The 144,179-nt window shown below is 35.0% G+C and overlaps 1 protein-coding gene across 2 annotated transcripts; it reads left to right on the top strand.

Annotated features, from left to right (window-relative positions):
• Nucleotides 1-11,798: 11,798 nt before the first annotated feature.
• Nucleotides 11,799-94,778, top strand: LOC149571126 (ABC1 family protein). Of its 2 annotated transcripts, none has more exons than XM_089812686.1 (19): nucleotides 11,799-12,134; nucleotides 32,755-32,900; nucleotides 33,007-33,234; nucleotides 33,481-33,567; nucleotides 34,261-34,350; nucleotides 34,437-34,563; nucleotides 38,280-38,377; nucleotides 38,494-38,662; nucleotides 39,033-39,154; nucleotides 52,338-52,466; nucleotides 52,636-52,731; nucleotides 52,857-52,914; nucleotides 53,260-53,335; nucleotides 53,501-53,633; nucleotides 65,399-65,556; nucleotides 66,478-66,550; nucleotides 66,634-66,828; nucleotides 93,201-93,294; nucleotides 93,409-94,778. In XM_089812686.1, exons 2-19 carry the CDS (start codon nucleotides 32,826-32,828, stop codon nucleotides 94,242-94,244), a joined length of 2,844 nt encoding a protein of 947 aa, XP_089668812.1. In that variant the 5' UTR covers nucleotides 11,799-12,134; nucleotides 32,755-32,825; the 3' UTR covers nucleotides 94,245-94,778. The 2 variants fall into 2 exon arrangements, with proteins under 2 accessions (XP_089668812.1, XP_089668813.1); XM_089812687.1 differs by lacking the exon at nucleotides 11,799-12,134 and adding an exon at nucleotides 28,817-29,082.
• Nucleotides 94,779-144,179: the final 49,401 nt, after the last annotated feature.

The raw sequence follows: 144,179 nt of genomic DNA on the forward strand, positions 1-144,179 counted from the left end.
TAAGGTTCCTACTGAAACTTTGACCATGGAGGAGATTTCTGAAAAGAAGAATCATAATATAATGATGATTGACATTGCATCTACTCTTAAATATAATGAATTTGATGAAGTCAAAAGGTGTGCTACTACTCATGAGATGTGGACCAAGCTAAAAGATATCTATGGAGGTGATGATAATGTGAGAAGAGCCAAGGTAGATTTCTTAAGAGGTTAGTTTGATTAGATGAAGATGAGGAAAGATGAAAACATTGCAAAATATGTTGAGAGAATCAAAGCTAGTGTAAGTGCAATTAAAGCCTCTGGAGGGAAAATTGATGATGTGACAGTTGTAAATAAGGTATTTAGGATCACTCTTCCTATCTATGCAATTAGAGTGTCATCTATTCAAGAGATGAAATGTGATCCCAATAATAAGATAAATTTGGATGTTCTAGTGGGAAGGTTGAAGTCATTTGAGCTAGATAACTATGATAATTATGTTCCTAGTTCTAGCCATCTTGAGTCTGCATTTGAAGCTAAGTTGTCACTCAAGAAGAAAGCTAAAAATTCTAAAGGAAAACAATCTGAAAGTGAAGAAGAAGACAGTTCTAACAGTGATCTTGAAATCATTGAAGCCCTACTTACAAGAAGATATCCCAAAGGCAAAGGAAAGTACAAAGGTAAAATTCCTCTAATCTATTTTTCTTGTGAAGAAGTTGGTCACATTGTTGCAAGGTGTCCAAATAGAGAAGACAAAGAAGAAAATAAAAACAACATGTATAAAGGAAAGAAGGATTTTAAAAACTACAAGGACTACAAGGATAAAGGTAAGAAACCTTGTTTCATGGCTAAAGATTCTTATAGTAGTGATGATGATGAAATGGTTTATATTATCGTAAAAGATGAATCAAATAATGAAGATGATAAGATGACAATTATTTCTCATGTTAGCAAAAATGATATATGTATTATTGATAGTGGTTGTTCTCATCATATGACTGGTGATAGATAAAGTTTGAACATATGGAACACTATGATGGTGGGAGTGTAAACCTGACCTGACATGGGCATCTGCAAGAATTATCAAATTGGTAAGATGGGCAAGACAAGTTTCAAGAGCAAGAACTATCATTTTGAAGAAGTCTTGGAGTTGGTTCATACAGACCTTTGTGGACCTATTGGCATAGAGACCTACAATGGAGATAAATATTTCATTTTATTTGTTGATGATTATTCTAGGATGATGACAATAATGTATCTAAAAGATAAGTTTGAAGCTTTTCAAAAATTCAAGTGGTATATGGCTAGAGTTGAGAAAGAAACATGAAAGACACTAAAGTGTGTAAGGTCAGATAGAGAAGGAAAATTCATTTCCAATGAATTCAATGAATTCTACATTGAGAAAGGAATCAAAAGACAAGTATCATCCCTTGGTACACCTCAAAAAAATAGTATATCAAAAAGAAAGAACATATGAATCATAAATTGTGCAAGAACCCTGATGAGAGAAAAGAATGTTGCAATTAAATATTGGAAGGAAGAAATCAGTACAACAATTCATACCTTGAATAGAGTGCAACTGAAGAAAGATTCAAATCAAACTCCTTATGAACTATGGTATGGCTATAAACCTAATGCTTAAGTTACTTCAAAGTATTTGGTAGCAAATGTTATATCTTGGAAGAGACTAGGAAAGGTAATTTTGATGTCAAAAGTGATGAAAGCATATTCCTAGTATACTCCAACACAAGTAAAGCATACAAATGTCTAAATCTAACTACTCATAAGATTATAGAAAGTACACATGTGAAGATTGATGAATTTGCATAAAAGATTGAAGAAGAAAGCAAGAAAGAACCTGAAGACTACAAAAAAATTATTTACTTTGAACCTCATACATTTCCCAATCCAATTAGAATTCAATAGACTTCACCTCTCAATCCCCAAAATATTTAGAAGCACCTGAGTTGCAGCCAATGCAACCCAAGCCATAGTTTGAAGGACTTGAGTCAGAGTTAGAAGCTATTGAGTTGCAACAAATGCAACCCGAGTTTGTAGGTACTAACACTTTCTTGCAAGATCACAACTCTTATACTTTTCTATATCCTTTTCCTTTAAATTTTTTTCTTTACTTTAGCTTGTATATTCACGTAGAGTCATATCTAGCTAAAAGAAAGGACTAAATATACCTCCATAAATTGGAAGTGCTTCAATATATGACCATTTAGCACCTATTCAATATAATTTAATGATAATATTTCATTTTAAGTCTCTCACCTATCCTCCTCCTAAATGGGATCTAGGTAGGACCTAATAAGTCCTTAATTTTCCCCTCCTACAAAGCAAAACTTGAGGCAGGATATATTCATCTAGGTCCTCCCCTTTCCTTTCCCTACAATCAACGTAATGCCTTTTCACATCAAAATGAGTTTTCCTCATAATTTGGACCCAATTTCTAGATTTTGGGACTTGTTTTGGAGTCCCAAGATAGTCCCAAGGGCTTCTGCACATGAATACTAGAGGTGCAGTCCACCCCTAATTTGGTCCCATTTTGGGTCTCAATAGTTGGAAACTTCTCAAGGTTTTTTCTAAGTTAGGTTGTTGAGCCCAATAGACCAATGAAAGGAAATCAATCTAAATCATATATAAACACCCTCAATTGCTTCATTTGGCATTAAACAAGGATAGATCATGTGCATGTGGACTATCAAGCAAAAAAGAATACTTACAATCAAGAAAATGTTTTCATGTGGACAAGCCATTGAAAACTTCCCAATTTGTCTTAGCACATTTGCAAGGTGGAAGCAAGGAAGCTTAGAAAAATTCTTTGAAGCAAAAGAGTTTTTCATCTTCATCTTCACATTTGTTTCAAGCATTCAAGATTCAATCATGGAATAGTGAATATGGATCACAAGTATGACCTAGAGTACTTCATCCTTAGAGCTTGCATTCTTTCTATTTTATCCTCAAATCTATGCATTAGTATTCCATCCACATTCACACACAATACTTCATGCTAGGATTTTGGATATGAGGATTTGGATCCTTGCATTTGCACATTCCAAGCTCATACATGAGAATCACACACATTACATTTCAAATTGACTATGTGTGGAGGTGGAAACCACCAATACAAAGGGTTGACTAAGGTAAACCCCTACATAGACACCCAACATCCTCCAATTTAGATATCAGTGGATCTAGAAAAGGAAAAAAAATTGTGGATCAAAGCACCCCTTTCATTATTTAGCATAACTGTGAAGTCAAAATTAGTGTCAGAGACCTTTTATCAAGAGTGCACTACACCCTTGATGCACCATTTTGCCCCTAATGCACCCTGACATATTACCAAAAGATTTCTAGGTTTTGTCTATCAATCAGTTTTAGACCCATATCTGCTCTATCCACTTCGAATAGTACCACAACACTTGGGAATTAAGGATCAAAATATCAAAGATAAATGCCTTCCTTTCCTTCTTTTTCAATTCATAATTTTTATTTAAGAATTTTGTATATTGTTTAGATCTAAAAGTAACTAGTTTTAACCTTAGGGGAAAGTATCATTCTTTTCCTTCCTTCACAATCATTATATCTTAGCTTGAGTTGACACTCTTTTATCCCTTGGATTGCATTAACCTTCTAAGGTTTAGCACCTTTGAGGGTTGGCTCAAAAGAATCTCCTTCCTTGGACTTCATCCTTTTGAGGTGTGTAGTTGTGTGATGAACTTAGAGTTACTCTCCTTGATTCACATTTCCCCTCACATAAAAGTATTAGTCATTGCATAAATTTGATACCAGGGGCTAGTTAACCTAACAAAGCACTGCACCAGTTGAAACCTATATGAAATGAAGAATCAAATAGACAAGTTCAAGAATTGTTATAGAAAGGCTTGATCAAAGAATATTTAATTCCTTGTATAGTACCAAATATGTTTAAGAAGAATGGAGAATGACACATGTGTGCTAATTCTAGAGCTATAAATATGATTTTAGTGAAGTACCCATTTCCTTTACCAAGAATAGATGATATCATGGACTATTTGAGTGGAGCAAGATGTCTTACCAAGATTGATTTTAAGAGTGGCTATCATGAAATCAGAATTGGGGAAGATGATGAATGAAATATTTCCTCCAAAACAAATGAAGGTTTGTATGAGTCATTAGTTATGTATTTTGGTTTGACCAATGCACCTAGTTCTTTTATAAGGTTGATGAATGAAGTTTTGAAGAATTTTTTTGGTAAGTTTGTGATTGTCTATTTGAATGATATTTTAATATTCAATAAGAGAAACAAGATCATTTTTTACATATTAGGAATTTTTGCAAATATTGAAAGAGAGAAAGTTATTGATTGACCTTTAAAAGTGTTCCTTCATGAAACAAAAGATAGTGTATTTTGGTTTTACAATCTTAGTTGATGGTTTGAAGATGGATCTTGAGAAAGTTAAGGAAACTTTTGAGTGGCCTACACTTGAGAGTGTTGGAAAAGTTAGATCTTTCCATGGATTGGTAATTTCTTACTAGAACTTCATCAAGAATTTGTTTTAGTTTGTAATTCTATGAATGAAACAATGAGAGGTGATAAGAAGTATTCCAAGTGGACACTTGAGCTGAAAAAAGTTTTTGAGACACAAAAATAAAAGGTGGCTAAGTTACCTATATTGGAACTAATTTCACTGAGGTATTTTGAGGAGGATACAACTAATGGAACTAATGATTTTGTATGGGATGATGAGGTTATGATTCATTTGAAGAAGAAAATATTCCATGTTGGAACTTATATCAAGATGAAGACAAAGAAGTTTGGACCTTGTCGGAAAGTGGGGAAGTTTGACAATGGTAATTCTTTTGAAGTTAAGTTACTTGATGACATGGATATTTAACCACTACTCTATTTTTAATTTGTATGAGTACCATGAGCCTAATGATGTTCCATTGGCGAAGCAAGATTATCCTAAGAATAAGCTAGAGGATATTGAGAGGATTTTGGACAACATAATTAGAAAGAGTACTAGAGGAAAGAATTATTTGGAAATTTTAGTTCATAGAAGAATAGACCAGTTAAAGATAGTTCTTGGATTTCTTAGTCTGAGTTATATGATTTTGGTTTCACTCAGGTTTGTAGGAATTCTGATGTGGACATCACTTTTCTAATAAACATGGGTGTCTGATGTAAGAGCATCTTGGGTTCTTGGTAATCTTGCATCGTTATATTTATGTTTTGTTCTTTCTATTCCTATTTTATAGTATGATGTTTGTGTGTGTGATTCTTCAATCATGCATTTCAACGTGTGTGACATCTTAAAGAGGACCCATCTTGAATTATTGTCCCATGATCATGCATATTATGGATTTGTATTCATTAATTTCTAGTTCATTTATCCTTGGGTAGTGTGTTATTCATTAACACCTTGAGTGATGGGTTGAATTTTATTGTACTATTCCTTATTCTTGTGTGTGATGTTTTTTGGTTCTTTGTGAATCATGTATGAACCAATATTTTGGATTGCATATCCCTATGTTCTTATTTTCTTGATCATTAATCTTATTTTTGGGGTTTGTCCTATTTGTGTAACACGTTTCCTAATTTTTGGAAAGTGTGATTCTTATGAGTCAAGTTGCATGTCATGATGTATATATATGTAATATTCATGATGTATTTGACATATGGAACATGATAGGAATATCTAGAGATTAAGATCATGGGCATATTGTGATCATGCATTGGATCAAGCCTGCAATTGAAAGTTGTAATAGGGTGGATGTATTGCCCAAAATATTTGCAGGCATATTTCCATTGGATCTACATATAATCAATTCAATATATTTTTTCCATCTTTCATTTTTGTTGTTGCTTCCCCATGTTTAATCTTGCTGCTTGGTTGGAAATCTCTATTGGGGATTTCTCCATCCTAGATTGCATCATTCCTAAAAGTTACCTAACCAAGTATTTGAGTGGGAAAACTTTCAAGATTATAAAACCTTTAAATATGGGGCACCATGTGTGGATGGTTTAGTAGAGAAGTGTTAAAAAATATGTCTTGGATGGTTGTACACAACACTTTATATTCAATGTTGAACTTGATGGGATGGTGTTATGACAAGGTTACCTCAAGGAGAGGTAAAATAGGTAGCTCTTGATAGCCCTCCAAAGAAAGGAAAATACTGAGCTATAATCATGATACGATCAAGATGTTTAAGTATCTTTTCAGTACCAACTTGAAAATTACTCCATGTATGCCAAATATCTTGAGAAAAATGGTGATTGGTATTAGTGTTTAAAAGATCCAATCTATTGTACATTAAAACCATGCTTCTTTGTCTCTCTCTCCAACTATCCAACAAAAAGGAAATAACCCTTATTTATTTGAGGTTGCCTTAACCACATTAAAATTGCCACATAATATCCAAGTTGTGAGTAGGTGGTAATGAATTGGGAATCCACTGCCAAAGAAACAATCTCTCCACAACATCACTGGGACCATAAACACTCATGATCCTAAAGATATGATTGTCAAGTGGGACGAGGAACCACTCAAATTGTTGGGTGAGTTGTAACTCATAGAACAAAATAGAGGATTGATAATGTGGGAAAATGAGGTTGAAAACACCTCCTTGACCAAGATTGTGTTATGAAGCAAACATTAGGCTAGTTGGCAAAATGACAAAATATGCAACAAGTATAGAAACATCAATTTTGATCTCCTAAAGATAAATAAATTCTATACCAAGATATTTATAGCATGAAATACTTCTTACTGAGGTCAATGACACCTCATACATTCTATGGCATGGAATTCATGATTCAAATTCTTGCATATTGTCCTCGTCTTAATAGAGGAAAAGCTATTCTACAAAAAATTAATGTCAATTGGAAGCCAAGGTATGCAACCACTAGAACCATATATATCTTTCAAAGCCTCATCACCATCCATCACACACCCATAAGGATTACAAGAGTGATGCAAAATAATCAACATAGTTCACAAAATGGAGGTAGGCTAAGGGGTGAATGCTTAAGCTAAGAGAGAACTATCAATATTTATTGTTTCCTTTTTCCTAAGACACAAGGTATAAAACAAGTTGCAACTATAGAGTAAGAAAACTCAGTTTATTCTATGAACTAGATACAGAGCTCTCCTCTTTGTGAATAACTAAAGTCCAACCATCCTTAATTTTGGGGGGCCTCACAAAAATGTAAGGGAATATAATCCTTGGAAGGAGTTGACCCTCAAAGAAACCCAAGGGCAATCCTTGATATTGTAGCATAAAGATTGACATAATTGGTAATTAATATTAGGTAATTTCAAATAGAAAAAGCTTTAAGAGTAGTACATGCCTCCTATTTAAATATCAATAGTCTTCTTAAGGTCTCAAGAATAATGCACTTCTCTAAAATCCCTCTTTGAAGATGTGTTAGAAATATGCAATGCTTAGAGGGGGGTGAATTAGTATTGCAACACTTTCATACCAACTGTATATTTTAACACTTAACCATATGCATCCATAAATTTTTAGATAACTCAGAGGGTGGGGGGTGAGGTGAATAATTTATGTCCATTTAACATACACCCCTTCAAACAATTTAGTATCAATAAAATGTTATGGACTTCAACATAAATCACCTAGTGTAAACATTAATCAACTTTGTCAAACACTTTCATCCAAACCATTAACTCATTGTTCCTTGCATTACTGAGTATCAGTAAACTTACTTAGTTATTACCTAGTTGTAGAAAATTGTAAAATAAGTTGCAATACAAATATCATTTACACAATTAACACCAATATTTTAATGCGGAAACCCTATGAAGGGAAAAACCACTTGGGATTGACAACCTAAAATTTTCACTCTTCTAAAGTAAGCTCTGCTAAGAGCCAACTTTGTTAAAGGTTACTTACATAGTGTTAATATGAACTTGTTAGAGGATTTCACCAAAAGATCATATAGACCTTATCACTCCCTATTCCTGACTAAAAAGAGTGGCCTAATTTAAAGGACTTAAAAACACCACTAATCGATGTTACCATATAGGACTTCACAGACTTGTTAGGTCCACTCGGTACTTTCGAGATTTTTTTTTTTCTATAACGGTTAAATAGTAACAATATAAAATGATTTGTTAAGAGTAGTAACTACCCTTTCTTGTTCAGATCCCCGTTCTTTCGCTTTCTTTGTCTGATATCTCTCTTGGATCTTCTTTCACTATGTACTATAACTTGGTTGATTAACTCATTCTCTTTCTTCTTTTACTACTCGATTCACCTAGCTCAACTATCTTCTTTCACCTTCTTCAACTTCACATCCACAATAACTTTATCACTTCAACAATATGTTCAGCTTTTAAATCAACAACCAACAACCAACAACATTAGGAAACAACCTAAAACTGTCTTGTTACCCTCCTAAATAGTTTTCTCAATGCTTCCAGATCCTTCCATCTTTTGCCTCTTAATCACCGTTCTTGATCTTAGGTTCATAGAAAATTTCCCGATTAAAAAATTTCATACAATGAATCTAGACACTCAGAAAATATAACTTGTACAAAGATTTGTGCACACCCTTATCTGTCCTCAATCTTCATCATTAGATCCTTTTTGTTTCTCAGTTGTAGATCTCACAATAAACTTTGACTTGTGTGTTAGACCTTCTCGAACATTCCAAATTTCCATCAAAAGTTGGCCTTAAATTCCAATTCTTCAAACTTGTGCATCTAATTGTCACTTAATAAACGTAACATTTACTCGAGCAACAAGACACTCGGTTAATACTGACTCACTCGAGCAACATTGGGTTTCTCTTTTTTTTCCCAATCATTCGGGCATTGCATACACTTGATGAATACAATCTTCCTTCATTAACCTTGTCACTCAATTAAGCTTGTGTTCTTCAATACTTTGTAACAATACATGCTTGAAAAACAATCAAATCAATAATGCATTATCACTGTCCAACTCATTCAAGTACCCATTGAATACCTTACATATCACTTTTGTCTTCATCATACTTACTTCACATCCTCTTCATCAATCTAATGATATGGTACTCTACTAAGTTAGCATAATGTCTAGCAAACTGAGACTTTGACATCAATGGCAATATAACAATTGATGACTCTTTTACATACATTCATAGCACTATCAACTAACAATCTCCCACTATCAATTACATTGTTAGTTGGGGCTAACACAAATAACAATACTGAAAAGTAAAGCACATAATAAAGAGGAACTCATGACACCATGATTTATTCCCAAGGAGACCCTGGCCAAGGGAAAACACCCATAGGGATGGTACCCACAACTATGACTAATCTAAAAGTTCTCTGCTAGGAGTTTTGATCCTATTGGAAGTCTTTATATACATCAAGAGCATTAGTCCTTGTAGGAGCTCACTACTCTATAATGACTTACAATCAATACAATGAGAAATATATACAATACCAAAATTGATGATACTGATATCTCAATATCTTATTAGTCTTTTGAGTATTTGGCACATGTTTCTAACCATTCATCAAAACTTGCATCTAATTACCAATACAACATCATAATATCATTCATAAAGCTCACATATCATAAGCATACCATTGCCATACTTCACATGTGAAAATTGATTCCCTTATATACCTGTCCAATTGTTTTATCTGATCAACCTTAAAACTGTTATGATGAAACATGTGATACATTATCCAAAAACTAAAACTTGCTAATTGAGGGTCATCATCTGGCATGTTGTCCCTACATTGCCAAGTAGTTCAATTGACAAGGCAATTTAATTCCTTAAGTCAAAATGCTTGATCTCTATCACTTTCACTATATTTTGCAATATAAACCTATCTTCATATTAAACATGTGCCAACTAACATCATAACATAGGCAAGCATACTTGCATCATATTCAAACATTATTCTAACCATATCCAAAATTATGGCCAATAATACTTATTCTGCTAAGATCGCTAATACAAACAATGTAACCATGATAATAGATGACTTAGTGTGATTCAAAATGTTGATGGTAAAAATCTTAACACAATCGAATCCAAAATCAAATTGATGTAAAAACAATCTAACTAATGACTATCTTCTTGTGATATACTTATTCATTTTTCTTGATTAACCAAAACCAAAATTGATCATCAATCCAAGCAACCTTACCAGATGATTATGTTGGCATCAATGACAACATTCATGCCCCTAATTTTGGTCACTTGCCAGCATAATCTTCATATTAAACATGTGTCATCTAACATCTTAACATAGGTAAGCATACTTGCATCATATTCAAACATTATTCTAACCATATCCAACATTGTGGTCAATAATACTTATTCTGCTAAGATCACTGATAAAAACAATCTAACCATGATGATAGACGTCTTAGTGTGATTCAAAACATTGATAGTAAAAATCTTAACACAATCGAATCCAAAAACAAATCAATGAAAAAACAATCTAACTGATGACTATCTTCTTGTGATATACTTAGTCATTTTTCTTTATTAATCAACGCCAAAATTGATCATCAATCCAAACGACCTTACCAAATGATTATGTTGGCATCAATGACAACATTCATGCCCTTAATTTTGGTCACTTTGCCAATAGGATGAGCACGAAAGAACCACTTTTGTTCCATGGAGAAAACCTTGCCAATAGTTTGAACGAAAGGCCAGCATAACAAAGGAAGGCCATGAAATTCGATCATAGCTAAGAATTTGAGCTTTCTGGAAGCAAGGAAGACATAACAAACCATGGCCCATGTCGTTAAATATCCTGACTATGAGTGGAATTGACAAGGTGAAACTCTTGATGCGATCAAGTTAGGGGCCTACGCTTTCACAACCGAATCACATACCAAAGTAATTTTTTCAAGCTATTGACATTCATTACCAAAGTTGTACAAGCAAAACATCAACACGGGTTCGAAAAAAAAAAAAATATTTCACAGAATTCTTTGAAGGACAAATCTTGAGAATCATTTGATAGAGGTGCCATGGTTGCTAATTGCTAAAGCTCCAAGACCACCTCTAAAAATCTTCTCAAATAATTATAATATAATAAGAGAAAACCGGAAAAACACGCACAATTCATTAACAAGCTAAACGCTAACAAAGTGCCCATGCACCTTCCGACACATCTCATTGATCTTAAAATCCTCTATCATTAATGCTAAAGATTTTTGTCACTATTTATTTGTTTCAGTTATCATTTGCAATTTTTTTAATAATAAAAAGATCTCACCATCTTCGTTTTTCTCAATGGTAGTTATGCTGTAATTCTAGTTGGGATGATGTGTACACTTTCCAAATCGTTTTTTCAAAAGAAATTGGTAGGAGGATAACCTTATTTTTTGATATTGCATACAAAAATTATTTAATTGATCCCATGAAAAAGATTGCCTACGTGTCAAACTAACGTTCCCTTAATCAAATATCTAGAAGTCTATAATAATACGAAAGTCTCTATCATTTTACCCAAAACGAAAGCGGCAGCGGTTGACGGTGAAAAACGCGTGGCCGAAAGCAATTCCGCCAACCATCAATTAACCGACTTGCATTCCAAGCATATATTCCCAGCCACAATTGCAAATATCTTTTTACGTTAATTGACGTACATCACACGAACCAGTCAAATCCAACGGTCAAAGCACACTGCCCACTTAACGCAGTCCATCATTCAGAGCGATAGCTGAACTCAATTTTGTCGCGATCTCGACAGAAACAGTATCCCCCCTTTTCTCCGTCTTTTAACAGTCAAAAAGTCATCAACGGACACCCTTCCTATATTCTCTACATTGCCGTGGAATCGAAGATTATGCATTCTCTAAAATTGCTCTGCGGATTTTTGCTGCTAATCGGAGGGATCTTTTAGCAAGCTTTTGACTAAGAAGATTTGAAATTTTGCAGGCATTAGCATTTTTTATACCTTCGGGAAAATCGTAGAAAAGGTTTTGGCTAAAGTAGTTCGAATTGGGTGGATATCTACAGGTTTGCATCGTTCTGTTGAGTTTTTGGAAGGTTGTGACGAGAAGAGTCAAAATTGTGCGGCATTCCATTCATTTTGAGATTTTCAGATTGCGGAATTTCTAGATTTTTTCGGGCGAAGAGGAGTGTAGATTTCTTGCAGCTTACTGCGTCTCCCGTAAATTAGGTACCAATCGGCATGCCTCATGAAGAATTTGAATCATAACATTTTTCTCTAGAAATTTCAATTATGTTATATAAAGTGAAAGTGCAGAGAAATTGTTGTAGGAAATTAAAAAAATTTCTGTCCTTGGGTTTGGGGTTCATAGCTGATGAAATCGTTGGAAATTTTGTTGAATTTAGATCTTTGAAGACTGTAATTTATAAAGCTAAAGGTACAGTAAATTTTTTTCATATAGTTCTATTTTCTTTGTGGGGCGGAGTTTTTCAGATGATGAGATCAAAGCGTTATTTTGTAAAAACTTGATCAGAAGTGTTGCATTTTGAGACTGTAATTTGAAAATTTAGATTGACTAAGTCAAAAGGATACGCAGATGAGGTAACCAGGGACCAAACAATATCAATTCAGCTACTAAGGAAGGATATATTTAGAGAGGATCTTAAAGAGAACCTAAGTTTTTCTTTTTTTCCAGACCCGGGATTCATTTGCAGGGAATTAAACAATATAACAGATTTAGGATTGCAAGGGAATATTTAACTTATCCATGCCGGCAAGCGAGATCCCCATTTTGCCCCTGTTACCGTAACTTCAAATTCAATCCGAGTACCCAGTTTGATGTTTGTATATTGCTTTTTTATAGTTTTTGATATTTCTGCTAAAGCTGCGTTCCCGCTGGTTTAATTACTTCTTCTAGAGTATCTATTCACAGAATGAGTAACACTTTGTCATCTGTAAATCCACAGGCATCTTGCTTGACACGAAATTCTACCCCATATCCAATTTGCTACATAACAACAAAAGATACCCTTCTTCCCTGATTACATTTCGTTATGCTGCCCCGACAAAAGCTACTATATCAAATTTAGTAATTACAGAAGGCATTTTGCCTGGCCCTAGTAAGCAGCCCCAAGGAATCGAACCTCAAATATAATGCACAGTGAAAATCTTTAAACTTGCATTCAATAGCTTTTACTGTTGAGTGAATCTGCCTGGTCCCTTTGGGAGGCATTGATTTTTTTGGTTAAAAAATGGCGGAGGAGGTTAATTAATAAGATATCATGGAAAATGTACAGGATAAGAGTATCAGCCTAGCAACCTTATAATGAATTGCAGTAATATAAATATGAAATTTCAGGGAAGTCAACAAACTTGAGCCGGCATTATTTGTCATTTGACTCTTATCAACACATGCTGAAATATAAACATCAAGACTGCAATCAGCAGGCAGTTTAAACTTGCTGTCTAGAATATAATTCCTGCTTTCAAAACTATCAAAGAAGATTATCATTTACAAATCATTTGTAATAGAGGATAGAACCTCTCTCAATATTGAACTGCACCACAAGCAATAACTTGAAAATGTTCGTAATAAAATCACCATCATACTGCATGCTAATTTACTATAAGCTTCTTCCCCACTTTGACCACTAACCACAGACCCTCATCACGAACCTTGTCCATTGTAAAATCATTTCTAACCAAGTGCAGGTGGATGTTGTTAAGAATTTCACGACATAAGGATCTCAGTTGGAGATATCTTAGACAAAGTTATTTCTCTTTTCCACCGTAGTGTCACATTCCAAGCTGAAGTCAAAACAGCTGGTTGCAGGCTTACGAGGTTGGAAATCCTGAATAGGCACTATCTCATTACCTTAAGTTTCAGAAGGCAAGGGCCTTATTTGTTCTGGGTTTAAACTTAAAGACAGCTTCTTTAAGCTAGTTTGCTGCTTTCTGAAAAGTTTAAAAAATTAATTGTCTTGAGAGACCATATAGTATGACTATCATGCATAAGGGAAACGCAGGAAGAGCCAAGTGAGACAATTTGAGGTTGAGAATAGCAGAATTATGTGTGACTTGTAAATTCAGAGAACACTCCAACAGCCAGTTTGAGTTGCTTTCGGATAGAATTATTATATTCCCGAGCCAATTTGCTCATAGAGACCCTGTAATCCAGGTTAGATTGATGGCAATAGCATCATTACATCTGCGTTATATTCCATGGGGGATCACTAATGGACATAGGAATGATGCAGTTTTCAAAGCAACAGGGCTTTTCGAGTCTTTAATAAAACCAGGAGTGTTCACATATTTGAGGACCTTACTACCGGTAACAGCAGGAGAGGAGCAATGGGTTGCTACACACTCTTGAAATGGGTCATTAGTAGTAAGTCTGGTTTAGCAGCAAAGGATTTAGCTATTCTTTGCAGAGATTACAAGGGATTTGCCTGTTATAGAAGTAAAAAATTGGAGGCCAGGAAACATTTTCACTTGTCACAGAAAGTTTTAAATTTTGTTGTCAAGTCTGAAAACTAAGTGGGGGCAAAATTAAAGGAAAGGGAGGTGAAAGATCATTATGAAACAGAACATTGTCAAGAAGAAAACAAGAACTTTCACCCTTAATTGTTTTCCTTCCCCTGATCAACAGGAAACTGCGATTGTCCTTGTCAGTGACATATGCCAACAACACCAAATAACTTATTTCAGATAGTTCCCATATCATGAAAACCTTTGACATAGAGCAGCGAGGATAGATGAGATACGAGGGAAATCTTATTGAAATACAGTTCTTTCCATTGTGGATGAATTTCCTAGATTTGCTCATCAGAGAAGGGTGGGTGTGTCGTATGCATGAAACTGGAAAGAAAATTGAAGGAATAGTAGTGGAACATAAATCATAAGAACCAACACCAAACAAGGCCAAACAAGAAATAACTAAAGATCCTTAGAAAAAACGTATAGAAAGATATCCTCTAAATCATTATCATAATTAGCTACTTTTTTCAATAATTAACAGAAAGCTTATCTCCAAGTTTGGGATCGGAAGATCCTCCACTTTGCAAGCCCATTCTTGACCTGCCTGGAGGCAGGCAACTTTCATAACTAAGAACTTGGTTGCCACGTTAGCTTCATGAGAGGTATGGTGGATGGAATGCTTTTGGGCCTTCTCCAAGAAGTAGATAAATATTAGCAAATGCTTGGCTGACTTCTAGTTTCATATTCTTGCTATTAAAGAGGGAAGACACTAGTACTTGAGAGTCTACTTCAATGGTAATCTTTGAAACATTACGGAATATGCATAAAACTAAGCCACAAAAAATACCTTGATTGATTGCCACATTAATAGTAGCCTTACCTAGACCCTAATATAAAACAAAAATAAGATTGCCATTTGCATCTATCTGGAGATAAACTTCTAGTCCATGCAGCACCTAGGTTTCAACTAAAAGCCTTGGCAATGTTGATCTTGACAAGAAAGCATCATGCAAGCATTGCATAATCTTCTTCACATTGTTTTTAGCAATACCTTTATTTGAAAGTAAATGGGATATTGGTTGTACTCTTGCATTGAGTCACTTTTTGAGAGAAAAATATAGGTAAACTTATGTAGGATTAAACTGATTAAGTTATATAGCAGAAACAATGCCAATAGTATGGTAAATGCACTAGAATGAAATTATGACACTCACAACGTACAAAGTGATTTTACACTAGGTAACCCTTTTGGGGGGAAATCACGCAAAAACAAAAAACACTTAATTGACTTAACCCTTCACAATACAATAAAATATTTTCTCTTCTTATCCCTATTCTATGTGTGTGTTTATAGGCATATCAATATAAAATATATTTTAGTAGTATTCCTATACAATGGGTAGAACATTATGGGCCAAAAAACCACAAATAAGAAAAAATGTCCTTGAAGGCTTCCCACTCTCAAACCCCTTTTTCAAGGGCCACTATCTCCCACACCTTCAAGCCAAGGGGATGCCTCAATTCCCTAGTTGTGGTGAGGTGTGAAATCTATAAGGGGTGTAAAATAGAGAAATTCTACAACATATATTATACATATTTCCCACTTATTGAATAATTTGCTTTGGGGGCTATGGTATACTAAATAAACTATTAAGGGTAGTTATGCCCATTGACTTTCTCTAGCAAGAAGACTTACTTAGTACTAATAAACTTTTTCAACAAGTCAACAAGATTATCCAAATTATCAATCAAGTCTCCAACAACATCTTGTTGTTTTCAACCACATCTCTAACAAAAGATATTACAACATCAATATGGTTCATTTGAGCATGATAAGTATTGACCTTTACCAAATAAATTGTACTTTGATTCATGTGAAATTTCTTTACATTTTTGTAAGTAACCACCATTTAAAAAGTCTTGATAACCATACAACTTCCATGGTTGCACAAGTAAATGCCATGTACTTAGCATTCGTATGTGAGAGTACAACAATTCCTTGTCTCTTGCTCTTTTTAGTTGACTGTTCGATTAGTTTTTTTAAACATGACTACTTAAATCTTTGTCAATCAACATCTATTTCCCAAATATCATCAACACCTTGTACATTGATTACTTTGTTTGGCATAGGCCTTCCATGGTAGCAAATTTTATACTTTGAAGTGCCACACAAATACTTGAAGATCCTCTTCATAACAATCCAAAGTTCCTTCTTTGGGATTGCCATATATTTTCTCAAGACTACCATTGCATTGGGAAGTCTTGCTATCATATATAACATGACAAAGATTAGATTTCTAAATACATTTGCCTAAGGATTATGAGACATTTCCTCAATACCCTTGTGCCTTGAGATTCTAGCCTATATACAAATTCAAACCTAAGTTGTTGATTTTGGTACGGGTTCAATGTTTGAGTCCGTATGTATATGATCCCAAGTTTGGTATTGTTGCATTAGGTTGTATAATATACAGATGTTCTTTAAAATACCCATGGTTTGCAAAACATATTTTGAAAATTTAAAAGAGTGCATTGTCTCAAGCATCATTGATGCTTTAATTTTTTAAATCAATATAAAATTACAATAGATTATCTTCACATTGCTTTTATCAAGAACATTCATGTAATGACTTGCTTGTTTGAACCCCAAGAAAGCTAATGCCACTCCCACTAGCTACATCTTTAATAGGAGTCTCCTTGTCTTCGAAATAGGTTGTGGCATACTAAGAGGTTACATGCCAATTCCTCATCACTCTTTCATTGTACTCATCTTTCTTTTATGACAAGAAACACAACATAGAATGGACACATACCAACTCCTTCACCTTTTATGACAGAAATGTAATTTTTTGTGGAACAACTCCTCTGCCTTCAAGGAGACCCAATAGATTGCACTTAACTTAGTGCATAAAAGGTCTATGTATTTCAAGTATGCAAAGTCGAAGAAAATGCAACCCATTGAGACTTGAGACAAATATAAAATGCAAAGCAAAGTTTGCAAATTTAAAATATAGCTACCAAAGAAAAGTAAGAAAGCTAATAAATGTAAATTTAGATGCTGATAACACTTTTAACTACAAGAGTTAAGAAGTAAACACAACCTTGGCTATTGAGATACCACAATGTACATGCATCTTTGTACTTGTCTCAAAGAATGCTAAGGCAATGATTCCTTAAGGTCATAAAACTATCGAAATCGACCATGACTATGCTCTTTACATTTGAATGTAGTAGGAATCTAGTGAATAGTACCTTATACCCACCACTAACTTCAACATCTCTATATGGTGGTACACTATTGGGAAAAAAGTTCTTGTGTTGTAATATTTGGTGACAAAGAAAATGCTAGGAGATGCAAGGGCATTCATCTTGCTCTTACAATTAGTGATCAATCTTTGCACCCCCTTTTTTTTTTGCCATTCTCATTAGTTACTTCTACAAGCTTCATTATAGGACTTCATTTTTCCCATAATGAAGTTCTTATGTCATATATATGACTGAAACATGTTGAATTTATATGAACAAACCTAATCACACTCATGATGGGCTCAATTAAACTCAAAAAAAATCTATATGGGCCTACCAATCATTATTGAGGACTAATGGTTTGACCTTTTGGACTCTCTTTGAAATTGACCACCTTCATACACTCCAAAAGTTGATAATGACTACGGTGATAAATGCCCCTTGCTCTCTCACAAGTCATCTCAAGAAAAATTTGTGTGAGGTGAGTCAATTTTGAGCAACAAAATACGGTATAAAACTTCACAAACAAATTTAAATGGTGGACAAAATAATAATAAAATTATAAGAAAACTAAACTTTAAACAAAAAATATATATTTAAACTTTATAAACTACCTTTAACAAATATAACTTGGAGCATTTGAAGATGGCTTGATTTATGCTCATTTGCATCAAACATTTGAATGTTCACAATTTTGGTGTAGATTTCTTTGATTTGATTGATATATGTGTCAATCTTTTGCATCATCCCGTTGAGTGAATGGATGACACACAATGTTCAACCATATGCTTGTATCTTCTCTTCACCAATAAACCTTATGCCCTGTGATATCTAACATCATTTGGTTATGAATTCAATAATATTTTGGGCTTTTATCATCTTACTTATGTCTTTGAGGATATTGGCTTTCACCTACTCATCACAATCAATTGATTTCAAATCCTTTGCCTCTTTAGGGAACACTATTTCACATTAATTAAGTGCTTGCTTTTGTAACATTTCTATCCTGAAGGAATGAACACTTAACTTTTAGTACATGAATCTCTAATTAATTATCGTGGCATCTCTACAAAGCCTTTTTCCTTGGCCACTAAGGTGGTGCAAACCTTTTCATTTCGAGGACTTGTATATCTTGTGAGTATTTGACTAGTTAGGAATTGGTATTTGCTAGAAATATGGTGATCTCACTAGGTTGAAAGGAAGCGTACTTGCATAGTGCTCATATGTAATGTCTCTTGCCAAATTACTAAATGCCCCTTCTAATGGGCCTCTTTATGGAAAGCAAAAGGCCTATTCTATTTTAAGGAAGACACACCATGATAAAAGGATGTGTGAAAGCCACTATTGGGGAGGTGGAAGATTCCATTGTAGGTGGCTTGCATGATCCTTTTTGCTGAAGGAGGAGATTACAATTTTTCCTTTCTTGGTTGCACTACCTATTTTTTCCTTGCTCTTTGATATAATTTAGATTTTGCTCCTTTGGCAAACCATGCTTTTTAGCACTGTACAACATTGGATGACCATTACACACAAATGAGATTTGATTTGATCGTACAAGCTCTTACACGTCATGCCACTTATTTGTACACATAAGAAACTTAGTTTCATGCATCTTTTAGTTGAAATTTTGTCAGTTAATTCACAAATTATTTTGTGATCTATGCCATTCTTGTCCTCCAAATTGTTTGCACGATATTCTTGTCTTTGAGACTTTTCAACTTGTATTTTTGCAAGATGAAGATGATGACCAATAATGAATAAATAATGAATTTGATAAACATAGTGGAGTTGTACAAGAATAATGTCAAGGTAGATTTGATATCTTTCTATTTTATAAGAAAATGCAACTATGAAGTGAAAATTAGAGTGAAAATTCAAGGCAAGGTGACACTTTTGAGAGGAAAAGCCTTCTAATTATTTATGCACCTAACCAAAAGATTGGCAAAATACTAAGTGTTGCATGCTCAGACTTAAGGAATAAATACAAGTTTCAAGTGAGGTGCACCTTATGTGTGATAGGATTTGGATAAGACCATGCCCGAGACATATGGAAGGTGCCATGGTCTTTGGCCATATCCACTAAGCACAGAGGACTCCAATTGGGGTACTTTTAATTGCTAGAAACCATAAAATATTTTGCCAAACACTAGTGAAAGATGACATAGGCATTATGAATCAATGTCTAGCACAGAAGAGAAGAGAAGCTAGGTCAAGAATGCCTCCTTTTAGAGTCATAATGGTAGCAAAAACCCCTACTATATATCCTCAAATTGGCAAATAGAGAAACATTGCTGAAATATTTAAGGAGGATAAATGATAAAAGGGCGACACATTTTTTTGTAACACCAACCAAGAGAAACTCTACCCATCATGGAAGTTCTTAAACAACCTAAATAAGACACATATTTGACATGACAATACCCTTTTGAAACTATGGCCCAAACATAAAAATATGTTAACTCAATGATTTGTGACAGATCTAAAGGAGAAGAAGTAAAGTTTGCACATATATGATGAGTATCTTAGATACTAGTAAATCTTGCCAAGGATATAAAGAAGCAACAATCACCCAAGTGAGGTGAACCAAGACAAAGTGGGGTAGTTTCTCAAGTTTGATGCACATTCTTAATGGTTCATCTATTCACTTTGTTCACCACAATTTTAAAGCAAAAGAGGAGTTTTAGAGCCAAACATTGCTTGTATATAGGCAAGCCTCCATTCCTCCAAAATCACAAATAAGAATACTTATGTTGATCGTAATGGATGATTTTCAAGATTGTTGACATTGATTAAGGGTTATTGAAATAATGAACTTCTTTTCCCCCAATGTTCATCATATTATGCTTTTCTCACATTCACTTTCTTTCACTTTCAAGCGCTTTTCCATCTTTGATAGATTATTTTCAAACTTTAATTTGCCAACATTGAAAATTCAATCATATTGCTTCCAAGGATTAATGTTTCAAATTCATAAGGATGTGCATATCATGACATCTGGAGTTTCAATGAATTCCTTGAGTAATATGTAAAGATTTGAAAAATAGGTTGACCATAAATGAATTTATCATGTTAAAGATTCTTGCTTTCAGTCATCAAGTTAGTATTTGTGACATGCTTATTATGTGGGGTTTTAGTGATTTTTAGACGCACTAGAAAGTTCATCATATTTTAGATGTTCCAAAAGTTTTAGCAATTACATGGTGGTTATGTGCAGTAGTCATCATCATTAGTAGTAGCTACTGTTGGGCAATAGATTTATGCCCTTTTTAGACAATTATGTTTAATTATTTATTTTAGAATTAGGTTATTTTTTTCTTCCCTCTTTTCTAATAGATAGGGATATGATTGTTTAGATCAATACTTTTTGTGATATTTAATTAGAGTTTTAAATCATTAAAAATTGTAAAAACTACCCTTGGATTTAAGCCCCCTTTGGGCAATTTTATTTAATTGATTGTTTTAGAATTAGGTTAGAATTATGGTACTTAGTTTCTAGAATAGATTGTGTAAAGATTTTTGCCATCAATGTTTGAAATCATGCTACATGATCCATCATCAGGATGTGAGAGCAAGAGATGTAAAAATTAGATTGTGTAAAGATTTTTGCCATCAACGTTTCGAATTACACTATGTGATCCATCATCAGGATGCGAGAGCAACATCTCTTGCTCTCGCATCCTGATGATGGATCACGTAGTGTAATTCAAAATGTTGATGGCAAAAATCTTTACACAATCTAATCCAGAAACTAAGTACCATAACTATCATGGATTGTGGAAATATGATTGCATTAATAGGTTATAAATGTTTTTTCCCTTTTTTTAAATAGATAGGGATATGATTGATTAAATCAATATTTTTTGAGATATTTAATTAATATTTGTATATCTCTCAAAACTACCCTTGAGAGCGAACAAGTCCTTTGTGTACAAAATACATAATTTGTTAATCATAATTAAAGTCAAATTGATGCTATACAAATTGTCCTTCTAAAGTAGAAATGATGCCTTTCACAACTATATGGAAGTTTAGGGCTTCCTCTCCCATCACCTACAAAAGCCCTCTTTATAGCCTCTAAAAAGAATTACATTAAGGAAATAACTTTCTCTAATCTAGTTTATGTATTTGTCGCCAATTGTCCTACCTAAAAGATGTCTAATGATGTATTCCAATCACAATAACCTCCACAAGGCAAAAAAAAGACTTACTTTCACTAATAATAAATGTTTACAAGGATAAAAAAAATTTATATTTCTAAGCACAATTGTACTTAGAAATATGAGATGGAGGTTCCTTATCCCATATTGTACTTAGAAGTAGCAATAATATTGTAATTCTAGGAAAATGAAGTAAAAAAGCTTCCCAACTTGTACCTTAGTCAAACCCCTTGATTAACTCAATGATTTGTAAAAAGTTTGTGGACACACCAAGCACAATGCAAGTGCCCAAATATATCCCTAAACAACAAAAATTAATGCATTGGTTTCTATGCTAATAATATGTTGTTGATGTAATGGATGGGTGAATCTAAATGACCTTAAGACTTGTCCCTTTATATGAAACACTAACGTTCAACGTCTAAATATTCCATACTTTAGTTGGATTTAGGTTAGCTAGTGCCCATACTCAATTTTGATTTTAGAAATTATGGGTTCAGGCTGCACTTATAGCTCCAAAAAAACAAGCTTAGGTTTACCCCTATGTGGTGCAGGAGCACCAAGGACATCAATTAGGTCCTAGTTTTTGGTTGTGGCTTGTACTAGCCTTAGCTATGTTAGGGGTGTTTGAAAAGGCCTTAGAAGGTCTTTGTGTGATTGTGTTTAGGAGGACTAGGTTAGTCTTAGACTAGTCTAGTTGTTTTAGTTGTTTAAGTCAAGTTTTGGTTGTTAGGACTGGAGCCTAGACTTGGGAATTTGGGCAAAAAGTCACAAAATAAAGGGAAAAGATTGTAGTCAAGCCTAAAATAGATTTCATCATGCTATTACATCATTTGATGAAGTTTAGAGGTGACTTGAGCAAGTTAGGAGGCAAAATGTAAAAATTGCTATAATGTTGTCATGACAACATTTGCAATTTGCAAAGTTACATGACCATGAAGACAAAAGTATGTCTCCGTGAAGACAAAAGTATGTTCGTAAGGCACGAGTGGGTTCTTAACCACCTGCAACTAACATGTAAGGCTATTTAAGCCCTAAGAAGCCAATTTTCCAAGGGTTGGAGTTTTGGAGCAAGAATTGAAGCACTTATTTTGCAAACTGTGTATTGTAGTTACTGTGACAGTTAGATCTTTTTGCTTGATAAGATTCTTTAATGTATTGAATCCACCAACTTTGAGTGAGATTTGTGTAGTTAGATGAGTTAACTCACATTTGGCATTGTTTTGAAGTTCTTTTTAGTTCATTAGTATAGTTTTGTAAATTGTTTTTGCAAATAAGGTAGTCATTGGTTTTGTAATGATCCCATCTTTTGGCCTTCACATTCTCCAAAGTCTAAGTGGAGGATAAGAAGAAATTAAATTAATTTCTTATAAAGTCATTCAATTAAAAATTAAAAGGCGACTTTGTATTTAATTAATTTAATTATTAATTACAAGGGAGTAGCTTCTAGGGTATGTATTAATTATTGGAAGCACGAAAGTCTTTTGTGATTTAATTAATTATTGCTAGGGAGGAATTTCTAGGGTATGCATTAATTATTGGAAGGAGAAGCTTCTAGCTCTTGCAATTAATTAATGTTTTAGTTCCTTCCAGAAGGATGAAGAAAAGGATAAATAGGGCTGAAAGTTTCATTGCTGATGAGATCGAATGATTATGACTTGCATTTGATAAGAGCTTGGATGTGTGAATCGCACTCCCTTCTTTTGGCAATAGAGGACATTCATTCTCTGTTGTAACATTCTAGACGTCATTCCCTTAGGGTTTGGCCTTTGGAATACATCTCTTTGTAATTGATTGCAAAATTCTCAACATTAATATAAATTCAGCCTTGGTTTAGCTTTTGGGCATTCCTGGGTGTCCATTACAGGTTCATTCAGGATTGTGTGTGTGAAAAATGGCTCCCCCATAAAACCCTACCGTGGAATCATCATGGTTTTGAGGGATATGATAGGGGAGCCCTTATACACTATACATATGGAAGGAGAAGGCCAGGAGACAAGTTTAACTATTTTTATGAACAAGCTGTAGGCGAGTCCAGTGCCACCTAGCTAGGAGCTTGTCATAGTGCAATTGTGTTTTGATGATTTCAATTACAATTTAATGAACCTTGAGGTTATATAGAGACCTCTAAAGGAGTTTAGCCCTTGAACAATCCATCTACCCACATTGTGAAGAAGAAATCAGTTGGTTGGTAAACAAGACACCTATTAACCCTAGTAGCCCTTGAAATAGGATCGATTGTACGAAGGCCATGGAGAAATGAGACCTACTAAATCTTAAATAACTCAATAAAGGGTTTCTAAATATCACAGTAGTTATTGGGGTTGTTTGGGAAAGTTATGAAAGGAGGAGGAAAACCTAGTCAAATAGGGCTATTAGGCCTAGAAGCCTAAAATTGCAGCATAGTTTTGAAATCAATAGAGAAGTCCTTGATACCCTAGTCTAAAGGGATCAAGTGAAGATATACAAGATGACTAGAAGGTATTGAATCCCTTGCAAACACTAGCTAAGGATAAGAGGCAAAAGGAGCACTTAGATGAATCCAAGAGGAAGTTAAGGAGTTGAAATCTTAACAATGGTAGGCACCCCTAGTGAAGCACATTGAATGCCACCTATTGAAGAGGCATTGAAGAAGTCCTAGACAAGTTGGAAAAGGACTTAGAAGTTCCTAGGAGTTAGGGTTAGGGTCTTGTGGAAAACAAGAATTGAGGGAGTCCTAGTGAGGTAGTGCAAGCACACTTGGGAGCATCTATCACTATGGCCATGACTAAGGATTGACAACATGAAGATTATAGATAGACCTACACCCACTAAGGAATGAGAGTTAGACTCATACTAGGTTTGAGTTAAATGCTACTTGTTATAAAACAATACACCATTTGAGCATTCAACTATTGCACTAGGAACAAAGGGTTAAAGTGTCTCCAAAATAAGTGAGAAATCACTAATGCAAAATTTTTCCCCTAGGTTGAGTAACATGTAATTGGTCATCAATCATGCATCAAAGTAAAAAAGTAGCCAACATGACAAGCAAAGGTAAACAGGACAACGAAAGCCAATGTCTTTTTTGCATGCCATGAAATGATAACTCTTATATCATCAAACATATATGCACAAATCTGTTTTAGCATTGCTTCATAGAAACACTAAAATATGTTTGAACAACTTAGCAATATTGATGTTCATTTACAAAAGTAAAAAAGAGGTGTATGATTGTTGGATATATCACTATAACACAAAACAAGAGATAAAGTGAGAGATAATGATACATGATCATGGAAATAATCATTATAATTAACAATCCAGGAGGAATAAGGTCCATGAATGGATCATTATATTTTGGTTCCCAAATGGAAAAAAATTGTGGTTTAATATTGCATAAATTTTAGCTGTATGCTTGTTGTTTGGACCATTATAACCACACCCCCAAAGATGAAAAAGAAAGAGATAGGAGCATAAATGGATAATTGTAACCTTAATCATTATTTTAATGTCCTATAGTTAGCAAAGGAGGTAATGCAACTTTATTGAATGCCCACCATTATAATCATGCTTCCAAAAGACAAAAGATAAAAAGAGGATTTTCGCCAAGACACTATAACTATACAAGCTTTAGGTCAGACCCCTAGTGAGACATTATGACCATGAGTACATGATGTACATTATGACAATGACTGCATGCTATGGGACTTCTAAAGACCCAGTGAAGTCATACTATTGAAAAAACATTATTGTAAGATGCCCACAACCTTTCCTCTTTACTTTATTGCATACAAAGTGACCTAAGGGATTTAAGAGAAGAGCAACCAATATGGGAAAGCTATAATAATGTAAATATGTAATATATATTGTTGTGTAACAAGTACACGATAATGTATCAAGATGTGATCATAAAAAAACATGTAACAAAAAGCAATGAGCAGCCCCAAACATTGCCTCAAAACACAAGGACGAACATAACCAATGTGTTGTATAAACATGTGAACATTGCCATGGAACATTTAATCATATATGTATGTTGCATAAGATGTAAACATAGAAGAAAACATAAGCACACCAATGTACAATAATAACATGTAAGCATAATCGTCAAAGAAATCCAAGCAAGAAACATAAAGCATTATGTTTGCAAGTGAAGGAACACAAAGAGTTTTAGACAAAAAAATTGATGTGTGTGAAATGTGCATAGTTAATGATAATTGGTAAACAATGTATGATGATGATGGAAATATAATTAACAACTTATAAACCAACTTTTTCACAACACAATATAAAACACAAGGAAAGTAGTACAAGAAGCATGATATTGTCATTAAGGTCAAAGATACAAAACCACAAACAATTATACTATGTTTTTAGTTAATATAACGATAGTGGTTGCCAATTACTCCATAAGATTGTATCATCTAAAATCCACAAGAAAAGATACAAAAGTCAATACACATTAAAAAGAAGAAATTTGAACCAAAAGTTAAACACTTAGTCATTTATGTTAACATACACCATTAGAGGTGTAAAAAACTTAGTCATTTATGTTAACATACACCATTAGAGGTGTAAAAAACTTAGTCATTTATGTTAACATACACCATTAGAGGTGTCTTTCAATCATTCACCCATTAACTAAATAATGCGAAAACCATGAAAGATGTTAAAGAAAAGAAAGTAAAAAGCATGGAAGGAAAAATAAAACATGTAGGATCAACCACATTTTGATATTGAATCTCAACCTTCTAATCCTCTGTAACATTGTGTTCATGTTGCTGGTTACCCTGATAGTATCACATGAATTGTAATCCACAAATGTATATGTATCATGGGCATTATGAATTGTATCATCCTCACATAAGGACGTTATTAGCAAGAAGTAATGTATTATTAGAAAGTAAAGCATCATCATGAAGTGTTAGAGGAAGGCATATCATCTAACAACGTACCAACCCTAAATGTATAAAATGAATATAGGGTTGATAGAAGAATTGAATCATTGCCATGAGCCATAAAAGAGGTATCATCATCACAAAACATGGCACAATGTTTAAGTTTGGAGAGGAAGGGTGAAATTAAGTCCATATTAAGAACCTATCAAAGAAATGACACATAAATCCAAACCATGATCCATGTAAACCATACACAGGCAATGAAAGGTAAAAATACTCAAAATTATAAATATTTGAATGAGGGTAAAAGAAATAAATCTTAATGTTATGTGTTGTAGGAAATGTTAGGTTCACCAAAATGACCAATTCAACATATTGTAATAAGTTTCTAAACATGCCATGTAAAGTTCTAAATACCTAATTCTTTATCAGTATTTTGATGTAACACTTTAGAGGATGATAAACTTGAGTGATTGGAGAGGAGAAGGATGGACTAAAAGACTTGGCTTTTGTACAACACTATAGCATTCATTTTTAAATATTTTGTGCTTGGGTTATTAGGTAATGACTAGTTTCAAGTTAGGTCAGCTTAGGGTTCTAAATAATATTTTTATTTAAAAAATTGGATGTCAAGCTAGCACTTGTTCTCTTGGATAGTACCTTGGGCTGTCGATGCAATCATGATCCGATAAGGGCCCGTTTGGTTGCTGGAATATAAGTTAAGCATTGGCATTCAGAATGCTGGCTTTGGGATTCTGGAACTTGGAATCTAGATTATGATTAGAGAATCCAATTTGGGATTGTTTGGTTGACCAAGAATTCATTGTGAGAATACAGATTTCCTTCGTTTGGTTGCACATTGTGGAATTGGAATACTAGCCAAAATAACATGCAAAATATTATCATCCAGCTGTAGCATTATCATCATGCAAAAAAATTCAATACTTATTTGATTTGTTGAAGTCCAAACATTTTTAACAAGTATAAAAAGATTAAGTCATGTTGAAAGTAAACATTATCATAACGGATGATGATGAGATTGTACTAATGGATACTAAAACTTTTATGACTCTTGCTCTATAAAAAAAAATACCATTGATTATAATTCACATAATTACGGATATGAAATATGTATATTGTTCAAGTCTCATTGAATGAATCCGAATCACAAGAATTCATGAAATAAGAGTCAGAAACATCCCATTAAAAAATATATATTTGTAGACATCCAATAAAAAATTTGATCATCACAACATTCAAACTCACAGGTGCAAAGTCTAAATGTTTATATTAAAATTTTACAAAATCTTACTTGGAAACACTTTTACGCCAGAAAAAAATCAACAGAGTAGATTGTTTTTGTCCTGCATACGTTTCATTTAACTGAGAAACAATGTATGTGAAAAAGTTATTTCACCAAACTTTTTTGTAGTAACTATTGAGGCGGATCAGGCGAAAAAATCCTGATAAATTACTCAACAGTGGCAAATATATGAGCAAGTAATAGCGAAAAATTTTCCCCCCATTTAAAAAAAATAAATTTCAAAAATTAGTGCAAAAAAAAATGCCCCCAAATGGTCATCTAGAAGTCAAATCCAATTAAATTTTACTTTAATTGAAATCTTCATTTTCAAAAAATGAGAATTAAAATGGAAATTAAAACGAGAATTTCAAATAACAAGTATTTTGAAAGAATTTGGAATCTTTGTTTTGGGGGTCAAATGGGGATACTGGATTCCATTTTTTTCCAATTCTAATTCCGATTGTGCAGACCGAAACAATAGATTAGAATTTTTTTAGAATTCCGAATGCCAATTCCATTCTAATTTCAGCTACCAAACGGCCCTAAGGAAAAAGTTATGTAAAATCCTTCTTGGTTTATCTATAGGCCTAGTGGAGTTACCCATTGCCTATCCAATCTACAGTAAATGCATCCTTCCCATACCGACAGTGCAAGGAACGAAAATCTTGAGAATTTGTAACTTCTCCCATTCCGAGAAGTTACCACTAGAAATATTTAAAAATAATTTCGAAGATTCTAAAGTCATAGCTTGGGGAAATTATGGAGAAAAAATTTGAAACTAACTCAACGTACCAAAAAAGTATGTTAGAGCACGAAACAATACGTGCCGGCATGTTGCATGAAGGTGACATTGAAGTCTGTGTTTCAATCTATAGCCTACAACTTTTCTATTGTTGTAATACCGGATACGCCACGAACAAATTCCAATAGGAAGGAGCCAAAAAAACAAAAACAACGAAGTTAACCTCAAAGTTGGCGGTATTCCATAGGAGACGTGAAATCAAATTAATAACTTCAGCTTAACAGACGAAGATTGCGACGATATCGCTACAGCACTAGCGAGATAAACTCCTTTGCAAATAAATGCCGCTGCAGTACCCTCGCAGAAAGGACAGGTCACAATTTTAGCCTATTTTTTTCGGTTCTCTGGTTATTCACAAGAAAAGATAAACTAGAAACTTAAAAGTTTCTGAAAAGTGTTCATCCTCGCATGGGTGCCTGCGAAAAATCTTGGTAAAATTAAGTCAATACAATTTAAACTAAGTGAAACGTTTTCTGCATGTTATTTGCACTCGTTCTATAAAACGGACGAGTAGAAGAAATCCGTGAGGGAGACACGCAGTTGATGTTTTGTTGGATTCTCGGAAGGATATGTGTACTCACATCAATATCTTAAATGCGAACATGAAGCGTATCTGTTAGGGACAAAGCCGATCATCATGTAATGGACTGAATTTTAGCTCTCACATGCTTTCCTGCAAAATATATCTTGTACAAATCTTGTTTCAGATGCCTAAAAGTTGAAGACGAATAAATGGGCGTTTCAAAATTCCTTTATTTATTTTTCAAGCAATTAAATGTTGGTTGTTTTTCTGGGGTTTCTTACCTTTTCAAAATGCTCTTTTTACAGACAGATTGATACAAATTCATGGAGAGTTGCTTTAATAAAGTAAATAAAGAGCTAGACACGAAGGCTTGAGAATCCGACAAAAAAATGTCATTCTAGTTCATCTATCAGTCATATACAAAATTGGTCGAAACCCAATGAATGAATAAAAGATTTTAACAGTGTTACACTGGCACTTGGGTACATCAGGATGAGTTTCTAAGATGTGGGGATAAAGGGCCTAAAATTTGGGTCAGCGGGGGGGATGGTGGGAAACTGTGGCAGGAGCAGAGGGGTGCCGTATGTGATGCATATAGAACTTGAAATGTTAGTTATGAAATGATGTTTCAATATAACATACCAAATAGAAATACTTGAACATAGTAAAATTGCAACACGAACTAGAACCATTGAACATTCAACATAGTAATATAGTACATACCCAATAGCAATGTTTAAAAATAGAAATTCAAGTGCCTGTCTCAGTGGTGAAGTGGTTGCGGAATGGTGGAGGTGGGGGTACTTGGGTAGTCCAAATGCTTGATGCAGGGACGTCTTGGGGACGAGTACTTTGAGGTTTTTTTTTTGTGGGGGGGTGCGACTCCTTGGGTTTTCACAACATTTTATTAATGTCCGTGAAAACGAAGCAGCCTATAGGACTCCCTAAGTAGCACACGCCCATAAATAAGGGTGCAAAGACCTTAAACATTTTTCAATTTTTTCGTTAAATCTGTTCTTTTACAATGAATTTTGATTGCTAGGTTTGTTGTTTTATATACTTGTGTTTCTTCAAATAGAGTACTTGATATGTACGTTTCTAAAGTATCCACATAGCTAGATTGAATGTCATTGTATGCTGGGCATTCTATGATAAAATGCCACTCTATCTCTACCACTCCTCAGTTGCAGAATAGGTATATCCCTTTTTCATATTCTTCCTCAGGTACCATCCTTCTTCCTATTTCATACCTCAAATGGTGTGAACTAGTCCTAAGTTGGGCAATAAGCATTTTTGCTCCCCATTTGATATTTGTTCCTGCATATGCTTTTTCCTCATGGTCTTTTGTGGGGTTAAATTCTTTGATATAGAGGGCTTTTTAATGCCCCTTCTGTTCTGACCATATGGCAATCTTGAGTTTTTCCCTCGTAAACCTTTTTATTTCTTCATTTTTAGCCAAACACTCTTGCATGTTAACATTCCCATCTTTTCATCCATTCATTGTTTTGCATCATCCATGTGTTCTTTCATCTATCTAGTCTTTCATCCATAATCAACTTAGGCCAATGGTGTTTTTTCATACATGAGTTTTCTTAAGTAGCTTAACAATCGGACCATTACTGAAGCCTCTACCAGGAAGATATCTGTTTCTACCAATAAGATCTCACAAGGGACAATAGTTTTAATTTTGAAACTGCTGATGATTAGATTATTTTGTATTCTTTCCATTTACCTCCATTTTTTATCTGACATGCTGCGGACCCAAATGTCACATCTGTAAAGGATCTCCAGAGTAACTAACAAACTAAAAAGCATTTTCTTGGTTTTCCAATCCTATAACTCTGCATTCCTACATCTACTTTGTAAGGAATATAGTCCTTTCCAGCCTCTCTGAATTTTTTTTGCTCTGCATGTTTCCATCTGAGTTTGTTATGAAAATCAATCCCCAGATATTTGTAGTCATTCACCATCTCCAAAGTATTGCCTTCAAAAAGAAAAGTGTTTTGCGTCTTCTCGTTTCTTTTTCAAAGAGAAGATCATCACTTTAGTTTTGCTACTGTTCACTTGCATGCCAACCTTATGACAAAAGGTTTCAAGGGCCTTTAAATGTTCCATTAATCCATCAGCTGTTTGAACAATTAAAATGCAATCATCCACATAAAGAAGTAATTTTATCATATATTTAGCTAGCTGAACTCCCTCCCAATTATTCTTGTTTAGCCATTCTACTAACATTTAATATATAGCCCATATAGAGTTTGAGAGAGTGAGCATCCTTGGTTGAAACCAATATCACTGCCAAAACATTCTGACATCCTATCTATGGATCTGATTTTATCCTCAACTGCTAGTAAAGTCTATGTACTGCAGCTCCAAGCTCATTAGAAATTTCCAATTCTTCCATTCTATCACAAGGTTTGTCACACAGAACAGCGCCATTTCATAATTCAATCAGTGAAAGAAAGAGAATGAAGGTTTGAAGATGTAGTCATTTCATAATTCAAACAGAGAAGAAAAGCAAAACAGATTTATTGTGGGAGCCACTTGAGAAGCATCAATAGTAGCTTTTTCTGGAGTTTAAAAAGATGTCAACAGCAGTAGCATCAAATTAGCTATTGAGGAAGAAAAACAATCTATTTTACTTTTCAGTTATGGACTTATATCCGAAAATGTCAACCTTGATCATATATTTTGTTTGTTCACTTTGTGTTTTGAGGTTATGATTGCTTCCATGGCCAGGAATTCCCAATTAGATTCTAAGGGAACTGCTGAGAGCCTGAGACAGAAGCCTCTTGATTTAATAAGCGTAGTCTTCATGAACAGCCAATTCATCTTGTTTGATCTTTGTCTGTGCTGGAAACTAAGTTCTATTGTGTCTTTCTCAGTAAAAGCTATTGCTTTATTTATAGAGAGAAACTTTTCTACCTAGATTTGTGTATATTTATTGTTTTGCAAAGCTTTGAATCTATATGAATATTTTTTTCACGCTTTAGAGCACTCCAGTCTTTCCAAATTGTGACATATTGATATGACTAACAGCAGTTTCTGTAGAAAATAAATGTAGCTGTTTACAATCCACAGCCTCTTAAGTGATTGTCAATTCTTAATCACTGTAATACCTAGCAGAAGTTTTATCATGAAAGTACAATTAAATAACTGATACCTTCGTTTATGCTTTTAGTTCTGATAGGTAAACGTCCTTGGAAGGCTTAGTTTTTATACTTTATTTATTTTTGTTGTCTTGTAAAAAAATAGTTTAGAATGACGCCTCTATGTCATCCTCCTGCTAATTTTCAATATTTGAAATGGTTCAGTATATAATCAAATTATTTATTTATAACTTGTTGGAAAACTCTGTATTGTCTTTCGGCTCAATGATTTAGATTATAGTTTTGTTTGTCATGGATTCTACTTTCAGTGAAGTGGGTTTAACAGTTTCATGGTATTTTGACATATTTACAGAAATCTATAAAGTGAAAAGACAAGTTTTGATTCAGAAGATCAGTAAGCAAATACTGGTCCCCTTCTCTTCAATGGGATGGGGAAACACATTCAGAAGGCGTTTCAAAGTTTTCACACTTGCCATAACAGTATATTTGGACTATAAGGTTCTGTGTTTTTCTTTGTTCTCATTTTTTTATCTCTATGTTTTAGTTGATTGACCATAATTAAATACATGCTTTCCAAAATAACTGTCACCTATTTGAATTGCAGGCAGTACAGAAAAAAGCTAACTGGATTTCTGAGGAAAAAGGAGATAATTTATGGGAGAAAGCTCATGAACGGAATGCTAAGCGCGTTCTTAGTGCCATAATTCAACTGGAAGGACTATGGGTGAAGTTAGGCCAGTATCTCTCTACTCGAGCAGATGTGCTTCCTGAAGCTTACATACAGCTCCTGAAGCAGCTGCAGGACTCCCTTCCTCCTCGCCCTTTGTCAGAGGTGACTGAACAAATTTACAGACTTTTAATCTATTTTATGTACAGAGGAAATCATATTGTAGTAATTATAATCAAGGGCTTAAATTCTGTGGATAAGTCTTATCTTCAACAGAAATGACATCTGTTTTAGTCTGAAGCTGTAGGCATATCGACTAAATGCTAATAAACATTTCTTACTTTTAGGCAGTGAATGTAATTTTTCATCTACTGTTAACCTTTAATCTGATTATGGAAAGGTTATTCACAGGTTTATCAAACTATTGAGGAAGATTTGGGAAAGCCCACAACTGAACTCTTTTTAGATTTTGACGAAACACCCCTTGCAACAGCTTCGGTAAGATTTCTCTGCTTGTTTGTTTCTCAGAGGAACCGTTTGAGGAATGAACAAAAATTACGAGCTAAGAGATTCGGATGGTGCAGTTTTGTTGCATATAGAGAAAAACACACCAATTACTATACATACTTACATACATGTGTATGTATGTGTCTGTGTGTACTATGCATACATACTTACATGCCTACATAGATTTATTTATGTGTTTGTATGTATATATACACGTAGGTATAGATGTGTGTGTATGTATGAGGAATGAACAAAAATTATGAGCTAAGGATTCCAATGGTGCAGTTTTGTTACATATAGAGAAACACACACCAATTACTATACATACATATGTGTATGTATGTGTGTGCACACACACATGTGCGTATATATGCATACATACTGACATGCCTACATAGATACTTGTATGTGTTTGTGTAGATAATTATATACATATATGTATGTATGTACACACTATATACATACATACATGTATATATTATATATACATATATACATGCATAATATATATGCATGAATATATGCATGAATATATGTATGTATGTGTATATAATTATGTTTTTGTCATGAGTTTATGCATGCATGTATACATATTACAGACCCATGTCGACACATACACACATACATTCCTATTTCTGTGAATGCTGGTTTTATGCTCTTAAAATTTCTTTGAATTGAATATAGATAGCCCAAGTCCATCGAAGTCGTTTGAAGAATGGAAGGGAGGTGGTTGTTAAGGTCCAACACAGAGGCATCAAGGATGTCATTCTTCAGGTTTTATAAAATTTCTCCACATAATCTGAGTCTTTTTGATATATTGGGATTGTCAATATTATCCTTATATTTCATTGTTTTTGTAGGATCTAAAGAACGCTAGAACAATTGTTGAATGGGTAGCTTGGGCAGAGCCAGAGTTTGACTTTGGTCCAGTAATTGATGAGTGGTGCAATGAAGCACCCAAAGAACTTGACTTTGACAGAGAAGCTGGTAACTTCACCTGCAGCAACTTTGTACACAGTTCTTTCAAATTGAAATTATGCACGGAAAAGTCTAATGTTTATTATTATTAATATAGGCCTGAAAAAAATGGAGGCATGCATCTCAAACTGCCTTGTTTAGTTGTTTTTCTGTTTGGGGATTGTTTAAATATCCTTTTTTACTTGCATTAATTATTTGGTTTGTCAATTTTCTATGCAGATGACTTGTATTGTTCTGAAATTTTCATCCTAAGAATTGATATTATTTGCCCCGTCTTGGCATTTTGTCTTATTGGCGCTGCTAAGTTTTAGGCTGTTTTTATCACCATCTTTTGCTGTTGTATATTTTTCCATAGAAAAATCTACATTGGTTTATTTTTCTCTTGCATTTGGTTCATTATTGCCTATGTGCCATTGTTGCCCAATGCCAATTTGTCATAACATTTAGCAGACAGATCAACATATTCTTGGTATTGCTTGTGAGTGAAGCTATTGGCCCATTATAGAATCTCTGAGTCAAATATACATTCAACAGATAAAATTCATTAGTACGATACCTATTGGCAATCCTAGAGGAAGATTCACTGAATAGCATACATACCACTTATAGCTTTAGTATAAACATTATCATCATAAGTCTACAGGTTGGATATGTACCCTTAAGTCTAAAAATATGGACTACAATTGATATAAAAGTTACCTGAGGATTCATATGGGTGATGAATTGGTTAGGGTCCCAAATTGTAGAAGCCCTAGCATCTGATGGGAGAAGACATGGATGTCAAGTAGTGTTCACCTATGTGCATGTTGTTGATGATTATCCACCATACTCAGATTCCATGTTTCTTTACTTCTGAGTATTATCTTGTCCCGTGTCATATGCTTGCATTTTTTAATAGTATGCAGGTAATGTTTAGAGGTCAGTTTGAGTAATAGAGAAAATAGTACATACAATTAGATGAGATTGTAAATAATTGTAATATGGAACGCAATCGGCGATGGGATTTCTTGTGTGCAGGAATAAAATGGCTTTGATAGTAGAGAAAATAGTACGTACTACATACAATTAGATCAGGTTGAAAATAAGTGTAATAAGGAATGAAATTGGCGATGGGATTTCTTGTGTGTAGAAATAACGTGGCTTTGAACGATCAACAACATTTATATTGACCATACCTTTTTGACTTGAGTACATGGCTAGTTGATTTTTTGAATGTTGGGTTAGTAAGTATCAATTAAAGCAAGTTTAATAGAAAGACACTTATGGTGAATATAGGAAAAAGGAGTTAAAGGATTTGCTGAAGGATTTTAAATTTGAAAGGAAGGCATAACTATAGATATTCAAGAAATTCTGCCATTCTTATGGAAGAGTACCTCTTTTGTCCTTTTAGGAGATCCTTTGTTCTAACTTCTGTCAAAACCTGACGTGGAGATCCCAATTTGTCTTTAGAGTTGCATCCATTTCTGTCATCTGACTCAACAAGGTGTAGAATGACTTTACTAAAATTAAGAAACAGAATCAAATAACAATTTTTCTTTGTTTGATAAGTCAACACAGGTATGTGCTAAGTTATTCTTTAGGAATTACACTGTTTGAAGTAGTCTTTTGAATAAATCTTAAGCTTGAATTCTTATTTACCTTACCTATTATGTCTTAGTTTATGTCAAAAGAAAGACAAAATTTACCATAATGCTTTTGATGTTCAAAATATTTGTACTTCATATTAAGGCCATTGTGGACAGATGTACTTTATGACATTTTCCAACATTTTGCCAATTGCAAGTCATCCCTTGCTGAGACTTCTCCTGCAGTGAAGTTTAATTGTTCCAGGGGTCCTATATCTGATTTTTACATAGGCTTTTTAATTAAAAAATTTCAGACAATGAATAATGATGGGTCCGTTGAAATAGAAGGATAGTTCTTCAAAATATTTGTACTTCATATTAATGCCATTGTGGATAGATGTACTTTATGACATTTTCCAACATTTTGCCAATTGCAAGTCATTCCTTGTTAAGTCTTCTCCTGCAGTGAAGTTTAATTGTTCCAGGGTTCCTATATCTGATTTTTACGCAGGCTTTTTAATTAAAAAATTTCAGACAATGAATAATGACGGGTCCGTTGAAATAGAAGGATAGCTCTTCAATATCTCTTGTTGCATTGGTCACCTATTTGGTCTTCCGTTAAACTCGACTATAAAATAGCTTTAGTTTTACCTTCAGCTATTGCATTTAGAATTATGGATGCTTCAAGTATGCATTTTATAGCTTTATATGTGAAGATTGTCTCATTCAACTAAGCTGATCTATAACTGGACATCTGTTGAAGTTGACAAAAGGATAATGTCCCAATTTTAAATTGTTTTGTGAATCTGAAATATAGCTCATTAGTCATTACTGTGAAGTGGGATTGAACCTGCCAAAAGTCATCAAATGCAAACTAGGTTGTACAATTTTTTTAATGAAGATGCTACACCCTTCTCATCTTGAAATGGTATTTGCAGACCTGTTGTGAATTTTGATGGAATCATTGCTTCATGATACAATGAAAATGATATGTACAATGCTTGCAAACAAAAATTCCATATTCATATAGTGGCTCAATTCCTATTATTCGTGGAAAGATAAGCTCTTCCTAGCTGGAAGATTCAACATGCCTATAAACTGCTAAATTTTCCATTATTGTTAAATGCTAAGTTATAGCCAGAATTTTTGACATTTATTCACCAATCAATCAATTTTTTGTTGTTAAATAATTGTTTTTTATATGATATTCAATTTTAAGTTTTCTCTCCTTTATTGCTTTTTAAAAGTGCCTTGATTGATCAACATTTTTACAAGATTGCCCTTGCAAAGTAATTTTTTTTTACAAGGAATGGACTCATCAAACGTGCCACTTCTTAGTCTGAGGCACATCCTTGGCTTGGGTTTCTGTACAATACCATGCGTTGTCATACTATTTTTCATGACAGAACCTTTATCTCCTCTCTTTAGAATTTCATGTTTTAAGTTATTGATAGCTTAGGTGGTTTGTCACTTCTATAATTCTCTCCCAAATTTACTTCCTGATCAAAAGTGAATCATGGCTTATATTATGTTCATTGTTGGGTAGTTCTGAAATTGAAAATTATCTGCATTCTTTTATTGTATCTCCTTTGACCCCATTGAGATTCTAGCTTTCATGCTATCAAAAATTTGATAGTTGATATCTCTATGAAGACAACCAGACTACAGAAAATCTTTCAATTTTAGAATTTTCTTCCAACTGATGAATATCTGCATCTTCACACTTCTCCCAGCTAGTGTTTTTTATTATTTAAGTAGCTTTCAAAAGTTGCGGACTGGTGATCATTTGAACCTTCAACATCTCTTTTTACCTAATTGTTATTCTTGTTGAGCTCTGTGCACATTGCATTTCCTGATAACGCTTTCATTCAATTTTATGATTCCTGTATGCATAAATTTCTTTCTTTGATTGAAACAAGTAATTGATTAAGGAAGTTGCAGCCGCATAATTCTTCAAGTGGTATTATCAGGACTTGGATTTGTTAGGGTATGTTAGAGTTTGCCTGCCTGCCTGATAAAGCGACCAAAGATTCTCGACTTCTTGTAGGGTACATATAATATTTGACAGTATATGGGATAACCACTTTAATAGCTCATAAAGTTAGAATATGATTTTGTGATTAGTATCTTTGCTGATTGATATGCTTTCTAACATTGAAGAAAATACGCGAAAGGTTGCCCAAAACCTTGATTATCGGAGGAAAACAAGTGGTAGCTCTGATAATTGTGTGGATGTACTTATTCCTGAAGTGATCCAGGTATTAGCCTCTTTAAATAATCTTTGCATCTATGAGAAACATGTTGGGCATAGATGATTAAGTACACCAATGAGCATGTCTGTCAGTTCCTTATTCTGTTTTGCATGTTATGGCAGTCATCACAAAGGGTACTCGTCTTGGAATATATGGATGGTGTACGCTTAAATGACAAGGAAGCCATTGAAGCTCTAGGTGTAGACAAACAGCGTCTTGCAGAGTGGATTACACGTGCCTATGCACATCAGATATATATTGATGGCTTTTTCAATGGGGATCCTCATCCTGGTATGTCTGTTTAAATATCTAACATTTCATGTTTATTATTTTCAGTGAAAATTGAAGTCCAGGAAATGAGGATTGCTTACTTATGCATACTCTTCTTTCTTTCATGAGACTAATATTTTTATAAATTTCAATTATACAGTTGAAAAGATCTTATGAAACTATTTCTTTTGCTGGGTCCTGTTAATATCTAACAGCATAGCCTTAGGTTTGTCATTTGTTTAATTTAGAAGAGTTCAGGAGAAATGCATTTTACTGATTTTTTGTTTGACAAATAACAGATTGGTTCCATGCAAATTTGTTTAAATATTTTCTCTTTCTTTACTTCAACTTCTTGTATATATTAGAATCTGATAGTTACTATTTGTTGCAGGGAATTTCCTTATAAGCAAGCAACCGCCATTTCGACCCATTCTCCTAGATTTTGGGCTGACTAAATCCATCTCAAGTACGATGAAACAAGCATTGGCAAAAATGTTGCTGGCAAGTGCTGATGTAAGTTTTAGTTCCTTTCAGTTTGTGTTAGAATGGATAATGGTCCAGCATAACAGTCATACTGATACTCTGGTATCCAGATCTAATAATGAATGTGTTAATTTTTTGATAATTTATTGGGAGATTCTATTGGGGCTCTCACCGACACAAACTGAAACAACATAGATACATAGTATCATAATTGGTACAGTGTCCTAACATAATAGACTCGGAAATGAAGCATTATAGACCAGAGTAGAGATAATTAAAATGAATGAGAAGACCCAAATACATACCAAAGAAGCAGAAACCAAGTATATTACATAGGGGATAGGATATCCCCAACCTGCATAATACACCACAACAACCAGTTGACACACCAACCTGAGAGTTTGACACCACTCAAATGTTCTTACCTTCCATTGCCATTGATCCCTGATTAGACAGTTGGGCATGTTAACTCGATGAATAACCCATTGATGTCAAGCTACTGATTCAGATATGGGTGAAGGTACATGAACCCGAACCTGGTATGACAATATGGTTAATTTTTTCTCTTTTGTGCAGGCACAACAATATGTATGTATGTACCCAGGGCCTATTTGGTCTATATTGGAAGTGGAAGATGAAGAAGTGCAAATTACAATTCACAAAAGAGGTCCATCGGACAAGACATTTAAAATGGAGGCAACACACATTGCTGAAGAAAAACTGGATGTTACCTCTATGCCAATGCTCTTCCTTTCAACTTGGTGAGATCACCATATTGGAAGGAAATGGTCACGGCACTCAATAGTGTACTGACTGGTTTCACAAGTCATGGGTATGAAAAGATGTACACCACCTTGTTGCGAAGAGAGAGGATTGCTGTAGAGACCTCCCTTCAACCAAGTAGATATTCTTGGATTGGACCAACAACTTAGTATATTTGGCTTTTATTTTGTGGAATTACTTCAAGCTTTGCACACCAACTTATGGAATATTTCCCACAAAGGATGGAATAATTCCTAGAGCCAATCCACATTAATGGTTCATCAAGTCCTCCACATCTGGATCAAACAAAAAATGATGAACACTCCTTATTGTGTAATTATGATAAAAGGCTCCAAGACAACTCTAGAATCAGATGATGGTTCCAGACTCTAACTCTAACTCTAGCATGTGTAAAATTCATTGGACATTTAACCAATTCAAAGTGTTGGAAAACTTGGAAGAATTTACAATTCTTCATGCTCGGAACTTGAAACCCTTGTTCCAAATTCCTCTTCACCCAAACACAATAAACCAATGCATCAAGAATGAATCCATTTCCTTTTGCCTTTGACTTTTATAATTCTCAAGTAATAAATCAATCATGAGGCTTCATGAATACACTTCACATAACTTACAAGTTTATTTTCTTTTGTTGCATTTGAAAACATAACATTTAATTATATTCCCCTCTTTTTGATGCTCACATTAATATATAAAGTTTACTTTCTTAAACACTTATCTCCCTTTTAAATAATACTTTATCGCTTATTATAAACTCTACTTTTAAAACATTTAAAAATCCCTTTTAAATAAAGTCCACTTAATTTATCAATGATTTGCACTTAATAATTGATTATTTTTCAAGTGTAACTTAAATAATAATTACAATGTTATAACTCCATCATTAGTCATTATTTTTCAATTCTGATTGAACTTGAGAGTTTACCATTATATCCACTGTGTATCCAATTGGCTTATTAAAAGTAGTAATGGTCCACCACTGTAATGTTTCAGCTCCTGACCTGCTATAATTAGAAAATCCTTGAATATCCGATTAACAAATATGCCAAGGGTCATGATTGCAATTGAGGCCAGTCTAGAAGCCCTTCCAGCTATAGAAATGTTGGATAAATGACTTACTATAAATAGTAGGTTTACAAAATTGACCCAAACAAAGAGCAAATCTGAACACCTCTGACCTATGGGGTGGGAAAATAGCCTCAAGCACTGCCAACAAAGAATCTCTATCCATCTGATTAGCCTACAAGTGTTAACTAATAAACTAATCCCAAGTTCTATGATGGTAAAAAAAATGGGAACATTACACTCCATCCTCCCCAAGATTGCTTGTCCCTAAGAAATCATGATTACAAAGAAACTCCAATGAGTTGGAAATCTAAAGGAAGACTGAGAAATGGCCTCCACTGAAACCTCCACTGAAACACAACTACAACACCAACATAACAACAATTGCATAGAAATGAACAACAACCCAACTATCCAAACTTTGCACACTGAAACTATGCATTTGAAACAAATTGTACATGAAAATTGAAAGTGGAATTGCAAGTAATGCACACCATGTACACATTGGAATACTCCCTAGTGGACCCAAATTGAAACCCTAATGCATGCATAGGTTCCCACAACACGCTAAAGAGTGTCCAACCAAATATACTTGGATCTTGAATCTTGAATAGATGCTTGCCAAGAAGAACAACCTCAAACTTTTGTTGGTTTAATTTGATCACAATGTCAACAAGTTGCACGTGGTGAAACAACCCAAGGGGACCCATCCAACCTGCAATGCTAACCCTGCCACCACCTAGATCCCAGTGTAAACTTAACTCACATCCATCCATCATAAGGAGGTGAGAATCTCTGGAAGCATCTACTATACCAAACCTCCCCCTATAGTCTACCAATCCCCCATGGGTGTGGAATTGAACCACACTATTGAGATAAGAACTCCTGAAGGTGTCTATATCGCAATCACTATCTCCATTCTTTGCTAAGATGCCATTGATGACTCCGTAAGTTGTCCCCCATTAAATTGCAGCTACTGAATCTATCTACTAAAGACGGTTAATACCCATCCCACAAAGGATGGAATAATTCTCGGGCCAATCCACATTAATGCATCATCAAGTCCTTCATATATGGATCAAATAAAAAATGATGAACACTCATTTTGTAATTATGATAAAAGGCTCCAAGACAACTCTAGAATTAGAAGATGGCTCCAAAATCTAACTCTAGCTCTAGCATGCGTAAAATTCATTGGACATTTAACCAATTCAAAGTGTTGGAAAAACTTAGAAGAATTTAGAATTCTTCAAGCACAAAACTTGAAACCCTTGTTCCAAATTCCTCTTCACCCAAGCACAATAAACTAATGCATCAAGAATGAATCCATTTCCTTTTGCCTATGACTTTTATATTTCTCGAGTAATAAATCAATCATGAGGCTTCATGAATACACTTGACATAACTTACACATGTATTTTCTTTTGGTGCATTTGAAAATATAACATTTAATTATATTCCTTGAGTGAGGCCTTGCCCATGCCAAATAGTAGGGCTTTCCGTGTTGCCCCATCCCTATCGAGCCATTGTTTGATGCACACATTGCTATATAAAGTTTGCTTTCTTAAACACTTATATCTCCCATTTAAATAATATTTTATCACTTATTATAAAGTCTACTTTTAAAACTCCTTTCAAATAAAGTCCACTTACATAATCAATAATTTGCACTTAATAATTGATTATTACTCATGTGTAACTTAAATAATAATTGTAATGTTAATAACTCCATCTTTAATCATTATTTTTCAATTCTGATTGAACTTGAGAGTTTACCATTATATCCATTGTGCATCCAACTGCCATAATAAAAATATTAACTTTCCATCACTATTATGTTTCAACCCTTGACCTGCTATAATTAGAAAATCCTGATTAGCGAGGATGCCAAGGATCATCATTGCAACTGAGGCTGGTCTAGGAGCCCTTCTAACTATAGAAATGTTGGATAATGAATTACTATAATTAGTAGGTTTACCAAATTGACCCAAACAAAGAGAAAACTAAACATCCCAGACGTATGGGTTGGGAAAATAGGCTCGAGCATTGCCAAAGAAAACTCTCTATCCATTAGATTAGCCTACGAGTGTTAAACAATAAACTAATCCCACGAAGTATGATGCTCGAAAAAAAGGGTGACATTACAGCCCACCCTCCCCAAGATTGCTTATCCCCAAGCAATCATGACTACAAAGAAACTCCAATGAGCTGGAAATCTAAAGGAAGACTGAGAAATATCCCCCACTGAAACACAATTGCAACCCCAACATAACAACAATTGCACATAAATGAACAACAACATAACTTTCCAAACTCTGTGCATTGAAACTATGCATTTGAAACAAATCATGTACATGAAAATTGAAAGTGGAATTGCAAGTAATGCACACCATGTACACATTGGAATACTCCCTAGTGGACCCAAACTGATACCCTAATGCATGCATAGGTTCCCACAACACGCTAAAGAGTGTCCAACCAAATATACTTGGATCTTGAATCCTGAATAGATGCTTGCCAAGAAGAACAACCTCAAACTTTTGTTGGTTTAATTTGATTACAATTTGACCAAGTTGCACGTGGTGAAACAACCCAAGGGGACCCATCCAACCTGCAATGCTAACCCTGTCACCACCTAGATCCCAGTGTAAACTTAACTCACATCCATCCATCATAAGGAGGTGAGAATCTTTGGAAGCATCTACTATACCAAACCTCCCCCTACAGTCTACCAATCCCCCATGGGTGTGGAATTGAACCACACTATTGAGATAAGAACCCCTGAAGGTGTCTGTATCACAATCACTATCTCCATTCTCTGCCAAGATGCCATTGATGACTCCGTAAGTTGTCCCCCATTAAATTGCAGCTATTGAATCCATCTACTAAAGATGGTTAATACCCATCCCACAAAGGATGGAATAATTCTCGGGCCAATCCACATTAATGCATCATCAAGTCCTTCATATGTGGATCAAATAAAAAATGATGAATACTCATTGTGTAATTATGATAAACGGCTCCAAGACAACTCTAGAATTAGAAGATGGCTCCAAAATCTAACTCTAACTCTAGTATGTGTACAATTCATTGGACATTTAACCAATTCAAAGTGTTGGAAAAACTTAGAAGAATTTAAAATTCTTCAAGCACAAAACTTGAAACCCTTGTTCCAAATTCCTCTTCACCCATACACAATAAACTAATGCATCAAGAATGAATCCATTTCCTTTTGCCTATAACTTTTATATTTCTTGAGTAATAAATTAATCATGAGGCTTCATGAATACACTTGACATAACTTACACGTGTATTTTTTTTTGGTGCATTTGAAAATATAACATTTAATTATATTCCTGAGTGAGGCCTTGCTCATGCTAAATAGTAGGGCTTTCCGTGTTGCCCCATCCCTATCAAGCCACCGTTTGATGCACACATTACTATATAAAGTATGCTTTCTTAAACACTTATATCTCCCATTTAAATAATATTTTATCACTTATTATAAAGTCTACTTTTAAAACTCCTTTCAAATAAAGTCCACTTAAATAATCAATAATTTGCACTTAATAATTAATTATTACTCAAGTGTAACTTAAATAATAATTGTAATGTTAATAACTCCATCATTAATCATTATTTTTCAATTCTGATTGAACTTGAGAGTTTACCATTATATCCACTGTGCATCCAACTGCCATAATAAAAATATTAACTTTCCATCACTATTATGTTTCAACCCTTGACCTGCTATAATTAGAAAATCCTTGAATACCTGATTAGCGAAGATGCCAAGGATCATCATTGCAACTGAGGCTGGTCTAGGAGCCCTTCTAACTATAGAAATGTTGGATAATGAATTACTATAATTAGTAGGTTTACCAAATTGACCCAAACAAAGAGAAAACTAAACATCCCAGACGTATGGGTTGGGAAAATAGGCTCGAGCATTGCCAAAGAAAACTCTCTATCCATTAGATTAGCCTATGAGTGTTAAACAATAAACTAATCCCACGAAGTATGATGCTCGAAAAAAAGGGTGACATTACAGCCCACCCTCCCTAAGATTACTTATCCCCAAGCAATCATTACTACAAAGAAACTCCAATGAGCTGGAAATCTAAAGGAAGACTGAGAAATATCCCCCATTGAAACACAACTGCAACCCCAACATAACAACAATTGCACATAAATAAACAACAACCTAAATTTCCAAATTCTGTGCACTGAAACTATGCATTTGAAACAAGTCATGTACATGAAAATTGAAAGTGGAATTGCAAGTAATGCACACCATGTACACATTGGAATACTCCCTAGTGGACCCAAACTGATACCCTAATGCATGCATAGGTTCCCACAACACACTAAAGAGTGTCCAACCAAATATACTTGGATCCTGAATCTTGAATAGATGCTTGCCAAGAAGAACAACCTCAAACTTTTGTTGGTTTAATTTGATCACAATTTCACCAAGTTGCACATGGTGAAACAACCCAAGGGGACCCATCCATCCTGCAATGCTAACCCTGCCACCACCTAGATCCCAGTGTAAACTTAACTCGCATCCATCCATCATAAGGAGGTGAGAATCTCTGGAAGCATCTACTATACCAAATCTCCCCCTACAGTCTACCAATCCCCCATGGGTGCGGAATTGAACCACACTATTGATATAAGAACCCCTGAAGGTGTCTGTATCACAATCACTATCTCCATTCTCTGCCAAGATGCCATTGATGACTCCGTAAGTTGTCCCCCATTAAATTGTAGCTATTGAATCCATCTACTAAAGACTGTTAATACCCATCCCACAAAGGATGGAATAATTCTCGGGCCAATCCACATTAATGCATCATCAAGTCCTTCATATGTGGATCAAATAAAAAATGATGAACACTCATTGTGTAATTATGATAAAAGGCTCCAAGACAACTCTAGAATTAGACGATGGCTCCAAAATCTAACTCTAGCATGTGTACAATTCATTGAACATTTAACCAATTCAAAGTGTTGGAAAAACTCAGAAGAATTTAGAATTCTTCAAGCACAAAACTTGAAACCCCACCCTCGAAAAAGAGGGTGAAATTACAGCCCACCCTTCGTAAGATTGCTTATCCCCAAGCAATCATGACTACAAAGAAACTCCAATGAGCTGGAAATCTAAAGGAAGACTGAGAAATATCCCCCATTGAAACACAACTGCAACCCCAACATAACAACAATTGCACATAAATGAACAACAACCTAACTTTCCAAACTCTGTGCACTGAAACTATGCATTTGAAACAAATCATGTACATAAAAATTTAAAGTAAAATTGCAAGTAATCTATACCATGTACACACTACAATATTCTCTAGTGGACCCAAACTGAAACCCTAATACATGTGTAGGTTCCCGCAACACACTGAAGAGTGTCCAACCAAATATACTTAGATCCCAAATCTTGAATAGATGCTTGCCAAGAAGAACCACCTCAAACTTTTGTTGTGTTAATTTGATCACAATCTCAACATGTTGCACATGGTGAAACAACCCAATGAGACCCATCCAACCTGCAGTATTAACCCTACCACCACCTGGATCCTAATATAAATGAAACTCACATCCATCCATTATAAGGAGGTGAGAATATCAGGAAGCATCTACTATACCAAACCTCCCCCTACAGTCTTTCAATCCCCCACGGGTGTAGAATTGAACTACACTGTGGAGATAAGAACTCGTGAAGGTTTCTGTATTATAATCACTATCTCCATCCTTTGCTAAGATGTCATGGATGGCTTTGCAAATCGTCCCCCATCAAATTGCAGCTACTGAATTCATCTACAGGAGAAGGTAAATTCGCAACTCAGAAAGGATGGAATAGTTCCGGAGCCAATCCACATCAATGCATCATCAAATCCTCCACATGTGAATCAAACAAAAAATGATGAGCACTCCTTATTGTGTAATTATGGTACACGGCTCCAAGACAACTTTAGAATTAGAAGATGGCTCCAAACTCTAACTCTGAATAGCTAATTGGGTGGATGCCTTGCCAAGTCTTTCAGCATACCCAATAGCATACTCTTTGTCATGAAACAAGTGGAGGTATTCTAATTTAAATGCCTCCAAAGCATTTTGGATGAACCTCAAATTGCGAATATGAATACCAACCTCTACCCCATATTGTCTCTCCTCAAATTTTGGTCTCCAAAGAAGGTGCTCGACATACTTATGTGTGGAGTCAAAGCGAGATAAGGTTGAATCAACCTTCTCTCTAGTAACCTTAATTGATCCCTCCAACTTGGTGGCTCAACAAACTAATGATCAAAATCAATTGCATGGGATGAAATTCTAGACTTGCTTCTAGAAGAGGGAAACAACCCAACATGAGAACCAACCTTCCAACTAAATGATACCTTGTGTACGTCACATGAAGAAGACGGAGTAGTGTTGTGAACTATTGCACAACTCACTGACGAATCCATTTCTACATCACAAGAGCTACCCAAAGTCTGCCCCGCATCACTCGTCAATGGACTACCCTCAAGAGAACTTCGTAGAACATTTGGTTCTCTATTTCCATTTACTGATGAACTCATCCCATTCGTATAAAATGCACCTATAATTGTGATGGATTTAGACACATCCTCAACACAACCATCACTACAACCTGTGGACATAAGCCTTAACGATGCAGCCGAAGGATGGAGAAATCCCTAATGGAGATGTCCAACCAAGCAGTAAGAGTAAGAACATGGAAGCAATAACAGCAAGGAATGAGAGAAACAACAGATTTAATTCATTACTTGCAGATCCAATGGCAATTCACCTACAAACATGCCGGACAACAGGTCTAGCCGTTTGCGGCCTTGCAATTACAGATTTGATGCAATGTGCAATCGGAATACGCACCAAAGCTTAAGCTCTAGATCTTCCTACTATGTTCTACTTACATGTCTTTGTAAGATGCATCATGAGTATTACATGTATAGCCATTGTGACATGGAAGTCGACCCAGAAGAATCACACTTCCCAATAAGTAGGAAATGTGTTACAACAAATAGGACAAAGCCCAAAGGGAAAATCAGTGATCGGGCCAATAAGTACATAGGGATGCATGAGCTAAGATATAGGTCCACAAATGATCCAAGAATCATTCACGAAGAGCTATAGACCATCGCACACAAGAACAAAGCATCACACAACGAATTTCTACTTATTGCTCAAGGTGTGGATGAAGAACACACTACCCTAGGATAAATGAATTGGAACTCGATGAATAAGAAACCATATGATGCATGATTATAGGAGAATGATCCAAGATAGGTCCTCTTTAAGATTCCACACACAATCAAAGAATCGCATAGATGGACAATTAGATTGGAAAACAGGAACCAAAAAAAACAAAACATAAACAAAATTATGCAAGATTGCTAAGAACCCAAGATGCTCTTGCTTTACTTAAGGTCATCACCATCTACCACTATAAAGTTATGTACTGTAATTGTAGTTGGTGAAGACTGTGCTTGGCTCAACTCCATGGTAAGATCTTCAAAGTTTCAAACTGTGACTGTGACTCTTAATGGGCCAACTGGGTGTTCTCCAATGATTTTGTAGTCACCTTGAGCTCATGTGAGCTTGCCAAACTCCTCTTTCTTCCCCTTCAGTGCATCATAACAAATACAACCCATTCAGGAAGATTATCTTTGAGCTTCATTATTCTAATTGTTTCTCAAAGTGCATGTAATTATGCTAGGGGGAGACCACTATTACAATGCTTTTTTGTGATGAGAGTGCTCCAACCATAAGTTTCCAACATCTGCCGAGCAACATCAAAATGCTCAATGGTTGTGGCAATCATACTTTCATCCACCTTTAGTTGTCCTACTAAATGTTGTGGACCTTGAAGTGTATTACTCCCTAAGTCTGCACTGCAATAAGGTTGTATCGACATTACTCACCTCATGATAAGCAACATCATGTGCAATTATCTGCACATATCATGAACTAAGGTACTGCTTCTATGTACCTCAATGGATGGCTCAAAAGACATTGGAGAAATTGCTGATTTATTAGTATCTTCACACACTTAAACCCCAAATACAACTGTAAGTCCTTGCAAATGGGAACCATTATTAAACAAGAGATTTTTAAAATTTATCTAAAAAGGTCTGATTTGAAAAATCAGACTCATCATGACATGAATCCACATCACACAAAGCATCATTAGTAACCAATTCCTGAGTACTATCATGTGGGAACTCACTGGTAACATTTTGCACATGTTATCACTGCTATTCCATGCTGGTGCAAAGTATCACTATAGCTGTCATCAATGGTTGATGTCATATCCTTGGCTTCCTCATAAGTACAAACACCTGTCATATGAGAATGATGGGACTTCATGTGATTGTCTTCAAACAAATCAGTCATGACAATATGACTGTAGAAAATCTTCTTCATCATGCATAGTCAAACCACTAGTGGCTGCTTCACTATGTAAAGTATCAACTTCCATATCCACCTTTTGATTTTGGGCCTCCATTAGAGTTTCATAAGTATGAATAACATCACAAGAAACCTTATCTTCATTTAGGTGTTTGAATGCAAATGGTTTATGTTTGAACATTTCTAGCTCCTCCCCAATTTAGAAGTCATCATAAGGTGTTTTTTGTCCAACATCTCCCTTAATGGAAGTCTAATTTTCAATCTTCATGGGATCACGTGTGTGCTGGTCACTAGCTGCTGAAAGTTCATTGTAAAGATTTCTAGATGTCCCACTTGTAGAGACCTCTTGTTTCTCTTCCTTTTTGTTTTGTGATGTAGACCTCTAAAAAATTGATGTCATATACCGTGCTAAATTGTTCATGGTTGCCGAGTTTGAAAGCAATTCATCCATCCCATTTTAATTTTGCTTAATCTTCTCCAAGTTTTTCAATATGGCATTTGACTGCTTCCTGGAAACAGTCATGCTATTCAACTGGTTTCCTTGTTTAATTGATTTCTTCAATTTTTCCATAACTGAAATAATTGCCAAAGTGATGGTCACTCAAAATCAAACTGGGAGCTTAATGATTTCCACCCCCAACACAATGGCAGGAAACTGATCTAATATCATTGTAAGAACCTAATAGGTTCTAACTCACTACTATAATATCCCTTGCCTTTCTACTGTTAAATTTTCAGTTCTATGTCAAATGCATTTCGTGAAATAGTTGGTGTGCAAAGTCTGAACTGGATCCTCTGATCTTTCTTGTGCCAAGTAATTCCATCAAACACTTGACATGCTTAATTAAGAACATTGCTTCATGTTGTCAAAAAATAAAAACATATTGGCAACATATATGAAGTCTGAAATCATTGAACGAGAGACATAGGCCTTAAACCAAACAGTTGAGATTCAATAGATCATGGTGATGTTCAAGACATCACACCAAACATTTTGAAAAATATTTGAGTTACATCTATATAAACTTCAAAACCTTGATTTGCAAATCTAAATAATTACAATGAAAGTTATTCGCAAATATCTACTCTAAGACCATTTAACATATAATAATAGAAACTTGTAATCAATGGAGCTTTTCAATTACATTGGCAAGCCACAAAGAATCTGCACCATCAGAAAACATCAAAGAATCTCCCAATGTGGAAAATGTGCCCTTTCTTCGCACTCACAACCCCTTCATATCTCACGTGTGTAACATATAAATACTGCAGCTGCTAATATAAATTCCATATGCTGGCTTGTATGGCTCAAAATTTGCATTGCCAACTGATTTACTAAACCTGCAGTAATCTCAGCATAAGCTATGGATTCCAAGCTTCAATTTTCACCTCCAATAACCTCAATCATGGCTTCTGTGTAAAGCCATAGCATGTGTGAAATTTGTTGGAAATCTAACCAATTCAAAGTGATGAAAAAACTTGGAAGAATTTACAATTCTTCAAGCTTAAATTTTGAAACCCTTGTTCCAAATTTCTCTTCTCCCAAACACAATAAAGTTATAAACCAATGCATCAAGAATGAATCCATTTCCTCTTGCCTTTGGCTTTTATTATTCCCAAGAAATAAATCCACCATGAGACCTAATGAATACACTTATCACAACATACAAGTGTATTTGTTTTTGTTGCATTTGAAATATAACATTTAATTATATTCCCCTCCTTTTGATGTACACAGTAATATAAAGTATACTTTGTTGAACCCTTATATCTCCCTTTTAAATAACACTTTATCACTTATTATAAAGTATACTTTTAAAACATTTAAAACTCCCTTTTAAATAAAGTCCACATTATTTATCAATGATATGTACTCAATAATTAATTATTATTCAAGTATAACTCAAATAATAATTATAATGTTATAACTCCATAATAAATCATTATTTCTCAATTCTGACTGAGCTTGAGAGTTTACCATTGTATCCATTGTGCATCCAATTGCCTTACTAAAAATAATAAGGGCTCATCCCTATCAACCTCTGAGCTGCTTTAATTAGAAAATCCCTGACTACCTGATCAACAAAGATGCCAAGGGTTATCACTGAGACTGAGACAGGTCCAGGGTCCTTGCCAAATGTAGAATGCTGGATAAATGACTTTCTATAAATAGTGAGTGTACCAAATTGACCCAAACAAAGAGAAAACCTGAACATCCTTGAGATTGGGAAAATAACCTCTGTTGCTGCCAACAAAGACCCTCTATCCATCTGATTAGCCTACAAGGGTCAAATAGTACACTAATCCCACGGACAATGATGCTCATGGAAAATGGGGACATTACATTTATGCGGTGCATGCCACTATCCAGGTGCAGACCTATGCTTTGGATTTTTCATTTTTACAATCCCACCTTGTGTTAATGTATCTAGTCCTCCATGTGTGTGCCAGTGCTTTATTATCATGGTTCACATCCGACTTCTCCAATCTTTAGATGAGGAATGGACTGAATGGTCTTTAGATCTCTATATAATATATACATAATTGTTTGATGAAACATTTCCTCCCCCTTTTGACAACTAGTGGTAACATGGTTCCTGTCCCTGCTAGGTGATATATGTTTAATAGCAGAAGAAATTTAAGTTCAAAAGAGTCAAGCTTAAGTAAGATACTCTAAATATAGCATTCCGTGTCTAATCTTACAGATTTCTATATATATATATATACACACACACATACACATACATACATACATATGTGTGTGTGTGTGTGTCTATGCATATCTCTCTCTCTATATATATTTATATATGTGTGTGTGTATAAGAAACAAAACTCATTGACGTCATGGGTTTAATTTTTTTTAAAGTGAAATCTGCTTAATGATTGTGGCCTTCTTTTTTATAATTGTGGAAAGCTTGATTTGCAGGCCGACTATGCAGCATTACTATCTGCTTTCTCCGAGATGGGCGTACGGTTACGCTTGGACATGCCAGAAGAAGCTATGTCAGCTACTAATTTATTTTTCCGAGATTCAACTCCAGCAAAAGAATCCCTTGTGAGTTTTCTTGCTCTATGTTTGTGTTCTATTTTATAAAATTTTGTTGTTTCCATGAATTCTATTTTGACCTTTTGAAAGTATGTATTTTATGTTAACATGTAGAACATCAGAGTTTTTATTCCACAACTTCCTAGCAATTCAGATGAGTTTTGAAATTTTTTGCCAGGAAAATCTGAAAAGTTTAGCTAAGAATAGAGAGGAGAACATGAAGAAAATTCAAGAAAGGATGCAGAAGCAAAAAAAAAGTGCTCCGCGCAATCCAGTATGTGCAACAAGCCTTTGGATTTCTAATTTTGATGTTATAACATGATGGGTGTTGGACAAAAGAAAATCTTTTTAGCTCTTTATGAATCACAATTGCTCATGACTTATATGAATGGTATTCAGATTGATGCTTATCCAGGTGATGCTGTCATATTCATGAGGGTCTTGAATCTTCTACGAGGTCTGCTTAAGTGACAATTTTCTACCTTTTCTTTTGTACAGTTGTGTCCTTTCGTAGTCTAATATTTTCTTAATTTAACATTCAACAATAATACATGAGGTTTGATGAGCATTTATTAGCATCTCTATTTGAAACGTAGAAAATAGTTCATACTAGAATTAATCAAGAACTTACCATTTTACTGTTGGAAGTGAAACTCAGATCAAAGTATGTTTTTAGTATTTTTGAAGGTGACAAATCATTACAGATTTATGTGTATAAAATTGATAATTTGTCACATTTATTTTGAATCCAGTTATACACAACAACTAAGATATATCAGCTTTTGATGTACTATATCTGTAGGACTTGGTGCACTACTGGATGTGCGCATTGTTTATCTTGATATTATGAGGCCATTTGCTGAATCTACTCTAATGGCGTGAGTAATTTCAAATTAATTATTTTATTGAAGGTTTACTGCAGCTTATTGGGTAGGGTGTTAACTGTTACAAATTCCTTATGCACTACAATCTTAATGCAACCAGATGTCTTGTTTTGTTATCCTGGTAAAGGATGATTAAATTTAATTGCCTGCATGGAGCAGGGGAAACTTAAGGAGAGATTTGGCAGATAGCAAGGGGTGGATATATGACACGCCTGTACATTCAGAAGTTGAGACTAAGTTGAGACAACTTCTGCTTGAATTGGGTCAGCAACAACACATAGTTGGAATCCAGGTGCTAATCTAGTTACTACTATAGTTATTGATGGCTTGGAATTTGACTGAAATTGGAACTGCTGTTTCATGAATTATGTTTATAAATTTTATTGTAGGATACTAATTTTGTCTTTCTGATAGGCAAAAAACTTTTATTTATAATCCTAACTATGTAGAAGGTGTAAACAACCTCAAAGGGGTATTACACAAAATCCACGATGATACCAACACCTCAAGTCATTGCTCAGTGCAAACAAACTGACAACCTAAACTTAGTTCTCAAGCCAGGGTTGAGTTTTGTGTGCACGTGTTGTCATGAGCAGGTGCATGGGTTTGTGCATACCTTAGTAATGAGCCTCAAGCTTGACAAGCTGATTTAAAAAATCTCAGCCAAAACTTGAGAAATTAAAAAATATTGAAAGTAATGAATTTGAGGCAAAGAAACTCTTATACTGCATTACATATAAAATCTTGTTTATTAATATTTTAATTTCTCTGTTTCTAAACAAGACAAAACATAACAGCACATAGATTAGAATTACCTTAACCCAAAAGGCTAAAATTAACAATTTACAACTATGCTTACTGTACAATATTCAAAAGGGAGATTTTCAAAATGTAAATATCAAAACTGACTATGTTTTGTCTTGAATGCAAGCACCAGACCATCAACAGTCAAGACTTGCAATGAAATTTTCAAATCAAAATAGTGCAATAACCACCCTAGAATTTTTTATTTTTGCAATAATGACTCAGAAGGTTAGCTACAGATTATATGCATGCAACTCAAACCTACATATACAAATACACTTAAAGATAACAGACCGGTTGAGTGGGGGATGCTCACTCCTACTTGATCGGTATAATAATATGAAACCCACAAATGCAATGCTCTTAGAGATAAACAGTTTGATGAGTGGGGGATGTCCACTCCAACTCATTTAACACAATAGCATGAAATAGAAAATGAGCATGCAACTATCTAATTGAGTGGGGGTTTGTCACTATCAGCACATTAGAGAATGTTTATAATATGTAATAAATTTGGAAATATAGTGCAGAGATCAAACTTGAGATACCCAAATGGTAAAATCTTATTACACACATATATCTAACAAACCCAGTTGCTGATAACCGAAAATGATGAACATGCAGAAAATATCAATAAGAAATATGACTGAAAATCCTCCTCAAACTGAAATGGCATAAAGAAATCAGATCTTACTATACTCAAAGTGCCTCCCATTAGCAGATTTTTGCATGCAAGCCTCAATTGAAGAAGAATGGACAGCTCATTCATCAATGAAGCACAACTACAATCTCCTTATGCAATCACCAAATTAATTTCCCAGAATATCTCTTTCAACAACATGACAAGTGATGTCTACAAGGGGTTCCGTCCTCACAAACCAAGAAGAAGCTCCAACTCCTTCAAAAATCAGAAGCATGAGAATATCCAAATCTTCAAAACCCCCCCAAATTAACTCTACAAAGTTTTTGTTGATGTTGTAGTTAGTCGGATTGAATTGATCTAGAGACAATCCCTCTATGGTTGTTGGCTAAACATTATTGCATTTGATTAATCGTCAATTAGACATATCTATCTATCTATCTATCTATCTATATAGTCTAATGGCAATTAACTTACAATAACCAATATTGATTAACATAGAGACACGTCCCTTCACTCTTATATATACACATCCAGATCTGCACTTGGAAAACACATACCTTATAGGCAGTGCTAATACATTTGCAGCAATCATAAAAAATCAGCATAGTGTCAGAGTATGTTCCTCACTAGGCTTGTGAGATTTCTGAAATTATAATGTACAGGTGAACAAAGATTGACTGAGTTGAATCTGTCGTCCCTTAAGGAATTCTTCTTTAATAAATCAACACTCCTCACCTCCACTACTTTCCTAAGCACTATATCCTTCTCTTCCACATGACTTAGCAATCAAATTCCTCCTTTTAGGATGATGAACTTGTGTTGGGGTTGAGTGGGATTCTTCTTCCTTCTAGGATTTATCCTCAGGCTTGGTGGAATTCTGAGCGTCGAGATGGTTTTTTTTGACTTTTCTCACATATTGCCAACATTTGCCTCATTCACCGCCTATTTTTATTCTCAAGTTGATCATACCCTCTTCGCATTGGCAATCCAAGACATTTGTTTGGCGTCCTTCTATGGGGGCGAGATTTTGGCTTTAAAGAGGAGGAATCCCTTATTAGGTGGTGGAATACTAAGTGCTGTGAGGATAAAATATTTGCAGGAGGGCATAACTATCCTCCACTAAGGAATCCACACGTTGGTTAAACATTCATCTTATCGTATTAATTCACCTTTTGCTTATTGATGCCACCTCCAAACTCTCTCTTTCCCAGCAGAGATTTATCTCGTGCAAGGATTTTCTCATCAAGAGCTAGGTCGGAGAGGATAAAGATCCTCGTGCCTTGGTGGGATCTGCCTATGACAAGGGATTATAAATTATGACACCTCAATCCCATTGCCCATGCGAGGAAATTTACAGGGTGCTTAGGATTATTCTACTCAACTAGGCAAAATTCAAGCTATTAAAAAGGCAAAATCCTCTTGGCCCTTCACATAGGACAATTTTCTATTTAAACTTACCAATCATCACTTCATTCCTCCTACTTGATCTTCTATTATTTAAGTACTTGTTTTCTACCATGCAATTTGGAGGGCATCCTTGTTGCTTACTTGGCAGATATCAGACATGGCGTAGGATTTTCTTGTAGCTAGGCGGGAAACTATATAAACCAGTTAGCAATAGTAGAATGGCATCGGAGAGAATCTCATTGCCAACTCCGCCCATTAACAAATATTAGCTGGACAAAGGAAACCATAGGGATTGTATATGTCACATATTGATTACACACCACGTGGGTAAAGGTGGACCCAAACACAAGCATGGAATGACAATGAGGTGAGTGTTTATCTATTTCATCGTAGATATGCATTTAAGTGAAGATTGATCTGGTAATGGTTAGGGAGTATATTTGATAATAAAATAGGAAATAATATGTTCAAAATATAGATTGAAGTATAAATATAGAAGATGGAATATATGCATATATGTTCAAAGTATATATTTAAATTAGATATTTGTGTATATTATGTTGGAATGATATTATATTGTTATGCAGAATTATTTATTATCCTTGAGTCTTATATTAGTCTCTCGCTTGTTTTTAATTTCAATATGTAGTATAAGAGCTATTTGCCTTGATCTTTTCCTTTCTCTCCAAGGATGTTCTTGTAGGAAAAGGAAGATTAACATCAGATTCAAAAGGAGTCTGAAACTTCATCAAGAGGCAACATTGGATGAGGAGTTCAGAAGATTAATATTCAGAGGGAGTCTGAAAATCCATGTATGTAACTGTATGATTTTGATGGGCCTACCTATTAGAGTTTTAAGTGACTCTACAGTGCCCCCAAGATCAAATGAAAGACCAAGATAACTTCCACAAGAGATTGGCAAGACAATTACATTAAGATGCAGGAATGCTATTATTGATTGTGGACTTCCTTGACATCCAATGGATTCAAATGTACATAATAGGCCTCCTTATATAGGAAAGGTGATAAGAGACAACTAAGGAGAAGATAAGCTGTCACCTACACAAGGTGGAATCACATGTCCACCAAAGGTGGATCATCCTACATTATGCAATGAAGTATGTGCAATGAGGATGATAATGTGATATGTGCACTAAAGGTGGACCAAAATAACAACTGTGACCACCTAGAGTGAAATTATCCTACACCATGTGCTTAATTGAGGTGCAAACTCCTAAGTGTCTCAATGCCAAGCTACTATGAAATGCATTATCCTAAGTAAGCTTAAGTAAGTGTAATTAGTAAATATTTAATAACACCAACACTACCCCTAGCTTACATCATGAGGAAGTGACGACTTCCAAATGATTATCACTTGTATTTGCAAAAATTATTGAAAGGTGACAATACTTTATCTTCTATTATGATGGACATCTTATGATATCCAAGTCTACTATATATACACATCTAGATTTGCACTTGGAAAACACATACCTTATAGGCAGTGGTAATACATTTGCAACAGTCATAAAAAAACAACAATTTCATTTATATCATTCCCAAGAGGTTCGCCCCCCCTTCACCAAGCCATGTGGGATTAAATAAAGTATTAATTTTCTCCTCTTTCGACATTAACTTAGGATGTCAAATAGTCATCTTTTTAAAGCAACATTGTGTTACTAGGCCAAGGGGTATAAGTTGCCCAAGTCTTATATAAAGTAATAGTATATGAGACTTAGGTGATTTAAATTGAATTATATTTCTCCAAACATATTAAAATTTCACTTAATGTTCAAATATGTAATATTATGTTGTTGGAGAAATAAAGGCTGACCCACCTATTGAAAATGGACACTGAAAATAGTAATTGCTAAAAATAGTAAGTGTGTCCAAACCAAAGTAACGAGACTCAGACCCAACTCGGACTTGGCAAGGGTAACTCAACTTGTGATTGGGCTCGAACTCGGCAATGACTCGGCAAAGTGACAAAACCCTTGAAATTTTGAGATTTTTTAGGATTTAAAGAACATTCCATGCACCCATTACTGAGTAAAGCTTAAAGACACAATAACATTATGAAATAGAAGGTAATTTAATCACATACATAAATATTCATTGATTGCATAGGTACAAAGGTAAATTGCTAAATAGTAGCTAAAGGAAATAGAAAACATAGATATATAAAATCCATGAAACCCATCAAAATGTATATCAAATGCATGAAATCTATCACATCAATAATCATCATCAAATGTTCCAATCATATGTTAAGTTAAACAGAAAGTTAAAACAAGACTATAGCTATGGCTCCTAGTCCTCATCCTCATCCTCAGCCTCAGTATAATCTATAATATGCCTCTTAGTAAGGCGTCTAAGGTAGGCCCTAGATGACTGATTAGCCATAGCCTCAGCCTGTGAGGTGCCTCTAGGATCATTTGTGGTCTCTGCTAGTGCCTGTGAGGTGCAACTAGGATCAATTGTAGCTCTGTGCTCCTCTGCTGCCATAGCCACGACCTCAGCCTCTTTGTCTGCCTTGTCAACCCACTCTAGGTCCACAACATCAAAGACAAGATCAGTAGCCTTAATGATCCACTCAAACTCTGGATCAACCTCCTCTAGAATAATCGGAGAGTTGTCACTATTCAAAATCTCCTTGGTCCTAATGTGCAGGTTGTAATGCACAAATACTAGTTTATTCATTTTCTCCACAAACAACCTGTTACACCTCTTCGAGTGGATGTGCTCGAACATGCTCCAGTTGTGCTCATATCTAGAAGCGCTACTTGGCTGGCTCAATATGCGGATGGCGATTTGTTGAAGGTTTTTGGTTGAAGGCCCAAACATTTGTGATATTGCTATCAGGATTTAACTATGTGATTTTGAGTCAAACTCATTGACCCATGTTTCATGAGTAGTGATTCAACATGAATCCATCTCTCATGAGAATAAATGGAACACTTAGCACTCATTGGATCTAGGTGATGCTCACAGGGGTGAAGCACCGGGACTTCCTGGGAGGTCACCCATCCCAGTACTACTCCAGCCTGAGTGCGCTTAACTACGAAGTTTCCTCCATGGTTAAACCCAAAGCTTGCAACTCCATTTGCAAAACCTTCACCAAGTGTTGTGCCTTATGAACCATTCATTAGAAAGCCCCTGTAGCTCATCAATTGATAAGTAGGAGATAATTTCCACAGTAAGTCAAATTGTGATATTGCTATCAGGATTTAACTATGTGATTTTGAGTCAAACTCATTGACTCATGTTTCATGAGTAGTGATTCAACATGAATCCATCTCTCATGAGAATAAATGGAACACTTGGCACTCATTGGATCTAGGTGATGCTCACAGGGGTGAAGCACTAGGACTTCCCGGGAGGTCACCCATCCCAGTACTACTCCAACCTGAGCGCGCTTAACTACGAAGTTTCCTCCATGGTTAAACCCAAAGCTTGCAACCCCATTTGCAAAACTTTCACCAAGTGTTGTGCCTTATGAACCATTAATTAGAAAGCCCCTTAAGCTCATCAATTGATAAGTAGGAGATAATTTCCACAGTAAGTCAAATTGTGATATTGCTGTTAGGATTTAACTATGTGATTTTGAGTCAAACTCATTGACCCATGTTTCATGAGTAGTGATTCAACATGAATCCATCTCTCTTGAGAATAAATGGAACACTTAGCACTCATTGCATCTAGGTGATGCTCACAGGGGTGAAGCACCGGGAGGTCACCCATCCCAGTACTACTCCAGCCTGAGCGCGCTTAACTATGGAGTTTCCTCCATGGTTAAACCCAAAGCTTGCAAACCCATTTGCAAAACCTTCACCAAGTGTTGGCCCAAACATTTGCCACCATCTATTTGAATTTTGAAAAAAGGAAAAGAATAAACTATTAGTCTCATTTCAACCTTTAAAGCTAGAAAGTTAGAAACTAGATAGTATATATGTGCATCACTACATATTGTATAAGGCTTAAGCTGCAATTTTTACCTAGTTGCAATTTTGTACGACCTTCTTTGCAAATTTGACCTAAAAAAATGGGCCTTGTTGCATTATTATAGGCATCCATCTCAAGCAATATATTTGTGGCATTAGTGACCATCTTCAATATCACAATGTATAGGCCACTAAGAACCTCCTCATTTGCCTTGAAATCATCACAAAAACGGTATGCTGGATTGAGGTAATAGGTTGCTACATGGATGGGTCTATGAAGCTAATTTCGCCATCTCCTATCAATTATGTCCCAAATAGGGCCATACTTGTCCTCAACTCTTACATATTTGGCTCTAATAGCCTCCTTGGCCCTATCCATGCCCTCATATATGTAGCCCATAGTGGGCTTCTCCTTGTCAACAACTCCTAGGAGGGCTACAAGGGGCTCAGTGATATACAAAACAATTAAACAAAAAAACAATTTAGTGAACGATGAAACTTTGCAAAGTTGCACAATGAAAATAAAATAAAAATATGTATGAGATAAATTAATTTATAAATTTGAAGACTTAGGTTTTTGAAATTTAAATTACCTCCACAATCTCCTTACATGGCTCCCAAAAACCTTTGTTATCATAAATGCATTTTGTTGCATCTATCCCTACAAGGGTGGTGGCAAAGGATGAGGAAGTCCATTATGGACTAACAAACATGCACCTCAAAGGTAACCTTGAACTCAACAAGGATTTTAGTGTGATAAAATTAGAGGCAAATCTTGTGATACTGGGATGAGCCAACTCTTTTCCCTTTGTGTAATGCCTCATAAGGCTGAGGACCAAGGCATGATTGTAGTTGAACTTGCAAAGATTTTTGGTTTTATCAACACTTGATTTCACCCATTCAATCTTGCCAATAGCCTCTAACATGAGGTCGAGGCAATGAGCCTCACATGGAGTCCAAAATATTCTTGGGTGTCTCTCCATTAAAAGTTTTCCTACAACAATTTTAAATTAGTTAGTAAACAATTAAAAATTTAGGTGTGTTAAAGACTTATAATTTTCAGAATTTAATGAAAAACTAAAATAAAAAAACTTAGAAACTTAAAAGTTAGAATTTTACCTGCAGCAACATAATTGGCTACATTATCAGTCACCACTTGGACAACATTCTTTTTCTCAACACCTTATGACCTCCTCAATAGCCTCACATAAGTATTTGGTATTTTTGACATGTGAGGAAGCATTTATAGACGTCAAAAACATGGTGGATCCTGAAAGTGAAAATAAAACAAAATAATTATCATTGAATAATTAATAAAACAAAATTTTAGTTATTCAATAATACATTAAATTTTAGACTTTGAGAAGTAGAGGATGATGAATTACCTCTGCTAGAAACAAGAAAATTTAGAAGAGTCCTATTCCTCCTATTTGTCCATCCATCCTTCATAATGGTACACCCCTTTTGGCTCCAAATCTTTCTATGGTTCTCCAACTCAAGTTTCATCTCCTCAACCATTTCTAGTGAGAGGGGGGCACTCAACTCATCTTCAGTGGGGGCTTTAAACCCCGCACCACAAATGGAAACCGCATCAATCCTTCCCTACCAATAAGGAGTCCTGTTAGATTTATAAAAACATTTAAATTTAGTTCTACTTCCAGTAGGTGATTGAGATGGCAAAGATATATGCAAACTTAGTTAATCTGTCCACCACCACATAAATACAATCCTTTCCCTAAACTCATCACATATACATAGATTTTAAAAATTCTTTCCAATGAAATCCAACAATAATCAAAACAATGAGCATGTGAACTGATATTTTCTGCTTACATAAGTTTTTTATTTTGGGCATTACATTACGTTACCAACTCAAACAGAAAAAATGTTTTATCATTTTTTGATCGATTCTAGGGGTAAATAGATTTCCAAGAAGTCTAAAAAATTCCAAACTGAACACGCAACCAGATTACAGGTATGTTGTGGCAATATGAAAGGCATAGCAGACCAACAACATCTTCGATGCCATGAGTTCCATCAACAACCAAGCATTCCCAGCTACAGAATTAAGTCAGAAATGTACCTAGCTAGATTGTTCATGTCTAGAAAGGTTTAAAAGGAGGTTTCCTCAATTCTGAAATCATTTTTATCAACCCATAGGACATTAAACTCCTACTGTAGGTCATTGAAATAGAGATAATGATTTCAAGATGAGATGGAGAGCAAGACAAGCAAGGCAAGAGCTAGAAATTTGAATTTTCATGTGGGCAAGAATGCTTTGTCACAGGGATTCTTAGGGAGGTGTTGGATCTTGTGATTCTAGTGAGTCTGTGCAAGCTGATGAAGGTCAGAAGGAATGAGATCCACGACCAACCCACCCTCCACCTCACCCCCCATCCTCATTACCACCTCTTTACCTTCTCCAATATCAGTGAGGCAATTAGATATATGAATAGTAGTAGGAAAATGATTGAGGAAGGGTTCGAGGCAGAGCTCTTCAAGCTTGGTATTACTGTATTGGTCCCCCTTCTCACTACACTCTTTAACAAAGTGGTTTGCACTGGCTTTCCCGACTCTTGGTCATGGCATATTATTTTTCTGATCTATAAGACCGAGTCAATCTTAGACCCCGACAACTACAAGACCATCATGGCTGGGCACACTTTTGCCAAAATCTATGCCATTGTGTTGAACAATATTCTTTCCAGGGAGCCTGATCGTCAACATTGTTTGACTAGGGGACAGGTCGGTTTTCGTACTAACTTTCAGACTATAGACCATGGATTGACACTTCGGACCATCATTGAGGAGGCTTGCCATTGCTTAGTGAAAGCCTATTGTTGCTTTGTTGACTTTCACAAAGCTTTTGATTATGTTCCTCGGACAACCCTCTTCCAGAGACTCAAAGAGATTGGGGTTTCTAAGACTTTAGTGACAGCTATCATGAGGTTATATGAGATTGTGGTTGCCAGGTTCAAGACTCCACATGGTTTCTTAGATTCCATTTAGAGTACCATTAGGGTGAAAGAAGGGTGTCCTCTCTCCCCTACTCTCTTTGGTATATACATTGACAAGCTTGAAACCTTCCTTCGTGACTTCTCCCTTTTGGGTGATGACTTCTACATACACCAAGTTCTGATAACCATTCTACTCTTTGCCGACGATGTGATTTTGTTGGCTTCCTCCCTTGAGAGGCCCCAAAGGTTGCTGGATGGGCTGACCTCCTTTTGTTCCTTGTAATAGCTTGTTGTGAATCTGGGCAAATCCTGGGTGGTCTTTAACTGCTTTAACTGCTTGAAGACTTCTCATCTGCATTTTTACTTTCAAGGGGAGGAGATTAAGATCACTTACTCCTATACCTACTTGGGGGTTAAGTTCTATGGGCTTGTTTCAGCTAGAGACCTACCATGCAACTCTGAGTCAACAAGGGGCTTGGTTCCCTAGCTATGTTAGAGAGACAGTACTTTAGGCATCGCTTTCAAGATACCATGGCAAAGATGCCCCTTGTAAACTCTTTGGTTAGACCCACTGTTCTCTACAGTTCTATTTTTTGGGGACCCTCTTTTCTCAAGTCAGACTGGGCCTTGGATGAGAGGGTCCAAATCCTTCTTCAATGCATTATCAGATGTCATCGGTCCACTCATAGTATCATCTTGGCCGAGTTCAGTTCTCATTTCTAAGGCTTGGGACTATGTTTGATTTGGTTTGGTATCTCACTGGCTGTAGGGTTTTGTGGATTCCTTTGATGGTCCCCACAAATATTGTTACTTGGCCTATTGCTCTTTCGAGGCTGTTGTGGGATCCAACTTTATTGATAAAGCTCATTTTTAGTTTGCCCAGCTTCTGCTCTCCTTGGTTCGATTGGGATCTCAATGGACCGCCTTCCCCTCGTTCAGTTCTCTCTAGATGCCCCCACTCATCTTCTCCCTTCTTGGAAATAATTGAACGAGCATGTTAGGATTGACATTTACAAACAATATATCATCACAACATGGAGGAACCCTCCGAGGGGACTCTACCCGAGGATGGCTTTTTATGTTGACCACTTTATGGCCAGTCAGGAGGATCATTGTTTTCCTTTACTACCTCACTTGTCGTTGGTCTCATTCCCTCTACATCTCCTTGGGATCCTTTCAGGTGGGCTCCTCTCAGCTGCATGTTCAAATTGATCATCAGATCGACAAAGAGGGCTTGACTTACTGGCTATTGCCTCTACCCTCTCGGGGAGGTGGGTACAAAGACCCATTTTATATTCATGTTGCCTTATTTACTATGAGATCTGGGGGAGGTTTCAATGCTTGTTTAGATGATGCAGGAGCCTATCCTGTTTCTTTAGTTACATTGACCAACATTGCCTTGCCCTCTACATCTAGGAGGGCACACGCTTGCATGATCACACCCTTGAGCTTCAGTTCTCGCAAAATTTAGATCGGCTCATCACCTCCTTCACTCTTGGGTCTCCCACCCGTGGAATGAAGAGGTTGCTCAACCCTTCCTCAGACCACACTAGATTTGTGAGACCCCATAGAGCTTTCACTCGGCTGCATCGCCCTACCTCCAATAGCTCCTTGAGACGGCCTAGGGCCTTCACACACCTTCGCCCTAGACCATATTCTTTGGTTTTGGGTTACTTCTCACCGACGGGGAGTTCCTAGGCTTTCAAGTTTTTCTTTCTTTCAGCTTTTTTGTTTTGTTCTTTCTGTGTACACTGATTGGTGTTTAAGCTACTAGTTGTGGCCTTCTACTCTTTTCAGTCCCATAGACCCACTTGTGATCTCCTATTGGACATTAATAAATTTATCTTATCTAATCTAGTTATGTAGCTAGGATGAAAGGGTTTGAATTGAAAGAAAAGTGAATATAACTTGAACATTTTCTCTGTTCATTGGAAAGATACAATTTCCTTTTTTTGAGTCAAAAATGAGTTGCAACATTATCCCAATGAATCGCTTCATCAATTTAGAATCATCCAAAGAACTTGTTCACATCTCTTGCAAATCAATTCCATGGGTTGTTATTGCATTTCCTGGCATATTGATGGCCTCCATTCTATAAAACCCTTTTGCCCTAGCTGAGAAAGATTCATAAACATTAAAGATGTTGGTATACTGACTTTTGAAGAGACCAACTTGTGCTTGAATAACAATTAACGAGTCTCCTTCCTAAGAAGGTGTATGTGTAAGGAACCTTAGTTCTGTATAGATAAATTTATGTCAATTATAAGTTCTTGTATTAATGTTTCATCTATTTACTGGTTTTCAGGTTTGTGCATACAAGGATGGGAAAGTTATTATAGATACCGCTGCAGGGACACTTGGGAAATATGATCCACGCCCAGTTCAGCCTGATAGTCTCTTTTCTGTTTTCTCAGCAACCAAGGGTGTGACTGCAGGGCTTGTCCATTGGATAGCAGATAAAGGGTGAGCTTTAATAGTTGTTTCTGTGTGCTCCTCAAGAACTATGCCATTTCTTCTATATATGACATCTGATTGGTTTGAAAATCTGAATGATTCTCATCATATATTACTGTAAAGTTTGAACTTTGATCCTCACTTCAGGAACCAAACTATAATTTGTTGTCAGTGCAGTGGTTCATCCATAGAAAACAAGTCTTTGTGTCTAGGGTGTTATCAATACTGTATTTGTGTTTTATTTATGCTCTATTTTTCATGATCAATGCCTGTAAAAGTGGTTAAAAACTATGGACAAAAACCATTCTTTTATAAATCTTTTAGGAAGTTTTTGTTTTTGTATTAATTTCATTGAATAAGATTGCATTATCAATATATTCTGAAAATTTAAATATTTTTGGGTTTCTTTGTTTCTTTCTTTTTTGTTGAAACCCGGGGGTCTGTTGGAGACCCAACACAGCCTGGTGCCAAGGATCCCATCCCCATTTTTGGTACCAAGTTGTTTTGGTTGGGGCAAGTCCACTAATTCCCCTGGATGATGCACAAATGAGCCACTCAGGCATTACAAGTAAACCAGGGTTTGAACCTGCAACCATCATCTGTGTCTTTCAATGGCTTGACCATCCTCTGCTGGGTTTTCCATAGTTAAAGTAAGAAAAATATTAATTTTGATATGTAGGTTACAGACATCACATTAATGCCTCAATAGATTCCACAGTATAAGTAGGCACAGTGGCTATAATCCAATATGTTTAGATTTATGAAAAAGGTACAACATCATGCACTGGATTTGCATACAGACATGCAGCTTAAACTTCTTAGATCTTTAAGTTGCTATGTTGCTTACAAGATTGCAAATTTGGAATGCTGTGGAGACATGTTTCAGAGAATAGCATTTGAGCTCTAAGAATTTCATTCTGGTGCATTCAGGGAGATGAATCTCACCGATAATGTATCCAGCCTCTGGCCTGAATTTTCTATAAATGGAAAAGAAACTTGCAAGGTGCGAAAAATATATTTGTACATGGGCTTACATAGGCAATGCTTGATGTTTCTTCTAATTTTTGGGACTGAAAATCGTGACAGGTTGCTCATGTCCTTAACCATACAGCTGGACTTCAAAATGCTATGGTCGACATCATTAAGGAAGATCCTTTACTTATGTGCGACTGGGAAAAGGCTCTTAATAGAGTGGCTACTGCTGTACCTGAGTCTGCACCTGGGTCTGAGCAGAAATATCATTCACTGTCTTTTGGTTGGCTTTGTGGGGCAATTGTAGAGGTGATACTACTTCTAATTCTGTTTAATTATTTCTTCTGGACATTGTTTGAAATTTGTTTTGATTAGCTTGTATGCTCCACAAATTCCAATAAAATTTTCTTTACCTATTTCAGTTACAAGTCAGGTTGTAACTGATTGAGGCAAATTAGTTTGAGGCTATGAATCTCCTTTTTTACTGGTTCAATAGAATATAGGAATGGTTCGGAGATACGTAAAGGATCTTTTAGAAGCAATTAATTGCTGTTACTTTGGTAAAAAATCAATAGTGCATCAGTTTGAACCAAAAGTTAATGTTTGTTCAGTGCATAGTTTACCGTTTCTGGCAACTATACACATCCATGATTTAGATGTAATGATGTTTGTTTTAATTATTACAGTATCCTTGTATCTCTTTTCTTTGCTCTTCTTTGTCACAGGTAACCAATAATAGAAATATATTTGACCTGTCATCCAGATGGCCTTGGTGTCATTTAGTGTATATCATTCATATAGGCTTCCATTTGAACCAGTGTTTCAATTTGCAAAAGTAGTCCTCGGTGTATCCTTCTGTGCAATATCAAGATAATTGCACCCTGGGAATCCATCCAATGAAAATAGATGCTTGTTTATATAGTTTTAGTGTCAATTTCCTTTTAACTTCTTTACTGCAGGTAAATCAGAACAAAATTATATCTGACCAGTAATCCAAATGGCATTGGTTTCATTTAGTGACCATCATTGATATAGGCTTTCACTTGTCCCACAGCTCATCATTTAAATTAATAGATATAGTATTGTATATATTTTTATCAATTATTTTATTAGTGTTCTATTAAGGTGCCCTAGACCAACTACAACTTAACATCATACATATCAGATAACAGTATCACCACCTTATTGTCATTACAAAGCCCAGTTGCTATCACCGCACTGTGCACCTTTATCCAGTGATCACTAGCATTCAGTGTGTTTCCCTTGTCAATAGACCATCTTCCAACAAGGGCATGTAAAGTCACTTCTTGACTCCAATATTCCATTATGAAATGTGATAAACATTCGCTGCATTTCCGCACAAAGGTCTTGATAGATTTGTTTCAGTACTTATTTATTCACCTTTAATCCATGTATTCTTTTGTGTAACTGCAAAATGGATGGTTCAAGACATTGCCTTTTCCCTGCCATATACTTTGGCTCACAAGAAAAGAGGTAACCTCTCCCACTGCTCCTTCCTCCCCCCTTTAACCTAACCAACAAGCCATGGTAGAAGCCCTAAGATCTAAATCCATTACTAATATGCTCATCTCTCCTTGAACTCTTACATAATTTTTGCAGGAGAAAGAAAACACCCTGAATCTGCCAATCCTTCCCTTCTCAAGATAGCTTTTACCAGCTGCACATTGGCATCAACTTCACAATGACAAATCCTCTTCGAATGGCGATCTGAAAATGGATCCTGCTTTTGTGGCTATCTTGACTTCTCCCTCTGTACTATACAACAGAATAAATCCAGCTCCCTTGCAACAAAAGGCCAACACCTTTTACCCAAGCCACACACAAAACACTAGCTCCACAATTCAGAGACAAACCACCAAAACACCATGTGCTAATATGAGACCTCCCACAATTAAAAGCAAGCAACCCCCATACCAAAGTGTATGAGATGCCTATCTTCATGTTAATCCATCTCAAGTCTTGCGAATTTTCAACTAGTAATAATGACTATTAGTCACCATATCTACCTAACACACCCTATTCTTTTCAATTAACGAGACTAAATAAACTCAATCATTTTCATCAGTACTTTCTATCAAGGAAAAAGTCTCTAAATAAAGCCCCTTGATTAGCTTAGACGCGGAACACTTGATTTTGGCAATGGGATAGCTTGAAAAGTGAAATTTTTAAGCTCCAAGCTCAGATTTCTTCCAAAATTGTCTTCAATTTCCAGTCCAGGCAGTGCTTTTTTAACACTATGTTGACCATGATCTGAGTCCCCTGATGCTCCCACACTGTGATGGCTGTCTGCATAAGAAACCTTGAGACCCATGGGCAAAATCTTCCATTCTGCATAGTTATTTGTTTGCTTTCTCAAATAAATGGAGGGAACTAACACAGACCCTGTTAATGTTATAATTCTGTTGGATAAATTATATTATATATATGAGATATATAATATATGGCAAATATTATATATGGAATAATTAACTTATATTAAGAGTTATATATATATATATGTATTTATGTATGTATGTATATGTCTATATATATATATATGTATATGTATGTATGTATGTATGTATGTATATGTCTATATATATATATATATATATATATATATATATCTTATTATATAATCATTATAATATATTGAGGGTATATTAATTGTGTTATAACTATAACTAATGTAAGTTAATATATTAAAGAGACATGTCTCTTTAAGAGGCATGCCTCTTTATATCACATATATATTCATTCGTATAGTAACTTGGAAAACACATAAAAGAAGTGCTTTATAAGTTACAGAACAGATTAATCGATCCTATTTAATCAACAGACCCTACTAAGATATTTTGCAATACAGAGAAATTCTGAGCCTGCTTGGATCCCATGGAAAGCCTCATCAAGATTTGACTTCACCTCCCAACTAGATCCTTGTCATTTCACTTCCTTTCTACACTTGACTTGGACTATGTTCTCTTGAAGGGAAATTAGATATAATACGTTAGACATGATGTTACAATACAGTTAAAATACATTTTGTACATAGGCATTTGTTGCTTATGTTATTGATGTAGTAACACTATATTAGTTATGTCTAAAGAAATATGTTCTGCAACATATTTTAGATAGAGATGGTGGAAGGCAAATCTGAGGGCACTTTCACGGGATGATTATAGATGGATAGATAGACAGACAGACAAACAAACAGAGAGATTGTAATGTTCCAGGTTAAATTAATCGGTTTACAGAAAATGACATATCATGAATCTAACTAATCAACCCAAACCCTTATGATATTAACTTATCCAAGATAACTAAAATTTAATCTTGCAAACAACAGGTATCATGTGACTAGCTAATAATAATGACTCTGAAATTCACCCTAACTTCAGGAAACTTCTTGAAACAAATATGAAATTATTATTTCAGATTTATTTCAAGAAAATACATTATTTTTATGTCATAAACAACACATCGCATGTTGCTAATCTGATACAAATCTGGAAGCAAAACTCCCTGCAAACCTCACCAAATTTCAAGAATAACTCACCAAACTTCAACCATTTTATTAATGACAAAATATAATGAAAATACATGAAATAACAGCAATGCAACAGCCTCAAGGCTGGCATGAACTAGTGCAAATCACTGATGTATTCAGAGCTCAAAATCGTACTCCAAATAACTACAATCTGAAGAAATCCTAAAGTAATCAGCGGAGTGATAACCTCTAAATGAGATTATTTGATGGTATTCTTTGAATACCATCCTTAGAATACTTGGTAGTCCTCTAACTCCCATCCTTAGATCACCTGGAAATTTACAGCTTCTGTTCTACAGTCTCCTTCTCCATTGGTTTACTGACTACTGAAGAAACAAGCACAAGCTCAACAATATGTGCAACACTAATGATCAAAATTAGCCAAAACCATGCATATATGCAACCACTTTCAAACCCCAAGTTGGGTGCCCAAATCCCACTATTTGTAATGGAGGAAGCTTTGCATGAAATGGAATTAATCATTTTATGGAAACTGCCATAATAATCTGTAGAAAGCCACTGGATGCTAAAGATGCCAAGGAAACCTTCCAAAATCCACCACACTGCTACCCAACTTGCCAAAACCAAGAAGAAGCTGCACAAAAGAAGGTACCAATTTAACATAGTTTGTTGTGAGAATTTTGAATTTGCAGCAAAAAAATATTAATAATTCAATTTTATTTCCTAAACTTTCATGCAATCTTGATTTACTATTTTCGACCTTTGGAGCTTACTATTTTTTTGAGTTTTTTGAAAAAGAGACAGCGAGACATGCAAACAAATATATCAACGGAGAGATAGATAGATAGACAGACAGATATGCAGATAGATAGATGGTACTCAAATCTCTACAATTTAATAGACAACAGTATAATATGACCATTATAACATCAGATCGCAACAATAAATTTAATTATTTAATATTTAAATATATCATGACAACGATATACTGTATAACACTAAGATCTGAAAAATTTATGATTTCCTTGTTCAAACTTTGAACATGAAGTCTCAAACTTCAAAATGCAACTGTCCCTTATCTGACAAATCAATATCAACAGAAATATTTGTGTCTCTTCGGCTGAAGTTGTGGATTGTTGAATGGAAGCCCAACCAATCTTGGTTGTACCTCCTTTTCATCTATCTACATGATATCCTTAAGATCAACATCCTGACTTATGATCTTGAAGTCTTGAGGCACTACAAGTATGAACTATAACTAGATTCTCAATGCATCTAGAGGCAATCTTATTGCACTTGATTAAGCGGATGAAGCTATAGGCGATCTATTCCTCTCTACAACAAAGGAGGCAGCAATATTTGAGCATAGATGAATGACATGTTGCTTTATTCCTTTTTGTCCCTCCCATGAAATTATCCATCATTCATGTCATTTCCCCATTTTTACGGTATAATTTTAATAATAATTAGATGATACAATATTATTACATAATTAATGATAATAATATCATGTATAAAAAATAATCTTAAAATGTAAAAATAAGAAAATAAAATAAAATATTAATACTATTATAACATAAATAATAACATATATAATTCATTATCGATAAAATAATATTTATAATTATTAAATAAAAATAAGATTACAATGAATGAATAAGTAAATAAAGTAAACTGTAAGAGAGAATATTGTAGAAATTATGTTACCATTCATAAATGATAATAAACATAAAATAAAAAAAACCATATAGAATAATATAAATTAACTAAATCTAATGAAAATTCAAGAGATATGTAATAAAGGATGCGACCTCTTCAAATTAAGATATAAAAGGGAGGAGGGTTCATTTGAAAGAGGAAGGGTAGAAGAAGAAGATAGGAGTTAAAGAAGGGTTAATGGAAGAGGGAATTAATGAAAAAAAATGACTTTTTCAAAGAGTTGCAATGATGAAAGTATGTGACTCTTCAGAAGGGTTGTAATTATGAATGGTTGTTACTCTTCGAAAAGGTTGTAATTTTGAAGTGTTGTGACTCTTTGAAAGGGTTGTAGCTATGATGTGTTGTGACTTTTCAAAAGGATTGTGATTATAAAGGGTTGTGACTTTTTAGAAGGACATAGATGAAAAATAAAATATGAAAGGACATGGATTTAGGTGATCCCATTCAAGGGAAATGTAGAGGATTTGATAGCAAATCCTGTAGACCTTAAGGGATGCCTTTCAAGGAAGATGGCTAACTAATTGAGGATCCTTTTGTAGATCACAAGGGGTCCTCCCCGAGGGTTATGAAGCCTGACTGGAATAATAGTTCAAGGGAAAATGGAAAAATAATTGAGGATCATTCTCTAGAACACAGGGGATCCTCTTAAAGGGTTAGGAAGGCTAATTTGAAGGAATCCTTAAGGATTGTGTAGAAGCAAGCAAATATCTAAATGATTATTATAATTAAATTTAATAAATTTTAGTAACAAATCATTGGAGGTTAATCTTATTGAGAAACAACTTAAGGAAGGGGGATATTTCAATCCAATATGTTTTTTTGTGCAATAATGGCCCTATTCGTCCTAGTCTCTGATTTGTTGATTGTAGGACTTTGAAGATAAGAAGAGTATAGCCATTGCTCCCAAAGTATGATTGTCTCCTTGACACTTTACATCTTACGAAAGACCTTCATAAATCCTTCCATTACTTCTTCATCCTTGGAAGGATACAACCCGGTATAGGTGCATAAAACTTGGGGCCAAGATCATAGGTAACCATATCAAGAGGGGTGGTAATTTTGTTGCACTTCTCATAGAATTGTCATTCAAGATCATTGTGTTGGAAGTCGTCATTGATTTCAACTATAGCAAGCACATTATTGCCAAAGATGTCAAAGGAGTTGTGCATACATATAGATAGGATTGGACTAATATACAGTTTGAAGAGTTGTTGAAATCTTGAAGATAATTCCAAGGAAATGAAGACAAATGTAAGAGATGCAATTATTGCATTAATTGACCAAGAATGTAAAGGAGAGAGCTAAATGGATTATAGAATTTAACAAAAGTCATGGAGGAAATATCATCATGGCTAAGAAGACATTACTGCATGAACTTGTTTACATGATATCTAGCCAAGGAGATTGCTTTGTTGATCTACATGTAGAGATAAAGACACGAGATAGCTATATGGTGACCATGAAGCAGTGTACAAACTTAAAATATGAAATGCAGTTGCTAATGAAGAAAGCATAAGTTTTGAAACTGAATGTGGTTCATAATAAGGTGCATAAAAAACTCCAAAATGTGAATCATTGTTATTGCAAGAGAAAAGGAAGATAATTATTATGGAATAACATATGCTATTGCCAAAGAGCTTGATGTTGGCTATGTATGAATGCAGATAATATCACAAAAAGAAAAAACCATTTTAACAAAGCCTGCAAATGAAGAGGTTGAGAAATATTTTGATGAGTACATTATACACATTCAGGAAAAGGAAATGTAATTATAGGAGAAAAGAATTAATAACTGAAATTAATATCATTAATTTGGTTAAGAAAAGTTAAAGATGTACTGTTTTGGGGTTTTCACACCATCGCTCCATTGCAAATGACACCCCCTCTTTTTCATTGGCAATAGGGGTAGTGGTATTAGATGCTCTTAGGTGGGTCTTAGATAGTCTTAGTTGGTGGCGATTTTAAGTCTCCAAGCCTTAGGAAGAGTTTGATGAAGCCAAAGAGGGAAATTGGTCAAGTCCTTAGGATTGAGGAGCATAAATAAGTGTGGCTGCTGTTCTGTAATATCAGCTTGAAGGAGCTTAGGAAAGGCTAAAATGATTAAGTATAGGGACTTCAGTGTTTTGACCTTAATTCTTGTGTCCAAAAGTGGAAAATCGATTCTTATAGGAATTTTATGGGTTTTCAACTTAAATTTCATTTTTTTGCGGTATCCAAGACTAGAAAATCAACCTCCATAGGAACTTTTCATCAAGTTTTTAGGGAAAATCAATTTCCAAAGTCTGGAAATTGATCTAAATATGGTGGAAATTCGATCTTCATAAGGACTTTGTACTTGCAGGATTTCATCGTTATGGTCCAAATTCACAAGTAAGATAGGAAATTAATGCACCAAAGAGACTGATTGGACTAGCCAAAATATCCCAACACTTAGGAATTTCCCCTAAAAACTCAACCACTTCCACTTTTGCACTTTAACGTTAATGACTTTAAACCACAGTTTCCAAACTCAGACTCGGCAAGGCTGACTTGACTTGTGACTTGGCTATGGCTTGGCAAGATGAAAAAGCCCTTGAAATTTAGAGATTTTAGAGATTTTAATGATTTAAAACTTATTTCATGCACCCTTTATTGAATATAACTTGAAAACACTATAACATCATCAAATAGAAGTTGGAATATAAATGATAAATCCATCCCATATGTAAAATGTAAATTGTAGTTGAAGTAAACAGAATACATAGGATCATATGACATAGATATATAGAATTATAAATATCGTCAAATCATAAATGTATGTAAGACCCATAAAACCAATGACATCGAAATTTCATATGATATAGATATAAAGAAAACATAGGATCATATGACATAGATATATAGAACTATAAATGTTGTAAAATCATAAACGTATGTAATATCCATGAAACCTATGTGTAATTGTAAAATGCTATGTGTAAACAGTAACATTGTAAACAAAAAAAAAGTCTATCTACTCAAGCTCTAGCCCAAGCGTCATCCTCATTGTGAATGTAGATTAATTCTCTTTTAGATTTGATCTCTTTATATCTTTTCTTTTTCAAAATATAATCCTTACTGTCACTGTACTTTCTTGCAGATTATAATCGGAGTATTGAACTTGATATGAATTAAAGGTGATGTCTAATCAATATTTAGAAATACTGATTATGGATTCCAGGTCTGAATGATATTCGATCTAGAAGAGCAGAGCATTATTTGATTACTATGATTGCTCTCTAGACCAATCAAGTTCGGATTTAAATCCAGTTTGTAGAGGCATGTCAATGAATAGACATGCCTCTATTTGAGTGGAGACATGTCCATTCATTGACATGCCTTTCCACTTAACCAATATATTATTATACTTTTAACACTGCCGATTTAATTAGGCACTAATAAACCTTAATTAAGGCAAATATGATTGGCGATATGAACAGACCTGGGTTTGTCATAAATAAGCAATATTTTCTTTCATATCAATACCTATAATTAGAAAAATAAATTGGCTAGAATAGGTTGATAGAATCTCATTTATACTTGGAAATAAATATCAGATTTAGTGGATGGTAATATAATTATTTGGATTTCAATGTGTGTGTGTGTGTGTGTATTAATATAAGAAAAGTATATTTTTATGTACGCATGCGTGTTAAATATAGATCAAATACTTATATTATCATCCAACTTTATCTGAACGAAGCTAATCAATCAAGACTCATCCTCAAGCTCGGTTGCAGCCTCAGTTTCTGCCTCAAGTATCTTGTTTGCCTGCTAGAAAGCCATCTAAGGTAGGTCCTAAAGGACTAAGTAGCCATAGCACCCACATGTGAGGTGGACTTGTAAACAACATCAACAAGGCGTGTGATTATGTGGGCGCATGGGTGTTTACTAGAATGTACTCTATCCTCCTCTGCCATGGCCACAACCCTAACCTCCATATCTGTCTGGTCAACCAAGTCAAGGTCCTCCTTGATGAAGACTGGTTTGGTAGCCTCAGTGAGCCACTCTAACTCTGGATTGATCTCCTCAAGAGTGATCGGAGAGGAGTCAATGTCCATAATTTGTTTGGTCCTAAGACGAAGGTTGTAATGAAAAGACAAGATCATTCAAGCTATCCATGGACAACCTATTTTGCCTCTTCATGTGGATGTTCTTGAACATGGACCAATTGCACTCACATCTAGAAGTGCTGCCTGGTTTTTGGAAAATTGTGGTTGAGGGCCCAACATTTTCCACCATCTATCTGAAATAAGGAAAAGAAAAACGATTAGTCTAATTTACAAGTACAACTTCAAGGCTAAATTACAAGACAAAAAATTAAAATTTATAAGCCATAAACTTAAGAATATATTATTATTTTTACCTGGTTGTAATTTTATTTGAGCATCTATGCACATCCTACGAGAGAAGATCACCCCTTCTTGATTATTAAATTTATCTAGCTCAATGGTTGTTACTGAGGCACTGCCATTACTACACATATTCTGCATTATTGTATATAGGCCAGTAAGAACCTTGTTATCCACCTTGAAGTTAGGACGAAAACAAAATGCTTTATTCAGGTAACAAGTTGTTGCATGGATGGGCCTGTAAAGAAAATTCTGCCACCTCCTATCAATGATCTCCCAAAAGGGGCCATACTTCTCCCTCACTCCTACATATGGGGATCTAATGGCCTCCTTGGCCCTATCCATGCCCTCATATATGTAGCTCATAGAGGGCTTCTCGCCGTCCACTCGTAGGAGAACTATGAGGGGCTCGGTGAGTTGCATATAATGTAAAAAAATATTTAATCGACAAATTAAATTATTAAACAAGTAAATACAAAATACAAAATATTAAATTGTAATAAATTAACCTCCAATATTACTTTAAAAGGAACCCAAAAACTAGCCTTGTCAAAGATGCAATTTGCTACATCTATCCCTAGAGTGGTCATAGCAAAGGAAGAGGAAGTCCACTCCTCCCCAACAAAAATGCCCCTCAAAACCAACCTTGATTCCAACAAAGATTTCAGTGTTAGGAAATTTAAGGCAAACCCTGTGATAACGAGACAAGCTAACTCCTTTTGCCCCACGTATTTCCTCATTATGGTAAGGATCAATGCATGATTGTAGACAAACTTGCAGATATTCTCAACTCTTACAACGCACGATTTGACCCACTCAAACTTACCAATATCCTACAACATGAGGTCAAGATAATGGGTTGCACAAGGAGACCAAATTTTTTTGGGGTGCCTCTCCATCAAAAGTTTACCTGCATCAATTTTAAATAAATTAGAAATTTACATATGTTAAGAAACTTAGAAAAGCTCAAATAAATCTATTAATGTGTCTCCATCAAAAATTTTAAAACTTGAAACTCAAAAGTTTACCTACAACAACATAACTTGTTGCATTATATGTCACCACCTATACCAGATTCTCTTCCCCCACCTCTGCTATGACTTCCTCAATAACCTCACATAAGTATGTAGCATTTTTAACATGTGAGGAAGCATTGATAGATTTTAAGAACGTGGTGGATCTTATAAAAATAAATAGAGAAAAATAATTAATTATCATGGATCATCATCAATCAACAAATCAAAATTCACATTATTCAATCATGATTCAAAATACATGTAGGAAAGTAGAATAATCAATCAGCTCCATAGGAAACAAGAAAATTTAGGAGTGTTCAATTCCTCCTATCCGTCCAACCATAAGTCCTGATGGTGCAACCCTTTTGGGTCCATGCCTTTCGGTGGTCCTCTTGCTCAAGTTTCATAACCTCAACAATTTCATCTAAGAGGGAGCTACTTAACATCAATAGAGGCTTTAAACCCCACATCACAAATAGTTACGACATCTATCATGCCTTGCCAATAAGGAGACCTACCACAAATAGATTATGATTAGATGATAAATCATTATGAATCTATGATTAGATCATTAGACAAGTATAATTAATTAAAATTTAACTTTAAACTTAATACAAACAAATAAAAAACAATTAGTTATTGGGCTTCAATAAACAAAATGTTGCAAAAGTACCTAATTTTGCAAATTTTCTTTTTGGGAGCATCATGATTCTCCTTGTTCCAATCCATGTTCTCAAGTGAGAGTTGTGTGCCAAGAGTAGTGCACGATACAAAATAACTATCTAATCTCAACTTTTGCACTCTATGACGAAATGTGATAGGGCTGGTATTAGGAGCAAGAGCATTGGCACTAGCATTAGCATGAAAGGGAGGCCTAGTATAACCCTATCCAGCACAGATGCAGATGTGGGAGAATGGGAGCCAACAACACTTAACTCTTCAAGTTGCCTCTTTCTAGTTAACTTGTCTTGTTCATACTTCTCTAATTGGACATAACAAAAACATTTTGCCTCATTAGTTTGTTAGTGCGCACGGTAATATCATGCCTAGGTATGCCAACAATATGGTATTTAAATCTATAGATGCCACGAGAGTTTATATCTTTACAAAAAAAATATTTTGTTTGATTTTTTGTCTTCTAGGAAAATCCTTGGTATATTTCAAAGCCATCTCCTTTTTAAGCATTGTAAAAATTTATGTTAAGGCTGCTGCAATAAAAAAATTCAAAATTTTACAAAGTTATAGAGTTCAACAGTAAACTAATAAAAAATCAGAATACCCTATATTTTTTTGAGAAAATTGGAATTACATGTTTGCAAATTTTTTCTAAAAGCATTGTAGAGTTTGCAATTTAATAAAAACATTCAAGATTTACAAATTAAAACTAAAAAAATCTAATAAATAATGAAGAATACATTAACATACAAAAAATAAATCAATACAATCTACAAAGTGATGCAGAGATATACCTCTTGAAACACTTCTCATGGGATTAACATTCAAGAAGCTTCAATAATGGGCTCTTACCCATCATATATAATTATTTAACCAAATTACTAAGCTGAAATAGCATCAAACTACCTTACATATATACTCATAACTTTTGAAAATGAATATTTATTGAGAATCCCTTTTGTGAAATTGAATATGAGTGAGTTAAACACCTTTTTCCCAATTTGTAGCTCAATACAATCAGTAGAATAGAAGTTATCAAACTTTTGCCAAAATTGCTACCATGAAAATCAGATTCAGGCCAGTCTGCACTAAAAAAACCATAACTTCTTCCAATCACAATGAAATTTGTCCAAACCAAAACCAAATTAAAGCTAACTCAAACTCCTTGCCAAAAATATAGGTGGAAGATCTGTATCTATTCATACGTGCATTTACCAACAAAAAGAACAGTCAGATTTCTGAAAAAGTAACCTAGAAATTTATCATAAAACTCACAAACACAAACTTCTCTTTATTCCACTTCTTCTTTCAGCTTCTCCAGCCATTACATTCTGAAAATCACATTCAATATAGAATATTTTAAAGCCTTTTCATATTCTATAACTAATTAATTACCCCTCATGACCATTCACCTTCTCCCTCGCATCATCTTTACATATTGTCAACATTTTATGACAATATTTTATTACATATTTGACAAATTTTCATCCATCTTGACAATATGACTCTAAACATATTAAATGGACCTAATACATATCAAGTAGGATTAATTTATTCTCGTTACATCAACAATCTTATTTTAATCATGTTTGAACAACACGACTCTAATTGATTTTACAAAATAAAATCATTGGTGCTTTTGCACGACAAAGTTTAATAGTCACCTCTTGCAAATGAGTTGAGGAGTGTTGCTATTGACTCCTTAATGCTCCTAATGCAAACTTATGGCTTCCCAAAATTGATTTGTGATCTCCTTGATGCTCTTGTTACTTGCTGGTTGCGAACCTATGCTCTCTCTCTCTCTCTCTCTCTCTCTCTCTCTCTCTCTCTCTCTCTCTCTCTCTCTCTCTCTCTCTCTCTTCTTCCCATACTAAGCACTTAGAAGGCCTTTTAGGGTTTTAAAAAAAAGAAATGTAAAAAAAAAACCAAAAAATGTTTGAGCTTTTTTTTTGTTTTCAACTCCCCAACTTTCCTATCCATGTGGCCAATATCTGGGACTGATTTTGGCGATTTCTAGAGAGTTTTGGCGACTTGCCAAGTTAGGTGATTTTTGGCCAAAAATCAGTAAGTTACCCATCCAAGTCGGGAAAAATCACCACCCTTAATTTGGTTTGCCAAATCGCCTGAATCGCGATGATTCTTGGATCTCTGCTTTAAACCCCTATGACTCGTCTATGTTTGCAACCTTTGTAACTTGAAGATTCAACCATTCCTTAATCTCTAGAGCTCATTATTGACACTCTACTGCCGAAATCGTAAGACCTATCTTGCAAAAAGAGGGGTTACCATTTTTAATGCGGCGGTGTGGAAAGGTCACAATGAGTCATATAAGACAAAAATAAGATAGCAAATATAAAAAGGAGAATGTAGTGATTGTAAAAGATTCTTAGGGTGTAGTGATCGAGAAAAAGATTAAAGGTAGTGACTAGTAAGTTTCCAAAGGCATTATGTTATAAGGAATTGCTGAAGGTAGCTTTTATGTCACGTGAAGAAAGTTTTAAAAGGTTTATGTTTAATTTGAGAAGGCAACAATTGATATAAAGGATTATCAACAAAAGGCTATTTATGTTTTTTCAAGAAGGTTGTTTCCATTCATAAAGGTTGTCTCTTTTCAAAGAGATACCTCTCTTCATGGACTAGTAAGAAATAAAAAGAGAAAAGGAAAGTGGATGCAAGGTGTGAGAAATGGAAATAAAAGATATAGAGATCTGCATTTGAAGGCATGGAAAAGAGATTAGTGATATTGGAAAGAAGTTCATGCAGATATAGAAAAAGATTGGGTAGTGATAACGAAGAAGATATCAACAGCAGTCCAAGATCAGATTTGTGGTGGACAAAAAAATACTTTTGGAATTGCTAAAGGTAGCTTTTATGTCATGTGAAGAAAGTTTTAAAAGGTTTAGGTTTAATTTGCGAAGGCAACAATTGATATAAAGGATTATCAACAAAAGGCTATTTATGTTTTTTCACGAAGGTTGTTTCCATTCATAAAGGTTGTCTCTTTGCAAAGAGATACCTCTCTTCATGGACTAGTAAAAATATAAAAAGAGAAAAGGAGAGTGGATGCAAGGTGTGAGAAATGGAAATAAAAGATATAGAGATCTGCATTTGAAGACATGGCAAAGAGATTAGTGATATTGAAAAGAAGTTCATGCAGATATAGAAAAAGATTGGGTAGTGATAAAGAAGAAGATATCAACAGCAGTCCAAGATCAGATATGTGGTGGAACAAAAAAATACTTTTGGAATTGCTAAAGGTAGCTTTTATGTCATGTGAAGAAAGTTTTAAAAGGTTTATGTTTAATTTGCAAAGGCAACAATTAATATAAAGTATTATCAACAAAAGGCTAAAAGTTTTTTCAAGAAGGTTGTCTCTTTTCAAAGAGATACTTCTCTTCATGGACTAGTAAGAATATAAAAAGAGAAAAGGAGAGTGGATGCAAGGTGTGAGAAATGGAAATAAAGATATAGAGATCTGCATTCAAAGACATGGAAAAGAGATCAGTGATGATATTGAAAAGAAGTTCATGCAGATATAGAAGAAGACTGGGTAGTGATAAAGAAGAAGATATCAATAGCAGTCCAAGATCAGATTTGTGGTGGAACAAAACAATACTTTTGGAATACAAGCAAAAGATTACCATGAGAAATTAGACTTGAAGAGCATATGATTATACTAAGAGAGTGGGGGGGGCGGGGAAATCAATTTGATAATGATTTTGCAAATTTTAAAACTTTAATCCAAACAATAACTTAAAATATTGAGATAAATAATTATACACATGAACACAATAACGCAGTTTACATGGAAACCCAATGCGGGAGAAAACGACAACATTAAATTGCTTTACATATAAACTTTTTCTTTTACAATGCTTTGTAGGCTCCAACCTACTAGAGTTTCCAACCCCTATGTTTATGAGCACCGACTCTGTGGAAGCTCCAACTCCCACACTTCACGGGCACCAACCTATTGGAAGCACCAACCCCCACTCCTGTCTTTGTGAACATCAACCCACTGAACACAAACTATTATTCCACCTTATTAATGTTGCTTGCTCAAGTGATGATGGATACTTTGATTGCACAATTTCCCTTCTTCAATCTGATTTTTATGAATTCTTTAACTTAAACACACACCCTTATATATTCTTCAATACAAGAGTGATCTTTCTTAATATAGTTTTGCAAATAAACAAATGTATATCTTTTATAATATCTTTATTTTCACTTCCTTCAATATAAGTCACTGACTAATATTTTACCCCTTGCTTAAAATTAATATATATCATATAAAAGATCTGCATTTATTTTTATGATCTGTACTTTTCTATAATTCTTAACCCTTGTGTAATTCTTATAATCTCTGCTCCATAAATCTGCTCTCCATCCTCTTCATTTTACACTTCTTAGTCTTCTTTGATCACTGACACATCGATCTGTACTTCTCACTTTATATCACTATTCCTTTTATTCAATTACACTCTTAAAAAATAAACAGCTTGTATATATACATCTTTTATTTTATTAAGAAGACATCTCTATTCAGATATTATATCTCTGTCTAGAACTGTTATATATTGTTATTAATAATTCCATAGGTGGTGATATATATTGGTCTTTCCTATACCTAGCTATTTTTGTGCTTTTATTATGGTTAACTCTTAATCAATGGCATAACACTCTTAATCATTTTTGACAGCAATAATAGTACTTCTATCAGCTTACTCTTTTATACTTCTTATCTTCTTTATATACCTCTTTCCACACCCTCTGATATATGCATATATAAATTCTCTGTTATTGTTCTGGCATCTATAAACACACACATGCACATCAGATTTAACAAATCTGAATATATATTCCTTAATTACCTTTGAGATTATTCACTCACATACTCCACTTCCTCTTATTGTTTTTCTTTATACACTTCTTTGTTCTGCTCTAATTTGAACTCACTGTTTTTATTTCTGTTCATTGACATGAAATCCTTTGACATCAATGACAAATATTCCATCAAGACTTTGTACAAGCAGAATTTTTGTCAGTATTATAATAAGTTCTAGATCTCCTTATGAAAGGGGAAGGCGAGATGCAAGAGCAAATCTTGCATCACCCGAAAATATTTCCTTTCAGTTTATCTGTTTTTGTTCATTTTTTACAGTTTTCTTGTTGTTTTAGATTGCGACCAATCCAGTTGGCTCATTCTCTTTTGTGATCTTTATGGTGTAGTCTAGGCATCATGGACATCCTATGTCTAGCTTCATATCTTGTTTCGAGGTTTCCAGATAAAGTTTTCTTAAGATTGGTCATGTCCTATATTGGCTTTCTTGTTCTAAAGGTCAGGGTGGCGAGTTGTAGCTTGCAACGAAGATTCACGACATGTGAAGCTTAATGGTGCATTATTCTATGTTGTTATACATTTGATCAACCCTCTTGCATTTTGCACAATTTTTTATATCTATTTGGGGTTCTTATGGATTTGGGTCTTGACCTATTTGTTTGTTATACGTTTCCTTTGTCTTGGAATTTAATGACGGGATGAGGTGACTTGTAATTGGTGTTCTTGTATATAAGTAGGGTAGTGGTTCTTGCCTAAGTAGAGAAGTATAGAGAAGAAATGGTAAAAGCAACTAGGATAGCTAGGGTCTATTGAAGTATCGTATTTTTTAGGAATGATCAGTTGCAAATAAGTTGTTGAAGGAAGTGAATGTATCTATCTTGTAATAGTTGTATATTGACAATGGTGATGTAATATCTTCATTTATGGACTGACTTGATGATAATCCAATGATATTTCTTCCTTTGATGTGTTGTCCTCCATTTTTCATCACAAAATGGAGGTAATAGTACGAACGTTTTCAACTAAGTTTCCCATATCTTTGAGGTAATTCACTATTTAATTGTGTAACTTCCTGTTTTTCTAGTCTTCGCTAACAACTATCATATCATAGAATACAATTACTGTTTCATATTCACGAGCATGGGATGGCCATTGTAACAGTTATCTTTCATGTTCATATGAAGAAGGTTAATAGTTATAACAGAATAATTGAAAGGTCTTAACAAACAATTGAAGGAGCTTTCCATCAACAATATAAGATATACATTTTTGCCATCGTAATTAACTGTTACTTAATGGAAAAAGAGGTTCTTGTTCTACTAAGTTTAGTCATTCAATATTGAAGAAAAATATCTATAACAAATGCAACAAACTATTTTCCCATCGCTTATTGAACAATCAGATGTAAATAAAAGATACACTACTATTCATGTTCACATGAATGAAATATGGTTATAGCAACTACATTACATATTCAATGGCTATAATAGATTGATTGAATCCTAAAGAACTGAAAGGAGAGTAGCCAATTTAACAATATTAGCAATCTAACATATGTTCAGCTGAACTTGCAAGTACATACAAATAAAATAGCCGTTTAGGGCCCGTTTGGTTGCTAGAATAGGAATAGGAAGTTAGGAATATGTTTTCTATTTTCTGTTTGGTGCGCCAATTGGAATAGGGAATAGGAATACATATTCCCATTTTGCGTCTAAAATGAGCTTATGCCCATTCCAAAAAATAGTTGTTATTGGAATAGCCATTCCTATTCTCAATTCCTATGCCCGCAACCAAACAGGCCCTTAAGGAAGATTGTTGAATGCAGTTCGTATCTCTATCTTGTGCAAGTCTTGGCATCTAGTGGAGAGGAGAAGCATTGCCAATGGCTTAACCTCCCAACCGCGGATGCTTAAGTATCCTCACACAATCTCTTTTGAGAAAGACCTTCCCTACCTTGGGATTAGGCTAAACATCTTGATGTTAAAGTGTCAATCCATCGCTTGACTAAACAACAAGACCTATACAAAGGACTACCATGAGCTGACACGGATTTTTAAACATATCATATTACTTGCTTGAGTTACTGATGGTTCTTTTCTTTTTAGCATGCAAGAATAAACATAGTTCAATGATTGTCATTTCACACCCTTCATCTCAACCATGTTGGTCTTCTTGGATGATTCATTGGGGGGATGTTTGAACAATTGTAATCACAACCAATGTATCTGTCGGTCTAGCCTTGGCAATATAATGGAAATTTGAATGTTAAAGCATTTATATTCACAACCAATGCATTTTTCAATCTGGCCTTGGAATTATAAAAGATATTTTGGATGTTTAAGCATTTATATTCACAGCCAATGCATCTGTTGATCTGGCCTTGGCATTATAAAAGATATTCTAAATGTTTCAATATTTATATTTGCGGTCATTACATTTGCCATTTTGGCTCTGGCATTATAAAAAGGTAATTGAATTTGAAAACAAATACTATTCTTGATTCACAAGGTGCAGTTTCTTATCTCAAGGAATATATTTCAAATGTCCATGTATAAGACCCACTCTAGTTATTCATTATTCTGAAAGAGAATTTCCTAAATGAGAGATGCCATAGTTCTGGAACATTATTATGATGTGTATATAAAGAGAGAACACCGGTTCATATTTTGATCAATTCAAAGCATTACATAAACTTTCCAAGCAGCTTTAGCTAAGCCTCACTATATCATTTGAAACTATAAATATAAGCTAACAATGATGATATCGTGACTTGAATGGTGGTCATCCTTGCATGGCCTGAACAATTCTTGAATGATGCTTAGAATGCCCAAACACCGAAGGCAATGGAAGCAATGATCGATTGTTGCTGCTTTTATTAGGCCTCATAATATTGCTTACAATTGATTCAACACCTGTAGAAGGTGTGTATAAAGCTCGTAGGGATAATTGTGAAGCAAGAATGAGAGCAAGAGAAAGATGTAATTTTGCTTGTGATGGTATGCTTTTGCCAAAGATGTGAATGTTATATCTAAATGAGCTCTTGTATCATAAACTTTGCCTTCTCGGTTGCATGCTCGATTATGGGCAAGATTGTGAAGGTGGCAAGTAGTTACAAGATACAAGGCCATTGGTTCAATGTGGCAATAATAATAAAGTGGCCACCGATAATAATCTAAGGCCGATGAAACGAAGTATAGAAATATAGCCACTTAAGTTGAAATAATAAAACTATTACCAAGGTGGAAAAATAATAACTTTACTCTTTATATTTTATTATAATGATTCCCCTATTATATTTACATATATTACAATTATTCTTAGCTCATTCTGCTCAAGTGAATACTTTATGATCTAAAGATATGCACATATCGACCTAGTTAGCTCATGGTCATCCAAAGTATACTCTTTCTTGCCTAGCCATTTACCCTTAGCCATGGTGGTTTAGGACTTGTACCTATTTATCCAATGATAAGGGGTGCCCCTTGCCCAATTCCTTCTCTAGCAATGCTTCCCCCCTTCGTCGTGTTCTTGCAAGTGAAAATTTATCATGGCAACAACATATTGGTGATCATTTTTTTTGAAGTTAAAATAACCATAGCATATAATCATATTAGCCATCCATTTCCAATTCACACATTGTCATAATGATTGACCTATATTCCATTTTTCATGAAATCATAACAAATAACCAACAATTCATTTTCACATGAGACCATAACAAATAACTAATTTCACCAATTACTCAACTTTGCATGAAGCCTTAATGGTTATAAGGGAATATTTTAAAATTGAGCCAAAAATTGGGATGTAACAAATTGGCCAACATTGATCAACCAACTGTTCCAAATTTATTCGTTTTTCCATTTTATTAGCCTATACTTGATTTTTAAAGCCTCCTTATTTGTGTTTTCAAGTGTTTGTTTAGTTTGCTTTAAACTTTTTGTTTCATTCAATCTCTTGCTTTTAGTTTTCCCTTCAATTTAGTATATCTTAGGGCTTAATCGTACTTATTATTCAAAAGATATGACCATTTAAGTGCCCTAAAAGTGGACTCTCCAAGAACAATCGCATATTTAAAATATGGATCTTATATTCTAATGTTGAGTTTCAATTTTTTGAAAAATATAACTTAAAATGACTTTATGTTATGTTTTTAAGTTACTTTATTACTTTTGATTTATCACTTAAGTGATTAAGTGACTATAGCGCACTTTATGTTATATTTTCATGTTGAGTTTCTTTTTAATCTTTCTCTTAAATGACTATAGTGCACTATATACTCTAATTTAATGTTGAGATTTACTTAAATGTTTTATATAAAACATCTAAGTAAAATGTTGCTTTTAAATAAATATTTACACAATATGTAAAATATAGTGTAAATATTCTATTTTGACCCATTTTAAGTGATATTTACTAAATAATCAACTAGACATGTGCTAAATAGGAAGTTTAAGTTGTGCAACTTAATAACATGACTTTTTTTGAAATATGTTTCATGTAATTACATCCATAGAGTGAGATTTTGTCTTGCAAACCCAAATATTTGTAAAGTTAAAGCATATTTTCAACACATGTAAATGCACTTGTAGAGTGCGATTTGCACTAAAACATCTCATTTCCAAGTCATTTTAAATATGCAATGCCCTTCCTAGAGTACGATTTGCACTAAAGTCACAAATGCATGCCCATTTAAAACATGTGTTTGCACTCTAAGGGTTTGATTTTGCCTTTATGTTAAAAATGTTGGAGTTAGTGGAAAAAATAAAACATGTAAATGCATCCCAAGAGTGCAATTTGCTTCTTGGATGCATGTAAACATCATTCAAAGGCGTTTTTCCTCATTACATTCTAAAAACGTTATATGTAAAGGCAGCCAAAGACTGTGTTTTCATCAAAAACACCCAGACATTCATTTCCAGCCCATGTGTTTGCATTTGAAGGTCACATTTTGGCATTTGGATTCATGTATTTGCATTTCTAGTCCACATTTTTGTCAATTTCCAGCAAAAGCGTTTCATGCTAAAGCATTCCAAGGGCATGTTTTGCATGAAAGAATGCAAGAACATCAAAAAACATTATATGAAAATGCATCAAGGATTCACATTTTTCACTATTTCATGGAAAAATGTCTCATGTATAAGCATTTCTAGGACATGTTTTTCTCCAAAAACACCCAAGAACATGCATTTTTCAAAAACATTTTGCATGTCAAGGAGATTGAAGACCACATTTTGGCATCTATAGGCAAAAACTTACAAGAATTTGACATTGGAGATCACTATTTGCGAATTTGAATTTGTCAAAGGCTCTTAGTTGTTGCTTGCGTTTGTACTTGGAAAACCTCATTTTGGAGAAAACTTGTTCATGTAAACTTCTCTTTCCTCCATTTTTGGCTCATTGAGCTCCAAGTAAGTTGAAGGTTTCAACTTTCTTTGTATTTCTTACTTGTTTTATTACAATATTGCATTCTTTCACATATTTTTCTGCATTTGTTCAAATACAGCTCATGTCTTTTGCATTTCGTCTTTAAATAAGTGTGAAATCCTCTAATCTGCAATTGTAAAAACTCTTCCAAACTCCAAAAAAAAAAATTGCATGTAAAGGGATATCTTGAAGTTTGTCATGTTTGAGTCAATAGCAAGAGGTATGTTTTTGTTTTGTTCTTAGTTTTTCTTATTGGTTTGTTGCTTATTTTGATTTATGTTTTGGAAGAAAGTTGAGGATTCCCACCCAAGAATGCAATTGCATATGCATGCTTCCATCTTTCATGTCAATCCACACATCCATTTTCCAAATTCCATTTTCCAACACATGCAATTACATCCTCCGAACCCGATTACATGTTTACCTCAAGTAAAGATGGTTCATTTTTACCACATGTAATTACATCTAGAGAATCCAATTTTGGTAAAAGGTCACACTTCTAAATACCAAAGCTGTCATTTTGCACACATTCATATGCATCCAACTTGCATTCTTGGCCATACAAATGAAAGTCCATCTTTTCTCACATGCAATCCACTCTTCTAAGTCTGATTTTGGCCCTTTTATTCCAAATACATATGCTTTCCAGTTCATCTCCAGCCATCACGTGTTCCACGAATATCTAATCAATACCCCAAACACCCTGCCCTTCATAGATATGCCTTTGTAAATCAAAGTCTAATGCCTTCATGGATCCAATCCCTTCAGAGTATATATACTCTTTGGAATTTCCATGTTGCAAAATGCAAGATATGTCCACACCATCAAAATCCAAAGGGAAGATGAAATATCAGTATGATAAGGAGTTGGCTCACACAACTGCGTCGCTCATTTCATCTCCTCTAGATCAAGTATCAAATACGGAGATTGGGCATGTAGACATGGCCAATTTCTTGCAGAGGATCAAAGCTCCTACCAACAAGGAATGAAGCATATCAAAAGGAGTAATATTTATCTCGTGTCCTCTTTTACTATGGCTGCCTTGGAACCTGAGTTCATCTTGGGATGTGCTCGACGTTTCAGCCCTAAATCAAAATTAATTAAGGATGCAAATGGTAAGGTCATTATCAGCTTGGATCCGGATGTTATTGAGAAAATCTTCATACTTCCTTAGACTTCAGAATGCATGGATTTGTCTAAAGAAATGTCTCTGTGATTGTGGAATCAGAGAAAATTGGATTATCAGAGGCATACAAATGAAAGCTGGTTGGAAATAAGAGACCCAATTTCTTTAGATGGCCCAGAACAATACACAAATCCGACTTTTTCCTAGAAGTTTATGATTTAATAACTCTCCTTAGCAAAATCTATGACCTCAAAGAATTTGGTAACTTTGAACGCTGGATGTATAAGTTCATCCTCCAGATCTTTGAGAACAAGGAACCCATCTATTGGGGAGAGCTTATAAGCACAACACTGTGTGAACAGTTGATTCATGTGGGAACATCAACACCACTCTACATGAATTTGTACTTGGTCTACATTGTTGCAGCCATGGGAACATTCTCAAGACTTTCCAACAAAGGAGATTGGTCTTTAGTTCCCATCTGGAACTACTATGACCATATTACACTGACTTAGAGAAAGCGTTATTACAAAAGAGTACAAGATGCATTCTTTGAACATTTCAGGTGTCTTTTTGACAAGAGTTAGTAGTCAAAAGAGTATCAGATGAAGTTTGGCAAAGGATAAATTAATTTGGCTGCATTTTCTTACAATTTCCAACTTTCACCTATCTGAGAGTTGGATATTTTCAAGGAGAGCCATACACCTTACCGAGATATCCTATTGATAGGATCATTTGATGGAGTTGGCAGACAACTCATGGAGGTACAATCATACCAACATAGTCAGCATAGGCTAGGATTTGACATTACCACTACCAAAATCCCTCCAAATTGGTCAATATATGCTCAATTCAGTGTATAAAGTGAAAGCTATGGAAGCAAAACTTCAACTCATTACTTTGAAGAAGTTCAAGGTTAGATTTGACATTGACTACCGAGGGATGCATTTGAAGATCAAAAGGGCATTCACCCATGTTCATCCCATGGAGGATGTGCAAATCTACTTATGCACGGAGATAGACATCATGAAAGTGGACTGTTGCAGGCTTACATTGTAGGAAATCATCAACCTCAACATGGTTGAGATCCCAAAAGGCTTTAGAATTGAAGATAATGGCATGATCCTAGATCTAGGGTATCACAATACTCAGTTTGACAAGTTTAACCCTTTCCTTATTTAATGGCAACAAAAGGAAGGAAATTCTGCCTTTGATAGATTCCAATCTATCTTACTGAATGCTAACAAGTGGCTGAAAATCAAAGGCCTCAAGAAAGTACATCTGAAGCTCGGGGTAGATTGCAATCATTTCGGGCCAGTTAGAGGGAGATCTCAGGTGGAGATTAAAAAGAAGGATGGTTCATGCTCTTTAGGGTTAGCTAAAACTCTCAAGTTTAAGCTCAAAGGAGGAAAAGGATCAAAACCATCTTTAGATTCTTCTCAAGCACCCATGCAAGCTCAAGAATCCGAGGAAGAATCAGAGGAAGAATTTGATGAAGAAGATGAAGAGGAAGAGGGAGAGATAATGATCATATCTCATCTACGACCAAAAAAATAACCAGAGCCATCTACTCAAGAGGAACCTTTCTTGGATGTCGTAGACAATGATGTGGATTCATTTTCCACTGAATTCACACCTACCATTTCCGTCTTGGAAGTGAACATGTCGACACTCCCCATCTCTTCTGCAACTCCTATCCTCACAACAAAGAAATGCGAGAACTTGGTTTGATGATTTTCCAACTCTCACAAAAGGCCGAGTTTCCCAACATGATATCTCAAAGGACACCCATGGTTCCGGCTATGCAAACGGAAGCATGCATGGTGATGACAGAAGTACATTAGGATCAATGTTTATTGTAGCCACTATTCCAGCTTCAACAGATGAAAGTTTCAGTTTACCTATATGGTTGGGAAAAATCGCCACGAAAAGAAGGAAGGTCATAGTCATACTATCCCTAGATAATCTCCCTACCAAGAAGAATAAATCTAAACTCTTAGGCCAAGGTTGTTTCAATAATCGGTGTTGAATCTGAAAAGACTAAATATGTTGTGATTGCAGAGCCTTTGATAGACAAACCAATTGAGGAGCTTAACCACTCAGATTAAAAGTTCACTAAAATTGAACTCAGTAAACAGTCACGACTGGGGCGTTTATAGGATGCCCAAGATGCACTTTCAAATTTGTCAAAAAGAAATCATGAGCTCTAGGAAAAGAAGAATCAGCTTGTCCTCACGAGATCATCTGCCAACAGTCCTCACAGCCTGCAGTCATCACATCTTAGACAACCCAGGAGAATTGGAGAGCCAAGGCAACAAAGGCTTGGTTCAAAGAAGTTATCTCAAAAGGAGTTAAATCGATCAAAAATGTGATCAAAGTCCTTTAATGCATCAGAGGTGTTGAGGAGATACTTCATGACATGATCACTTCCTTCAACCAAGAGACCAATACCTTGAAAGAAACTTTGGGTATTTGGGATCAAATGGCAAACTTTGATTTGGACATCTTGATTTTATGCGATGTCATTCCATCCCATGATATGTTCTACTAATATTAGGGACTCATGGGTCATAAGGAGCAGATACTAGGAAAGCTTTTGACAAAGTTATAGGGAGCCTTAGAAGGCTATCAAGCTGTGGAAATGGAAATCATGAAAGATCTGAAGCAAGTGGGATGTGAGGTTCTTATTGAACATGATAACCAGTTCACTAAAGAAGAAATGATCTCAAGGTGCACTGATAGAAGCTTGTGGATGCTTTCGGGTGCCTTGTGGGTACCACCTGGATGCTACTCATAGGCACCTGGATGCGTCTAGATGCTTGAAACGGGCATCTATCCACATTTTGGGTGCCTGTGAGCGGTATTCAAGTGGTACCCACAATGCACCCATCTGCCTCCAGCACCCGTCTGCATCCACTTCCACATCCAGACTCCAGGAGGCTGAATCGGTAACTTAGATTACAACAAATGATTTCTTTTGAGCAATTCTCTTCCTCCCAGGAAGTCCTAGTGCTTCACCCCTGTGAGCATCACCTAGATCCAATGAGTGCTAAGTGTTCCATTTATTCTCATGAGAGATGGATTCATGTTGAATCACTACTCATGAAACATGGGTCAATGAGTTTGACTCAAAATCACACAGTTAAATCCTGATAGCAATATCACAATTCTCTTCCTTTTAGAAATTTTGTTTTGGTCGCTTTAATTTGATTTTTGTTTTTATTCCAAAGATTTTTTTCAAAAGTGGTAAAAAACACTTTAGTAATATATTATGTAATGCCTTCTAATACCTCATTTAGACAGCCTCCTTATTAGTTTGTAATATTTAAGTTGTCTATTTACATTGTTTTGAAATAAAGTTATTGGGACCAACTTAAAGTAGTATTATTAAATTATTTTCCTAAATCTTTCTAACAAGCCTATGGAAATAAAAAAAAATCTCTCAATTATCTTGATTCTAAAAATCACCTCTACTAGTAATGTGATGTAACAGGCCATTCTTATTGATCTCTAAAGCTTTGTTTAGTTTCCGCCTGAAACCTTTATCATTAATCTTGCCTTATAGGGACAGGAAATTACATTTATAGAACATTTTGATTTTATTTATTCCTTCCATGAAAATTCCAGTTACATTTGATGGCATGTTTCTTTTTTGGGGGTAAAGATGCATGTTCAAAATTCAAGTAGAACTCTGTGGAACATTTTTCGTAATATTTTCAGAGGTTGAAGTATTTATCTGCTTCAAATTTAAGAGAGTCGAAAGCTTGAGTAGTGAGCATGACACTAGATTCCACTGGAAAACTTCATAGCTAGAAATAAACCTTCTTCCACATAAATTTTAAGGATTTAAGCATTGATGTAAAGTAATATAAGAATCTCACTGACAATCAAAGTTCAAGACGAGCATCAGATATATATCTACGTGGAATACATTTGCTATCTTGTCTGTTCTTCTGTATGGTTTCACAGTACTCATTATGGTGTCTTTTCTAAGCAGTGTGCATCGAAAAAGAAATTTCAGGAGGTTCTGGAGGAGGCATTTATACATCCACTTGGCATTAGTGGTGAGCTTTACATTGGTATTCCACCAGGTATGAATAAATATCTTTACATATTGTCAATTTCTGAAATGTTATTGTTTGGATTAACATGCTCAGATATAAAGGATTACCAAAAGTTGACGATTCTCTACTTTCTTCTGTCAGGTGTGGAATCTCGTCTTGCTTCACTTTCTCTGGATATGAAGGATTTCCAGAAAGTCACTGCCATGTATATGTCCAAGATTTCGAGTGAAACAAATGGTACTGTCCAGAACGCAGAGACATCTGAATATGGTGACTTGAAGCAAGTGATATCAGCTCTGCCTGTTGTCTTCAATATGCTATTTATTCGCCGAGCAATTATTCCAGCAGCAAATGGACATTGTTCAGCACGGGCATTGGCAAGATACTATGCAGCACTTGCAACTGGGGGCATAATTCCTCCCGAACCGTCTTCAAGTGAACTTCCCTTGGGTAGCCATCCTCACACACCATTATTTTTGTCAGATGAAGTTAAGAAGAAAAAAAAGAACAAGACCAATAAGTTTTACCAAAATCATAAGAAAGAAGCTAAGCAGGCAGTGGAACACAAGAAGCAAAATAAACCCAATGGATCTTGCTTGCACAATCCAGCAGAAAATGGTCATATATCAATTTTCAGTAATGAAAACATCCACGATGCTTTTCTAGGTCTAGGTGCTTACAGTGAATTGATCCATCCTGATAAAAAATTTGGACTAGGCTTTAGGAGGCTTCCTACTCAACCATCTCTAGGCTCTCAAACAGGAAAGATGGCATTTGGACACTCAGGGATTGGTGGCTCAACTGGCTTCTGTGATCCTAATCATAATTTTTCCATTGCAATTACCGTAAATCAGATGTCTTTTGGAGGAGTCACTCGGAAGATCATTCAATTGGTTTGCTCTGAGCTAAACCTCCCCGTGCCTGAAGAATTCTCAGAAACTGGTGAAAAGGGACCAGACATGCAGATTAATCTATAATCTGGACAAGAATGATGAGAAAGAAATTGAGCAGGATTCTATTTCTTTTGCATTTTATCCTCTATCTTTTTTCAGAATATTTATCTTGGAAGTGTTATTTTGGAATTGGAGTCTTTGGAAACCATATATTTTACTAAGATTATGATGTGCATTATTGGGGGAAAAATTCTAACATTTTTGATAGGTGACGAAGGATTGACATCTGCAAGCATCATACCAATGACACAAAAACAATGTAAATGATTCATATAGCATTGGCATTAGACAGCATTTCTCTGCAGTTTAGAGCTTCAGGGGCTTATTTGATGTTGTACATTTATTATTTATGGGATAATACTGGATATCGAGTTGTAAAAGCCATTGATCGATAGGTCTAGAATTTGTGCAATGTAGTCTATTCTTTATGTCAGTGTTGATCAAAGGAAGCTGGAGAAAATCTTGATTACCAAGATGCATTTTCTCTCCGTTCCACAGATGAAACTTTCAATGGATTTCAGAATCAATGTATCCAATCTTTTTTTATTTATAGTCAAAGGGAAATGACAAATACATATCCTTTTGCCATTTCAAAGTCAATGTTAAAATATTGAAATCTTGGCATGTAGTGACAAGTACAGGACAGTGTCTATGCCTAAACATTACCAATATTTGCATTTTGAATGCTAGAATGACTGGTTTCTTTTCTTTACCATGTAGTATCAGCTATGAATTAGAAATATCAATATTTTTCTCAGTTCATTGCAACTAGCAGGTGCTGCAGAAATATTACCATGCCATATGTATGTTGAGGATAATCAAGTAAAATGCATTGCTTCTAACAATTGATATTTGGCTGGCCAAACAATCCAATGAAAGGAGTGTAGCAAATGACAATTGGAAAACATTTCAAAATAACATATGCTGAGAGAATCTCATGTTAAAAATGTGAAACTAGCCTATTCATTTATATGCCATCAACCAAATAATTTGTTAATACCCAAACTACCTCCATTTTTTCTCAAGTCCTAAGAAATGTCCATTGTCTAACCTCAAACTGAAATAGATAGCATTCTTGATAAATGGAGAAAAAACTTCACTCCATCATAGAATCAAAGACGACAGTAGAATCAAAGTCTCTACATAAAGTGTCAAAACAAGAATTCTGAATATTCCAATCTATCTCATCCATCACAATGTTGTAGGAAGAATTGTACAGTGATCTCCTAGATTATTGATAAGAATTATCGTTCACCCTGGTTGAGGTGAATATCAGAATGGTACGTGTAGGATCTTTTGCAGTTACCTTCCATACAGTGAGCAACGGTCTAATAGATCCTTTTGGTCATCAATTGGTCATCACTATGCAAAATAACTATTTTGTGTAGGATATATACTGGAAGTGTTACTTCTAAACACAATATTTAATCTTTGATCAAAGTAAGGAATCTCTTTCATTAACCTGACCTGAACTATGATCTCTTGTAACTTGATTGAAATTGGTGATAACAACCTAGTTGGTCTCACTACTTCAAGCTTGTTTCCACACTTACTTGGTAGGAAATGTGCCACGTCCCAGGTCCCAGGTTTTTATTCATCTTCAATCTTATCATATGGTTTTAGGATTGCTTCTTCATCTATTTCAACCAGTGGATTATTATAGGTCACATTAGCTTCAACTTCAAACTAGAGATTATTAACTAGTTGAAGGTTATCCTTTATTTTCAAAACCAAATTATCTTCTTTCAATCTTTCATTATCTAATGTCTTCAAATAACGTTTCAAGTCATGGGTATTATTAATGTTGTCCAATTCATCATTAGTCCTTTTTTTGTCTGGTTTTTTTTGAAGGGTTTCATAACTACACTTTGATTTTCATGAACCTTTCTCAACTTATATTTTTCTTGCTTATATCGATTTGTTACAACCCTTCCTTGTAGACTTTTCAGATAATGATTTTAATTGTTCTATACGTATGAATGTAATGTTGAAGACTTTTTATTATGAAGTTATAGAAAAATGATACTTTTGTAGAAATAATGTATTTATGGATGAATAATTATTGACAAATTGGCTGAATGGTGGTAAACCTAGAGGATTTATGCTACTTAGAAATGTTTAATATATTATTGAATAGTTAATTTCTTCATATGTTAGGGGCTGCAAGAGAATGATCACCATCAAAGAAGGGAGAGAGAGTATCATTAGGGAAGGAGGATGCAAGTGTGTGGAGAAAGATCGAAATTGTCACTCGAATCAGACGTGATATCTGTGTATCTTGGTCATTAGGTTTGGGAGTTAAGGTTGAGTTGGCCAATAGTCACTTGTTGTCGGGGTGGTGTTGGAAGCCCTTTTCTTATTCTTTGTTTAATTATTAATGAATTAAATTTATTTAATAATAATTTTATACTTATTTTTATTATAAAAAATGTATCCATAGCTTTTCCATTGTGAATATAAATAGAATAACCATATCTTCTTAATAATTGGAAATCATGATTTTAACTTCAAAATCAGATTTTTCAGCTATAACCAAAATGTTCAATGGACCAATTTAATTTCTTGATCAACCTTTAAATTCTTGCTACCATCATATATTAATATATTTTCATATTGAGTGCATAAAAAATTATACTTATATGTATCGATAATAAGAAAAACATCAATCTTGATTTCGATCTCTCTAGGAATCAATGTGGGTTCTTCATATAAAGGTCAAAATTGTCATTCAAGTTGGAATTGATATTAGTGAATCTTGGTCACCAGGTCTGAGAGTTAAGGTTGAGTCAGCTATTAATCACTTGTTGTTGGGGTGGGTTGGATGTCCTTTTCTTATTCTTTATTTAATTATTAATGAATTAAATTTATTTGATAATGGTTTATCCTTAGCTTCTCCATTACTAATATAAATAGAACAACCATATCTTCTTAATAATTGGAAATCATTATTTTAACATCAAAATTAGACTATTCAATTGTAGACCAAAATGTTCAATTGACCAATTTAATTTCGTGATCAACCTTTAAAGTCTTTTTTTTTTTTTATCAGTAAATGGTCGAAGTCTAGATTAATTATTATTATTTGTTGGAATTAATTATTATTATATGTTAAGCGAAGGTAGATTTGAACCCAAGACCTCCCACATGAGAGGCTCGCAAGTTACCGTTGCATTGTAGGCTTATGCCTAGATCAACCTTTAAAGTCTTGCTAGCATCATATATTAATATATTTTCAAATTGAGTGCATAGAAAATTATTCTTGTACCTATCAAGAATAATACAAACATCAATTTTGATTTCGAGCTCTATGAGAATCAATGTTGGTTCTTCATATTCTTTACACCAATCTCAATTACTTACCAAGAGGTTTAATACATTATTGCCACCTCAACCATTATCAATGAGGGAGGATATGCAAGAATGACACTTTAGCTGGATTTTTCTCTAGTGGTATGCTTGAATCTGAGCATTTGGGAATATCAACCATTCTAAAACCAAAAACTCCTCTTGCTTCCATTTTGGTGGGACTTGCTCCTTTCCAGAGGTTTCTCATTTTTCATGCATTCCTTTTGTTAATTTCTTATAACCTAGTTACAAATCAATTGCACAATAAATTCATAGAAAGAAACTCAATTTGATTTATAACAATTAATACTCTAGGTTAATTAACAATAACAAATAGCAGAAGAAAAATAACAGATGCCAAACACACACAGACAATAATATAGATATACTCGGGAAACCCTACCTCGGGGAAAAACCTGCAACTGTTGGATTTTCTATTTAGCCTAATAACAAACTTTCTTCTCTAGAATACAAATGGAGTTTGCTCAACAATTTTACATATATAGAGCCCAACTGCTTTACTTAGCAAGCAAGGAAAGAGACTTTCCTTGCTTTCTTTGGCTTTAAAACATATAAAATCACTCTTGCTTTATGCAACCTCACAAACTCATAATTATCTTATTTTAAGAATAAAAATTAAAGTTGTTGCTAAACATCCAACTCAAGTTTCTTTAAATTAACTCCACCTTCCAAGCTACATCGAAAAATAAAAAATCAACACTCCCTCTTAGTGAGGAAGGTGTTCTACATGACACCCAACTTATCCTTGAAGAATACAAACTTATTCTTCACCAAAGCATGCTATCTATTCTTCTGTAGGAATGTATCGAAGTTTCATTGTCCCCTTCTCCACACAATCTCTAATGAAGTGGTACTTGATCTCAATGTACTTGGACTTGTCATGAAACACTGGATTCTCAAAAAGTTTGATGCAACTTTGATTATCACAATAAATGATTGTAAGATCTAGCTTCTGATCAAAGAGCCCAAATAGAAGTTTACAAAGCCAAGTACCCTCACATGTAGCCATATTGGTAGCCATATACTCAGCCTTTGCAGAACTTTGTGCAATTGACTTTTGTTTCCTATTGTACCAAGAGATGGCTCCTGATCCAAAACTGAAACTACACCCTAAACTGCTCTTCCTGTCAACTGTACTGCCTACCCAATCTGCATCAGTAAACCCCTCAAGCTTCACTCCATTGTGCTGAACATATTTCAGCCCAAAAGCTACTGTGCCTTAGAGATATCTCAAAACATGATGAGAGAGTTCCAATGCACACGTTTAGGTTCCACCATAAACTAACTGAGAGAGTTCACTGCAAAAAAAAAGTTTGGCCTAGTGTTAACCAAATACATAAGAGATCCTATCAACTATCTGTATAAAGTAGGGTCCACTGCTTCGGATTTGGAAGTACCAATCTTCCTCCAATTTTTCACAAGTGGTGTTGTCATGGGTTTACAATTCTCCACCCCAAATTGCTTCAAGATATCAATTAAGTATTTCCCTTGTCCAAGGAAAATCTCTCCCTCTTTCTGCCACAACTCCAATCCTAGAAAGTAGTGTATCAACTCCAAATCGTTCATCTCAAACTCCCCTGCAAGATCTCACTTGCAATGTGATATGGGCTCCTCTACCCCTATAAGAAATAAGTCATCAACATACAAGAACAATATAAGAAGTTCACCTTTCACCTAAACATTGTACAAATTTGAATATACCTCACTTTTGATGAAGCCCACACTATGCAAGTAACTATCCATATGTGAATACCATACCCTAGGAGTTTGCTTGAGTCCATATAGTGCTATTTTCAACCTGCAAACATAAGAATCCCTCCCCTATGCCTCAAATCCTTTAGGTTGCTCAATGTAAATTTCTTCCTCAATTACTCCATTGACAAATGTGATTTTAACATCCATTTGGTGAATCTTCCACCCATCTAATTGACCACATAAATTATAGCTCTTATGGAAGAGTACCTAGTTATAGGAGCAAATGTCTCATCATAGTCAATTCCTTCCTTTTGAGAAAATCCCTTAGCCACAAAACAAGCTTTGAACTTTTCCACACTACCATCTGTAGCATGCTTAATCTTATACAACCATCTTGAGCCCACCATAGATTTCTCTTTTGGTCATGGTACTATCTCCCATACACTATTCTTCTTGGTGGAAGAATACTCCTTCACCATAGCATGCTTTCAAACTTGGTGTTTGGATGCCTCTTGAAAGCTCGAAGGCTCTACTTCAACTAATTCACTCATAAGTGCTACATAATCAGAATAATGTTTGGGAGACTTTCTCTATTTTATTGAATCTTGTGTATTACCCATATATTCCTAAGCCTCTCTCAAAGTTTGCTCAACTGCCCTATTTTTTCTCTTCTCTGTAATATGGATATGAGGCCAAGGAGTGCTTTGAGCCTGTTGATCATCCTATTCAGTTTGGTTGTCTTTCTCTCTAGCTTGAGTGACTGAAGTTTGAGGAATTTGTGCTAACTCAATTGTGGATGATTGCTCCTCATCATTCATCAAGCTGCTAGAATTCTGAAGAGCTTTCTCCTCCTCAAACCTTACATCTATGTGAACAATTATTTTCCTTAGGAAAGGAATGTAAACTTGATAAGCCTTAGAAGTTTCATTGTACCCAACAAGGATACCCTTCTTTGTAGTTGGTTCTAACTTTATTCTTTTCTCTACAGGAATGTGACAATGCACAAGGCATCCAAAAATGCGAATATGGCTCAAATTTGGTTTCTTACCACTAAATGCCTCTTTTGGAGTCAATTTTCCTAGCACTTTGTGAGGACTCCTATTCTACAAGTTATAGTTGTATTGCAAGCTTTTTCCCATAGGAACCAAGGCAAGTCCTGGTCATGAAGCATGGCCTTGCCCTATTCTCCCGCTTAGCAACCCCATTTTGTTGAGGGTTGTACAGAAATTTCAACTTTTTCTTGATACCTTCCTAAGTACAAAAATCTTTGAAGGCATTCAAGGTATGCTCGCCTCCATTATTAGACCTTAGTATCTTAATCTTTCTCCCTATTTGGTTTTCCACAAAATCCCTAAACTCTTTGAATTAATGAAAGACCTCATCCTTGTTCTTCATAAAATATATTCATGTCTTCCTAGAGAAATCATCAATGAAAAATAACATAATACTCATACCCATTTAAGGATCTTATTGACATAGGCCCACACACATCTAAGTGTACGAGATTCAAAATCCCTTCAGATCTACTGTCACTACTTGGAAAATTGGTCTTGGCATATTTCCCAAGAGCACAACCCTTGCACACCTCGTGATTTTATGTCTTCATCTCAGGAAGCCCCTTCTCTATTTCCTTGAGCACATTAAGTTCTCCATGGCGAAGATGAGTCATCCTCCTATGCCACAATTCTCCTTGCCCTTTACATCTACTTATCGATGCTTGTGTACGCTCAAGATGTAACCAAAAAATGTTGCCATGCCTAACTCCAATCACTTTTGCAACTTTGGAATCCTTAGGTTGAATATAGACTTTTCCCCTTTCAAAGGTTAGAATGTAACCCTTGTCTTCCAAAGTAGAAACTGAAATTAAAATCTTTGTCATGCCAGGAACATACAACACATCCTCTACTAACAAGGGTTTGCCAGATTCCCTTGGAAACTTGACAATGCCAATACTAGTTGCATGGTACTTGGCATTGTCACCGAGTTCAATAAAGAAATCCAATTTCTTCTCCTCCAACTTGGTGAAACAATCTTTGACTCTTGTCATGTGGCAAGAAGCCCTATTGTCAATATACCAAACCCTGTTGGCAACTGAGCTTGAGAGACAAGCAATGAGTGAAAACTCACTCTCAATTCATGATGCAAACTCCTCCACCTCGACTGTAGCAACAACTTGGTTATTCTAATTGTCCTTATTTTTCTTATTCCTGTTTGGACATCGACTAGCATAATGACCCATTTGATGGCAGGAAAGACATTTTATCTTGCTTAGATCTTTCTTCTACCCACTCTTAGAAGAAGAACCTTCTATTTTCCCTTTATTAAACTTCTTCTTACCCTTTCTTGCAAGATTAATATCTTCTTTTTCTTGACCATTCTTTGTCCGATCTCCTCAATTAGCACTTTCGTGGATTTTCTGTTGAACAAAATCATCCCAAAGTCTTTCCCAATTAGGTAGTCGATTTTTGCCAACCACGCACTTAACAAAAACTTTCTAGTGCTTTGAAAAACTATTTAAGGCTATACACACCAACTCATCTTCAACAACTACCTTTCCAATAACATCCAACTCATCTCTAACTTGTGTTAGTTTGGACAAATAAGAGGTCACACTCTCACCTTTGGACATCTTGGTATTATGCAATTTGTCCTTGAGCATCATTTTATGACTCTAATAGTCGCTTTGATAGAGTCTTGCGAGTGTATCCCACATCTCCTTGGTAGTGACTTTCCCCAATAGATGAGGAATTAAATGATCTCTTACTCCATCAAGAATGATTTTTTAAGCTTTGGTCTCCTTGACCTCATGCAAATCCAAAGCAAAAATGATCATTCGCAAGTGGATTCACTATTTTACTAGCATAAATCCACAACCTATTCTCCTTGAGAACAAATATAATTTGAACCTTCCACTACAAGAAGTTGACTCACCCTCGAGTTTTTCCTCGTATCAAAGAATGGTTTCCATAGCCACAAGAAAACCTGGATACAAAAAAAATGATTTTTTTCTTTGAAATCTATGTCACAAATCTTGGCTCTATATTTAGAGTTTAGAGCTCTAATACAATGTTAATTTCTTATAACCCAGTTACAGATCAATTGCACAATAAATTCACAGAAAGAAACTCAATCTGATTTATAACAATTAATACTCTAGGTTAATTAACAAACGAAAATAGAAAAAACAAAATAAAAAAATAACAAAAGCCAAACACACATAGACAATAGCACAAATATACCCAAGAAACCCCAGCTCGAGGAAAAACCTGCAATTGTTCAATCTTCTATTTGGCCTAACAACAAACTTTCTCTTCTAGAATACAAATGAAGTTTACTACAACAACTTTACATATATAGAGCCCATCTATTCTTTGGCTTTAAAACATATAAAATCACTCTTGCTTTATGCAACCTCACAAACTCATAATTATCTTATTTAAAGAATAAAAACTAAAGTTGTTGCTAAAAATCCAACTCAAGTTGCTTTAAATTAACTCCACCTTCCAAGTTGCATAGAAAAAGAAAAAAATCAACACCTTCCTCATGCACATTATCATTCTATTGATTAACTTATAGTTGCCTGCAATAAACATTTTCTTATGATAAACAAAAAAAATCCCAACTTCTACAACTATTTCTCCATAGTTGACACTTGGGCATTGCTAATAGAAGGAACCATCATTGATGTTAATACTATAGTTCGATTGGATAAAATTTGATTGAAAATATATATACATATATAGTTATGAATTCATTTATAAATACATTTAATAAAGCGATTGCTTAAATTATCGACATAGTAATGAACGAATGTTGCATATTAACTAGTGACAAAGTGAATAGTCACTGGCCTTGTTGGAAGGTTACAGGGTAATTTAACTAGAGATTGTGTGAGCCATGAACACTGAAGGGATGTGACTCCATAGTGGAGTCACTCCCCTCAGGGACATAACTTCCCATCGTCCAACTTATGCATGGTGAAAATTGCATTAACAATTATCCAACAAGCAAATAACAAAGTACAATCTTCAAAGGAGATTCACCAATGTAGTTTGAAGCAAATATTCATAGTGCAATTGAATTTTTGAGATACATATATTAAATACTTCAGTTTAAAATTAGACTTACACACAAGTTCATGATTAAAGTTTATTATCAAATACAAGATCAATACATATAACATTAGACTATATACATAATTTGATACTTAATATTTAATATGGTATTAGATCAGGTTTAAAAGAAAAATCAAGATCACATTTATAAAAAACTCAATTCACCTAAATTTTTGAAATCGTATTTCTATCAAAATAATGAATGGTGTTAGAGTTTTAGGTGACTCTACAACACCCCCAAGATCAAATGAAAGACCAAGAAAACCTCCACAAGAGATTGGCAAGACAATTGCATGAAGATGCAAGAATGCTATTATTGATAATGGACTTGATTGACATCTAATGGATTGATTTGAAAGGTACATAATAGGCCTCCTTATAAAGGAGAGGCAATAAAAGACAATGATAAGGAGAAGATAAGATATCACCCACACAAGGTGGAATCAAATGTCCACAAAAGGTGGACCATCCTCCATTATGCAATGAAGTATGTGAGATGGCGAGGATGATAATGTGATATATGCACTAAAGGTGAAATGAGATAACAACTATGACCACCTAGTGTGGAATTCTCCTACACAATGTGTTTAGTTGAGGTGAAAACTCCTAAGTATCTCAATCACAAACTACTATGCAATGCATTATCCTAAGTAAGCTTAAGTAAGTGTAATTAGTGAATATTTAATTAGACCAACACTTTTTTTTTGTTAGAGTTTTAGGTGACTCTAGAACACCCCCAGGATCAAATGAAAGACCAAGATAACTTCCACAAGAGATTGGCAAGAATATTTCATGAAGATGCAAGAATTCTATTATTGAAAACGGACTTGATTAACATCTAATGGATTGATTTGAAATGTACATAATAGGCCTCCTTAAATAGGAGATGCGTAAGAGACAATGATAAGGAGAAGATAAGTTATCACCCATGCAAGGTGGAATCACATGTCCACGAAAGGTGGATCATCCTCCATTATGCAATGAAGTATGTGTGATGATGAGGATGATAATGTGATATGTGCACTAAAGGTGGAATGAGATAACAACTATGACCACCTAGAGTGGAATTCTCCTACACCATGTGTTTAATTGATGTTTAAACTTCTAAGTGTCTCAATCACAAACTACTATGCAATGCATTATCCTTAGTAAGCTTAAGTAAGTGTAATTAGTCAATATTTAACTACACCAACATGCTAGGGTTTTAGGTGACTCTAGAACACCCCCAGGATCAAATGAAAGACCAAGATAACTTCAACAAGAGATTGGCAAGATAATTGCATGAAGATGCAAGAATACAATTATTGATAATGGACTTGATTGACATCTAATGGATTGATTTGAAATGTACATAATAGACCTCCTTATATAGGAGAGGCAAAACCAACTACATGCCTCCTTATGATAGCCTCTAGATGATGATGTAGATGTAGCAACTGCCTAATATTAAGAAGACGGAGAAGACATTGATGAGGGTAACTGGATATTGTTCTTTTGAAGAATGTGAGTAAGATCATCAATCTTCTTATGGAAACATTTATGCTCATCATGTCCTAAATTTTTGCAATAAGCACATTTATTCCTCTTTCTTCTAGATGATTCCTCTCTTGAAGAGGACTTGGATTCAATATTATGTTGTGAAGGAGAGTTATCACCATTTTCATGTTGCTTAGGATCCTTATGTTGTTTGTTTCCCTTTCCTTTGGGAGCCTTTGGAGAGGAGTCATTTGTAACCAACACTTGATGATTTAAAGGCTTCAATTGACCCATGTGTGCTAAATTTTTTTATTCCCTTGTGAGTTGAGCTGAAAATTCATCAAGAGAAGGCATTTTGTATGCACTACCAAGAACATCCATAGTAGCATAGAATGTGGAAACAAAGATTGAATATTTAGGACCTAGCTTGGAAAGAATAGATAATATCAATTTCTCATCATCTTTAGTAATACCACAATTAGAAAGCTCCAATCTTATGGAATTGAACTTAAGTTTATATGACTTGATAAAAAACACTTAAAGATGTAGAGTTTTAGGTGACTCTACAACACCCCTAGGATCAAATGAAAGTCCAAGATAAATTTCACAAGAGATTGGCATGAAGATACAAGAATGCCATTATTGATAATGGACTTGATTGACATCCAAGGGATTGATTTGAAATGTACATAATAAGCCTCCTTATATAGGAGAGGCGATAAGAGACAACGATAAGGAGAAGATAAGCTATCACCCACACAAGGTGGAATCACATGTCCATGAAAGGTGGATCATCCTCCATTATGCAATGAGGTATTAGTGATGATGATGATGATAATGTGATATGTGTACTAAAGGTGAAATGAGATAACAACTACGACCAACTAGAGTGGAATTCTCCTACACCATGTGTTTAATTGAGGTGTAAACTCCTAAGTGTCTCAATCACAAACTACTATGCAATGCATTATCCTAAGTAAGATTAAGTAAGTGTAATTAGTGAATATTTAATTACACTAACACCCCCCCCTTAAGTGAGACATAGGAAAATGCACTTAAACTCATAATGCAAGATGGGTCCCGGCTACTAGGAAATTTTAGGTACCAATGTACAATATGCAATGAAATACATGAAATGTAATCTTTCATAAAGTGGAGAAAGAGAGAAAACCTCATGGGAAAAAACCTCCTCCAAAAAGAGACATGAAAACAAGATGTATGGATGGATGGAGTACTCAAGACCCCCCAAAAATTGCATATATCATGTATATACAAAGAATGATCCCCCCAAAGGAAGGAAATAAGGAGACATGATATCCCCCCATAATGAAGAAGCTCCAATGTAGATGAAGAGTATCTACAAACAAGAGATAATCCAATGCCTACAAGAAACATGTCTCTCCTTAAGAAGAGATAAATACATAAAAAGATGAAGAAGCCACTCCATGTAAAAAGTGAGGAAGGAGGAAGAAGGCCTCCATGTATGCATCTCTAAAGATTGAACAAAGATTCTGTCACAACATTAAGCTGATCTATGAGATGTGAAAAACTAAGAGAAAATGAGGAGTTGGGAAATCCAATCTCCAAAGAAGGTGAAGAAGTATCTCAAAGAGAAACCCCCTCAGATGTATTTATCAAATCTGCATTATGATAGTCATCTGAAAAAGCATACAAGAATTCATCCCACACTGCAAGATCTAAAGCATAAAGATTATCCTACTGAATAGTATAACTCATGTCTGAAGAAGTAGGAGGTGGAGGAGTAGGAAGTTCAACACTTGTCTCGAGAACAAAATGATTTAAGTGTCCAATGTTCTCCTCACATGAATTATTCACCCTTGATAAAGGGTTAGGTACATCATGAATATCATCATCATGATCAATAAAATGTGCAAAAGAATACAAGCATGATGTATGATCAACAACTCCCATAGCTATGACATCTCTAGTCTCCATGTCCCTAATATAGACATAATTAGGAGTGAACACAACAATATTACCTTGTGACCAATGAGTAATTTGGTAAATGGAAAGGATATTAGTGGTCAAGGATGGTACACAAAGAACATCATTAAATGTACCCTCTCCCATAGGAATAGAATAATTCTCACAAACCTTCATGTATGTATCATTACCCATCAATATAGGTGGAGAATTACAAGGCTCAATAGAAGAAAACATATGCATAGAAGATGGCATATGATGTGATGCACTTGAATCAAGAAGCCATTTACCTTTCTTAGGATGTGTAGAAGCAATGAGTGCTTGTCCTTTGCCTCTAGATGATGATGTAGATGTAATAGCTGCCTGATATTGAGAAGAAGGAGAAGAAACTAATGAGGGTAACTAGATATTGTTCTTTTGAAGAACGCGAGTACGCTCATCAATCTTGTTATGGAAACATTTATGCTCATCATGTCCTAACTTTTTGCAATAAGCACATTTATCTCTCTTTCTTCTAGATGATTCCTCTCTTGAAGAGGACTTGGATTCAATATTATGTTGTGAAGGAGAGCCATCACCTTTTTAATGTTGCTTAGGATCTTTGTGTTGTTTGTTTCCCTTTCCTTTGGGAGCCTTTGGAGAGGTGTCATTTGTAACCAATGCTTGATGCTTTAAAGGCTTCAGTTGACCCATGTGCTAACTTTTCTTGTTCCCTTGTGAGCTGAGCTGCAAATTCATCAAGAGAAGACATTTTTTATGCACTACCAAGAGCATCCATAGTAGCATAGAATGTGGAAACAAAGATTGAATATTTAGGACCTAGCTTGGAAAGAAGAGATGATATCAATTGCTCATCATCTTTAGTAATGCCACAATTGGAAATATCCAATCTAATGGAATTGAACTTAGAGAAAAAGTCTTAAATGTTGTCAAAATCACATGGACTTAGATCTATAAGCTCATTCTCCAATTTGAATTTTCTTATTCTATCACGTTTACCAAATATTTATTCCAATGTAGTCTCGGCATCATTAGGATGTGTGCAGGATGCAATATGATATAGAAAATCATTGGAGATGGTAGATCCAAGATAACCAAATGCTTTATCCCTTCTATCAAACCAATTCCTTCTTTTTGTAACACCTGTAGTTGGTTCTAGATCCTGTCCAAGAATCATTCTAAGCAATCCAATATTCATCAACTGAATAGAAATTACTTGTTTTGATTCATGATAGTTATATGAAGTGAGTAATGGAACTCTTGAAAAATCCATAATGAATCAAAGAATGACTAAAATCAATTGATAACTCCAAATTACTGATTCGATTAAGAAAATTGCAATCTAAGTATTCACCAAGTGCAAATATAGCCAAAAATGACCTATTTCTGAAAGTGATATGCCCACTCCAAATCACTAAAATTTGATTATATATCTGGACAGTAGAGGAAAAATCATGCACTTTCAAGAAAAATTGCACCTAAAAATGTTACCAAATGTGTCCAAATAGAGCCTTTAAAGTTACAGAAAATGGGATTTGCAATTTTTAGAAAAATTTAGAGAGAAAGATCCAAAATCACTTGCACCACTGTGTAGATTGTGAAATTCTACCCTAAAACAAAAAACATTGCTTGGAAAAAGGGGTTCGTATGAAGGAGATATCACTTTTTGAAAATTGCCTCTAAGATTATTTTTTCTGAATTGCCACCATTTGCACCTTCAAAAATAAAATGGCTGTAGATTTGGCCTCAGATGTCTGATTTGGATGAAATTAAATTTGATTTAGGGGTTTTTGGACCTCCTCTATATGATGCCAACCTCTGATTTGCACTAGCAAGCCCCAATTTTCACTTGCAATAGAAGGTCATAAAATAGGACTCCCAAAATCTCCTCTAAATTGTGATTTCCAAATTGTAAAATGCTGTGCCAACAATGAGTCAAGCCAAGGTTGCACTTCTTCACAAGAGGTCTTCACACCATGAGAGCTTTGATACCATGTTACAGTTTTAGGTGACTCTACAACACCCCTAGGATCAAATGAAAGACCAAGATAACTTCCACAAGAGATTGGCAAGATAATTGCATGAAGATGCAAGAATGCTATTATTGCTAATCGACTTCATTGCTATCCAATGGATTGATTTGAAATGTACATAATAGGCCTCCTTATATAGGAGAAGTGATAAGAGACAATGATAAGGAGAAGATAAGCTATCACCCACACAAGATGGAATCACATGTCCACGGAAGGTGGATCATCCTCCGTTATACAATGAAATATGTGCAATGATGAGGATGATAATGTGATATGTGCACTAAAGGTGGAATGAGATAACAACTATGAACACCTAGAGTGGAATTCTCCTACACCATGTGTTTAATTGAGGTGAAAACTCCTAAGTGTCTCAATCACAAACTACTATGCAATGCATTATCCTAAGTAAGCTTAAGTAAGTGTAATTAGTGAATATTTAATACACTAATACCCCCCTTAAGTGCAACTTAGGGGAATGTACTAAAAATCACAATGCAAGATGGGTCTTGGCTACAAGGCCATTTAAGATATCTATTTACAATATGCAAAACAATACATGAAATGTAATCTCTCATAAAGTGGAGAAAGAGAGAAAACCTCATGTGAAAAATTGTCCTCCAAAAAGAGAGATGAAAACAAGATGCATGGATGGATGGTGTACTCAAGACCCCCCAAAAATTGCATACATCATGTATATACAAAGAATGATCCCCCATAGGAAGGAAATAAGGAGACATGATATCTCCCCCAAAATGAAGAAGCTCCAATGTATATGAAGAGTACTTGCAAGAAAAATATAATCCAATGCTTACAAGAAACATGTCTCTCCTTAGGAAGAGATAAATATATCAAAAGATGAAGAAACTGCTCCATGTAAAAAGTGAGGAAGGAGGAAGAAGGTCTCCATGTATATATCTTTGAAGACTGAATAGGTGTCTCCAAACTCAAAGATTCCATCACACCATCAAGCTTACCTATGAGATGTGAAAAACCAAGAGAACATGAAGATTTGGGAAATCCAATCTCTAAAGAAGGTGAAGAAGTATCTCAAAGAGAAACCTCCTCAGATGTATTAACCAAATCTGCATTATGAGACTTGTCTAAAAGAGCATCCACGAATTCATCCAACACTACAAGATCTAAAGCATAAAGATCATCCTGTTGAATATTAGAGCTCATGTCTAAAGAAGCAAGAGGGGTGGAGGAGTAGGAAGTTCAACACTTGTCTCAAGAAAAAAAATGATTCAAGTATCCAATGTTCTCCTCACATGAATTATTCACCCTTGATAAAGGGTTAGGTACATCATGAATATCACCATCATTATCAAAAAAATGTGCAAAAGAATACACGTGTGATAGATGATTAACAACTCCCATAGCTATGACATCTCTAGTCTCCATGTCCCTAATATAGACACAATCAGGAGTGAACTCAACAATTTTACCTTGTGCCCCATGAGTAATTTGGTAAATGGAAAGGATATTAGTGGTCAAGGATGTCACACAAAGAACATCATTAAATGTACCTTGTCCCATAAGAATAGAACCTTTCCGACAAACCTTCATGTATGTATTATTACCCATCAATATAGGTGGAGAATTACAAGGCTCAATATAAGAAAACATATCTATAGAAGATGCCATATGATGTGATGTGCCAGAATAAAGAAGCCATTTACCTTTCTTAGGATGTATGGAAGCAATGAGTGCTTTCCCTTTTCCCTGGATGATGATGTAGATGTAGCAACTGCTTGAAATTGAGAAGAAGGAGAAGACACTGATGAGGGCAACTAGATATTGTTCTTTTGGAGAATGTGAGTGAGCTAATCAATCTTCTTATGGAAACATTTATGCTCATCATGTCCTAAATTTTTTCAATAAGCACATTTATCTCTCTTTCTTCTAGATGATTCCTCTCTTGAAGAGGACTTGGATTCAATATTATGTTGTGAAGGACAATCATCACCCTTTTCATGTTTCTTAGGATCCTTGTGTTGTTTGTTTCCCTTTCCTTTGGGAGCCTTTGGAGAGGAGTCATTTGCAACCAATGCTTAATGCTTTAAAGGCTTCAATTGACCCATGTGTGTTAACTTTGCTTGTTCTCTTGTGAGCTGAGCTACAAATTCATCAAGAGAAGTCATTTTTTATGCACTAACAAGAGCATTCATAGTAGCATAGAATGAGAAAACAAAGATTGAATATTCAGGACATAGTTTGGAATGAATAGATAATATCAATTGCTCATCATCTTTAGTAATACCACAATTAGGAAGCTCCAATCTAATGGAATTGAACTTAGAGAAAAAGTCTTGAATATTGTCAAAATCACATGGACTTAGACCTATAAGCTCATTCTCTAATTTAAATTTTCTTATTCTATTAGGTTTACCAAAGATTCCTTCCAATGTAATCCATGCATGATGAGGATGTGTGTAGGATATAATATGACATACATATCATTGGAGATGGTAGATCTAAGATAGACAAGTGCTTTATCCCTTCTATCAAACCATTTCGTTCTTTCTGCAACACCTATAGATGGTTCTAGATCTTGTCCAAGAATCATTCTAAGAAATCTAATACTCATCAACTGATTATAAACTACTCATTTCCATTCATGATAGCTAGATGGAGTGAGTAATGAAACTTTTGAAAAATTGATAATGAAATCAAATGATGACTAAAATAAGCTGATAATTCCTTCAAATTACTGACACAATTAATAAAATTGAAATCTAAGTATTCACCAAGTGCATATATATCCAAAAAAGACCTATTTGTGAAAGTGATATGGAAATCTAATTATAGATTTGAAAAGTAGAGGAAAAATTATGCACTTTAAAAAAAAATTACACCTAGAAATATTACCAAATGTGCCCAAATCGAGTCTTGAAAGTTGCAAAAAACAAGATTTGGAATTTTCAAAAAAATTTAGAAATAGAAATCCAAAATCACCTGCACCACTGTGTAGATTGTGAAATTCTACCACAAAACAAAAAAACTTTCTTTGAAAAAGGAGTCCGTATGAGGAAGATATTACTGTTTGAAAAAAGCCTTTGAAATTATTTTTTTTCAATCGTCAACGCCGCACCTTCAAAAATCAAATGGCTCTAGATTTGGCCTTAGATGTTCAATTTGGATGAAAAAAAAATTGATTTAGAGGTTTTTGGACCTCCTCTATATGATACCAACCTTTGATTTGCACCAGCAGACTCCAATTTTCACTTGTAATAGAAGGTCACAAAATATGAATCCTAAAATCTCCTCCAAATTGTAATGTCCAAATTGCCAATGCTGCACCAACAATAAGTCAAGCCAAGATTGCACTTCGTGAGAAGAGGTCCTCATACCATGAGAGCTTTGATACCATGTTAGAGTTTTAGGTGACTCTACAACACCCCAAGGATCAAATGAAAGACCAAGATAACTTCCACAAGAGAATGGAAAGAAAATTGCGCGAAGATGCAAGAATACAATAATTGATAATGGACTTGATTGACATCCAATGGATTGATTTGAAATGTACATAATAGGACTCCTTATATAAGAGAGGTGATAAGAGACAATGATAAGGAGAAGATAACCTATCACCCACACAAGGTGGAATCACATGTCCATGAAAGGTGGATCATCCTCTATTATGCAATGAAGTATGTGCAATGATGAGGATGATAATGTGATATATGCACTAAAGGTGGAATGATATAACAACTATGAACACCTACAGTGGAAGTCTCCTACACCATGTTTTTGATTGAGGTGCAAACTCCTAAGTATCTCAATCACAAACTACTATGCAATGCATTATCCTAAGTAAGCTTAAGTAAGTGTAATTAGTTAATATTTAATACACCAACACCCCCCCTTAAGTGCAACTTAGGGGAATGTACTTAAATTCACAATGCAAGATGGGTCTCAGCTACAAGGCCATTTTAGGTATCCATTTACAATATGCGAAGCAATATATGAAATGTAATCTCTCATAAAGTGGAGAAAGAGAGAAAACCTCATGTGAAAAATTGTCCTCCAAAAAGAGAGATGAAAAGAAGATGTATGGATGGATGGTGTACTCAAGACCTCCCAAAAATTGCATACATCATGTATATACAAAGAATGATCCCCCCACAGGAAGGAAATAAGGAGACATGATATCTCCCCGAAAATGAAGAAGCTCCAATGTATATGAAAAGTACCTGCATGAAAAATATAATCCAATGCCTACAAGAAACATGTCTTTCCTTAGGAAGAGATAAATACATCAAAAGATGAAGAAACAACTCCATGTAAAAAGTGAGGAAGGAGGAAGAAGGTCTCCATGTATATATCTCTGAAGATCGAATAGGTGTCTCCAAGCTCAAAGATTCTATAACACCATCAAGCTTACCTATGAGATGTGAAAATCCAAGAGAACATGAAGATTTGGGAAATCCAATCTCTAAAGAAGGTGAAGAAGTATCTCAAAGAGAAACCTCCTCAGATGTATTAACCAAATCTGCATTATGAGACTTGTCTAAAAGAGCATCCAAGAATTCATCCCACACTATAAGATCTAAAGCACAAAGATCATCCTGCTGAATACTAGAGCTCATGTCTAAAGAAGCAAGAGGTGGAGGAGTAGGAAGTTCAAAACTTGTCTCAAGAAAATAATAATTCAAGTGTCCAATTTTCTCCTCACATGAATTATTCACCCTTGATAAAGGGTTAGGTACATCATGAATATCATCATCATTATCAACACAATGTGCAAAAGAATACAAGTGTGATATGATCAACAACTCCCATATCTATGACATCTCTAGTCTCCATGTCACTAATATAGACACAATCAAGAGTGAACTCAAAAATTTTACCTTGTGCCCCATGAGTAATTTGGTAAATGGAAAGGATATTAGTGGTCAAGGATGTCACACAAAGAACATCATTAAATATACCTTGTCCCATAAGAATAGAACCATTCCCACAAACCTTCATGTATGTATTATTACCCATCAATATAGGTGAAGAATTACCAGGCTTAATAGAAGAAAACATATCTATAGAAGATGCCATATGATGTGATGCACCTAAATCAAGAAGTCATTTACCTTTCTTAGGATGTATGGAGGTAATGAATGCTTGTCCTTTGCTTCTAGATGATGATGTAGATGTAGCAGCCGCATGATATTGAGAAGAAGGAGAAGACACTGATGAGGGTAACTAGATATTGTTCTTTTGGAGAATACGAGTGAGCTCATCAATCTTCTTATGGAAACATTTATGCTCATCATGTCCTAAATTTTTTCAATAAGCACATTTATCTCTCTTTCTTCTAAATGATTCCTCTCTTGAAGAGGGCTTGTATTGAATATTATGTTGTGAAGGAGAGTCATCACATTTTTCATATTGCTTATGATCATTGTGTTGTTTGTTTCCCTTTCCTTTGGGAGCCTTTGGAGAGGAGTCATTTGCAAGCAATTCTTGATGCTTTAAAGGCTTCAATTGACCCATGTGTGCTAACTTTTCTTTTTCCCTTGTGAGCTAAGCTGCAAATTTGTATGCACTACCAAAAGCATCCATAGTAGCATAGAATGAGGAAACAAAGATTGAATATTTAGGACCTAGCTTGGAATGAATAGATAATATCAATTGCTCATCATCTTTAGTAATACCATGATTAGAAAGCTCTAATCTAATGGAATTGAACTTAGAGAAAAGTCTTGAATATTGTCAAAATCACATGGACTTAGACCTATAAGCTCATTCTCTAATTTAAATTTTCTTGTTCCATTAGGTTTACCAAAGATTCCTTCCAGTGTAGTCCAGGCATGATGAGGATGTGTGCAGGATGAAATATGATATACATATCATTGGAGATGGTAGATATAAGATAGCCAAGTGCTTTATCCCTTCTATCAAACCATTCCCTTCATTCTACAACACATGTAGCTAGTTCTAGATCCTATCTAAGAATCATTCTAAGCAATGAAATACTCATCAACTGATTAGAAACTGCTTGTTCCAATTCATGATAGCTATATGGAGTGAGTAATGGAACTTTTGAAAAATCCATAATGAAATCAAATGATGACTGAAATAAGCTGATAATTCCTTCAAATTACTGACTTAATTAAGAAAATTGAAATCTAAGTATTCACCAAGTGCATATATAGCCAAAAAAGATCTATTTGTGAAATTGATCTAGAAATCTGATTACAGATTTGAAAATTAGAGGAAAAATTATGCACTTTTAAAAAAAATTGCACCTAGAAATATTACCAAATGTGCCCAAATTGAGCCTTGAAAGTTGCAGAAAACAAGATTTGGAATTTTCAAAAAAATTCAGAAATAGAAATCCAAAATCACCTACACCACTGTGTAGATTGTGAAATTCTACCACAAAACAAAAAAACTTGCTTCGAAAAAGGAGTCCGTATGAGGAAGATATTATTGTTTGGAAAAAGCCTCTGAAATTATTTTTTTGAATCATCGACGTCGCACCTTCAAAAATCAAATGGCTCTAGATTTGGCCTTAGATGTTTGATTTGGATGAAAGAAAATTTGATTTAGAGGTTTTTGAACCTTCTCTATATGATGCCAACCTCTGATTTGCACTAGCAAGCTCTAATTTTCACCTGTAATAGAAGGTCACAAAATATGAATCCCAAAATCTCCTCCAAATTGTAATGTCCAAATTGCCAATGCTGCACCAACAATAAGTCAAGCCAAGATTGCACTTCGTGAGAAGAGGTCTTCATACCATGAGAGCTTTGATACCATGTTAGAGTTTTAGGTGACTCTACAACACCTGGAGGATCAAATGAAAGACCAAGATAACTTCCACAAGAGAATGGAAAGACAATTGCATGAAGATGCAAGAATGAAATAATTGATAATGGACTTGATTGACATCCAATGGATTGATTTGAAATGTACATAATAGGCCTGCTTATATAGGAGAGGCATTAAGAGACAATGATAAGAAGAAGATAAGCTATCACCCACACAAGGTGGAATCACATGTCCATGAAAGGTGGATCATCCTCCATTATGCAATGAAGTATGTGCAATGATGAGGATGGTAATGTGATATGTGCACTAAAGATGGAATGAGATAACAACTATGAACACCTAGAGTGGAATTCTCCTACACCATGTCTTTAATTGAGGTGTAAACTCCTAAGTGTCTCAATCACAAACTACTATGTAATGCATTATCTTAAGTAAGCTTAAGTAGGTGTAATTAGTGAATATTTAATTAGACCAACACTTTTTCTTTGTTAGAGTTTTAGGTGACTCTACAACACCCCAAGGATCAAATGAAAGACCAAGATAACTTCCACAAGAGATTAGCAAGACAATTGCATGAAGATGCAAGAATTCTATTATTGCTAATGGACTTGATTGACATCTAATGGATTGATTTGAAATATACATAATAGGCCTCCTTATATAGGAGAGGCAATAAGAGACAATGATAAGGAGAAGATAAGTTATCACCCACACAAGGTGAAATCACATGTCTACAAAAGGTGGACCATCCTCCATTATGCAATGAAGTATGTGAGATGATGAGGATGATAATGTGATATGTGCACTAAAGGTGGAATGAGATAACAACTATGACCACCTAGAGTGGAATTCTCCTACATCATGTGTTTAATTGAGCTACAAACTCCTAAGTGTCTCAATCAAAAATTACTATGCAATTCATTATCCTAATTAAGCTTAAGTAAGTGTAATTAGTGAATATTTAATTACACAAATGGCCCCCCTAAAGTGTAACTTAGATGAATGCACTTAAACTCACAATGCAAGATGGGTTCTAGCTACAATGCCGTTTTGGGTACCCATGTACAATATGCAAAGCAATACATGGAATGTAATCTCTCATAAAGTGAAGAAAGAGAGAAAACCTCATGGGAAAAGCCCTCCTCCAAAAAGAGAGATGAAAACAAGATGCATGGATGGATGGTGTACTCAAGACCCCCCAAAAATTGCATACATCATTTATATACAAAGAATGATCCCCCCATAGGAAGGAAATAAGGAGACATGATATCCCCCCCTTAATGAAGAAGCTCCAATGTATACGAAGAGTACCTGCAAGCAAAATATAATCCAATGCCTACAAGAAACATGTCTCTCCTTGGGAAGAGATAAATAAATCAAAATATGAAGAGTGAGTCCATGTAAAAAGTGAGGAGGGAGGAATAAGGTCTCCATGTATATAACTCTGAAGACTGAATAGGTGTCTCCAAGCTCAAAGATTTTGTCACACCATCAAGCTGATCTATGAGATGTGAAAAATCAAGAGAACATGAAGAGTTTGGAAATCCAATATCCAAAGAAGGTAAAGAAGTATCTCAAAGAGAAACTCCCTTAGATGTATTAATCTGCATTATGATACTGATCTGAAATAGCATCCAAGAATTCATCCCACACTGCAATATCTAAAGCATAAAGATCATCCTAGTGAATAGTAGAACTCATCATCTTTAAGTGTTTTCGATCAGGTCATATAAACTTTGTTTTGAATTCTGAAAGTGAATTTTCAAAAAAAATACTAGGCTGATTGTAATTGGATTTTCACATTAATTTAAATTTATTCTGGTTAATTTTTTTTTTTTTAGAGTTTTATGTGACTCTACAACACCCCTAGGATCAAATGAAAGACCAAGAAAACTTCCACAAGAGATTGGCAAGACAATTGCATGAAGATGCAAGAATGCTATTATTGATAATGGAATTGATTGAAATCCAATGGATTGATTTGAAATGTACATAATAGGTTTCCTTATATAGGAGAGGTGATAAGAGATAATGATAAGGACAAGATAAGCTGTCACCCACACAAGGTGGAATCACATGTCCACAAAATGTGGATCATCCTCCATTATACAATGAGTTATGTGTGATGATGAGGATGATAATGTGATATGTGCACTAAAGGTGGAATGAGATAACAACTATGACCACCTAGAGTGAAATTCTCCTACACCATGTGTTTAATTGAGTTGCAAACTCCTATGTGTCTCAATCAAAAACTACTATGAAATGCATTATCCTAGGTAAGCTTAAGTAAGTGTAATTAGTGAATATTTAATTACACCAACAAATGGAATTAGACTTGAAGACAAAATTTATGGTGCTTCAAATTTTGAAGCTTAGAAATTAGGAATGGTGTTATACTAAGAACGAATGAGTTACAAACAATAGTGAAAAATACTCATAACTATATTAAAATTGATGAAAAGAGTCAATGGGAAAAAGACAACATAAGAGCAATGAAATTATTAGTAGACAAAGTAAAATATTGTCTATTACCTATTATCACAAAGTTAGACTTTGCATATGATAAGTTCAAATCTTTGGAAGACATGCTTGAAACAAAAAACACTAACATGATTCTCGCTCTTAAAAATTGACTCTCTAATATTAAAATGAAAAAGGAGACTCCATAACTCATACTTTATGAGAATGAAATAATTAAGAAATCAGATTTCAACCTTTGGTCACATTTATGATAGTAAAGAGTTAAGTATGGTAGCATTAAATGTATTCCCTATTTTTCAAGGAAAAACTTTAGACAAGGAATAAGTGGTCATTCCAAGCTCTCCGAATTTGATTGACTAAAAGATGATTAATTCAAGAAGAGTGTAATTTAATAGCTAGAGGAATTGGTATGGATTCTCAAAAGAAGACATTGATATTCTCATTGCTAATTTGAAATTAGAAAGGGAAAGTATTCAAATAGTAAACAGTCACTGAAGAAGCAAAGAGATTACTCTAAAGTACAATGTTATAGATGTAACAACTATAGGCACACTACAATAAGTAGTTACGACATACTTAAACATCAAGCTTGTTTCGCTAAAGTGAGTAATTTAAACTTGGATTCAAAGAACTTTGTATTCTAAAGAACTTCAAGATATCCATAAAATTTTTGAAATATTGGATTAAGAGGGAGTTCACTATTCTTCACTATCATCACCAAACCTCATGAAAAATAAAGATGAAACACTTTCAAGGTAAACTTGATATAATTGAAATTATTAAGAAAGAGTCAACTTATTTTTTTATTGTACTAATGACATATTTATATTATTAAATGACCATTTGGGAAATGTGTACATCATGAGGAAGTAATGATTTCCAAATGATTATCACTTGTATTTGTAAAAGTTATTGAAAGGTGACAATTTTTCAATAATTTAATCTTCTATTATGATGTACATCTTAAATGTCTAAGAAAATCATGTTAGATGATAACTTGCATGGTGGATTAAGTTCCTTCAGTAGACCATGGCCTTTTATTATGATAAAAATATTATAATGTCTAATCAAGTCATGATAGATGATAACTTGCATGGTGGATTAAGTTCCTTAAACAGACCATGGCCTTCTATTGTGATGGATATCTGATGCGGGAGCATCTTGATCCTTCATACATTATGATGAATTTCATAATATTGTAATATTTAAGTCATTTATAATTTCCTATAACCATATTGAAGAAATGGTTAACATTCTTAACTTTGCATTGTGATGTATTAAAAATGAGAAAAAAATACATTTGCATTGTAATGGGAGTGCTTAAAGAAGCATTGACAAATGTACAACAGTTAAAAGAATGTGTTGGGTTGGTTTAAAAGGTGGTTAGGAAGTTTTAAAACACCAAAAACACTTTAAAATAATTATATTGGTTGTTACAAAGAGAGAGGGATGAATAAGAAGAAGAATAGATCATTTTGAAGCAATTGGTTTTCAAGAACTCGTCATTTTGATTGGTTTTAACTATTTTAGTGTTTTTTCTAGGTCTTGTATGACCATGTATAGCCTAGAACCCTTCTATTTTGTGTACATTTGAAGAGTATGATGAATAATATTCTTCTCTTTTTGGTTTGGAACAATTTTTTTAAGTTTTGAAGAAGTTATGCTAGATTTGGTGAAAGTGGTTATTTGCAGATTTGAGGATGCCCAGTTACAGTTGAATTTAAATTTTTGGTATGGTCATATTTAGATGAAAAAAAAAATCTAGTTGTATTCATTGGAAATATATATGAACCAGATTTTATTTTCATTTTTTTTGAGTCATTTTCATTTAGATATGTGTCAGTTATGTTCATTTTAATGAAGACTGGTTTTTAAGGATTTTTTTTGAAGTTGTAGGCAATGATTGGTGCTTGTAGAATGACTTATGAACTGAAAAAATTAATGGCTTATTTATTTAGAAACTAGATTCATATAGGGTTGATTAAAACTTGGTTTGGTTTCATTTGGAGTCATTTTGTGAAATTTATTAGATGCACAAGGAAGGGTTACTAGTTTTACTTCTGATTTATGATAGAGAAAATGGGTCTACATGTAGAGACTATAACGTATAATGGATTGAGTATTTTTGGCTTAGATTTTGATATGTTTTATTATTTATAATTTAGAAAAAATAATCCAAAGGGTTTTTAAAGAAAATTTAAGGATTGAAAGTTATGATTAATGTACTCAGGTATAGCAGTCAGTGAATGGTAAAGTATTGTAAACCAGTGTTGGAAAGAGTTTTGTTTTACCTCATGAAATGTCTTCAAAATGGAATTTATTTCATGGATTTTTAAGCAATACTTTAGTATCCCAACATTTGGTATAATCCATTGATTTTATTTACATCAATATCTCATAATGTCTAGAAACAAGTCATGATAGATGATAACCTACATGGTGGATTAAGTTCCTTATATAGATCATGGTCTTCTATTGCGATGGACATCTTATGATGTCTAACAAGATCATGATAGATTATATCTTGTAAATTGACAAATAAGTGATAGATGTCATTACATTATCAGTTTATGAGTTGTTTGTATAGATATGTCATAGTTACTTGGTGAATATCATGTGACATGATATTCAGGTGGCCATTACTATGATATCAAAATGGTGGATATCTTTTGATCAAAGATATCTTAAAAGTTTTCATTCATGTTATTACATTGAGGTAATATATATTCATATGTTTATCCTTCTAAACTAAGAGGGAATGTTAATGCTATGGTTCAGTTGGATAAAATTTGATTGAAAATATACATAAATATATGTAATTATTATTATTAAAAATTTAAATTTAATAAATAAATTATATATATATATATATATATATATATATATATATATATATATATAGTGATTCATTTATAAACACATTTAATAAACTGATTTCTTAAATTATCGACTGTCTTTACATAATGAATGAGTTTTGCACATTAATTGCAATAAAGTGAATAATCATTGGCCTTGTTGGAAGGTTACATGGAAATTTAATTGGAGTGGGAGTTATGAAGATTGAAGGGACATGATGCCACAGTGGAGTCACTCCCGTCAGGAATGCGATTTCTCATTTCCCTACTTATGTGGGGTGAATTTTTTCGGCTAATGCCGTGTGTTTAGATCCAGCTTAGGCCATTTGAACTCTCTCGCGAGGTGATCTTGTATCCCCCGATCCCTTTTTTGTGAATTGTATTCTAAGTATTTTTTTTTTTAATAGAACAGGACTATTCATCAGAAAAAAAAAAAACTACATCAACGATTATACAGTAAACACATAACAAAGTATAGTCTTCAGAGGAGATTCACCTCTATAGTTTGAAATAAACATTCCGTCTACCATAGTGCTATTCAATTTTAAATATATATAATACTTTAGTCTGAAATTAGACTTTCATACATATTGATGATTAAAGTTTATTATCAGACACAACATTATTACATATAAGATTAGACAAAATATATATTCATACAGAATATTATATATATATAATCTTATACTTGAAATTTAACAGTTGAGATTAATTCTTCTTCCATTATGTATTTTCTTATGAAGCTATCATTTATCATACTTACGTTATAATTTATTAGATGATACTACCATTCTACAAATAGTTTATTTCACTATCGATCTACATTAGCATCCATTTGGACTTTGGATTTACGTTATGAATTCATCTCAAAATTTTAACATGCAAAAAGTAAAAGAGGGATTTGTTACTTGACTATCCTCATTCTTCATTGTTTAATAGGCAAGTGATCCTTTTCAATTGTAAATGCAATGTTATAATATTGACATTGATTTTTCTCTCTCCTTAGTGAATGGAAGGAATATGTATGCATGAAATGATGTAAAACTTGGTGTAATCAAATATTACTAATTACACTTTGCTTAAGTTTACTTAGATTAATGCATTGACATATTAGTTGTCATGTAGACACCTAGGAATTTGCATATTCATATGAGTTGTCATGTAGATAACTTAGTAGTTTACACTCCAATTGAGCACATGTTGTTTACTACATCTCTTTATGGGATGTAATTTTGTATTCTTATCCTCTCATTGTTGAACGTACATTCATTCACAATGGTGAATAATCCACTCTTGGTGGACATGCACTTAATTTTTATTCTTTTCTCTTGTATGACACATACACATATTAGTTGCTTTTATATATAAGGCACTTCTATGATGTATTGATCTAAAATCTATCATCATTTTCTCATTATTGAGATTCTCATTTGATCATTTCTTATCTCTCTTGTGCTATATGTTGTGCTTCTAGATCTTGGTGTTGCATTCATTGCCTTAGAAAAATTCTTACAAAAACCAATATTGTACAAGATTAGCTCTTGAAGTTTAGAGGATTGTAGTTAAGGTAATAATATTGCTTGTTATTTATGTATATTTCAAATGTAAAAATCTTTCTTGCATTTATATTTGGGAATGAGGAAAAGAGAAACATGTCCTTCATAAGACATGTTTATTCATTATGATGAGATTAATGGGTAAGTGCACCAAGTTGTGGTGCCTCATGGGGGATATAAGTGGACACCTTTTTTATGAAATCAACAATTTTTGAACTTCAACAAGAATTTGAAGATAGTTACACTTAAAATGTTAAGATATGACAAAAACAAAAGTAGTAGTCCCTTGAATCTAGTTTCTAAACTAATTTTTTTCAAAATGGTTTAGATTTAGGTCCTAAAAAAAGGGGGGCATATAAAGTGGTAGTGTTTATTCAGAAAAAATATAACACAATACAAAGAGTGGTCTCCCTAAAATTTTAACTTTGTTTTTGAAATTCTTTAATCGCTCTAGTCAAAAGTTACCTAACACTATGTAGTTTATCCCAAAATTTTTAGGTAATTTTATAATGTGTATTTTTAAAAATAAATTTATTAATTGGACACATCCCAAAAACATGAAATATCTATGTGCTCCCCCTAGAAATGATCTAAAACTAATCTAAAACTTCTTTTTTTCAAAGTGTGTAGAATGGAGTCTAGTTTTTAAAAAACTAAGTTATTTTGAAATTTGATGAATAAGCTAAAATCTACATCCCAATCAGTACATGTTGGTTTTTGACAGAAAATGGACATACATTCAAAATAAATTATAGTTGAAATGCTTGAAATAGTTCAAATAAAAAATAAATTATATGGTTATATAGCTAACACAAAGACCTACAATGCCATGTAACCTAATTTTATTGATGCTCAACCATGAGGAAACTTGAAGGAGAGAACACAAGAAAAATCAATCATTTTTTGTATTTTGTAGTAAAACACATCTTAGATGAGTTTGGAGACTCCAAACCTTTGGGTTGGATCCCCTAGGAAAAACCAAACCTTAGGCTTGGTAGAATGCAAAGCTTTAAATAGCATGTTCATGCTATAGCACATACACACTATTTTAAGCTATTTTAAATTTAGGTCTTAATAGCATGTACATTCTTTAGTGTGCACACTCTTGAAGCCTAAATTTCACTAGAGAGGGAAGGAGAGCAACAGAGAGGGTAGAGAATGAGAGAGATTAGAAGATGGGAAGGGAGTAGGAGGTGGGATAGGGAGAGAGGGAGGGATAAATAGAGAGAGAGAGTAGGGGATCAAAGAAGGTGGGATATAGAGAGAGGGGCAAAGAGAGAGAAAGACAGAGTGAGAGAGATGGACTAGGGATGTGAGAGAGAGAGTAGGTAGTAGGAGAGGGAGAGAAAGAGAGAGGGGATGGGGGAGAAAGAGGGTATGGGAGAGAGAGAGATAGAGAGAAAGTAGGGGATGGGAGAGAGAGTAGGAAGTGAGAGAGGGAGTGGGAGAGAGAGAGAGAGTAGGCAGTGGGAGAGGGAGTGGGAGAGGGAGAGCAAGAGAGAGGGGATGGGAGAGAGAGTGAGAGAGAGAGTAGGGGATGGGAGAGAGAGAGATTAGGGGATGGGGGAGAGAGAGTAGGTAGTGGGAGAGGGACTGGTAGAGTGAGAGCTAGAGAGAGAGAGAGAGGAGAGGGGGGATGAGAGTGTGTGTAAGAGAGAGAGAGAGTAGGGGATGTGAGAGGGGGGAGAGAGAGAGAGAGAGAAGGTAGTGGGAGAGAGAGAGTGTGTGTGTGAGAGAGTAGGCAGTGGAAGAGGGAGAATGAGATAGAGAGAGAGGGAGAGAGAGAGAGCAAGGGGATGGGAGTGTGTGTGAGAGAGAGAGTAGGGGGTGGGAGAGAGAGAGAGTAAGGGATGGGAGAGAGAGAGAGTGAGAGAGAGTGAGAGAGAGTAGGGGGTGGGAGAATGAGAGAGAGTAGGGGATGGGAGATAGAGAGAGTGAGAGAGAGAGTAGAGAGGGAGAGACAGAGAGTAGGTGGTGGGAGAGGGAGATGGAGAGAGAGAGGGGATGGGAGTGTGTGTGTGTGAGAGAGAGAGTAGGGGATGGGAGAGGGGAGAGAGAGAGAGAGTAGAGAGGGAGAGAGAGTAGTGGGTGGGAGGGAGAGGGAGAGAGAGAGAGAGAGAGAGAGAGAGAGAGAGAGAGAGAGAGAGAGAGAGAGAGTAAGGGATGGGAGAGAGAGAGTAGGGGATGTGAGAGAGAGTAGGTAGTGGGAGAGAGAGAGGGAGTGAGAGAGGAAGAGTGAGAGAGAGAGAGGGGATGTGAGAGAGAGAGTGAGAGATAGAGTAGAGGGTGGGAGAGAGAGAGTAGAGAGGGAGAGAGAGAGTAGGGGATGGGGGAGAGAGAGTGAGAGAGAGTAGGTGGTGGGAGAGGGAGTGGGAGAGTGAGAGAGAGAGAGGAGAGGTGGGATGGGAGTGTATGAGAGAGAGAGAGTAGGGGATGGGAGAGGGGAGAGAGAGAGAAATAGAGAGAGAGTAGGGGATGGGAGAGAGAGAGAGTGAGAGAGAGTAGGTAGTGGGAGAGAGAGAGAGAAGGGGATGGGAGAGAGAGTGTGTGGGAGTGAGAGAGAGTAGGTGGTGGGAGAGGGAGAGTGAGATAGAGAGAGAGGGAGAGAGAGAGTAGGTAGATGTGAGTGTGTGAGAGAGAGTAGGGGTGGGAGAGAGAGAGAGAGAGAGAGAGAGAGAGAGAGAGAGAGAGAGAGAGAGAGAGAAAGAGAGAGAGTAGGGGATGGGGGAGAGAGAGAGAGTAGGTGGTGGGAGAGGGAGTGGGAGAGTAAGAGAGAGAGAGGAGAGGTGGGATGGGAGTGTGCGAGAGGGAGAGAGAGAGTGAAAGAGAGTAGGTAGTGGGAGAGAGAGAGAGAGAAGGGGATGGGAGAGAGAGTGTGTGTGGGAGTGAGAGAGAGTAGGAAGATGAGAGTGTGTGAGAGAGAGTAGGTAGATGAGAGTGTGTGAGAGAGAGTAGGAGTGGGAGAGAGAGAGAGAGAGTAGGGGATGGGAGAGAGAGAGTGAGAGAGAAAGAGTAGGGGTGAGAGAATGAGAGAGAGATAGAGTAGGAGATGGGAGAGAGAGAGAAAGTGAGATTAGGGGATGGGAGAGAGAGAGTAGATAGGTAGAGAGTGAGAGAGAGAGTAGGGGTGGGAGAGAGAGAGATAGAGAGAGTAGGGGATTGGAGAGAGAGAGTGAGAGAGAGTAGGGGATGTGAGAGAGAGTAGGCAGTGGGAGAGGGAGTGGGAGAGGGAGAGTGAGAGAGAGAGGGGATGGGAGAGAGAGAGAGTAGGGGGAAGGAGAGGGAGTGGGAGAGTGAGAGTGAGTTAGTGTGAGAGAGAGAGAGAGAGAGAGAGAGAGAGAGGAGAGGGGGGTATGGGAGGTGTGTGTGTGAGAGAGAGTAGGGGATAGGAGATGGGAGAGAGAGAGAGTAGGGGATGGGAGAGAGAGTGAGAGAGAGTAGGCAGTGGGGGAGAGGGAGAGAGAGTGTGTGAGTGAGAGAGAGTAGGCGGTAGGAGAGGGAGAACAAGATAGAGAGAGGGAGAGAGAGAGTGGGGAGATAGGAGTGTGTGTGTGTGAGAGAGAGTAGGGGGTGAGAGAGAGAGAGGGAGAGCAAGAGAGGGAGTGAGAGAGAGTAGATGATGGGAGAGGGAGTGGGAGAGGGAGAGTGAGAGAGAGTAGGGGATGGGAGAGAGAGTGAGGAGGGTAGGTAGTGGGAGAGGGAGTGGGAGAGGGAGATAAATAGAGAGAGAGTAGCCCAAGAGAGAGAGAGAGAGTAGGGGATAGGAGAGGAGAGAGAGAAAGTAGGGGATAGGAGAGGAGAAAGAGAAAGAGAGTGTAGCCTGAGAGAGAGAGTAGGGGATGGGAGAGAGATTGAGAGAGAGAGAGTAGGGGTGAGAGAATGAGAGAGAAAGAGTAGGGGATGTGAGAGATAGATAGTGAGAGAGAGAGTAAGAAGTGGGAGAGGGAGTGGGAGAGGGAGAGTGAGAGAGAGTAGGGGATGAGAGAGGAGAGAGAGTGAGAGAGTAGGGGGAGAGAGAGTAGGGAGAGAGTAGGGGATGAGGAATGGTGGGATAGGGGAAGATTATTTTTCACATAGTGCATATGCACTATAGTGCGCACACACTTTATAGTGCCTATGCATTATATGAAAACACCAAAAAATGGTCATAGCAAAATTTTGGGTCCCTACTAATCCATATTCTATTTTTTGTCTATTGTGTAGTTTGTTGTTCCAATAGAAAACATGGGTTTCATGCTTGTTTGAAGTTAGCAAACACTATATTCAATCATTGGATACACTATTTGAAGGCTTTTTGAACATTTTTTCATTCTATTTGAAGCTAACAAACACCAAATTTAATCATTGGATACACTATTTGAAGACTTTTTGAATATTCTTTCTATAGAAAAGGTCAGTGTAGTCCTTTTTAAATATTCTTGTTATTATATAGAGACAAATTTGATTATAATTTGACAAGTTGTTTAATATATAGTGAATTCATTGAAATTTGTATGTTTGAATGAATTGTTATTTGGAAATGGTTAAAAATTTGACAATTTGTTTAATATATATTGTGTATTCATTGAAATAATTGTAATTTGTATATGTATTTGAATGATTTGTAATTTACAAATTGTAAGTAATTTAGATGTTTGAATAATTTGACATATAGAAATCATCATCATGCCAAGGAAGAGACCAAAAAATCAAACACCAGAAGAGAAGGAGAGAGATTTGGAAATTAAAAGAGATAAAATGAAACTACTATGTGAACAAAGAAAATTGCAAAACAATAATGAAGAATTGTCTTTCAAAGAGGAACAAGAACCACCGATACAATGAAACAAAGAGGAAGAATTGGAAAGACAAAGAGAAAGAATGAGACTATTATGTTCAAGAAGACAATTGAATTGTGAAGCTACACCATCTTCTAATGTTGGAGTCATATCATCATCTCATGTTGAAGAGAGGCTAATTTGTACATCTAACGATGTACACACTCCGTCATGTCATGTTGAAGGCACAACATCAACATATCAAGTAGGTTATATTCCATCTTTCGCATCTTATTTCCAAGGCACATCATCTTTGGTTCAAGGTACACAAAACACTCAACCTTATGCTGATGTTCAAAATGTTGAGGGAATGGAAGAGATTATAACACCTTCTAGAATTCATTTTAGAAGACCAAAATATTTGATTTATATTGATACTAACATTTTAAAATCAATGCCTAACAAGATTAGCAAGCGTACTAATCAAATAAAAGTTAATCGTATGTGGAGATTATTCTTTGAAGAATTAAATATTATAGGTCAATGCCAAGTATTTGTTGAAATGATGAATAATTTTAAATTTAGGCCTATCATGAGCATTCTTGGGCTAAAAATGATGGATGATTCAAATAAAAAAAGCATTGTAAAGAATCTGATGAGTGCTTATGACAAAGTGGGTTCTAAATCACACACCAAAGCTAGTAATATCATAAGACCAGTACTTACATCAACAATAGTAAGTACCCAAATGAAGAAAGCTTGAATCATGAGAAAGAAAAGAAAAACATTGAAAATCGGTAGAGGTACTCTAAGGAGAGCCATGCTAAGGCATGAAAGATTGGAAGATCCAACAAAAAATGAGTTATGAACTTTTAGCGATAGACAACCACAAAAGGATAAAGAAATTAGTGAAGCTTTGAAATCATTGATCAAATATTTTTGGAAAAATAACACACATGTTTCCCCTAATCAAAGAGATGTTGTAAGAAAGAGGATTGGTAGCCAAAATCATGACCCACATGCAAAACATTTTTGGACTCAACTCAGACACAATTTTTTGCAAAATTTATTGGTGTGTATCTTCAAATTTGAATAAGTCAAAGATTTTTTGAGATGGGTAAAACTTTTTATGCGAAGATAAATCACAAATGCACAACTTGTTGTTGTAGGATACATATTGATTTTTCTAACCATTTTGATGTTTTTAGGCATATATGTGTGTTTTGGATTATAAGTTTGTTTTGCAGGATTGTGACATGAATGAGCCACCTAGATTTCAAGGGAATTCATATCCAACATTTTATGTGAAATAGGGGATGACCAACAATTTTTGAAGATATCATGCTTAGATGGTGTTGACTCCTGATTTAAGAGTGATTATTTATTACCAGTAGGCAACAAAATTTACTATACCTAGAGGTAGCCAATTCCCATGGTTAGTATAACACATTATGTCTCTAGGCCAACAACATGAAGCACTATGCCTCCTACACTTTTGGCTCTACAAAACCAAGGTGGGAGTACCTTTAGGGATTTTAATTTATTTTCTAGCTCTTGCCCTTAATCACTAATAATAGCAGATATGGTCCAATTTATCTAATATATGTGAAATAAATATGAACTACAATAGCTAACAATATCTCATGAATTCTTACACACTGATAATGACCACCCTTATACACTTGATATAATGCTTGATAGATTTATAATTTGAATATAAATTGGATATGTGAAGCAATATTTACTTCCACTTGTACCTCATTCATATAATCAGTGCCTTATCCATTGTTACATCGAGTCAACTACTAGCATGGGATCTTAATTCAAATAACTTGTAGATGAATTTATCAACTGTAATAACGAACTCCCATTCTTATGAAATATTTTCTCTATAAACTCACAGACCCTACTGACTTATTGAAGCACTTCCTTAATTCCTTGAATCAAAAGCAATAATAAACTCAACATACAACATATCTAGATTGCATTCACTCAATTAAACCTTATTTAATTGACCTCAAAGTAAACAAGCTCATATAATGGAGACATAAATTGATAAGACAAACATAATGTAAGTACCCTTTTGAATTATCCTTTGAATAAATTGATACAACAACCAATAGGAACTCAATAAAATTTAGAATATATTGTTGATTCTGTCATTGATATATATCATCAGAGAATACAAGACTTGAAAATAAAACTCCAAACAACTACACACAAGTGGACAGACTGTACTTTTCTTGAAACAAAACAAAAATTATACAACTCTTGGAGCATCACAATGCCTTGGAAACTCACTTATATAGACATGAGTTGCAACAAGGAAAGGGAAATTGTGACTAACATCTGTCCTTTTTGAAAAAATATCTTAAACTTTGCAAACAACCACAAAAGGACAAAATTTTGTGTAATAGAAAGTTAATACATCAAGTAATTCTTTTGGTAGGTCCCATTTTTGTTACATCTTCACAAGCTATTGATTCTTTGATTGGCAACCACTATTCTGAATCTTTGGCATATGCAACTCTACTATAGTGGCCAATGATGAATCTTGTTATAGCACTTGCAAATCAATTTCTACCCAAGGATTTTCACTATTTTCACCTTGAACTGACAAAACTACTTTTACTTTTGTTTGTTCCTCTGTCATGTCCACATCCTGGACCTCTGAACCTATAACTAAAATTGATTGTTGGCCTTTATCTTTCACCTCTTTCTGATTTGGTGCTATTATATCAACAATCTACACTTCATCCTCCTGCACCTCATCATCATCTATTTCAACTTCTTCAAACTATTCATCAGAAGCAATATCTGCCACCCACTTGTCAAAAAGTGTTCATCTAGCCAATCAAATTGTAGAATATCCTGTTGCTTCTTGATAACATATTCACCCTCTTTGTCAATATCAATAAAATCCTATTTCATTGACAATTTTATTCATTCTCAAACAAAATAAATCATCTAGTTCCTTAGCCCATTCATCTTTATTCTTTAATTTATTCTTTCTATCTAAAGCACGAGGGAATAAATCAAATTTATAGCTCTTATATTTATTCAAGTAGCCAACAATTCTTCTTTGCAGGTGAACTATTTGTTGGAAATAATCAAGACTAACAAGGTTACTGAGAGGGGAGGGGTGAATCAGTAACTCTAAAACTTTAACTCAATTCTGCATAATAATATTTTTACCATTCATCTATCCAAACTACTGTATGCATGAAAAGATAAACATTTGTAACACATGAACACACAGATTTGGTGACCCAGAAACCTTCCAATTAGAAAGTAAAACTGGGGTGGGGATGATACCCACAAAACTTCAATAATGCAGTATAAAGTTGGCTAGTTAAGGCTTACAATGATCAATTCTGATGATCTGCCCTGTTAGGAGCAAGTAGGATTGCTAGATCCACCTTGTTAAAGGATTTACAAACATACAATGAAGTATGCACTCTGTTAGGAGATTTACAAAAGACTGTTAAGTCTACCTTGTTAAAGGATTTAGCAAACTGATTCACCTGTTAGGATGAAGTAGTGAATCTGATTACAACTGATTGCTGATAAGATCCTTTGCGCTCTGATCACCTAATGTGATGAATGTATCCTTTCTGCATCAATGTTGATCTTGCTGTATTCCTCTATTCTGCTGGTGATTCACTTTCCTTCTTCTCAAATTATTGCAACATGTCATAAACCTTCTTTTCTTTTCATCTCATTATTTCAAATGATATATACCAATCCAATATTTACGCTGGCAAGGTCGGCCAAATACAAGTGAACAAGTATTACTGAGTCGGCCAGGTGGTAGAAAACTCGGGTTGCACAAACTAACTCGATGATCTTCTGATACTCGACATCCACTACAATACACTGCATCGTCATGCACTCGGTAAGAGTAGAGGCACAGTCCATACTAATCATTCTAAGTAGCTTGGAACTTGGTAACCATTGGTGACTCGGTGAATATTGTGTCACTCGATAAAAATTGAATCCATTGATAACCTTCTTCACTTGGTAAATACTGATTCATTCATTTACCTTGATCACTCGATAAACACTAAGTTCTTTGTTTACCTTGATCACTCGGTAAACACTAAGTTCTTTATTTACCTTGATCACTCGGTAAACACTAAGTTCTTTTGATGACTCGGTGAGCACTGACTGCTTGGGGAACACTGTTCTGCTCGGTAACCACTAACTGCTTGGAGAACACTATTCTGCTTAGTAACCACTGTGAACTTGGTAAATACTGCTGAATTTCCCATATGCTTGATTTCCAAAGGAATGCTCGGTATCAACTGTTTACCTGTGGAATTTATAAGATAACCGCTGAATGCTCGATGTGAACTGTAGACTAGGTGATGAGCTCGGTAAGCATTCAGAATCAAATAAGTGTTGTCACTAATGAAAAATATATCATAATTCCAACAATCTCCCCCTTTGGCATTAGTGACAAAAACACTTATGAGTCAAAACTTATATACAATATCTGACATACTGACAACTGATTCTACTGAATATACATGGCTTCCTTACATGGCTTCCTTACATATGACTCCCCCATACAATATACACAAGGTATTTACCTGAGTTATATGACTTTGATTTACAGTATCTCTTTGTCCGTTTTGTACAGTTATCTCACCAATAACTCTTTCTGAGTATCTCTTTCTCCACCTTTTTGACAATAATGCCAAAGAATTAAAAAAAATGTGTTTACATAGAGACACCAAAATGTGAGATAAACTTGGAATGTACCTGAAGAATGAGTTGCAGAGTCTTGTCCCAATTCTCTTGTAGGATTTTGCATGTGGATAGAGCTATTTGAAGTTTTGTAGAGAGTTCAATCACATGGTCTGCAACGGAGAAATTTTTGTCATGGATCAATGTTTTTGAATGGGCAATGTGCTTTTGCATTGTGTCCATGATGGGAAGGATCATATTCTGAATATCTAACAATGTAGATCGGATCCTTGACTCTTCTCTCAGCAATTCTACTTGTTTTTCTGACAAAAATTTGATTTTGAGGTGATGAGATGAGGTTGAACTGGGGTCAAGCTTCAGGTTTTGTGCCCTTGCCTTCAGATCCTCATCTATTTTATTCAATTGCTCTCTTATTTCCTTAGTATACTCGGTAACATCACAAAGCTTAGCAAAAAGAGATGTTACATTATTAAAATAATTTTTAATGTTGGCCAAAACTGTGGTTAATTCAACCTGTTTTATTACTATGTGCTGAGCAATGTGCTCAAGCACCTTATTATCAAATTTCTTCTTTGCCTTCTCTAACAACTTTTCTTGACCGGAGGTATCCTCATTGAATTTATTGACTGCCTCTTCTAATTGTAGAAAAATGTGTTGAGAAGTATCAACATCAACACCTATAGCCTCAGTAATTATATTTTTTGCTTCATCAATAATTTTAAACTCTCTATCTCTCTCATTCGTTAGTTGTTTCTGCTTTGCCTTCAGTTCTATTTGCTGATTGAGCAGTCTTAGTTCATCAACTGAAGCAGTATCCAAATCTACATCTTCATCAAGTGTCTTGCCTGTAAGAAGAATTTTTAATGGAGTCTTTGGTTTTTCTATTGTACTAACCTCTTTGCCTTTGAAAATAGAGACAATGGTTGATGACGTTGGACTAGCTGTCAAAATTGGACTATCAAAATTGGAATAGGACCAACTAAAGGAAGACTAAGAGAGGGACTAAATGTATCAAAAATTGATATACTTCCCAGAATTGATGTGCATACCAGAATATTTACAATTGAAGAGCTTACTGGTGCAAAATTGGTGCTAATGTAGCTGAAGTTGATAAAGTTGGAGAGCAAACTGGAAAACTTACTGTACATAGAAAAATAAACAAACTAACAAAGAACCAAATTTACAAGAATTGGTTTTTGAGGTCCTTATACTGTCCATGTTCTTATTAAGTTGTTTTAGTAGCACATCTGCTAGGTCAAACTCCATGTTTTTCTTCACAACCTTATAGGCTAAATCTACAGCCTCACAGGGCACGCTATTCAATCTGCTGAAACTATACATCTTATATGCAATTAAATAAATTTTGAATCTTAACTTTGCATCATATACATTGTTAGGTTTCAATCCTCTGCCATCCCATTCAGCTAGGGTTAACTTTTGGAGTTCATCCTGACTTAGGGTTTTGGTGGTTTTTGATTTACTTAACATTGGCAAACCCATGATCTTATGAATCATTTTCTTTGTTATCAAGACGGGTTGCTCTAACCACAACTAACCATTATGCACGCGGCTTAAAATGTATCTTATCCATTTCATTTCGAATTTCCTTGGCAGGTGTGAGATATGGGTCAAACCTTTGGTTTCTAGATGTTTGAACTTAGGTTTGAGGGTTCCATCCACACACAACTCGGCTAGGGCATTATCCATATCTAGTGTCCCTATTTCTTGAACAGTGCATTTGAAATGAGTATGAATGTCATTTATAAGTAGTACCTTTGGAGGAATTTTTGATTGGGCTCCATGTGGGTCGAGCGATTCAGCTATGGCGAGAACAAGCTTGAAGCTGGGTGCTTTCCATTCTACTCCCTTCACAAGCATTTCAGAGCCTCTTTTTTCCTTGCTGCTGCTGGTGCTTGCGAATGCCATTGCTGCTTGGTGAGTAAATGATTTCGTTAAATAAATTCTTCATTGGAAAAAAAATTCAAATTGGTTGAACTCTCTTTTGTACTCTTGGAAATTTCTTTTCTCTGTATATTCTAAATTCGTGGTGAAAAATGAGATCAAATTCTACCTTTTTGATGAAAAATTTTCCATTAATGCTCGGGTACGAAGGTAGCTGAGATGACCTAGGGTTTTTCAGATAGTCATCAACTTACTCGATAAACCTTGCAACTCGGTAAACAAACAAAACCTTTCACATTACCAACCTAGCTCGGTTAAGTCTGGAATCAACCTTGCTCGATAGATGTACCATAGTGAACTATGTCTAGTATCTGAAATATTGATTTATCTTTTGCACTTCTACATTCTGGAACTGCTTAGGATATTGCTTGAAGATGCAGTCCTTGATCCTTCTTGATGAGTCTAATTAGAAATGGTGGAGTCACCCACTTCTTGAGTGACATAGCCATTATTTGAATTTTTTGGCTCGGTAGATTTTGGAATCCACTATTGTATCATCTGCTTTCGAATGTTGTCAGCTCTGGCTTTCTTTTCATCTTCAATTCTTCCTATATTCATGCAATTCTTGGATATATGACCAAGTTCGGTATATGTATAACATCTTATAGTAGTATCTTTCTTTCTTAGGTGATGCCTTGCACAGTTTATTCCAATGTGTCCATATTCTCCACAATAGTGACATCTGCACCAAGTATTGTAGTCCCAACCAAATAATGCTTTGATAACCTGTTCTATTGGATTGAATGATTTTGATCTACATTCAGATGCCTTGTGACCTTGTTTCTTGCATTTGTGGCATTTTCCCTCAAACTTTGGTTTTTCTTTGCATTCATTTGCTTTGTGACCATGTTGATTGCAATTGTAGCATTTACCATTGAATTTTCTTTTACCATTGCTCCAACATCTGTTAGATGTATGACCTAACTTTCCACAGTGATTGCAAGTAGGTCTTTGATTCTTTTGGGTACTCTATTTGGAAGATTCACCTTCTTCATTGTATCCAAGGCCTGCTTTACCTTTTTGTCTATGAAGATTATGCTCATTTTGAAAATTCAATTGATCCATATCTACTTGAGATTTTATCATCCTTTCATTGACTTGTTTTTCAACATTTAAGTCATTTTTCAAACTTTCATTGATTTGTCTTTCAGATCTTAGATCACTTTGCAAACTTGCATTGATTTGTCTTTAAGTGATTAAATCATTTCTCAAACTTTCATTCTCAGATCTTAGATTCATAATTTCTTCATTTGCATTAGATAGTTGTCCTATAAGATCTTCATGCTGAAGGGATAGATTATTTCTTACCTCTAAGTCTTCATTTTCCTTGTTTCTCTGTTCCAAAACTTCACATAATTTGATGGATTGGACTTCTTGTTCTCTTTTGAGCTTTCTTACTTCTTCCTGCAGAGAACCATTCTTTGCTAGGAGTTCCTTGATTGCTTCATTAGTTTCATTTGAACTGCATGATGGTAAAAGATCTTCAATCCTTTCTTCAATATACTAATGATCATTCATTTGTCTTGCAAGTTCCTTCCTTTTTTTCAAAGATTGAGAAAGATTCTCTTTTGCTTCTTTGAGTTGAGTCATGGCCATTTCCAGATCTAGCTTTTCATTTTAAATAGATTTGTCAAGTCTGAATATCTCCATTGTCCTTGATCTTTACTCAAGATGTCAAGCTTTATCCTGAGAACCACAATGCTCTGATACCAATTGTTGGAAATAATCAAGACTAAAAAGGTTACTGAGAGGGGAGGGGTGAATCAGTAACTCTAAAACTATAACTCAATTCTGCATAATAATATTTTTACCATTCATCCATCTAAACTACTGTATGCATGAAAAGATAAACATTTGTAACACATGAACACATAGATTTGGTGACTCAGAAACCTTCCAATTAGAAAGTAAATTGGGGTGGGGATGATACCCGCAAAAATTCAATATTGTAGTATAAAGTTGGCTGGTTAAGGCTTACAATGATCACTTCTGATGATCAGCCCTATTAGGAGCAAGTAGGATTGCTAGATCCACCTTGTTAAAGGATTTAAATACATACAATGAAGTATGCACTCTGTTAGGAGATTTACAAAAGACTGTTAAGTCTACCTTGTTAAAGGATTTAGCAAACTGATTCACTTGTTAGGATAAAGCAGTGAATCTGATTACAACTGATTGCTGATAACATCCTTTGTGCTCTGATCACTTGATGTGATGAATGTATCCTTTCTGCATCAATGTTGATCTTGTTGTATTCCTTTGTTCTACTGGTGATTCGCTTTCCTTCTTCTCAAATTATTGCAACATATCATAACCAACCTTATTTTCTTTTCATCTCATCATTTCAAATGATATATACCAATCCAATATTTACACTGGAAAGGTCGGCCAAATACAAGTGAACAAGTATTACTGAGTCGGCCAGGTGGTAGAAAACTCGGGTTCCACAAATTGACTCGGTGACCTTCTGATACTCGGCATCCACTACAATACACTGCATCATCATGCACTCGGTAAGAGTAGAGGCACGGTCCATACTAATCATTCTAAGTAGCTTGGAACTCGGTAACCATTGGTGACTCGGTGAATATTGTGTCACTCGATAAAAATTGAATCCATTGATAACCTTCTTCACTTGATAAATACTAATTCATTCATTTACCTTGATCACTCGGTAAACACTAATTTCTTTGTTTACCTTGATCACTCGGTAAACACTAAGTTCTTTATTTACCTTGATCACTCAGTAACCACTAAGTTCTTTTGATGACTCGGTGAGCACTGACTACTTGGGGAACATTGTTCTACTCGGTAACCACTGACTGCTTGGAGAACATTGTTCTACTCGGTAACCACTATGAACTTGGTAAATACTGCTAAACTGCCCATATGCTCAGTTTCCAAAGGAATGCTCGGTATCAACAGTTTACCTGTGGAATTTATAAGGTAACTGCTGAATGCTCGGTGTGAACTGTAGACTGGGTGATGAGCTCAGTAAGAATTCAGAATCAAATAAGTGTTGTCACTAATGACAAATATATCATAATTCCAACACTATTCTATTATCAAATTCTAGAATTAACAATATCATAGGTTTTTTCAATTTGATCATGTGAAGACCTTATGACAGAGTAACACAAAAATGTCATTTCTTTCCTCCTCTTTACCCACTTATTCACAATAGGCTTCAAGGCCTCATATTGGCTTTCATTTCATCCCATATGTTTATTATTCTTGACAGTTGATCATAAAATAATGGCCATTCAATTTTATCTCCCAGATACATGAGAGCTTTTCTCAAATTGTCTTCATATTGCACATTTAACTCTACATTGAAAGCCCACAATTTGCTCTTTTCTTCCTCAAAATATTTAGTTGCGTAATATTGTGGCCTTTATGGGGTATCTGGCATCTCTATGAGAGGAGTGGATTTAAAAGGTTCCACAGGAGGGTGGGAATATGTGATTCTTGGCCTTGAAGACCTCCCCATTACCTTATTATCAAGTTCAATTCTTTTTTGAACTTCTTTATTATAAGTCTCCAAAACACTCTCATACTTATTCTACAATTCAAACATTGTTTTTCCTTCATTTTCTATAGTAGCCAAAATAAGCTAAGATGTTCCAGCACCCATTTGAGCTTCTTGCACATGGGAGGTATCAACTACTCTTCTCACAATGATATTTCCCATTAAACTAGAATCAGCTAGTTGTGATGAAACAACCCTAGATCCTTTCCTTAATGACCATATAACCAAAGTAGCCTAGTCTTCACTGAAAGTAGTACCTATGAATTCCTTCTTGCTTGGATCTTGCAAGTCCAATTTATTTGAAATAGAATTAAAAACCAAAGCATCAACTATATCCCATTTGGGTAACAATAAAATATTTGATGCTTGTACCATCTATCTCCCCTCTTCAGGAGTTATACTTTGGAATTTTTGCATCATCTTTTCTTTAATCTGATTTTGTAAGGCTGCCTCCTTTAGCTCTAGATGCTTTGTTCTTAATTTATTACACGTTTCTTCAAATTTTCCCATGTTGGTTCTCCATGTAAACTGGTGGAAAGCTCTGGACTAAAAAAAACTATCATCTGACAAAAATTGTTGACTAGCTTATTTTGTTATAGGGTCTAATTCTCTTCCTTTAAAATCTACCACTATCAACTCTAAACTTGGCATAGGAGGCTCCTGGGGGTTTCCTTCATCTATTTTAGCTTGAGTAACAAAAAATCCTCCTTGGGACCCCAGTTGTTCAATTTGCTCACCAGTAAGCTATTCCTCTTCAATCCTCAGAGGGGTTTGTGAAGGTGAATATTCCTCAATGTGAGGATCTTTGTTGCCTTATTATTTTCCACTTTTTAGATGAGTTCTTAGGAGGTCTCTCTTCCCAGACAACACTAGTGGATCAAACTACTTATTTGACTTTGTCCATAGTGGTCCTTTTATTTTGAATGATAGTATAACCTGACCTTTTTTGGATAGTCAATTGATTTGTCCCTAGGTTGGGAGTGAATCCTAGTCTCCTCATTACCTACTTGGCCTTATCTGGAAAAGAATTAATAAAAATTCACTTCTTCTCATTCATATTTTTTTTCCACCTTTTAGGGGAGGGCTTAAGAAGTCTCTCTTCCCAGACAACACTAGTGGATCCAATTACTTATTTTCCTTTGTCTAAAGTGGTCCTTTTATTTTGAATGATAGTATAACCTGGCCTTTTTTGGACAGTTAATTGATCTACCCCTAGGCTAGGAGTGAATCCCATTCTCTTGATTACCTCCTTGGCCTTATCTAGAAAATAATTAATAAAAATTTGCTTCTTCTCATTCATAGTTTCCATTGTGTCAGGAAAAGTAAGCATTAGCTTATTTATTCTATCTGCCATTGTAATGGCATTACCTAGAGGACTATAATTTTCATCAAAACAATGAGTGAAATCCAAAAATTTTGTGAATACTCTCCATTTATCCTTCTTAGTTTCTTACTCTTGCAAGGAGTATTCATTTCTTACTATGTCTTTAGGAAAATAAAATTCATGGTCAATCTTGCCAAGCTTAACTCTGTGTTTAAAGGCCAAGTTATAAAATTCCTCAGTGTCAAAAAAACAAGGGTGAGAAACAACCATCTTATACTAATCTAATATTTTGTGTAGAGAAAGCCAACCCCCTTTGGTGATTACAAATTGATGGGCTATAGTGCAAGTGGGGAATATTGACCCTCTTGATCTTTTCAACAAATAAGTTTCCTCTAGTCCACCTAGCTACCACAAAAATTTAGCTACTCCTACCTTTAAAGGAACTTGGTAAGGTAACACATGGGGAGTACCTCTAAAACCATAAATTCTAATGATAGTTGAGACTGAATATGGGATGATGTCTCCCCAATTATGTGAAACCTTCAAACCAATAGGATTGTCTAAGGGCCTAATAAGAGTTGCCAATGCCTTGGTTACTCTAGGATTTTCACTTAATAATAGGCATGTCAACTTTGAGGCAAAATACCTATCAAACTTGACAAAGCTAGCATTTTCTACATCCCAAGTCATATTTGCACTCCATAACTAGATTGGTAGTGCTTCCCCATCCTATTCTTTGTTCAACTTAATTTCTTTACCAAAATATGTTACTCCCTGAACAAAAACATATGCATTAACATAGAATAATGACCAAAAATCTTCTTTACCTTACCCTTTGCAACCCCAACCAGGCCATTGTGAATTTCTTCTACTAAAAAGAAGGCAAAATAAAAAATAATGTCCACACCAAAAGATGAAATCTGAGTGATCATGTACATTAAGCCTATGGGCATAAACTCCTCTTCATCTTCTCCAAAAACTCTACAGAGAGTCCTATATGCCTCCATAGCCTTGGTATTGAAATATGCCCTTTTGAAGGGTTCTATGGAGGATGCTGTAATCGCTGACAAAGTTCCAATTTTGCCTATGTGTGCCCTTAGTGCACCTTGCCTGACTGCATCCTTCTTTGACATATATTCCTTTTCTAATTCCTTCAAGTCAATAGGCACATGATAGTCAGTGAGGGGCCCTAAACCAAATACCTACCAAATTTCCTTGAGGTTGATTGTGATCAAAATTTCACCATCAATTCTTCTCACCACTCTAATTTCTTGGTCATAATTTTTTACCACAGCCTCAAGGAGGTCATAATCCATAAAAACACTTGAAACTACTAATTTTCTTAAATCAAAATTCCAAATATTGACATGTGGGGAAAATAAATTTCTTTCTGAAAACCATTTGTTTAATACAACAAGACCAATTTGAGAAGTGTTGGCATCCTGGACCCAATTCCCCTTATCATATAACCTATCTATGATTTTTAGCCTAGGTTTTAACGAAGTTAACTTTTTAACTTGCACAGATTCAGTGGTGAACTCAAGGAGCAACTCAAGCAAGTCATCATGAATATTCCTAGCCAAATAATCCTCTTTCCTAGAGAACACCTTCTTTGGAGGCACATTGACTACAATTTGTAGAAAACTAAATTTCTATAAAGGTTACAATATACATGCTCTTACTTGACTTTATTGCTTGCTTTGTAATCCTACAACGTTTTGCAAAAAAAGTGGAAACTGCTTCACATTCTATTCAAGCTTGATACAAATTCTCTATAGTTGCTTCTGCTTAGAAAACTTGAAACCTTGTTCTCGTGAGATGAAAATGGTGAGATCTTCTGCAATATACTCTATTTTCTACTTGCACATGAAGATTTCATTCTTCATTAATGAACTATGAGTGAAATAGAGTGGCGTTACCTTCCTTTTTCAAATTTGCACCATTGATCTCAGAAAATCCTATGATCTAGGAGTGAAAATAGGGATGACTCATCTTCCTCATGACATGCTGGCAGTCAAACCAATGAAAATTCTCCATATGTATGTTTCTTTCACTACTGGTGCTTCAAACTAGACCCACTGATTCTTGAGGACATGTTTCATTGAGTCGCTACTTCACTATACATAAAGAGTGAGCATGTTTCCATAGAGACGAAGCGATAGCCCTTGATCTCATCTCAATCTGATGGTAGACATTTCAATACTTTTTTTAATATCAGAGTGGTGGGTCCCTCCTTTATTTACCTTGTTCGATATGTCGCTATACATAAAGCCTGAGAAACTTCCCATAGTGAAAAAGTGACGATCGTTGATTCCATCTTGATTGAGTGGAGGACATTTGATGCGATACTTAATATAGATATGGTGGGCCCCTTTTCCATTTTCTTTACTTGGTATGTCACTATCCTCAACAATCAAGAAAATCTCCATAGCGATGAAGTGAGAGCCATAGATCTAAGTTTAAACTGAGGGAAAAGAAACTGCATTACATAGATATAAATGTGGTGGGTCCCTTGGTCACCATGTAGCATTGGGTAAATAGTGTACATATTTTCATAGTGATGTAGTGATAATCATTGATCTGATCATGATCCAATGATCACAATGATCACAATCGTTCATCTAATTTCTGACTAGGGTGTGGGTCCAAATTACTATTGACATGGGAAAATCCTATCAAGTTGGCAAAAAAATTAATATTTTAATCTTGACTACATCACCACGTGGTTTAGGTCCCACCACATGTACATTTTTAGGCTCGGTGCTATGTCACTACCAGTGAGGTGCAACTAATTTTTCTTTCACAACATAGAGACCTTTGGCATTCTCTAAAATATCAGGTGCATATGTGTCTCTAATAGGATGCTACTATGTCCATGAGATGATGTGGTTCATTTCTGACGAAGCAATCGTTGGGACCCACCTTCTAGAACTATTGCAATGTTCTTATTTTTTGTCAAGGCACTATGTCACTAACGGTGGAAATTTTTCATTTTTTGATCTTGACATAGTAACCTCTCTAAGGCTTTAGAGATTCCGATGCCGAGAAATTTTTCAATTCCACCATCATCATCACAATCAATTCTTTTGACAAAGCAATGAATTGACATGACCAATATTAATGATAGGAATTTAGGTTCCTATCCATTTCATAATCTCCCGTCTTCCTCACTTTCCAGCAAGGTGCTATATTGCTATCGACAAGATCCATTATTTTTTCAGTTATGACATAGCCACTTCACAAATACAGATGAAATCCAGTTCTAGGAAAAACTTGCTAATCAATCACGAGTACCATAATTAATACTTCTAACATAGTAATTAAAATGTATGTCCTCAATACCACTTGGGAACTTTTATGGTCATTGAAATTTGCAAAAGTTGACATCCTCTATGTTTTTTGTTAAGGTGCTATGTCACTAATGGTGGGATGTAAACTTTTTCTGATAGCGACATAGTGACTCATCAGAAAAGTTGATTTCTGATGACACCATTTGTACTTCATTATTCTTGGTTCCTTTTCAATTTTGACAGTTTTGAGATGGTACAAGTGACTAAAAATTTTTGACACCACGGACTTTCCAGACGTTGCACCTCCATTTCATGACACTGCTAGTCAATTTTGCAGTAGTTGCTATGTCATTATACATAAAAAACTTGCATCTTCACATAGTGACTACGCGAATACCATAGATCTTGTAAGGATCAAATGGTGGGAGAAAAAAGGAAAAAGGCACTTGGGGCATGAAACATTTAAATGAGACACAAAATATTGGAGATTTGAAAAACTTAATGCCCAAATAAATTTTAAAAGAACACATGACTTAGGGTTTGACAGATTTTTTAAAGGTTATTAAAATGCAAGGCCAAAGAATCAAAAACCCTAATCAAGAAAATAATGACTTCAATTTTGATTTTTAACCTAGGATTTGGAAAAACTTATTTTATAAAAATTAGACCAATAGTGGCTCTATCCGAGGATGATAGACTACCCGAGTCTATGCAAGAATACAAAATCTATGGTTGAGCAGACCACATACTTGACTTTTCTTAGAACCTGACAAAATTGAGAGAGCAACAACAATAGAGAAAAGAATATGTACAGGAAACTACACAATGAACAAAGGATTTACAAATGTACAAAAAAACCCGAGACTACTATTCATGGAAACAAAGATACTGTAAAAAAAATATCTCTTCAAGAATTGTCCATGAACAGGCAATTCAAGAATATTTCTAGTTAAATCCCTTAGATAATATGAATCTTCACCATATTTCTCATAAATTTCATATGGACCAAGCTAGATAGGATTAAACTTACCATGCTTTCCTTTATCATCCATCCTAGCATTCCACATCAACACCATATCGTCTATTTCAAATTTCCTTTCAATGGCTCGCTTGTCATACAGATGTTTCATTTGTGACTGCATTTTAGCATTCTGAATAGAGGAATCCCTTCTTATCTCTTCTAATTGTAGGAGATCATCCATCCTAAGCTGAATCTCATCAATGATATCATCTTCATGGATTTGAATAAACTTATACATATCCTTCAAATTATTCTATGGAAGTCTAGCCTGTATACCATAAAATAAATCAAAAGGAGCACATCCAATGACCCTTTTCATAGCAACCGTATTAGCCCAAAAAGCTAATGGCAATTTGAAATCCCAAGCATTTTTATTCTCTCCTAGAATCCTCTTGATAATTTTCAATATGGTCTTGTTGCTTGATTCTGCTTGACCATTCCCTTGGTGATGGTATGGTGAAGATTTATACTCTGTAATGCCATATTTCCTACATAATTCTTTATACTCCTTAGATCTAAAACACATAGCATTATCAATTATAATCTTCTGTGGGCAACCAAATCTAGTTATAATATTATTTAAGATGAAATTAATCACTACTTTGCTTATTGCATTCTTAGTGGGAATTGCTTCAACCCACTTATTAAAATAATTAGTAGCCACTAGAATCCAAGAATGTCCACCACTAGATTTGTTGTAAATTTCACCAATAAAATCCATTCCCCATTACTAGAAGGGTGCTTGTGCTTCAATAGGTCTCAATGGTAAATTTCTAGAGAATTTTAGTTTTCCACCAAATCTCTAACAAGCATCACATGTTTTAAAAAATTTAGGGCATCTTTGAAAAGTGTTGGCCACCAAAAACCAAATCTAAGGACCTTGTGAGTTGTGATCTTAGCCATGTAATGACCTCCACACACACCTTCATGCATATCTCTTAAAATTTTTTCCAACTCAATTTCATCTACACACTTTAAGAGTACCCCTCCCATATCTCTCCACCACAACTACCCTTGTACTATAACATATCTTATAGCTTGTAATTTCAGGGATCTTTTTTGGTTGTCTGTTAA

The sequence above is a fragment of the Cupressus sempervirens genome, chromosome 2 (genome assembly GCF_028749045.1).
Source record: "Cupressus sempervirens isolate cs-2001-9-10 chromosome 2, ASM2874904v1, whole genome shotgun sequence".
NCBI classification, from domain to species: domain Eukaryota; kingdom Viridiplantae; phylum Streptophyta; class Pinopsida; order Cupressales; family Cupressaceae; genus Cupressus; species Cupressus sempervirens.

Excerpts from the sequence above, each read along its gene's own strand:
- LOC149571126 (XM_089812686.1), top strand. The coding sequence starts at position 32,826 with ATGGGATGGGGAAACACATTCAGAAGGCGTTTCAAAGTTTTCACACTT. Across the intron at positions 34,564-38,279 it reads TGACTTTGACAGAGAAGCTG|AAAATACGCGAAAGGTTGCC; the intron begins GTAACTTCACCT and ends CTAACATTGAAG. Across the intron at positions 53,336-53,500 it reads GCTGAATCTACTCTAATGGC|GGGAAACTTAAGGAGAGATT; the intron begins GTGAGTAATTTC and ends TGCATGGAGCAG.